Source organism: Capra hircus, chromosome 4 (genome assembly GCF_001704415.2).
Source record: "Capra hircus breed San Clemente chromosome 4, ASM170441v1, whole genome shotgun sequence".
NCBI classification, from domain to species: domain Eukaryota; kingdom Metazoa; phylum Chordata; class Mammalia; order Artiodactyla; family Bovidae; genus Capra; species Capra hircus.
The window spans coordinates 76,701,131-76,802,684 of record NC_030811.1 but is presented as its reverse complement, the minus strand read 5'-3'; the positions used below and the strand labels follow the sequence as shown (position 1 = coordinate 76,802,684).

Genomic DNA, 101,554 nt, shown 5'->3' with positions numbered 1-101,554 from the left:
ATTTTCTTCTGTACAGCCCGCTAAATTGTGGGCTCTCTATTTAGTTTTGCAAGATTTTCCCCAACTTCCTATTAACATTGTTTCAGATTCTTGATATGCTGTTCTCTCTTGCCTACAGCTTCCCCATGTCTCCCTTCCACTGACCCTTAAAACAGCTATTGATAAATTGTTTTACCAAGTACAACAATTGCTCTTGCAACATTCAGAGTTAATTTTCTTTACTCACATCCATGCACATTCTGCCCTTCCTGGACCCTTATCATTCAAAAATGCTACAATTGATGCCTTACTTTATCCTATAAAAACAACAAAACAAAAACATTTCTTATAGCATACCAACTCCAAAGGGTTACAAAACTCTCATGCTATTACTCAAAAACAAGCTCAAAATATTGTTCGTTCTTGTTCCATATGTACACCCTTTGCTTTGCCATTTACCCCACCAGGTGTCAACATGAAAAGACAACAAGCAAATCAGATATGGCAAATGGATGTAATTTATATTTCTTCTTTCAGACAACAAAAATGTGTGCATCATACTATAGATACTTGCACACATTTTCAATGGGCCACTGCATTACATTCTAAAAAGGCTGACGCTGTTATTACTCATTTGTTATCTTGTTTTGCAGTTATGGGATTACCAATTAAATTAAAAACTGATAATGTACCTGCCTACCAATCCACAAAATTAGCTCACTTTTTATCTCAATACCATATAACTCATACTTTTGGTAGTCCTTATAGTAGTCAAAGACAAGCTATCATTAAAAGAGCTAATCATACCTTGCATAAATATCTTAAAAAAATTAAAAAGGGGGAACAAGAGAGATTTATGAAACCTAAAGACATTCTGAATAAAACCTTACTTACCCTAAATTTTTTGAATGTTTGGAGCAAGGGAAATCTATCAGCAGCAGAGTTGCATTTTCAAGGGAAAGAAGAGGATAAGAAGATCTTGAATACGCCTATTTGGTATAAAGATAAAGAGAAAGGTTGGATCCCAGCGTCATTAATATATTTGGGACGAGGGTGTGCTTTCATTTCTGTTAATAATTATAGGTTTTGGACCCCAGCAAGATTGATCAAAATCAACAATGGCTGATCCCTTTGTTCAAAAATTCGAAGAGCTTACTATGCAGAGAAGCTTTACTTTCCATACAAGGGAAGCAACACCTCCTATGTGGGGTCAAATGAAGAGGTTGACCCAGGAAGCAGAGAAGACGTGAATGAAGGCGGGGCAACCTCTGAATCCTACCAATCTTTTGCTTGCCATGATGGCGGTGGTGACGTGTCAGGTATTTGCAGGTGTATTGGCAAGTAATCATACATATTGGGCATATGTACCGAATCCCCCATTAGTAAGAGCAGTTTCCTGGGGGAACCAGAAGTGCAGGTATGTACTAATGAGACTGCCTTCCTTCCCCCGCCAGCTTGCGGGGGAATAGAACAACTATCTCATCATAAACAACAATATAATATTAGTAATTTGACCATTGCAGTGGAAGGTATTCCTTTATGTATAGGAGGACACCCCTTTTGTCTGTCCACCAAGGAACATTCTCATCATTCTTATAATACATGGGGGGTAAAGTATAATAATTACCATTTTGCTACTTTCACTGTGCTTGTTTCCACCAGGGGATTTAACACCTCGACAAAACCGATAAGACATTCATAATGGAAAACACATGTCGCTATGTCCTATTAACTTTTTTGTTCCTTCTCTAGAATCTTTGGAGTGGGAACGTTGCCGAGGTCATCGACCCTTTTAAGTCATAAATTATTCTGGGGCCATCATTGTAGATTGGAGTCCAGATCATGGGCAATTCTTAGAAAAATAGTCAAATAAATCTCTTAGGTGGCATCGTGCAAATAGCACTTTGATGGGCAATGGTAATGAAAACAGTTAAATGGCAGCAATTTGCACTTGTCCCTCCTCAATTACAATTGCAAGGATATCCGCACATTCAAAGAGATATTTGGAAACTATGGCAGTTTCTGATAATCTCACTATATGGTCAGGAAACTATACTTTGGATAGTGGTGACTCTTTGGGTCCATTCCATGTTAATTTACATGTTAATAAATCTTATTCCGCAATGGCATGTGTAAAATATCCTTTTGCATTGTTATATGGAAATTGGACCTGAAATGATACTGTGGGGTCTGTGTCATGTGATTATTATAATCTAACTCAATGTGTAAATCAGTCTTGGTGGAAAAAATTTGAAAGACGAGCCTATAACTCCAATGTCTCGTTAGTAATTGTTAAGGCTCGGACAGAAGTATGGTTACCTATAAATCTGACTCGGCTGTGGTCAGGTTCTTTTGCTGTTTCTCATCTAGTAACCGCTATACAGACTTTGCTACACCGATCTCAACATATGCTTGGTGTGGTCATTGCCTCGATTCTAGCAGTCGCATCAGTAACTGCAACAGCGGCAGTGGCAGAACTTGCATTACACCAAGGAATTCAAACAGCTGATTTTATTCGGGACTGACATAAAGACTCTCATTTGTTATGGCAACAACAGCGAGATTTGGATGCACAACTTGCTACCGACGTGCTCAATCTTCAACACACCGTTTCCTGGCTTGGAGATCAATTGGCTGTTTTATCTACATGAAGTGTGTTGAAATGTGATTGGAATTCTTCTCAGTTTTGTATAACACCTATACCATTTAACATGAGTGAAAAGTGGGATAAAGTAAAACGATCCTTGACTGGACATCAAAATCTCACTACGGAGATTATGGACCTGGAACGACAAATTTTGTCTACTTTTAGCAGGACTTTACCTGACATTACGGGGTCTGATTTGCTGAGAAGTCTTCAAGAGGGAATGAATAACTTAAATCCATTAGGGCATGTATCCTCACTAATTGGGACTACCTTTGAGAACACTGTGTTTATATTACTTTTATGTTGTGTTGCTTTTCTAGGCTTCCGGTGATGGCGAAAAGGAAAACAACTAAAGCGCAAAGCAGAAAAGACCCAGACCATGCTACAATTTATAAAAGCAAATAAAAAAGGGGGAGATGAAGGGTTAATGCAGCCACAATAGGGTAGCGGAGATGTGCCTGCATACGGGTCTCTCTGCCCGGGCTGAACGTGCTTGCAAATAAGGCGTTCTGCCAAGGAGTCTGGACACAGCCTTTAGTTTAATGGTCCCTTTCAAACGAGGGAACATTTCCTTCTTGTGATAAGAAGGAAAAAAGGGGCTCTGGACAGACTGCAGTAGACAGGGATTTCACTCCCCTTGCTGTACGATAACACACGATAACACGTGTGCACCTGTGCTGTACTGAAAAGGCTTATTCATGCAGTCTGGAATTCTGCCTAGGGGGCTTTATAAAAATAAACCGCAATTAGTTTTGCAGTTTTTTTCCTCCGGCCGGAGTGGTATATTGTCTGTCTCGTGTGTGTCTCGTGTGTTTGTCTTTGTGTCATTTCGCTTGCAACAGACAGACTTGAGATTTTTCACATAAAAATCTAATTCAGTTAAAAAACAAAATTTCGGGATTTCCCTGTCATTCCAGTGGTTAAGAATCTGCCTTGCAATGCAGAGGACGCCGGTTAGGTCCCTGATCAGGTAACTAAGATCCCATATGCCTTGAGGCAAGTAAGCCTGTGCACCACGACTACTGAACCCAAGCACCACAACAAAGACCGATGTAGTCAAATAAATAAATGTTTAAAAAAAAAAATTTCAACCGAAGAAGAAACTTGGCAGAGTGGGGATTGAACTGTATAAAAATTTTAAAACACTGTTGACGTAAAATATTTGCAAGTATATTGACTTGCCTCTGAGTCTGCACACTTAGTAGTATTCAGCAGTACAGCAGCAATGAACTTTATAGGAAAGTGTAAAGATTTAACATTTTAGGGACTCCCATGTATGGTTTTTCCTGTGGTCATGTATGGATGTGAGAGTTGGACTGTGAAGAAGGCTGAGCACCGAAGAATTGATGCATTTGAACTGTGGTGTTGGAGAAGACTCTTGAGAGTCCCTTGGACTGCAAGAAGATCCAACCCGTCCATTCTGAAGATCAACCCTGGTATTTCTTTGGAAGGAATGATGCTAAAGCTGAAACTCCAGTACTTTGGCCACCTGATGCGAAGAGATGACTCATCTGAAAAGACTCTGATGCTGGGAGGGATTGGGGGCAGGAGGAGAAGCCAGGATGAGATGGCTGGATGGCATCACTGACTCGATGAACGTGAGTCTGAGTGAACTCCGGGAGATGGTGATGGACAGGGAGGCCTGGTGTGCTGCGATTCATGGGGTCGCAGAGAGTCGGACACGACTGAGCGACTGAACTGAATTGAACTGATGGTGATCCAGTGACTAAGAGCCCACATTCCCAAGGCAGGGGCCCCAGGTTTGATCCCTGGTAAGGGAACTAGATCCAACATGCTGCAACTAAGAGTTCACAGTCTGCAACTAAGAAAAAAAAAAAAATCATACATGCCACAGCTAAAAGATCCTGCATGCCCTGCAATGAAGACTGATTGCAACTAAAAGCTGGAGGAGCCAAATAAACATAAAAATATTTTTTAATTAACATTTTAAAAACATAAATGCATAAAATCTAAATCTCAAAATGTGTTGAAGATCCAGAGTTTCATATTTTAATAGTACAGTTCTTAGAAGGTAGAGAATAGTAATAGAGCATACAAGTAGTACAAATTCTACTTTTAATTTCTAGTTAACATAATTCACTTTCCTACATTTTGTTCTCAGGTTATTCACATTCCTTGTTTGGGTCTGAAGTCCTGAAGGGAAGATAAATGTAAAATTTTTAGCAAGATGTATTCCCCTTCCTTTCTCTGTTCTCCCAGTAGAGAGATGATATACAACATCTGTAAACTTAAAAAAGGAGACATCACTGCTTTTAGGTTCCTTGTGCTTAACATTCTAAAAAACTCATTCCCATCTGCAGTATGCAGTGGGTTACAGGAAGAGATGAACAAAAAAGCCAAGACAGAGATAGGATTTTATAACTCTCCTGAGTTGTCCTCCTCGGAGAAGGCAATGGCAGCCCACTCCAGTACTCTTGCCTGGAAAATCCCATGGACGGAGGAGCCTGGTAGGCTACAGTCCATGGGGTCGCTAAGAGTCGGACACGACTGAGCGACTTCACTTTCACTTTTCACTTTCATGCATTGGAGAAGGAAATGGCAACCCACGCCAGTGTTCCTGCCTGGAGAATTCCAGGGACAGAGAAGCCTGGTGGGCTGCCGTCTGTGGGGTCTCACAGAGTCGGACAGGACTGAAGCGACTTAGCAGGAGCAGAGTTGTCCTCCTTTCTTATTTGAGGTATACTGTCAGAGCCAAATCTTACCAAAGGTAACTCTCTCTGTGCATATTCTAATATAACTCTTTCATAGCACATTCTAAAACCAGTAAAATTTTGTTTACATATCAACAGTAGTTAAACAAAAGGAAAGAAGATAAAGAATGAGCTACATATAAAACCCATCAAGTAACACTTTACCAGGCTAGAAGTATTTTGAAAACAATGGCACTTCTGTCCTTTCCGCCTTAAGATAAAAAGTCATATCTACAGGGAAGAGAGGCAATTTACCATTACACTCCAGCACCCATACCTTCCTAGTTTAGCAACCTTTTTTAAAGTGAGCTTTACTATTCTTTTCTCTGTTGACAGAAGTCAATTTTTCATAGTTTTTAAAGAGAAAAAACAGTTTTCAGATTGGAATCACTTTCAAGATCTTATGGTTTCTGTTGAAGATAAATAAGAACTTTCAAATATGGTAAGATGAAAATAAAATGTCAAATATAAGAATAATTACAAAACAAATTTAAAATATTACAATTATCAATTTTGGATTTATTGAAAGGTGGAAGACAAGGAAGATTCCTCTCCAACTTCAAAAATAAATCCTGCACCTTTGCTAAATGCAGAATAAACTGATATTTGCTTTACATGACAATGAAGTTACCCCCAAAAATAATCCAAATATACCGGAAGAGTGCTAATCTATTATTTACAAAGATGATCTTACCTGCCATAAATATTCAGGAAAAACCTGTTTACATTCAGGAACACCAATGAAATAACCTTGAATACTTAACCCAAGAAATAAAATATTTCCTACCTTCATGACCACCCCTTCCCACAGTTACAGAATGGATACAAAAATGAATATATGTGGAAACAAAACTATTTCCAATAACTTTATAACACAGGCACGCACGCGCGCACACACAACCACACACACACACAGTGCTGTGCTAGATTAACTTAACCTTTAAGGTCAATAGCTGTAGCGACAAAGAAGATAATAAATATGGCTTTAGTAAAAGTTTTCAACCAAGTATCACAAATGCTTAATTCTTTTAATAGCTAACCTGAGTATGGAATATATATTACTTACCAAAAAGGATATGACCAAAAATAATTAAAAAGAAAAAAAAAATCTCTGTAGCAGACACCACTGAGGTACCTTAGTTTTGCTTTTTTTTTGTAAAGGTCTGTATAGCAATTTAATAATTTACGTAATAACATTTATTCCATATAGTGTAAGTTCATATAGAAACTATCTTATGTGCTTTATTGTTCTGGTCCAAGAAATTGGAAATAATAGCAGAAAAGTTTTGTTCCGATAAAGAACTGGAGTGGACTAGCTAGGAAAACTTTAATACCAATATTAAAGTTTGAAATAAGAATTATTTGTATGTAGCAAATGGAGCCAATAAGCTCTCAGTTTGCGTCTGGAGAGAATTTTAAAATTATAATCTGTAAGACAGGAAGATAAGCATGACTCAGCATAACAAGGCTGAATCTTGAAAATCTGGGTTCACTGACCGGTTTCACCTCTACGGGGATGTATGCATTTGACAAAACAATTAAATTTTCAAAATATGGAGAAGTTTGACAATAGGTTAAATAGGAAACTACACTTAAAAAGTAACCACTCTGGCTGTTTTAGATATGTCTTTAAGAGTTTAAGGCTCATACATTTTGGAGGGATATCCTAAAGACATTTTATGGTCTCATGCATCTCTGTGTGTGACACTGGAAAACTGGAGCTAAAGCAAACCTTGTTAAATATGCCACCCTTTACTTGAAAAACCTAAACATTTTAATCACATTCTCTCTCAATTTTCAATACTGGTTTATTAGAAACTTCTGTCTCTCCCCAAAGTAGGTGTAAATACATAAATTTAGCTTAAAATTAAAGACAAAGGTAGTGAGAAACAAGAAAGTTATAAAACAAAAACCCTATTTACATTTATTTATACTTTCCTTACTCCATGAAAATTCATATGCTGCAAATAGATTGATTTCTTACAAACCATTGATATTTCTGTATAATATTTGCCTGCCCTTTTAAATTGGAGGTCAGAAATGGCACCATTGCTACAGTTTATTATTTCTAGTGAAATGCCTTTAAGTGGCTTCTCCCTAATCATAGAGATAAGCAGGTTTATGGGCCAGAGTAGAAGCCACTGAATGGGAATAGCTACACAAGCTCAAAAGGCAGCAGCACAAAGAACTCCAGCTGAAAGGAATCCACCCAAGCATGAGCCCAGAAAAATATCAAATTCAAATAGAAGAAAATAAATTGCAAATGCAGAGTTCTTGACATCAAAGCAAACAACAGACATTTGCTTGGCTTTTATTACAATGAAAGCAATTTGAAACAGTGCTAAAGTCCATCACTGAAGAGATTTGTTTTAATCATCTTTGGCGAGGCACTGGCAATCTTGTTTCCTATGCCAGTTTTACTTTCCAGAGCTTCTATACAAAGAAAAAAAAATCTAAGTTGTTTACTTTAGTAAGGTAGGGAGAGGGATGCTTAGAAAGATCAGGTAACAAATTTTGTTAATTATACTTCTGTATATGGCAGTTAAGTCACTGCTCTTATTTTAATATGCTATATTTGCCATCTTTTTCTCCTGTTCCTCAAGAAATATGTAATAAAATATTTTAACTGCACGCAATTAAACTTTCTGTAACTGAACATTTTTTTCCCAGCTACTATTAGATACAGTATAGGTGCTGATTAATTAGAAAATTTTCTCAACTTCTTATTCCACACACTACAAAGAAAATTCACGTTAATAGGGCTATATAATCTGACCACATAACTTCATTAGTTAGAAGGTTAGATACCACTAAAATACCTTTTTTCTCCCAACTTATAACATGGTTCTATTACCTAAACTGCTTTCTTGACATTGAAATATTTTAAAATATATTCCAGGGAGTATAGGAAGTTTCACATACTCATTCAGCAATTTAAGAAGTTATGCAAAATATGATAACATATATATATTCCCATACATACACACACACACATAAATATACTTTCATAACTGAATCTTGGTTTTAAAAATGCTTGCACAGTGTGGGAAACTTAAATATTAACTAGATTTGAATACATACACTTGCATTCCATTAGCACTTGATATACCAGCAGAAACATAACAGATGAAATAAATGATGTAAATGAATAGGTTTTTTTTTTTTTGGCAGACCCAACAGAAAACATTTATTGTTATGAACCTTTATTAAGTGTCTCACATTTCAGTATAAATCACACTAAAAAGATTTTTTAAAAGCTATTTACACTACAGTGCTGACACATTTAAAATGAAAAAAAAATTGGTATAAATAAACTCTATGGAAAAGCCTTGTCAAAAAAGAATTCTGGCTCATATTACAAAATATATATATATATATATATATGGTAATGTCAGCTCTATTCTAAAACCTACAACTCCAACTCAAATGATTTTTTTAAAGACTGCTTTTGTTTAAACCTGCAGTGTTTACAGTGCATCTGGCCCTAAGTGCTTTGCTGCTTCACAGTTATGGACAGGCACTGAGGAATGTTACAAAGCTACTTACACTAGATTTTGTAACCGACTTGGGAGCAAGTCCTTGGCTTGCTTTCCAATCTTTATTACACTATTAAGTTTAAGAAAAAAAAATTTTTAATGGTATGTACAAATTTAACACAAAATGTCATCATCTTTTCTCTCTTGATTTGAATGTGTTGAACTATGTTGCCTTGTATCAACTAGACTTATGAGACTTCCAGGACACAATTCTTCCTTTAAATCTTTGTTGCTATTTTCAAATTTAGAGTCTACTTCAACCTTAAATTCTGTAAATTGAACATGATCCAATTTTGCTTTAACATTCTTGCTATCCATATTATTCGGTGCTCCAGTCTTTTCAGGAATATAAACATTCACAGGTTCTTCCTTGATTCTTACAGATGGAACAGGTTCATGTTTAATCTGCTGTAATTCATATTTAGAATGAAGTTTGTCTGAAAAAATAGAATCCAAGGAGGTTTTGCTTACAGCACAAATTGTGCTGTCAGTGTGAGGTCCAAGAACTGATGATGTGGAATCTGGTGATGTGCCTGTTTCATGAGTAACTGTATTCTCAGCAGTGTCCTCCTCTGAATGATACAACTTGAGCCGAACATGCCATGCTAAACTGCATACGGCTGAAACTGTCTTGAACTGATGAACAACATTCCTTGGAATAAAATAAATGTCATTATCATACAGCTGAATCCTGGCATAGCGAATGCCTTCCCTCCTCAGTTGATTAAGTTTTGCATCATCAACCCATTGGACACACTAAAACAAAACACAAAATACCAATAAGTCTTTTCTACAATAAAAATTAAATTGAGGATAATAATAGTTTTAAATATACCTGGGACAGTGGAGGTTCATGTAAATCTAACTGCATTCGTTGAACTACTTCTAAGAAATCTTCAGCATGAAAACAAATTACATCTTTGGTTATTCGGGGTTGATCAGGCCTAAAAAGAACAAGAGATAATGAAGAGTCTGCCATTAATGTTTCACTCAGCTAAGTCCTTATTAAATTCAAAGCAAAAGGAACTTCCGTTGTGGCCCACTGCGTAAGAAGAATCCACCTGGCAAGGCAGGAGGCGTGAGTTCCATTCACAGTCAGGATCCCGCATGCCATGGGGCAATTAAGCCTGGGTACCACACCTACTGAGCCCACACACTCTGGAGCCTATGTGCCACAACTACTGAGCCCGCGCCCCACAGCTAGAGAGCCTCTGTGCTGAGAGGAAGATCCCGCATGATCCAAAAGATCCTGCTCGCTGCAACTAAGACTCAGTGCAGCCGTGTGTGTGTGTCCATATATATATATACACACACACACATATATATATATACTAATTCAAAGCAAAACTAGTTTATGGTCAAAAATCAAAGTATTGTCTTAGAAATAAATTGTAATTAGAATACCACTTTACATATTTAAACAAAGGATAACACTATGAGATTTAACCTAAATATGGATAAAAACAACTCATTTTATTATTTCTATAATATATAGGCAATAGCAGAGCAGAAACTATTCACTGATCAAGGAAAGGAGAAGAACAAAGGAAATTTTAAGGAGTAGAAGGAAGACATGTCATGAGGACTCTTGGAAAGAGGCGGGGATTTCCAGGAGCAGGCTCATCTCATTTTATTATGGCTATATGTAACGATGTTTTGAAAAATTAAATTGACTTGACTTGGTTAAATTATGCAAATCAAAAACCTAAGTGTTTATAGTTAAGGTCAGTACTTCAACAAATTAAGTATGAAATTAAAAACACAACACAGAGAAGTCAGAGGTAAATATGGAGAGGAAGGGAATATATTCTTTCAATCTAGACTTATATAACTGCAATGATACAGTAAATCCCTAAATAACTCTTTTAAAAAATTAAGAGACATTTATTAGCAAAGTGCTTATAAAATAAACTGTTACCATTCTACTTGCAGAGGTTAATAGTATCTTTAATTATACTTATAAAATCCCCAAACTCTTCAATTAATTAAGAATATACACATACATGTTTATAAAAGATGCTCAAAATGGATTCTGGAATAAAATTCCAGGCAAAATAAATACCACCCCCCCAATCATACTGAGGCAAATCATAACCGATTTAAGAAACTAGTGATAAAGAGAATATCTAAAACTTATGCATCATATTAATATACAGGGAAAGAGTGTAAGAATGATTGCAGGCTACATCAGAGACAATGCAAACCAGAAGAAAGCTGACTATCTTTAAAGTATTTGAAATAAAAGGTAAATCTAGAATTCTACACCCCAAAAAATATCCTTTAAAAAGTCTGAGATAAAATCATTTTCAGACAAAAACTGAGAGAATCTGTCACCAGAAGACTGCACAACAAAGAATGGTAAAAAATGAAGGCTGAAGGGAAACGATATTTCAATGAAAATGCAGATCTATTCAAAGGAATGTAGAATGCAAGTAATAGTAAATATGAAAGTTATTTTATTCTTATTTTAAAATATTTTCAGAAATATATCCTTAATGCCAAAGTAAGCAACATATGGGGGAGGGGGGTGATGTTATAGAATATAGAGAGCAAAATGTATAATAATAATTAGCACAGAGGCCATAAATGGGGGCATGGAAAGATGGCAGTACACTGTTGAAAATTCTTACACATTATATAGGAAGATAAACTATGATAACTTTAGGGCAACCACTACTAAACAGATAGTGGAGGTATAACAGTGCATGCTCAGCTGTGTCCAACTGTTTGCAGCTTCATGGACTGAAGCCCACAAGGTTCCTCTGTCCATGGAATTTTCCAGGCAAGAATACTGGAGCAGGTTGCCATTTCCTACTCCATGGGATCTTCTCAACCCAGGGATGGAACCCATGTATGTGTCCTGCCTTGGCAGGTGGATTCTTTACCACTGTACCACCTGGGAAGTCAGTGGAGGTATAATGAAAACACTAAAAAAGGTAAGAAAGAAAAGTGGGGAAAAAGAATGAACTGACATATAATATGGAGTCTTTCAATCCATAAACAAGGTATATCTCTAACATTTCTATAAATCTTATTTTTCTCATTGGTGTTTTGTTGTTTTTAGTGTAAGTCACTTATTTTAAAAAATTAAGTATTTTACAATTTTTATTTTACTATAAGCTGGCATTATTTTTTCTTTTCATTTTCAAAATGTTTCAAAGTATTTACTGCTAAAATATGGTTATATACAACTAACTTTTTAATACTGTCTTGTAACTTAGTAAATTCTAGTACTTCTTTTATAGACTTAGAATTATCTCTACACACAGTTATTTTACCTTATTCTAAGACCCTGTAATTCCATGTCTATGTATTTACTGAAATGAAATTATATGTGCACACAAAGTCTTATAAGGAAATGTTCATAAGAGCTTTATTCATAAAAACCCCAAACTGGAAACAATTCAAATGTCTATCATCAGGTGAATGGATAAGTCAATTCTGATATATCCATACAATGATATACCACTCAGCAACAAGAAGGAATGAACTGCTAAGCCACCTAACACTAAATTTTAGATTTTAGATAAATCTAAAAACCATCATGCTGAGTGAAAGAAGTCAGACAATATATGATTCTATTTACATGAGATTCTAGACTAGGCAATGCTAACCTATAAAGACAGAAAATAGGTTAATAGATGTCTTGAGTTAGAGTAAGAATGGGGAGAGATTAACTGTCAAGGGAAAAACAAAACGGTCTATATTTTAGTTCTGGTAGTGGTTAACATGGCTGTATATATTAGTCAAAACACATCTAACTGTATACTTATAACAAGTTTTGTATTATTGAATATAAATTATATTCCATTAGTTGATTTTTCAAAAAACTGAATTCAAAGAGGCAACCTTAAATTTATAAATCTATGTGAATTCTGTCTAATACTAAAAAGTGATATAAAATTGACCAACACTTCACAAGTCTATCTAATTTAAGATCTCTTTATGAAAGTGAAAGTGAAATTGCTAAGTCGTGTCCAACTCTTCACAACCCCATGGACTGTAGCCTACCAGGCTTCTCCATCCATGGGATTTTCCAGGCAAGAATACTGGAGTGGGTTACCATCTCCTTCTCCAAAGATCTCCTTATAGTCTAAATCAATTTAAGTCTTTTATCTCAAATTCATTTTAAGCCAGGCTCTAAGATAAAATAATGTCTCCTTGAGAAAAAGAAGGAGAACTCAAAATGCTATGATAAGAACACTAAGACAGTGCTCCAATTTCCTTAGTATAGCTTAGGTTAACAGCAAGAATCAACAGTAAAGCGATCATAAACCATGTCTGCATCAGAGCCATGAAACCATCTTAAAAGTATCAACCAAATTATTTTCTTACCATCTTTAGTGTAATACTAAGAGATCAAAGCAGCACTGGTAGATAAAGTAAACTGTATTTTACAAAAGTGAGAAAATTCGTAACGAGCAACATCTCATTCCAAAATCTATCTCAAGAATATTCTTAAATCTGGCCCCTAATATATTTGTATTTTGACAATAGTCTTTTTCACTGTGAAATTGCTAGCTTCAAGTACTTTTTAATTCAGTAACTTTTTAATACAGTGAACTATGATGGACCTGTGAAGGACAGGAAACAACCTCCAACATCAAATCACATATAAAGTGGAGAAAAAGCAAACAAAAACAATAATTAAACTTGAAAGAGATTTAAATAAAGTTAAGGCCAAGAAGCAAGAATATTTATCTCTGAGGAAATATATAAATATGTGGCTAACTTTATTGAGTACTATCTATAAATCAGATTTCACTCTAATAAATTTTGATGCCACTCTTAAATCTTTTTACCAAACATTCAAGAAAAATCCCACTAATTTGAAATGGGTTTGTTATAATGATTTCCACAGACAAATCTGCCTTTACTCTTTGACAAAATTAGCATTTTAAACCAGATTATAGTAAGAGCTTTGAAACTGTATGGGAATCACCACAGATATTACCATTTAACTTAAACACAATTATAAATTATTATTATTATTGAATCATAAACTAATAAATTATTAACATCATTTTCCTAAAGAACTCATAGGGTTAGCTTAGTACTAGCTACTTTGCATATCTGAAATTGATAAAGCTTCCTTCATTTATGTTAAGGAACAAAGTCAGTTTACACTGGCTTCCCCATTCAGTATTAATTTATAACACATTACTTTAAATTTTCTCTTTTGAACATAGGGTCAATTTTGTATTCACAACTCTTGAAAATACAATTTCCTCATGTAGAAAATACAGGCCATATTATTCAAAACATCTTAGAAATCTATGCAACAATATTGACATTTTCTATTTTCAGAATAAAAGTTTCTTTTTACTTAGAAAACTTTCTTATATGCTAAGTATTTAATTCAACTGCTTTAATAAGCAAAATAACATATTTCAACTTAAGGTTCATACCCAAACGATACCCAATTTGAAAACAAAACCTAACTGACCAAAGTTACCTTACAGTATAAATATAGCTTTGCTCTACAGGTTTTATCAATTTAGTAAATGGAAATTCTCTTAACGTATGAGACAACCACCTTAAGTATATTATCCATTTTCCTTAAAAAAATTATCCATTTTTTCTATCAAAAGATTTAGTGAAACTTGCAAGCAAAGCTGGAAAAATACTAATATACTTAGGTAAACAAACACTTAATAGATACCAAACCTTAAAAAGACAGCAAGTTAAAACAGTATAAAGAAAAAACACAAGAAGCTGGAGTCAGTTCTGAAATCAGACTGAGCTCTACCACTTATTAGCTATATGACTATGATACTATTTGATAGTCCTGAGTCCTTAGTCTCCTTGTGTAAAAACTACAAGCCAAAAAGCAGAGAAAATTAACTGAACATTTGTAAATGGGCATACAGTAAGCACCAAGTGAATCTTGGGTTTTCCATTACTGTTTGTAAGACAACTGTTTTCAACTCCAGTCACGTAGAAAATCAAACTATTTCAGTCAAATCCAAAAGATAGAACCTAGATTCTATCAGTTGAAAATCTTTAGTGCAATTACACAGAAACAATATCCAAATACAGGAAAATTAAATCTTTTCCCCCACATTAGGAAGAATAACTGAAAAACTTCCCAAGAAAAAGCTTAGAAGCCATTAAATAGCAGTAGTTAACATATACCACTCTCCGCAGTGCACAGCCTTCAACACTCCAACAGCAGCTGTAGTCTGTCGTTCAAAACCTTGTCCTATATGATCTGCATGAGCTCTTGTTCTATCTTCAAAGAGCATTTCACGGGGCTCACTAGTTCGAGGTAGGTACTGCAGGTTTTTTATTTCATTGGTAGTTCTGTTTAAAAAAAAATTACATATATATATGTAGATAAAGAGACAGAGGTAGACTTAAGTCAACAAGACAGCAGTGAATAAGACACATTCCTTATTCTTGGGGGAGTTTATATTCTTATGGGAGAAATACCAAAATATAAACAGCAAGAAAACACTTGGCAATAAGTGCTTCCATAAAACACACATAGTTTACCATAAGTAGGAGGGGAAAAAAAACACCTTAGCTCCACTGTAGAGGACAGGTATCTCCCACTGGCCCTCTCCTCCACCACTCACCTTCTAGAATCCATACGTATACAGAAACTGCTTACCACCTAGCCTCACTCACAGCAGAAACCCTCTCAAATTTTGCTGCAGAAGGGGAACAGGGTGAGAAGAATTCACTTTGGGAGTCATCATCTTATTTATCACCCTGTATGATTTTTCTTTTGCTTACACAGACAAATCAGGATTGCCCCCATTATTTTCTTATCTCATCCTAGTCTATCCCCTAGGGTCACTCTTCCTTTTGGTCCTTTTTATTTCCCACCCTCAATCTCTACTACTTCACTGCTCTTTGCACACTCTTGTCTTAAAAGTTTTATACAAACATTCACAGAGACACACAGACACATATGCAATGCTTTAATATCCTTTTTTCCTGTTTGTGATTAATGTTTTACAGATATCAGAAAGCTAGACGATGATGTAGCTTTCTGTGAAAAGCTAACAGGTTTACAAACAAGCAAGTCTGGTCTCATTATACCGCATTCTAATGAATTGAGACTTATTAAAAGCATTTGCAAAAAAAAAGCATTTGGCACAGTGCCTAGGACAATGTTCTCATTAGTTGGTAAGACTATAACGTGATGGGAAATGACCATATATACCATGGATTTTAATCCTTGAGTTCCTCAAGGGGCTGGTGAACTCCCTTAAATTACATGTAACAGTCTGTACATCTGCATTGTTCTGGGGAGAGGCTTTTGTATTCTCTAAATGATTGATAAATTTAAGTTAATCATTAAGATACATACCAAGTTTACCATTTACTCCCAACTTAAAAACGAACTTGTAAAAATTTCATTCAACAAAAATTTATTTATCAACCACCAGGCATTCTGTTTAGGTGCAAGAGACATCAGTAACAAGCACAACATTGTCCATGCTCTCATGTAACCTACATTCCACTCTATCACCGTTTTTCCCTATTTTTTTTTTTTAATAATAAAGAGAGACCATATTTACATATGTAAAAAAAAAGATATTACCTCCCCCCAGGATCACCTACTCCATTCCCAACAATGTTAACCTAAAGTACATTTTTCTACACTTTTCTACGTGTTTTTTATTTCTTTTCATAACAATAGAATCATACTTAACATATACTCTACATTTAGCTCTTTTCATCGGATATTCTTTCAGCTCAACAGACAAAATTCATACTATGAAATTAACTATTTTATTGCATTCTTCTATAAGTGAAAGTGACTCAGCTGTGTCCGATTCTTTACGACCCCATGGACTATATACAGTCCATGGAATTCTCCAGGCCAGAATACCAGAGTGGGTAGCTGTTCCCTTCTCCATGGGAATCTTCCCAACCCAGGAATCGAAGCCAGGTCTCCCTCATTGCAGGCAGATGTTTTACAAGCTGAGCCACCAGGGAAGCCCTATTCTTTCATAGGAATATACCAAAATGAATTCAACCATTCTAATAATGGACAATGAGATCATTTTATACTCAATCTCACTATTGTAAATGGTGCAACTAACATTCTTATATATTTACCTTTAGTGCTTTTAGTTTGGGGGACAGATTCCCAAAAGTACAGATTGTAGTTCAAAGAGAGAGAGAGAGTGTGTGTGCGCGTTAAGCTTTATGAGCTATTTTAGATTACTTTTAAAAAATGATTTAAAAAAAATGATTACAGAAGCTCACCCATCGACCAATAATATATATGACCCTGTTTCCTCACATACCTACCACTCTGTAATATAATTTCTCTATTAATACTTTCTGCCAATGTAATGGGTAAAAATAATATCCCATAATTCTTTTATCATACATTTAATATACAATTATATATGACTTCCCTGATGGCTCAGAGGGTAAAGCATCTGCCTGCAATGCGGGAGACCTGGGTTCAATCCCTGGGTCGGGAAAATCCCCTGGAGAAGGAAATGGCAACCCACTCCAATACTCTTGCCTAGAAAATCCCATGGACAGAGAAGCCTGGTAGGCTACAGTCCATGGGGTCGCAAAGAGTCAGACACGACTGAGCGACTTCACTTTACTTTTACTTTAATATACAATTGGAGAAATAACTCCAGAAAGAATGAAGGGATGGAGCCAAAGCAAAAACAATACCCGTGGGATGTGACTGATGATAGAAGCAAGGTCCGATGCTGTAAAGAGCAATATTGCATAGGAACCTACAATGTCAGGTCCATGAATCAAGGCTAATTGGAAGTGCTCAAACAGGAGATGGCAAGAATGAATGTCAACATTCTAGGATCAGCAAACTAAAATGGACTGGAATGAGTGAATATAACTCAGATGACCATTATATCTACTAAGGTGGGCAGGAATCCCTTAGAAGAAATGGAGTAGCCATCATGGTCAACAAAAGAGTCCAAAATGCAGTACTTGGATGCAATCTCAAAAATGACAGAATGATCTCTGTTCATTTCCAAGGCAAACCATTCAATATTACGGTAATCCAAGCCTATACCCCAACTAGTAACACTGAAGAAGCTGAAGTTGAACAGTTCTATGAAGACCTACAAGGCGTTTTAGAACTAACACCCCAAAAAATGTCCTTTTCATTATAGGGGACTGGAATGCAAAAGTAGTCAAGAAACACCTGGAGTAAAAGGCAAATTTGGCCTTGGAGTACAGAATGAAGCAGTGCAAAGGCTAATAGAGTTTTGCCAAGAAAATGCAACTGGTCACGGTGAACACCCTCATCCAACAACAAAAGAGAAGACTCTACACATGGACATCATCAGATGGGCAACACTGAAATCAGCTTGATTATATTCTTTGCAGCCAAAGATGGAGAAGCTCTATACAGTCAGCAAAAACAAGACCGGGAGCTGACTGTGGTTCAGATCATGAACTCCTTATTGCCAAATTCAGACTTAAATTAAAGAAAGTAGGGAAAACCACTAGATCATTCAGGTATGACCTGAATCAAATCCCTTATGATTATACAGTGGAAGTGAGAAACAGATTTAAGGGACTAGATCTGATAGACAAGGGTGCCTGATGAACTATGGAATGAGGTTCGTGACATTGTACAGGACACAGGTATCAAGACCATCCCCATGGAAAAGAAATGCAAAAAAGCAAAATGGCTCTCTGGGGAGGTCTTACAAAGAGCTATGAAAATAAGGGAAGTGAAAAGCAAAGGAGAAAAGGAAAGACATACCCATTTGAATGCAGACTTCCAAAGAATAGCAAGGAGAGATAAGAAAGCCTTGCTCTGGGATCAATGCAAAGAAACAGAGGAAAACAACAGAATGGGAAAGACTAAAGATCTCTTCAAGAAAATCAGAGATTCCAAGGGAATATTTCATGCAAAGATGGGCACAATAAAGGACAGAAATGGTATGGAGCTAACAGAAGCAGAAGATATTAAGAAGTGGCAAGAATACAGAGAAGAACTGTACAAAAAACAGCTTCACGACCCAGATAATCACAATGGTATGATCACTCACCTAGAGCCAGACATCCTGGAATATGAAGTCAAGTGGGCCTTAGAAAGCATCACTATGAACAAAGCTAGTGGATGTGATGGAATTCCAGTTGAGCTATTTCAAATCTTGGAAGATGATGCTGTGAAAGTGCTGTACTCAATATGTTAGCAAATTTGGAAAAACTCAGCAGTGGCCACAGGACTGGAAAAGGTCAGTTTTCATTCCAATCCCAAAGAAAGGCAACGCCAAAGAATGCTCAAACTACTGCACAATTGCACTCATCTCACACGCTAGTAAATGTACACTCAAAATTCTCCAAGCCAGGCTTCAGTAATACATGAACCGTGAACTCCCAGATGTTCAAGCTGGTTTTAGAAAAGGCAGAGGAACCAGAGATCAAATTGCCAGCATCCGCTGGATCATCAAAAAGGCAAGAGAGTTCCAGAAAAACATCTATTTCTGCTTTACTGACTATGCCAAAGCCTTTGACTCTGTGGCTCACAATAAACTGTGGAAAATTCTGAAAGAGATGGGAATACCTGACCACCTGACCTGCCTCTGAGAAACCTATATGCAGGTCAGGAAGCAACAGTTAGAACTGGACATGGAACAACAGACTGGTTCCAAATAGGAAAAGAAGTATGTCAAGGCTGTATATTGTCACCCTGCTTATATGCAGAGTACACCATGAGAAACGCTGGGCTGGAAGAAGCACAAGCTAGAATCAAGATTGCCGGGAGAAATATCAATCACCTCAGATATGCAGATGACACCACCCTTATGGCAGAAAGTGAAGAGGAACTAAAAAGCCCCTTGACGAAAGTGAAAGAGGAGAGTGAAAAAGTTGGCTTAAAGCTCAACATGCAGAAAACGAAGATCATGGCATCTGGTCCCATCACTTCATGGGAAATAGACAGGGAAACAGTGGAAACAGTGGCACACTTTATTTTTGGGGGCTCCAAAATCACTGCAGATGGTGACTGCAGCCATGAAATTAAAAGACACTTACTCCTTGGAAGGAAAGTTATGACCAACCTAGATAGCATATTCAAAAGCAGAGACATTACTTTGCCAACACACGTCCGTCTAGTCAAGGCTATGGTTTTTCCAGTGGTCATGTATGGATGTGACAGTCAGACTGTGAAGAAAGCTGAGCGCTGAAGAAGTGATGCTTTTGAACTGTGGTGTTGGAGAAGACTCTTGAGAGTCGCCTGGACTGCAAGCAGATCCAACCAGTCCATCCTAAAGGAGATCAGTCCTGGGTGTTCATTGGAAGGATTGACGTGAAGGCTGAAACTCCAGTACTTTGGCCACCTCATGTGAAGAGCTGACTCATTTGAAAAGACCCTGATGCTGGGAAAGATTGAGGGCAGGAGGAGAAGAGGACAACAGAGGATGAGATGGCTGAGTGGCATCACTGACTTGATGGACATGAGTTTGAATGAAATCCAGAGGTTGGTGATGGACAGGGAGGCCTGGTGTGCTGTGATTCACGGGGTCCCCAAAGAGTCAGACATGACTGGGTGACTGAACCAAACTGAATATACTATTGACTACCTAGGGCCTATTTATCTATTGGGTTTTTTTTTTTTTTTTTACATTTTTCTTCTCATTTAGAAATGCTCTTTGTATATTAACTTTAGTCTGTCACGTTACTAATATCCAGTTTAGAGCTTTGTTGTTCTGATGTCTTTTTTCTCACAATAGTATCACCATTATATTCTTGCATCTTTGTTTAGGAAGGTCTCTCTTAAGCTTAAGTATTTTATTCTGATATTTTTATTCTTTTTTTACTTATTATGTTCAAGTCCCTTACTTCTTATGTAACACTGGGGTTATGGCTTTGTTTCCCTTCAAATGGACTTCCAATTATGCCAGCATTATTCACTGAATAATCTTCTTCTTCCCATTTATCTTATGTTTAAGTTCCCATTATACTTTGATCTATTTGTGTACTCTATCCTATTCCAGTGATCTTTTTGACCTTTATGGTAATTTTTAATGTTGAGTAAGATGAGGCCCCCCCTCACATGTATCTTCTCTTTCACAGCTGTCTAGACTATTTGCTGACTTTGTTATTCCATACGAATTTTAAAATTATTTTATCCAGTGCTGGAAGTGAGTCCAAATGAACCCTAAAATTCTAATGGACTACCACTTGCATTCAATCCAGAGTACAGATCTAAACATCCACTTAGATCTTTTTTTATATTCTCCATAGATGTTTTAGTTTTCTTAAAATATTATTTAAATTTGTTTCTGAATATTTATTCAATTTATTCCAATACAGTTTATAATGTCCCTGTTGTAAATGACATTTTTTCCCCATCTCTGGTTACAACATGTCATTTGCCTGCATTTTTTATGTTTGATTTTGATATTTATAAGAAATTATATCAGCATGGATAACCATTTTTGAATTTACATTTCAATTATGCTCTAAACTTTCCCTACTTTCTTCCTCCAACTTTCAACAAATGCATACATACCAATGTACAAACACTCATTCCCAGCAATAAACATTTATATCCAACATACCTTTTCCTTTTGAAAGGTGACTTTGGCATGTCAGCCACAGGGATCATCTGTTCTCCCGGGCGCACCCACATGATGGGACCATCATCACTATCTTTCCGACTCTCTAATTTTAAACTAGATAGTGTCCCCCAGGGCAGTGTACACTAGAGGCAAATAATGACACAGAAATCGATTATTTTTTAAAATGAATCTTCAAATATACATTAAAGACTACTGTGTCCTTCACAAAATTTCATATATACATCTGAATTAGGTACCTGTTTTAAATATATTTCTATATATTCATAAGTTTACCTTCAAAATATTCTATTTCAGATACATCAAGAGAGTAATTATTCTTGGATGGTTTCCCCCACTTCTCCAATTCTGCCAGAGGTATGATTCACTGTATTCATCATCTGTTACTCTTTCTACTAAATATATGGGTCATATTGTTAAGTAGGAAGTTAGGCATGGGCACAAGGGGTGGCCTGGCTGAAAGGGATAGAAGCTGATCTCTAAAACCCATCCTAGACACACATAGGAGACCGCACAGATATGCTACAAAAATAACCAGAGGCTTTTCCAACTCCTGCACATGGGCACTAGGCCTACAGTGGATACAAAATAACCACAGTGTCTTCCCCAAGTAATCTTAGGCAGTTAGGAGCTCATTAAGGGTTCATAAATACACTACATCTGATTGTAACAGACTGAATTTTAGAAAGATATAAACAACACAGCCTACTGTTATATGACTTGCAATTGTCATTCGGCCTTGCGTGTATGCCCATTTGCATTCCTTTTCATTGACTGGTGGTGAGTACAAACCCTATTTTGCACAGGGCATAACCAAAAGAAAGAAACTAGAAGTATAAAAAGGGGGAACCCAGATGGAAAAGGAAGACTCCTTTGGGGTGGACCTGCTCTCATATTTTGGGGGTGTCTGTCTAATAAAAGATCTGCCTGGTTGAGCTAAACTGAGCTGTAACTTGTCAGTTGTCTTAAACCCTTTACTCAGTCGTTCCAAATTTTTGTTGCGACGAGGCAAGAACCGAGGAAGAAAAATAAACCAACCTGACAATATAATGTTAACAGATTGGCAAAATAAGCAAGTTATCTTCCATGACAATCTATAAAAATGACCAACTGAGTTTTAAAAAATGGATACCTCAAATAAAAGGGGGCTACCTCTTTGAGTAGTTAAAACCTAACAGAACAAAGAGGAAAACTAAATCAAAATTAAAATTTATTCCTGTGTAGTAGTTTCTTGAAGAGGTTGCTTGTCTAAAACCAGGGATTAAAATCTCTGAAAACAGGAGCAACAGAGAAATGACCAAGAGTCACTGTCCACTGAATGGTGAGAAAATGGGTATTTATAAACCATAGCCCCCTTTTCAAAAGGGGCGGTTGTCAAATTACATCTCTGCAGGAAGAATGCATTTATTTATCTCATTTACTTTTAAAATTAAAATCTGAAATATAAATACTTAAATGATTTTTTTCTTCTTTATTTCTTAAATTATGAAAGTATGATAACATTTACAGGAGACTTGGAAAATACAGAACAAGTTACATATAGTTCTAGTATAGATTATAGTTTTTTAAGTAAATAAATTAAGATTTTTAGTTGTTTCAATATCAAACTCTCAAAAATTAATAAAATGAATAGACAGAAAAGTAGGAGGCTATAGGAGACCTGAAAAGCACCACGAACCAATTCAGCATAATTAAGATTTATAGAATATTCACACAACAACGGGATACAAATCCTATTCAAGTTCCCACAGACTATATAAACCAGGAGAAACTGGAACATATCCCAGGACATAAAACAGTGCAAAAATTTCATCATCTGAAAGGACTGAAATCACACATAATCTGTTCTCTTATCACTGTGGAATTACGTTAGAAATCAGTATCAAAAGATATCTGAAAATAACTCACATATTTTCAAGTACAATGTGACATTTACCAAGAGAAATCTTTGACTTACCATTGGAAAAGCCTCAATAAAGTTAAAAGACTAAAAAGGCACTGCTGCTGCTAAGTCACTTCAGTCGTCTCCGACTCTGTGCGACCCCATAGATGGCAGCTCATCAGGCTCCCTTGTCCCTGGGATTCTCCAGGCAAGAACACTGGAGTGGGTTGCCATTTCCTTCTCCAATGCATAAAGTGAAAAGTGAAAATGAAGTAGCTCAGTTGCATCCAACTCCTGGCCACTCCATGGACTGCAGCCCACCAGGCTTCTCCGTCCATGGAATTTTCCAGGCAAGAGTACTGGAGTGGGTTGCCATTGCCTTCTCCATAAAAAGGCACAGAGGGTAATATTATAGAAAAAAAAAGCATTTAAGTGAGAAATTAACATCAAAGATACTTTTAAAAACCCATCTATTTGGAAATTAAGCATCCACTTTTAAATGATAGGTGTATCTAAGAAGCCATAACAAGGAAAATTAGAAAATATCTGTAACAGAATAAAAATGAAAAAAATAATTTATCAGAATTTGCTGCATGCAGCTGTAGCTGCTCAATACAACTAAATATGATGTGGACTCTTAAAAATAATGCATGAAAACAAATAATGGACACTAGCTTAAAATGTTGTGAAATGTGAACAAAATCTGTACTTTAGTTAAAAAAAACTGTATCGCATGTTAATTTCCTGTTTTCCAGATGCACATTCGAATTATCTTGGAATTTTTTTGACAAATATAAATACCCAGGTGTTTTCTTTCCCCCTTCTCCAAAGTTCCAAATGTGATTCTAATGAAGCATCCATATTTAAAAACAATAATATGATGATCTTTAATTTTTATTTAGCTTGTTTCACTTTTTCTATTTCATATTCAGTGCTCCCATTTCAGTTTATGTTTCTAAACTATGTATATATATATATTTTAGAAAACTTATGAATTTTTGCTTAACTAAAACTTTCATGACGTTTTGGTTCCACTTATTTGAATAAGTATGAAAAGAATGCTAGGCCTAATTTATAGTCACTCAAAACTCTGATATAGTTCCATTTATTCTGGCATCTCGCATTACAGTTAGAAGTCGAGAAAGCTTATTATCTTAGCAACTTTTTTAAAATAAATTTGAAGGAGGCTTGAAACTTCTAATTCAATTCTGAGAATATAAAGGAAATGCTATGTTGTAAAAGAAATGATGGTATTTTTAAAATGCCACTCAAAATAAATGCAACCAAAATCCATGTCACTAGCTGGGAGAAACAGACAAGGAACCAATGGTTTAAAAGGAACAAAAAAGGAAATAAAAGGAAAATGGAGTAGGATGAAAAAGGAAAAGATATATATAAACACGTAGACTAGAAAACTGAGTGAGAAGTAAAAAAAAAAGGAGAGAGAGAGATGTTCTACAGAATATGTACCAAGTTTTAGAGATAAACTAATCTTGTCACACTTTGACCTTTTAATTACTGATTAAATAACTGACCTAACTACATAGTTCAGAGATTTTTCTCTCAATAGGACAGTGCTAGCAGCCCATAAGAAGAAATATTTTCTGGAATGCAGGAACTGCTGGGAAAACAAAGAAAAAGGAAGAAAGGGAGGAAAAAAGAAAGGAGGAAGGAAAAAAAGGAAGGGAGGAAAGGAAGAAAGAAAACAGAATCCTGCTCAAAATCATTTAAAGAATTTAAAGGGGCCTTAAAGATGCATTGTTTAAATACCTTATTTTATTGATGAGGACACTGAAGCCCAGAAAGTTTAACTGGTTTGCCCAACCCAGCTAGGATCTCCAAAGCTGAAATACAGTTATACAACTTGCCAGGCCAGTTTTCCACACACCCAAACTGTCACTACCCAGTTGCAAACACTGTGGTAAGCATCTATCCTGTACTTCTTAAATCTGCTGCTGCTGCTGCTGCTGCTGCTGCTAAGTCGCTTCAGTCGTGTCCGACTCTGTGCAACCCCAGAGACAGCAGCCCACCAAGGCTCCCCGGTCCCTGGGATTCTCCAGGCAAGAACACTGGCACTCAAGTATATAAAAAGGTGATAAACCAGTGGAACTTACTTTCCTAAAGTGGCAGCTACAGGCAAGTATTATTTTCTGATCTACCACTCAGCTTTGCTATTAGAATTAGTACCTGAGAAGTTACACACACAACACAAGAATTACTTCTAGTTTCTCACCTCTTCTTCCCTTCCTGCCAAATCAACTGAAATCAAAAATTTTATAATTCTGAAAAACCCATGATTTCTATCATTTGTAGCATGAAAGTAACACCCACAACTTAGATTGCTTCACATTGTTTTCTCTTACTTTTAAAAATGGTGAATCTTCCAACATGTCAAGGAACTCAGGGAAGTAATCTCCCACTTCTTCATCAACTGCTCCCACCAAGCTGATTTGTCTCATTGGGCCAGCTCTGTAAGTACCGTGAGAATATGTTCTTTTCACCTGAAGGATATGGATTTAATTTCATTAAACATAAGACAATTCTTATTACCACTGCATAATCCTAAATTATGTATGCTGTCTCAGATTTTTAAAACAAAATGTGAGGCAAGCAAAATAAAAACGCCTTTTACAAACAATAAAACAAACAACAAAAAATCTGCACAAAATCGAGGTATTTTACCTTCTCTAGCTATTACTACACACTGCTTATGAAAACAGAGTTGAGATAAACAGCATACTTCCTGACAATATAGTTCCTCCTTTCAACAGTTTATTTGATCTATAATGCTACTGAAATTATATTCAAAAGTTCCTATACCTTTATTTTCCTAAATGGTTCATACCTTTTTGTCAGAATTTTTAAAAACAGACCCTCTGAAAACAGTGCATTTAACCAGCATCAGTACTTTGTATGTCAAAAAGGCCACCAGGAATTATGTTCCTTTCTAGAGTTTAGCATATTAATCGAAGATTCAGTTTATATTTCTCTGATGAAAACCTACTAGTAAGCTAGAGAACCAAAAGTCCTAGGTTCCAAATCTACATTTGCTATCTACCAGTTATGTGGGTAGAAATCAGTTAAATTCCTTCAGTTTTAGTTTCTTTAACTGGAAAGATTGATCTCAGATTTCTAAAGAAAACAATAATTATGTAAAGCCACCTGTACAGTGTGAGCAAATGGTTATCATTCAAATTTAAACCAAAATAAAAGAGGCTATACCTCAAGAATTATTGGTCCTAAATTTCAAAAGTACATCTAAACCTTACAGAGAAACCTCATATGGTAACGCTAGTAAACACGAGTATCCTTAAAGCAAAACAAATTCCTTTCATAAATAAACATCTTTTTCTCTGGATTGGCTTTTGTGGCCACTAACTTTAGGGAAATAACATTGTCTCAGTTTACCTGGGTCTATTCCGGTTTTAAAATGGGAAGTCCCATACACCAGGTAAATCTAGATGGCTAAATTTTCATCACATCAGGGACACAGACTCTAAAATATGTTCAGATCACAAGGTGAATCTCTACAACCGCAGTTGGTAAACACAATATTATGTATCAAAGTATCTAAGCCCCCACCTACATCAAAAACAGGACAATAAAAGTTCTATCTTAAGAGAATATTTTACTAAAACACTAGATAATTTTACTTTTTAGAATAATAAGCAAAGCGGTGTTATCAACTATACATTATTTCCTTAATAAGTTCATTTACCAGAATTTCAAAGTTAAGTTTTCATGAACTGCCACAAATTCACTTCTCAGAAACATAAAACCTTACCCAAATTCTTCAAGTTACGAAAAAACACAAAACAAAAAGAAAAAGCTGGGGTCTGTGTCCCCATTTTGTACTCATGGTCTGATCTTTCTCCTGCCTCCCAAAAGTTCCTAGCATCTCCAATACTGAGAGAACTGTAAGTGAATATCTGACTTTACAACAATATTTAGACTCTAGACATTTAGATATACTAACAGTACCACAAAAGTAAAATTAATCATTGTTATGCATTTCTGTAATGCAGTCAAACAAAGCTAAAAATATCAACTTAAAATTTAGCAAAATTATCAGGATTGATATCAATTTTGTTAGCTGACTCTGAGATCGTGGCCTCAGTACTGGATCTGCAAATGAGCATGACTTTCTGAGAGACTTGATTAAAATTAAAAGACTTGTATTAAAATTCATAAATATCTCACTGAAATCAAACACCTTTTGTTGTTAAACACAAGTTCACAAGTGCTTTGATATGCATCATTTGATTTACAAGATATATTTGACAGGCAGGATTTCCACTTCACACAAGTGAGTTAATTTTCTGTGCTTCAAACTTCTTTGTCTTGTGTAAACTTCAATAACTGTCTAAACTGTTAACCAGTTCTAACAAAGCCAGAATCCAGTCTTTCCCATCCAGCTGGTTCATTCTACTGTATCACAGTATCAACAATGATCAACTTAATGATTTGCGCAGTGACTCAATTATCAACAAATTAACTTGAGGAAGGAGGAATTTCCAGTGAAAGAATCCTTCTGAAACACAACTAAATGTAAACCTCTTACAAAGAAATGGGTACTTTTAACATATTTTTAAAACAAAAGTCAAATGAATGGATGGTCTGCTGGACTCTTTTCTTTCCAAGAGATTATATGTAAGAATATACACATTCAGACTTGGAATACACATTAGACTATTCAGGTAAGACCTAAATCAAATCCCTTCTGTTTCTACAGTGAAAGTGAGAAATAGATTTAAGGGACTAGATCTGACAGAGTGCCTGATGAATTATGGACAGATGTTCATGACATTGTACAGGAGACAGGAATCAAGACCATCCGCAAGAAAAAGAAAGGCAAAAGAGCAAAATGGCTGTCTGAGGAGGCCTTGCAAATACCTGTGAAAAGAAGAGAAGCAAAAGGCAAAGGAGAAAAGGAAAGATATAAGCATCTGAATGCAGAGTTCCAAAGAATAGCAAAGAGAGATAAGAAAGCCTTCCTCAGTGATCAGTGAAAAGAAAGAGAGGAGAACAATAGAATGGGAAAGACTAGAGAACTCTTGAAGAAAATTTGATACCAAGGGAACATTTCATGCAAAGATGGGCTCAATAAAGGACTTTTTTTTGTAACTCAAGAAATGGTATGGATGTAACAGAAGCAGAAGATATTAAGAAGAGGTGACAAGAATACACAGAAGAACTGTACAAAAGAGCTTCACGACCCAGATAATCACGATGGTGTGATCACTCACCTAGAGCCAGACATCCTGGAACATGAAGTCAAGTGGGCCTTAGGAAGCATCACTATTAACAAAGATACTGGAGGAGATAGAATTCCAGTTGAGCTATTTCAAATCCTAAAAAATGATGCTGTGAAAGTGCTGCACTCAGTATGCCAGCAAATTTGGAAAACTCGGCAGTGGCCACATAACTGGAAAAGGTCAGTTTTCATTCCAATCCCAAAGAAAGGCAATACCAAAGAACGCTCAAACTACTGCACAATTGCACTCATCTCACACGCTGGTAAAGTAATGCTCAAAATTCTCCAAGCCAGGCCTCAACAATACATGAGCCAAGAACTTCTAGATGTTCAAGCTGGTTTTAGAAAAGGCAGAAGAACCAGAGATCAAATTGCCAACATCCAGTGAATCATCGAAAAAGCAAAAGAGTTCTAGGAAAACATCTATTTCTGCTTTACTGACTATGCCAAAGCCTTCACTGTGTGGATCACAATAAACTCTGGAAAATTCTAAAAGAGATGGGAATACCTGACCACCTGACCTACCTCTTGACAAATCTGTATGCAGATCAGGAAGGAACAGTTAGAACTGGACATGAAACAGCAGACTGGTTCCAAATAGGAAAAGGAGTACGTCAAGGCTGTATATTGTCACCCTGCTTATTTAATTTCTATGCAGAGTACATCATGAGAAACACTGGGCTGGAGGAAGCACAAGCTGGAATCAAGATTGCTGGGAGAAATATCAATAACCTCAGATATGCAGATGACACCACCCTTATGGCAGAAAGTAAAGAAGAACTAAAGAGCCTCTTGATGAGAGTGAAAGAGGAGAGTGAAAAAGTTGACTTAAAACTCAACATTCAGAAAACGGAAGATCATGTCATCTGGTCCCATCACTTCATGGCAAATGATGGGAAACAGTGGAAACAGTGACAGACTTTATTTTGGGGGCTCCAAAATCACTGCAGATGGTGACTGCAGCCATGAAATTAAAATATCCTTCCTCCTTGGAAGAAAAGTTATGACCAACCTAGACAGCACTTTAAAAAGCAGAGACTTTACTTTGCCAACAAAGGTCCGTCTAGCCAAGGCTATGGTTTTTCTAGTGGTCATGTATGGATGTGAGAGTTGGAGTGTGAAGAAAGCTGAGTGCCAAAGAATTGATGTTTTTGAACTGTGGTGTTGGAGAAGATTCTTGAGAGTCCCTTGGACTGCAAGGAGACCCAACCAGTCCATCCCAAAGAGATCAGTCCTGAGTGTTCATTGGAAAGACTGATGTTGAAGCTGAAACTCCAATACTTTGGCCACCTGAAACAAAGAGCTGACTCATTTGAAAAGACCCTGATGTTGGGAAAGATTGAAGGCAGGAGGAGAAGGGGACGACAGAGGAAGAGATGGTTAGATAGCATCACCGACTCAATGGACATGAGTTTGGGTAAACTCCTGAAGCTGGTGTTGGACAGGGAGGCCTGGGGTGGTCGCAGAGAGTCGGACATGACTGAGTGACTGAACTGAACTGACACACATTCAAAAGACATACCAATAAAGAAAGAATGCTCTTTAATACTAGGAGACATTTAGGACTCAATCTTCTCTAAGAAAATATTAACCTAAAATTATTACAGTTTATTTAATAGGTAAAAATAGGCCAAACTATACATGAAATAATTCATTTCTCTAACTGAAATAGACTTTGGAGTTCTACCAAATGGTTTCCATGCAATTCAAGTAACTACTTCCATTCTAAAACATTAAAAAAAAGAACCTACTATAACATTATATAACTATAGAGGAGGATAAATACTGTTAATAATTAGAAAAACAGAGCTACTATTAATAAGTTTAACATTCATCCCTCTGAATAAAATTTCTGTGTTTAAATGTTAAGTAAAAACATGCAACATTTAGTAACAGCAAGAATGGGTAAAGCTTCTTTGGTGATAATATTAAAGATATATTTTATAACTTAAGTACTTTGATTTATCCAGATGTTGCTATTTTAGATTGGAATGATTATTTCACTGACTGAAGAGAACATTACTGACCTAGCTATCTCATTTCATTCAAATTTCCACTTTTACATTAATTTCCAAGTTTACATATATCGTTCTTTGTTTAAAAGTAAAATAAAATGAAACACATGTCTAAATTAGTACAGACCTAAATGTTAAAAACTTTAACACAATAGATTAAAACAAATTTGATTTTTCCTCCTCTCCTCTGTTTGACACCCTTAAAACAACACTATATTTGTTGATGATTTTGGGGTCTGTCCTATTAAAATTCATAAATATTTCAAAGGATATATGGAAAAAACTAAATTTTAAAGAATAAAGTAAATACAGACTCTACATATTGGCTTATAATGTTAAATATGGTATGTTAATCTTCATAGTTCTTGTCATCTCATGGCAAAATACATATATATGTAAAATTCATTTACACATATAATTTGCTATAATAAAAGCACAAGTCCGTTCCTTTTTCACCAAAATGTGCTAAAACTATAAAATACATTTTGTTTGTCCACTACTAAAACCACAGATAAGTAATTCTCTGGTGATCCAGTGGTTAGACTCCATGATCTCTCACTGCCAAGGGTCCAGGTTCAGTCCCTGATAGGGGAACCAAGATCCCTTAAGTGAAACAGTTCACAGCAAAACCAAACAAACAAAAAGCAATCCACACATATATTCCACTAAAAAGTATGGTCTCTATATAAATTACACATACTTAGCTATCGGGTTTAAAACAAAAACTAATTTTCTTCTAAACATTGATTCTCCAAATATTAAAGATAATAATCTGATGATTCAATAGAATGGATATAAATATATTTAAATTTAAAACTAAATTTTAAAATTAAATTCATCACAATCTTAGCTTGAGAAAGTAATCTGCATTTTAAAATACAGTGTAACTCAATTAAAAAATGGCCAGACCTGAACTTCCAAAAAATATATATAGATGGCCAACAGGCACAAGAAAAGATGTTCAACATCACTAATCATCAGGGAAACGCAAATTAAAACTACAGTGAAACATCACTTCACACCTGTCAAAAGGGCTATCATCAAAAAGATCAAAAATAACAAATGTTGGAGAGGATGTGAAGAAAAAGGAACCTTTGCACACTGTTAATGTGAATGTAAATTGGTGTAGTCACTGTGGAAAACAGCAGAGGTTCCTCAAAAAACTAGCAATTTCATTCATGGGTATATATTCAAGAAAAAAATGAAAATGCTAATTCAAAAAAATAAATGCATCCCAAGGTTCAAAGCAGCATTATTTATAACAGCCAAGATACGGATGCAACCCAAGTGTCCAACAATAGATGAATGGGTAACAAAGACATGGTGTGTGTGTGTATATATATACACATACAAAGACACACACACACACAGTGGAATGATATTCAGCTATAAAAAAGAATGCATTTTTTTTCTATTTGCAACAACATGGATAGATTTGAGTGATATTACTAAGTAAAATAAGTCAGAGAAAGATAAATACTATGTATGTTATTAATTATATAAGGATAAATACTATGTATGTTATTAGTTATATAAGGAATCTAAAAAATTAACGAATATAACAAAAAAGAAACAGACTCACAGATATAGAAAACTAGTAGTTACCTGTTGGGGGGGGGGGTGAGGGGGATGAGCAAGACTGAGGCAGGGAGTTAAGTACAAGCTACTATGTATAAAATAAATAAGCTACAAGGGAATAACGTACACCATGTGGAATATAGACAGTATTTTATAAGAGCTTTAAAATGGAGTATAATCTAAAGAAACTGTGAAGCACTGTTTTGTCATTTGAAACTAAGATTAATACAAATCAACTATAACCCAATTAGGGGCTTCCTAGGTGGCACTAGTGGTAAAGAAGCCACCTGCTAGTGCAGAAGACATTAAAAGATACAAGTTCAATCCCTGGGTCAGGAAAATCCCTTGAAGGAGGGCATGGCAACTCACTTCAGTATTCTTGCCTGGAGAATCCCATGGACAGAGAAGCCTGACAGGCTACAGTCCATAGGGTCACAAACAGTCAGACACGACTGAAGTGACTTAGCATGCATGCACACCCCCAATTAAACAAACACACTGTAATGTAACTTTTAATTATATACCATTTAATACATATCATTTAATTCCTTCCTGGAGAAGGAAATGGCAACCCACTCCAGTACTCTTGCCTGGAAAATACTATGGACAGAGGAGCCTGATAGGCTACATACAGTCCATGGGTTCAGATCGCAAAGAGTCACGCACGACTGAGCAACTTCATATTAATACAACTTTTAATACTAAGTGGGTAAAGAATCTGCCTACAGCGCAGAAGATACAGGTTCAATCCCTGGGTTGGAAAGATCCCCTGGAGGGGGAAATGGCAACTCACTCTAATGTTCTTGTGGCTTCCCTGGTGGCTCAGAATAATAAAGAATTATTATTGGTAAAGAATCTGTAATTTGCTATTGGTAAAGAATTACCAATTATTAATGGTAAAAAAACTTGCACCACAGGAGACCCAGAGTTTGATTACTGGGTTGGGAAGATCCCCTGGAGAAGGGCATGGCATCTCACTCAAGTATTCTTGCCTGGAGAATTCCAGAGACAGAGGGGCCTGGTGGGCTACAGTCCACGGGGTCTCAAGGAGTGGGACATGACTGGGCAAGTAACACTATTACTTTCTAGATTAATAACCCAATACTTCAAACATACACTAAATTTGAACAATTAATGTTCCAAACATGGAAAACTACACATTCAAATTCAAAACATACATACTTCTTGATGAAACTTGAGATATAAGAATATAATCACATACTTCTCAAAAAAAATAGTATGCTTTGATTTAATGACATCTGCAATAATGAAATATTATACAGCAAATAATTAAGTTTCCTCTGTAGCATGGAATAAAAAGAAATCTGCAATAATCATTAGAAAAAAAGTTTCAATTATCCAAAAATAATTTATCCAACAATTACAATTCAAGAGCAGTGGGATGAGAAAACGAAAAAGGTAAGAGCTGAAAGAATATCTAAATAGTTAAAATAAATGTCACAAAGGCCACGATTCATATGAGGATACTCTTCTTACATATATGTTTCTACACTTGGCATAACTGCAGTTAATATCAAAAATCTTAAAGGATAAGAAACCACAATTACAAGGGAAAGGAGTGGCAAGAGGTATGCACAACTGCAGCTGCCCTAGCTCATCGAAATTATAATACCATGACAAATCTAGATGGAAAAACATGAATTTTGTTAAATATGCTCAGTCATGAAATTAAGAGACACTTGCTCCTTGGAAGAAAATGACAAGCCTAGACAGCATATTAAAAAGCAGAGACATCACTTTGCTGACAAAGGTCCCCACAGTCAAAGCTATGGTTTTTCCAGTAGTCGTGTATAGATGTGGGAGTTGGACCATAAAGAAGGCTGAGTGCCAAAGAATGGACACTTTTGGATTGTGGTGCTGGAGAAGACTCTTGAGAGTCCCTTGGACAGCAAGGAGATCAAACCAGTCAATCCTAAAGGAAATCAACCCTGAACACTGGAAGGACTGATGCTTCAAAGTATTGAAGCTCCAAAGTATTGAAGCTGATGTGAAGAGCCGACTGATTGGAAAAGACCCTGATGCTGGAAAAGACTGAAGGCAGGAGAAGGGGGCCACAGGATGAGATGGTTGGATGACATCACTGACTCAGAGAGTTTGGGCAAGCTCCAGGAGACAGTGAAGGACAGAGAAGCCTGGCATGCTGCAGTCCATAGGGTCTCAAAGAGTCAGACTCAACTCAGTGACTGAACAACAACAACAATCCTCAGTCAAAAGGTTATCTTCAATAAAATCTTGGTCCTTAAAACCGTATGCTTCCATTATTCAAAAAAACCACTTACCTGGAAATACATCGTGATGACACTTTGCATAAGATCACTGTATTTGCTTCAGTAAACAATGAAATTATTAGTTTTCTGATGCAGTTAAAAAATTGAAAATATCAACGTACATCACAACGTACATTAAAACATACCCTATATGCTTCCTTAAAAGGTATACCTTAAAAGGTATATATATTCCTTAAAAGGTATATATATTCCTTAAAAGGTATACCTCTCAGAAGACAACATAATAAAAGGCAGAAAGGATAGTTATTCTTATATTTGTAAAAGCTATCAACAGATGTAACATTTTTAACCTAAACCTCCCCTAGAGTCCTCCACTCCACAAAAAACCTACCACCATCATGACTACACTTTCATATTTCCCTTTATTCACTCCATTTATTCTCTATAAATGTTATGAAGGGGAGTAAGGGGAATGGGAGAGGAGGAAATAGAAGACTTTTCGTAGCCACTGTCAGTAATTGTCAACAACATAATCTCAGTTTCGGTTAATGGGAAAGGGACTGTTCAATTAGATTATGTTTAAACTAAAAGCCTATTCATTATTCCTCATATAATCTTTAAAAACAAAAACAAAAAACACATCTGGCTTTCTATAGAAGAAAAAAGTAGCCTTTATGACAGGAAATGCATTGCCAAAAATATACTGCTTTCTCTTATTTTAGTTACAAAAATTGCTGCAACAAGGGAAGCAAATTGGACATATGTAATTAAAAAAACCACTAGGAATGACTCACTTGAAATAATGCTGTTTCCCAAAATGTGCTCCCTGATATGCCAGTCCCTGAAGAGTAGGCTCTATAGTCCAGTAAGTTTGGAAAACTCTTCTGGTTGGGAGGTTTACCACACACTATTAAACGCTATAAAGGCTGTGAGAAGACTCAAAATAAATAAACATTTCGCCCAGCATAAGACAAACTGTTTTGATTTCAAAATCTGTTTTTCTTATTTACCTGTTTTCTTTTAGTGTGCCTAGCAACATCCCAAGATATTAAAAATTCCACCGAATACTTTATAGTATACAGTATGCGCTTAGTCGCTCAGTTGTGTATGACTCTTCGCAACCCTTTGGACTGGAGCCCGCGAGGCTACCTGTCCATGGGATTCTCCAGGCAAGAACACTGGAGTGCACTGTCATTTCCTTCTCCAGGGGATAGAATATATTATAGTTAACTCATGCTAAATAGGGAAGATATTATAGATGCTTCTAGCAAGTATCATCATCAATCCAAAAAAAAAATATAAACAAGAGGATAGTTACTACAGTAAAAAAACAAAAAAATGTGGAAATGAGAGCAGAAGAAGCTACTGGTTCAATTCTGGTGAATTTAAAAAAAAAAAAAAGTCGCGCTCACCACAGCAATCCAAGCGTCTAACAAAAATAAATGTGCCACAAGGGGGAGCTATTCCCCATCATATCTAGTATATCCTTCCAAATTAAAACATGTACCAGGTAATAACATTTAATCAATATTTTATTTCAAAAATATCCTTATAACTAAAATAAGAATAAAAGTGTTATTATTTATTATTTAAATTAGTAAAATAAAGGAAAAAGTCTCCGTTCTCAATTCAAACATCTGATACCTGCCACCTGCCACAGCAGATCAGGTCAAACACTTAAGCTGTATATGTCAAGCACAACTGGTCAAAATGAAAAGTCAGTACAAACGAAGCCAATGGTCAAAGATGCCATGCTGAATCTTTTTCATTGGCCTAGCACGATGAATGAATGACCCCAGATGAATTCAATAACCGTTAGTTTTCTCCCCTCATTTTGTAGAGCCAAGGCTAAGATTCAAATCAGATTTAATAACTGTTGACTTCCAGATGTCCAAGCTGGTTTTAGGATAGGCAGAGGAACCAGAGATCAAATTGCCAACATCCGCTGGATCATCAAAAAAGCAAGAGAGTTCTAGAAAAACATCTATTTCTGCTTTATTGACTATGCCAAAGCCTTTGACTCTGTGGATCACAATAAACTGTGGAAAATTCTGAAAGAGATGGGAATACCAGACCACCTGACGTGCCTCTTGAGAAACCTGTATGCAGGTCAGGAAGCAACAGTCAGAACTGATATGGAACAACAGATTGGTTCCAAATAGGAAAAGGAGTACGTCAAGGCTGTATATTGTCCCCTGTATATTTAACTTCTATCAGGGTACATCATGAGAAACGCTGGGCTAGAAGAAGCACAAGCTGGAATCAAGATTGCTGGGAGAAATATCAATAACCTCAGATATGCAGAAGATACCACCCTTATGGCAGAAAGTGAAGAAGAACTAAAGAGCCTCTTGATGAAAGTGAAAAGAGGAGAGTGAAAAAGTTGGCTTAACGCTCAACATTCAGAAAACTAACATCAGGTCATCCAGTCCCATCACTTCATGGCAAATAGATGGGGAAACAGTGGAAACAGTGACAGACTTTATTTTGGGGGCTCCAAAATCACTGCAGATGGTGACTGCAGCCACGAAATTAAAAGATGCTTGCTCCTTGGAAGAAAAGTTATGACCAACCTAGACAGCATATTAAAAAGCAGAGACATTACTTTGCCAACAAAGGTCCGTCTACTCAAGCTATGGTTTTTCCAGTAGTCATGTATGGATGTGAGAGTTGGACTATAAAGAAGCTGAGCGCCGAAGAATTGATGCTTTTGACTGTGGTGTTGGAGATGACTCTTGAGAGTCCCTTGGACTGCAAAGAGATCCATCCAGCCCATTCTAAAGGAAATCGGTCATGAGTGTTCACTGGAAGGACTGATGCTGAAGCTGAAACTCCAATACGTCGGCCACCTGATGAGAAGAGCTGACTCATTTGAAAAGACCCTGATGCTGTGAAAGATTGAAGGCGGGAAGAGGAGGGGATGATATGAGATGGTTGGATGGCATCACTGACTCAATGGACATGAGTTTGAGTAAACTCCGGGAGCTGGTGATGGACAAGGAAGCCTGGCGTGCTACAGTCCATGGGGTTGCAAAGAGTTGGACATGACTGAGCAACTGAACTGAACTCGCTATTAAAATATTGGTAGATTTAATCATGAGTTAACACTTGCTTTAAGTTATCTGCCTGCAGTAACTCAGAACCAGGTTTCAGTCAGTCCAGTTCAGTCACTCAGTCGTGTCCAACTCTCTACGACCCCATGAATCGCAGCACGCCAGGCCTCCCTGTCCATCACCATCTTCCGGAGTTCACTCAAACTCATGTCCATTGAGTTGGTGATGCCATCCAGCCATCTCATCCTCTGTCGTCCCCTTCTCCTCCTGCCCAGAACCAGGTTTGAGGGAGGGAAAAAGGTGACTGGAGGATAACTGCCCCAGTTTTCATATTCTCACAGTAGCAAGTTCTTACTACAGCATTTGGAATGCACACTGATTAAATACTGTGTGTCAAGACAGAAATCTCAATTATTCCTTGACAGATAAAAATATTGTCTTATGTGCCTTTCTGTTCTCCTACCATGAAAGACAAGAGAATGATAAATGCCCAAATGACTATTTGAACAAAAGAGAGATGGTAGACCAAGACAGATGTGAAAAAGTGAAAGTGTTAGCCACTCAGTCGTGTCTTACTTTTTGTGACCCCACAGACTGTAGCCCTCCAGGCTCCTCACCGTTGAATTCTCCAGTCAAGAATACAGGAGTAGGCAGCCATTCCCTTCTTTAGGGGATCTTTTTGACCCAGGCATCAAACCTGGGTCCTCCTGCTTTGCAGGCAGATTCTCTACTGTCTGAGACACAAGGGAAGCCCGAGAGAGATGTGGATGACTGCACATGGCCAAAATCTCTTCCCAAGCATGTAACTCACTTCTGAGCAACGTGACTGTGCCACTCCCACTATCAAGAAGGGAATCTGGGTTTGGCCTCATGATTTCCTTTGGCCAGTGGGACATTAAAGCAAACACAAAACAAGCAGAGACTCACTCTTTCTGCTCTATAAATTCTGCAGCTAACACCATGGGTACAAGCCCAAGTTAACTTGCAAGAAGATGAGAAAAACGCGATCATTACCCCAACTGACACTGCATCAAACCACCAGACATATAAGCAAGATCTCCTAAGAACAATTGATCTGAAAACCACAAGACATGAATGAAGCTATCCAGCCACCAGTCAAGCTGACAGAGACTTTCCAGAGAGGCCAACAAATTGTGAGGAATACCTTTAAGCCACTTAGTTTTGAGGCTTTTTCATTTGATCTGTGGCAAAATATCTGATATGGATAGGTTACAAGCTTTCCCAAAAAATCCATTTTTATTCTCAAACAGAATTTTATCGTACAGTTTGACTGATATTATATCACTAACCTCAGAGTCACAACATCAGAAAAATGACATAATCTATAAGACAATACATAATTCTACCATATTTTCAAATTTTTCAGAAAATCTGCAGGGATATAGATGAAGATGAAAAACAGAATTATACAAGTAAAAAGAATTCCAAAATCATTGACCAAAGAACAGGATGTCTTGTGCCTTGATCCGTTTTGGCCGTGCCGTGTATCTGTGTGTGTACACAGATATACACTGATACATACACCAAAAAATCTTTAAATTAACATGATTCAAGGATAAAGGCTAAACAGATATAAAAATGAAGTTCTGTGAAAACTACAGAGTAATATTACAAAGATAAACCTTATCACTATAAAGATCATAGAAACAGCTACATCTTACTTATATTGTCATCATTTAGTGTCTACAGATATAGGGCAAATGATTTTGGCTGCTCTAATTTTCATTAAACAAATATTCAGAAAACTAGTCTGCAGAAAACAACTTCCTCAGTCTTCTAAGCTCTTAAAAAAACAAAGAATCTGGTTTGGAGAAACATCAAATGAGCAGCTCAGGAAAGCTTTTCGCTAGATACTCTTTCTGACACCACGGGAATGGCTGGATCTGGAGGACCATGGGGTAAAGGCACACGGACCTTGTACAGGCAATTTCCTGCCACCACATCTAAAGCTAAAGAGGGAAAAGCAGTCCCTGTAACTGGCGAATCACACAGATACAGGGCCAGAGACACAACCGGTAACAAAGGATACAGCTGTATGTGGTATCCAAGAACTCCAACAGGTAATGGCAATCAGGGAAGGTGGCTCTTCAAGGACTTCAGACTCACTACCTAGTCACACACCGGCCTGATTAACAAGTCCCAGCAAAATATGGTATTTAACAACAGAAGTATGGTTTCATGTTGTATGTATTACACAAGTTAGGATGAAAAGGCTTATCATTTAATAAATATCAAGTAATAAAAAATTAATACTTCCTAACCTTAAAATCTATCTTAAAAGCAAATAAACGTATTGTGACATTTAAAAGATGACTGAAATAACTTGCACTGTATGGCAATAGAAAGTTTATGCTACAGTGGAAACAAATTACACTGGAAGCCAAAAGGTCTACCATAAAACCTAGCACTTAGCAGACATAAAATAAATGAAAAACAAATCAATGATCTAATACCAAAGGTTTCTGGGCAATTATTTCTTCTCTGTCCTCATTGCTAAAATTAAATGGTAACGGAGATTAAATGGGTTATTACATATAAAGTACTTAAAACAGTTCCTGGTAGTCAACAGGCAGTACTCAACAGCAGACACTAGTACTAGATGCCAGTCTACTAACCATTCTGAAATTTATAAAATGACAGAGCAAGTGCCCAATGCTCTACAGCTCCCTTTCAGCTCCAAAAAATATTCAAATTCGAATTCTCCCACAGTTAGTAGCCCCCCCAACACACACATATTAAAATGTTAAATACAAGCACATTATCCAGACTTCAATATATGATAGAATACACACCAAACATACTGTGGGGTGGGGAGGTGGGTATGTGTGGGTGTGACTGAATGTCCAGACTATCATTTATTTTTTTTTTTTTCCAGACTATCATTTAAAGTGGAAACTATAACTTGAACAGATATTAAACAAACACAAAAAAAGATACACACTCAAAATAAGGAAAAAGGTCCTCCTGGGTGAAGGTTAAGGAGACGGTGTTCTACTTCTGGCACTGCTGCCAACCGTAAACTGAAATGACTCCTGTCTGTGCTTGTTTAAGTTGACAAAGATTGGGTCAGAGGATCACTAAGATCTCTCTGAAACTTTCTTCACTTTCTTTCCTCTTTTCAAACCAGAATATCAATTATTACTTAGAATACCAGAAACTTTAGCACAGATAAACATGAAAATTGCTGATCTTCGGCCTAAGCAGTCTCTTATCAGAGAATGAATAATAATGCACCCGCCTTCAGATGGGCCTACATTCACTTCTAAAAGCCAGTGGACTGGATTCTGCCTCTGCTTTCTAAAATAATGTATATTCAGGAATTCTCTGGCGGTCCAATGGTTAGCATTCCATTCTTTCACTGTTCAATCCTAGTCAGGGAACTAAGATCCCACAAGTTGCATGATGCAGCCAAAATAAATAAATTTAAAATAATGTATATTCTACAATGAGAAGGGTAGGAAATAGAAATTAGCTCAATATATGCACTGATATGCTAATATTCTCACATAATCACATATTTAACTAATAATCATTAGTTAGATTCCTTTGTACCACAATATATTGAATACCCAACATTTATTTAGCACCTTCCATATGATGAATCCAATGCTAAGCACTTTTAAAGCACTATTTCATAAAGCAAGAAGACAATTTTAAGTGATGTTCAGGTAACAGAACTATTGTATGGACTGGAATAATAAATAGGTAAATTCATTTCACTCCCAAAACAAATCCAAGGAATAAAGGACAACAGAATCTTAATTATTTCACTATCTTTAAGAAAAGACAGACAAATAGAAGCTGAAATTTAAACTCTAGTGTTCACATCAAGAGAGTAATTTATTTTTAATATCCCCAAGAGGTTTCATTATATCCTTACCTTTTTTTATTGCAAACCTGTAAGAAAATGACGATCAAAGAACATAATAAACTTGTCTAAAACATATAATTTAAAGTTTAAAAAAAACACACAACTAAAACCTCTTACCTGAGCATGAAAATTGGACATAGTCGTTGTCTCTATATCCTTCTTTCCCAATATCTCCATTTTCACTGGTGAATTGGGAAAATTAAATGAAAAGTAGTCTAAAAAATCAGGTAAATAAGTAGCTGCCCCATGAACAATACCCATTACATAGAAAGCTGCAGAGTTCTCATTTTCACTGAACACCAGATCCACAAACTCTTCTGCAAATCTCTCCATCTCCACAGGAGACAGATGGGAGAGTTCATTGCTGTAGGCATGGATAACTGATGCACCTCCGTTAGGCTGGTGCTCAATATGAATGAGCTGTTTGAACTGCAAAGTGTCCAGCCTTCTGAGGTTGTTCTGAACCCGTGGCTCCTTTAATGAGACAAATGGAAACTCACTGTTTTCTGGAATTTTGGAATCATAACTCTTGGTATCCAAACTCTTTCCACTGTATTCCTTTATGTTATCATTTAGGATACCTCTGGCTTCTTGATCTTCAACATCAGACAGCAATCCTGAGCAGATAGTTTGAATAGATTTGCTATACATTTTTGGACGCTTCCGTTTTTCATTCTCTTTGTGTTTCTTTTTCTTTTTCTTCTTTACCTTCTTAATTTGTAAGTCTTCTACACTTGTTTTTGGTTTCTCCTTCCCACCTGTTGGGAAAAATTTTTTTTGAAAGTACTCATTTTAGTTTCTTTAAATATCATGCTTCAGGAACTGTTTTGTAACAAATAAGCAAAGTTTACACAAAATGAAGTTTATATTTGGGACTTGTTTTACGCAGTATTGATAATCATAATTTAGTCAGACTCTTTCCCTCTCTCCACACACATAGGCACACATACACAAAGAGGAAGGCTTAAGACAGTTATGCTTACAGTGAGTGGTACCATTCTAACATGAAGTAGATGCTCAATCAGTATTTAATGAAGTAATGAAATTAATGTTTTAGAAATCATAAGTCTTCAAATTTTAAATAAAAATCAGAAATGGAAAGCTGAACAAAAGCCAATGTGAACAATGAATGCCCTGCATTTAGGACATGAGACATTTTCCATTGATATGTATCTTTTTTACTTTAAGTTCTTAAAAATTACATACAGGTGTCAAGATTTACAAATCAGCAAAGGAGAAAAACACCTGCATAGTATATGAGCAACAAACACAGAAATTCCCTAGCTCTTTACCATACTTCCTTCTCCGTAAACTACTCTTTCATCTGAAACGGGCTATTCTAGATCTACTAGAGTCTACAGAATTCCCAGTGAAAACCCAGCAAGATACCATAAGAGATGACAAAATCAGAATAATTTCTCATGTCCTGAGTACAAATGATATCCATGTACTGGTAAAGAGAAACATTAAAGAAAAGAAAAAGAAATGGGTCAATAATAAGTTTATGTATTAATGAACCTCTGTAACCAAAGGTAAGTAGACACTAGGCTCAAAAATTTAGAAATCCAAAGAATAAAAGATTAATCTACAGTGGCTATACAGCTATAGAATTTAAGTGTACATATTAAATACAATATTATCACAGTATATTTATTTCTAGACAAAAAACACAGAAAAGAACAAATATCCTCACAAGAAAATATTATGGTCCCTAAGACAAAATAAAAAAGTTACTAAGATGACAATTGAGAAAAAAAAGGATTTACTGTTTCCATCTGTTATTTCACTTTTAAAGATAACCAGTCATGAATTAAATCTTCACAACCTGCTTCTTTATCTAAATTTTTCAATCTTCACATATCTCTAGTATTCTTTTCTGTCTCTGGTGAATGAGATGCCCTGCCTACTTTCCAAAAACAAGTCCCTCCCACCAACTCCAAAACTCTTGCTTAAAGTTCTCTCCTCTTCTTTTGACCATCAAACTTCTCATAAAGAACCACTATATCCACCAACGTCTTATCTTCATTACATGACTATTTCTATCCTTTAAAATTCTGGGTCTGTTTCCAGTCTACTCAAATTTACCATCCCAGATTGTTCAAATATCAAATCCAATGATATTCTCTCAAATCATTTTTCCTGATCTCTCCAAGGTTCTATGTAATTACCCACCTCATCCTTGATTATTTTTAACTTCCATGATACTACTATGCCTTAGCTTCTGATCTAAAAGCCTCATGACTAACTCTCCTCCTTAATGCTAGAGCCATAACACTAATTCTATAAGTTTTATATATTGTTTTGATCATGTTCATCCCTTGATTCAACTGTTTTCAAGGGTTCTCAATGACTACCAAGTAAAATACAATATCTTCAGTCTGGAATCCAAACTCAGTGTCCTCAAGTACCCCCATGCTCTGGTCAATTACACTACTTACAATTTCTTATGAAACATACCTAATTCTACTTTATCTTTCTACTACTGGTAAAGTTACTTCCTTTCCCCAAAACATCTTTGCCTTGCCCCAGTACTCACTACTGGACTTTCTTACCCATCCTATAAAGACAACTCTTATATTATTTTCATTTTTCTTTGGAACTAAAGTATCTTCGCTCTAAATTAATAAACTGTTATTACATATTCTACATATATGAATACATACGATATAGTCATACAAAGTTATTTTTCTCATTCACAGGATATCTGTATAATATATATCCTTCAGGATAATGTGTGAGTGAAACAAATAACTTTAATGAATTCATAGTGAAACACTTTTTTCACCAATCACTGAATCCCTCCTGGCATTTCTGGCATCTAGTACATTGCTATATGTGAACATTTAACAAATCCATGAATACAAAGATTTCTCTCACCAACAGACTACCTGACGTTTATAGGCTTATCCCCTGTTTCCAGTTCAGTCAGTTTTTCACCATATCCTAACCTTGAAACAAAAAGCATAAAAATTCTCTCAAGTTCACAGAAATTCTTAAAAATGGAAAGTTTAATGTTAATAATTAACCATCTCTTCTGAAAATTCATGAGTATGAAATGAAGGCCAAACTGGTATCACTGTGAAAAGCAAAATGAAAAATATGATAACATTATTGATTGCACAAGTTTGCAAATTCATAAAATGCAAAGTGTTAATTTTCTCAAGAGTCTACATGTAAGTAAGTTAAAAATATACTAACAAATTCAAACTTGCTACCCAGGTATAAATGATCAAAACATCAGATTCAGTTAATATCGTAGGAACAAAATTAGTAATAAAAAGTTAAAATAGGGAGTTAATCAAAATGAAAGATAAAAAGAAGTTTATACATGTAAGTGAAATCCAAATGAGTCAAGGAAAAAAGACAGTAGTGAATTAGAAAAGAACTTAAAAAAAATAAAATCAATAATGAAAAAAAAAACAACTTAAAACAGTTTAATTGTTCTAGGTATAATTAATAACTAAACTGGAAATAAATGTAAAATTGCACAAATTAAATAGCTTGCCAATACGAGCAGAATTTCATTTGAATGAAAATATATTACATTTATACCTAATACATTTTTTAAAAGACAGAAAATATTCAGAATACATGTTATATTAAAATAAAACAGGTATAATAGTTCATTTGAAACTGAGAAACACTAGCTAATAACAAATTAGTCAAAAGATTATTATATTGAAAATCAAATAATTAAACTTACATGACAAATTATAATTAAATATTAAAGTGAGCACCATGAGCAGAAGAGAGTTAACACAAAATGCCTGAGAGTGCTATCCTTGGAAAGGCCTGCTTGCAAGGTTGGCCCTTGGTTGGCACCTGAGAACTTGTATTTTGGGAAGATTAAAACTGTTCTCTGATAAAAGTGGCTCATTGTTTCTGCAAATAATATGGTTTACATTGAACACCTGTTTTCCTTCTGGGAGCCTTCGATTTTGCTACAACTAGACAGGGGGTGCCTACGTGACCAGTTCCCAACAGAAACCTTAATTACTGAGTTTCTAATGAGCTTCCAGGTAGACAACATTTCATATATGTTGTCACAATTCACTGCTGGAAGAACTAAGTGCATCCTGCGACTCCATTATGAGAGGACTCTTGGAAGCTTGCGTCTAGCTTCCTCCAGAATTTGCCACACGTGCCTTTTGTCCTTACTGATTGTACTTTGTATCCTCTACCATAATAAGTCATAGCCATGAGTACAAATTTATGCTGAGTCCTATGAGTCTTCCTAGCAAATCATCAAATCTGGGGGCAGTCTTTGGGACCCCTCCCCTCCAATGGATACAGATAAAATGCATTCTTTACATTTAAAACAAATCAAACACTAGCCTTTACTAGATAGATTTTTAAGTTTTATATAATCATGCATTTCCTGTCTTGGAATGATGCATGAAATGCAATAGATACATATGTAGGAAATTTTTAAATACTTAAGGCAGAAGACTATTTTGAATATTAATGTTCTTCTCTTATACTAAAAGGTATTTAAAGTACATATTTACTCTAATTCATAATTCTTCAAACAGAGCCCAATACATCAGAACTATAGTGTTTTATTAGAGGATCCTGGTAAATACCCGTAACAGAAAGAGCTGCTAAGTAATTTGGATCCTCAAAAAGTATAGAAGTGTAGTTGATGGGAGACCCTCCCCTTGAAGATCCATAGACATATGAATAGTAGATCTCAAACACTTATACCCCAGCCCCTCTCCACATGCACAGATAGCCAAAGGGAGAATCAGACACAAAGAGAAACGGAGATATACACACAGCCAGAAGAGACACTCTGACAGAGACAGGAAAAAAATCACAAACACAGATAAAAAAGAAAAACCAGTATGTGTTACTAACGGCAAGCTATTTTTAAAAAATCTTTAAAACTTACAAAATCACTAGAATTAATTCCCATTCCTAACCTTAGTATATTTTTAATTTTAATAAAGGTTGCCAGAAACACTGGATCTGATTTCATATTTAATATAGGAAGTAATAGGGGCTTCCCTGGTGGCTCAGAGGTTAAAGTGTCTGCCTCCAGTGTGGGAGACCTGGGTTCGATCCCTGGGTCGGGAAGATCGCCTGGAGAAGGAAATGGTAACCCACTCCAGTATTCTTGCCTGGAGAATCCCATGGACAGAGAATCCTGGTAGGCTACAGTCCAAGGGGTCGCAAAGAGTCGGACACGACTGAGCAACTTCACTATGGGAAGTAATATACACAATTTCATTATCATACACAGAAACAAAGTAGTAATTAGCTTAGCTATTTTCAGCCTGTGGTCTCTGGGAATGACTTTCCTTTTATGCACAGCAATATTTTCACTCTTCCTTTCAAGAATTACCTACCCATGACCTTTAGTACACTACTAATAACCTTGAACATAGGCTTCTTTTAATGCTCTTTTCACCTGCTCACCATCAAGCTCCTTGATATGCTATAATAACAAAATTTACTCTCAAAAATAATATACTGGTAACATCCATGTTCTTATACCTTTATCAATAAAGAACATAAAAATGACTGGAACATGTAAGTATATTCAGAAAAAGTAATTGGTAGACATTAGAAATTTTAAAAATGAGCTAAATAAGCTTATGTTTCAAATTTATTTGTTCCTTTAAACTGTTTCTAATAAAGCAAACTCCTATTTTATCAGTGAAATACATTTATAAGATTACTCCATTAATAATACCTTTCTGCTATGTATGTAATCAGTATATACCTCTAGTCATACTCGATGCAGTTTTAATGAAAATCTGGAGGAAATAAGACTGGTGTGGAGAAAGAGTTAGCATCTATTTCAGATATTCAAGGGTCATCACCTACTCCATGCCTGTGTCCGCCCTAAGTTACAATGTCAGCATCATCAGAAGGTGAAACTTATAAAGAGAAGAAAAATTAAAAACCATAAAATGGGCATAAGGCAGTAAAGAATAGCATACTTACTCTCCCAACCTAACTGATTTTCTTGTTGCTTCAGGACACCAATAACAAAGGATGCCTTTCCCTGATCATAACGCTCACTTGGCAAATGGCTGGCCACACAAGCAAGGACAAACTGTGCTGAAAATAACAACAGCTAATACTTACTCACTGCTTACCATGGGACAGGCACAATCTCACAAGTTAATCATGTTTTTATTCATTTAATTATCTACATACTACCCGTGGCTCAGCTGGTAAAGAATCCGCCTGCAGTTTGGGAAACCTGAGTTCGATCCCTGGGTCGGGAAGATCCCCTGGAGAAGGGAACGGCTACCCACTCCAGCATTCTGGCCTGGAGAATGCCATGGACTGTATAGACCATGGGGTCGCAGAGTCAGACACAACTGAGCGACTTTCACTTTCACTTTTTTTTACCCTCCGAGGAGAGATAAGTTTTCTCATTGTCTTTAATCACAAGAGCTCATCTTTTGTACATGTAAACAAGAAAGATTCATATCTACTTACTGAATATCTGTGGACTAGGCACTGTACTTGGTACTTCCCCTATACTTAACGTCATTTAATCTCCACAACCCTGAAAGGAAGTAATTATTGTTTACCTCCATTTCACAGTAACTATGTTTTCCTATGCCATCCCAGAGATCAATTTATTTCCAAATCTCTTTTATTCCCCTCTATCATCACTAGGTTTCAGTTTAGCTTAATTATCTCTTAAGCTTTTCATTTATTTCAAAATCAAGGTTACCACTGTATATTACTAGAAAAATCTCCACTTTTTAGGTTATTTAAAATTCTTCTTGCATATGTAATTTCGAGGTTCACATATTTCACATTAATGGTATGCAAGGAATTTAACATTCTACCAAGTCACAGGAATTTACAACACAGACACTCAAATGAATAAAAAAATGACTATGTGACTAAAGCAGTTTAAAAAATGACTAAACCAATATGGTAAGGAAAAGAAAACTTTTCAAGTGTTAATCATAAGCTGCTGTACAGCACCAGTGTGATTATATTCAATTCCTGCCTCAGAGGCTTACAATCTATTTGGACAACACATATCAAACACACTGGCAAAGAAACAAAACGAAAGGACCACGAGCATCAACCAAGTAGTCACCAACTTTGACTCTGTCATGTTTCTTCAGGATCTAAAGAATTTCTTAGAAAATAAAGTTCTGACAAGTAGAAAATAAGAGCTTAGCCAAAGTGTACCAAAGAGCATGTGGAAACAGGACAAAGAGTTAAATGAAACCACAGAATCTAAAAGTCTGTGTACCTTAAATTATGTAATTAACCAGCTATTTCATTGCACCTACAGTGCTATGGACTTCTCTCCCATTTGTAGACAGGAAGGCTTATGCACATGTAAATCCAATACGAAATTAATAAAAGTCAACGTGTTATGATCAACAAATTGTTGACTTGATGAGGCAGTTAATAAATTTCCTAGCTATCAAGCAAGCAAATGCCACTGATTCTTCTTACCTTCCTATCTGAATGAATTTAAAACTATCTATCACAAATTCTCTCTCAAAGAGTTCATATTTATTGATAGGATCTATATTATTACCTAACCATCCACCCCCACATAATAAATAACTTTAACAGTTACAATGAGAAAAAAATAGGAAACAAAAAGAGGATATTCTTAAGCATGCAAGAAACAGACAGTAAAACAGGAAAACTTGTTATTTAGCTCAGAGTAAAATGCTCCCTCTAAACTATGCACAGTGATTATCATCAAACACTGGTGAGATCACTGCCTCTGCCATACCTCTCTATCACGGAAAAAACTGCTCTAGTCTCTTCTTTTAGATTATCCATAAACCAGTAATGTAAACACAGAATTATATAACCTATTTTTAAATGATTCGAGGAACCTAATAATTACCTTTACTACTTCCAATAACTCACTAAATAAATATACTAAAAACATATTACTATACAGATTAGAGAAGTCCACTATTAACTTTTCGTATCTTGACCACAAATGTTTACTCTCAGTAAAATTCAGCACCAAGTAACATTTCTTATTTTAATCACTAAGCCAATAAGTATACTGAACAATGTTAACATCGTACAACTGAAATCACTTAATATAAACTTACTTTTCAGCAAAATCTTTACTTCTCCATTTTCTTTCTTGATCTCATTCATTACTTTATGCTTCTTTTTCTCTCTCTCCTTTTCTTTATCTCTCTCTTTAATTTTGTCTTTGATTTTATCTAAAAGACAAAATAAATACTTCAAAACATTTTACAATTTTATTTCTTTCATGAACTACAGTCCAATTTCTCAAGTTACAATACACCAAGGAAATCAGAAAGAAAAAAAGATGTAATTGTTGTTCTAAGCTTTTAGGAAGTACTCTTAAATTTCCTCTCATATATTAAACACTGGAATATATATATCATAAGCTGTCAAAATGTATCATTACAAATTTTATTCCACAGATTACTCTTCACCTACTTCATTTCCAACACAACATCAGCCTAACTTCAAATCACTTAAAATAACTGGCTAACTTTGATCACGAGAGTAAACTACAGTGGAAAAGGGTTAGTTTTGAAGTTGGGCATATTGGTTAACATAACACTGGAAAAAATACTCATTCTCAATGGCCTAATGTGTAAAATAATGAAATGGATGATAAATTTTCATAAGTTACACCCGGGCTAAATGAAGGAAGATATAAAAAAACTACCTAGAGTCTGATATATATATATAATATATACATATATACATGTATATATATACATATGTGTGTGTACATATATACATACATACATACATATATGTATGTATGTGTGTGTGTGTGTATATATATATATATATATATATAAAAGACTAGATGTTAAGTTTCCTTACCCTTATATCTTTTAAAAAAGACGACTGACTTGGCTAACTAGTGATACTATGATATTAAAATAAAGCATATACGAACTCAAAGAATCACTGGTTCACATTCTAAAATTCAAACTTTGTTTCTGCAAAATTATTTGATGTCCTTTTAATTCTTGTTTGTTCAATCAAGCTCCTATGCACTCAGCAACAACAATGTAGAGGAGAACTTTAAAATAGTGATGAAGTCCTTGTCCTCAAAAAGCTCACTACGATTACAAAGTTATGACACAAAACTTCACACAAAACTGCAAAACATCCTGTAACAGCCAAGATTATACACCACATATGCCAATGACATAATTTCCTCAAATCCCTTCATACTTCTCTTTCTACAAATACTGGTCTAAATTCAGGTATTAATCATCTAATGTTTATTTAGATTACTGTCTAGATCAGTTTTGTCAAATAGAAATATAAGGGTTACCACATAAGTAAATCTACATTTTAGCAGTCATTAGAAACAAAAGGAAACTAGTAAAATTAATTTTAATAATATATTTTTCAACAGGGAACTGACACTAAAAAAATGTTATTGAGATATTTCACATTCTTTTACTCATAAGATTACAAAATTCAGTCTACAGTTTACACTTATGGCACATCTCAATACAAAGTAGCTCAACTTTAACTGTTCAATAGCTATGTGAAACCAGGGGCTACCGTACTGAACCACTCTCTGGACTACTAAAACAGATAATTCCTAAAAAACATTAAATCTATGTACTTAACAAATATTTTGAAATGTATTAATTTTAAAAATACAGATTTGAGGACTTTCCTGGTGGCTTATTGGTAAAGAATCCACTTGTCAATTCAGGAGATACAAGTTTGATCCCTCATCTGGGAAGATCCCACACGCCACGGGGCACCTAAGCCCAAGTGCCACAACTATCGAGCCTGTGCTCGAGAGTCTGGGAGTGCAACTGCTGCGCCCTGTGCACCCTAGGGCCCGTGCTCTTTAGCAAGAGAAGCCATGGCAATTAGAAGCCTGTGCGCTGCAACTACAGAGAGCCCGCGCACAGCAACAAGGACCCAACATGGCCAAGAATGAATAAATAAAACTAGTTTTTAAAAAGAATCAATGTCTTTTCCAATGAGTCGGCTCTTTGCATCAGGTGGCCGAAGTATTGGAGCTTCAACTTCAGCATCTGTCCTTCCAGTGAATATTCTGGGTTGATTTCCTTTAGGATTGATTGGTCTGATCTTGCAGTCCAAAGGACTTTGATGAGTCTTCTCCAGCATCACAGTTTGCAAGCATCAATTCTTCAGCACTCAGCCTTCTTTATGGACCAACTCTCACATCCATTAAACGACTACTGGGAAGACCATAGCTTTGACTATACAGACATTTGTGGGCAAAGTGATATGTCTTTACTTTTTAACACACTAAGTCTGTCATAGTTTTTTTTTTTTCCTAAGGAGCAAGCGTCTTTTAATTTCATGGCTGCAGTCACCATCGGCTTTATTTTGGAGCCCAAGAAAATAGTCTGTCACTGTTTCCATTATTTCCCCATTTACTTGCCATGAAGTGATGGGACCAGATGCCATGATCTTCGTTTTTTGAATGCTGAGTTTTAAGCCAACTTTTTCACTCTCCTCTTTCACCTTCACCAAGAGGCTCCTTAGTTCCTCTTTGCTTTCTGCCATTAGGGTGGTTTCATTTGTGTACCTGAGGTTGTTGGCATTTCTCCCTAAAATCTTCATTCCAACTTGTGATTTACCCAGCCCGGTATATCACATGATATACTCTGCACGTAAGTGAAATAAACAGGTTGACAATGTACAGCCTTAACATACTCCTTTCCCAATTTTGAACCAGTCCATTGTTGCATGTCCAGTCCTAACTGTTGCTTCTTGACTCACATACAGTTTTCTCAGGAGGCAGGTAAGTTGGTCTGGTATTCCCATCTCTTGAAGAATTTTCCAGTTTGTAGTGATCTACAGTCAAAGGCTTTAGCATAGTCAATGAAACAGATGCTTTTTCTGGAATTCCCTTGCTTTTTCCATTTGATCAATGGCTGTTGGCAATTTGATCTCTGGTTCCTCTGCCTTGTCTAAATCCAGCTTGAAGGATCCTGAGTATTACCTTGCTAGCATGTGAAATGAGGACAATTATGCGGTAGTTTGAGCATTCTTTGTCATTGCCCTTCCTTAGGTTTGGAATGAAAACTAACCTTTTCCGGTTCTGATATATGCTCATATACAACTTATTCTCAAGTTCTAGAATTGATCAAACTGTTCTCATACTTCAGATTAGCTCACTACTCTTACTTTTTGATGTTTTAAAATCCTTGAAATCATTATCATAGGCTGTCATTCAGCCATAAAATGGCAGCACAAATAGCTGGAGCCTAAAAACATATATAAGTTAATACTGTATAAGTAATCACACTTTTTAAATGAACTAGTTACATATCACTTAAAATCACAACTGAAGAAAACAGTTATCTGTAATCTCTCCACATTTCCTTTCCCAATTACCCCTAAATATTTATTAACCTAAAAGTGTTTTTCAATAACTATTAAACTTTTAAAAGTTTATTAATAAACTATAATATACATACAGAAAAAGAAAAACATGTAAGTACCATAAACCGCTCAATTTTCACAAAAATGAACAGCACCCAGTAGCCCTATGTGTTCCCTTCAGTCTTTATGAAGTACTGCTAAGGGTAACCATGATCCTCACTTCTAACACCAAAGATTAAAACAACTATAGACTTTTAAGGGCAAATAAAGAATATGAGCTATAAATCTACAACAGAATATATTTTTGCAGAATAAAATTAAACTAGTTTCTCAGGAAATAAAATTGTAATATAGCATGATCCAATTTTTATAGACTTTATTTATAAACACATTTTCTTACAGATTTTCCTTTTTTTTTTTTTTTAAGTGGTTTTATGTTCAAAGACATCCTGGAATGTGAAGTCAAGTGGGCCTTAGAAAGCATCACTATGAACAAAGCTAGTGGACGTGATGGAATTCCAGTGGAGCTATTTCAAATCCTGAAAGATGATGCTGTGAAAGTGCTACACTCAATATGCCAGCAAATCTGGAAAACTCAGCAGTGGCCACAGGACTGGAAAAGGTCAGTTTTCATTCCAATCCCAAAGAAAGGCAACGCCAAAGAATGCTCAAACTACCGCACAATTGCACTCATCTCACACACTAGTAAAGTAATGCTCAAAATTCTCCAAGCCAGGCTTCAGCAATACGTGAACTGTGAACTCCCAGATGTTCAAGCTGGTTTTAGAAAAGGCACAGGAACCAGAGATCAAATTGCCAACATCCACTGTATCATCGAAAAAGCAAGAGAGTTCCAGAAAAACATCTATTTCTGCTTTATTGACTATGCCAAAGCCTTTGACTGTGTGGCTCACAATAAACTGTGGAAAATTCTGAAAGAGATGGGGATACCAGACCACCTGACCTGCCTCTTGAGAAATCTGTATTCAGGTTAAGAAGCAACAGTTAGAACCAGATATGAAACAACAGCCTGTTCTCAAATTAAGGAAGGAGAACGTCAAGGGTGCATATTGTCACCCTGTTTATTTAACTTATATGCAGAGTACTTCATGTGATATGCCAGGCTGGATGAAGCACAAGCTGGAATCAAGATTGCTGGGAGAAATATCAGTAACTTCAGATACGCAGATGACACCACCGTTATGGCAGAAACTGAAGAGGAAATACAGAGTTTCTTGATGAAAGTGAAAGAGGAGAGTGAAAAAGCTGGCTTAAGACTCAATATTGAAAACACTAAGATCATGGCATCTGGTCCCATCACCTCATGGGAAATAGATGGGGAAACAATGGAAACAGTGACAAGACTATTTTTTTGGGCTCCAATATCACTGCAGATGGGGACTTCAGCCATGAAATTAAAAAGATGTTTGCCTCCTGGAAGAAAAGCTATGACCACCCTAGACAGCATATTAAAAAGCAGACATTACTTTACTATACTAACAACGGTCCAACCAGTCAAAGCTATGATTTTTCCAGTAGTCACGTATGGATGTGAGAGTTGGACTATAAAGAAAGCTGACTGCCAAAGAATTGATGAACTGTGGTGTTGGAGAAGATTCTTGAGAGTCCCTTGGACTGCAAGGAGATCAAACCAGTCAATGCTCAAGGAAATCAGTCCTGAATATTCAGTGGAAGGACTGATGCTGAAGCTGAAGTTCCAATACTTTGGCCACCCAATGCGAAGCACTGACTCATCAGAAAAGACCCTGATGCTGGGAAAGACTGAAGGCAGGAGAAGGGGGCGACAAAGGATGATGGCTGGATGGCATCACCGACTCGATGGACATGAGTTTGAGCAAGCTCTGGGAGTTGGTGATGGACAGGGAAGCCTGGCATGCTGCAGTCCACGGGGTTGTAAAGAGTTGGACATGACTGAGTGACTGAACTGAACTGAATACACAAAAAGGGGTCTTGAAATATGCCCTCAAGTACAGTATTAAATAGTTCAAGTAAAAGTAAGGTGTGAAGTCATCATATGAAAGGCACCTATGGAAACAAAACAATGACACAGCCAAGACAGTAAGACTGACTGACAACATAACTGCATTTACCGCCTACCCTATACCCTCAAAACAAAGGAAACAAAAATACAAATAAACCTATATATACATAGGAGAAAAGCATTTTTGTGGCATAACTGTTGTCCCAACATACACATCTATCTCAGTCTTGACCTCACTCACTCTTCTGAGAATTTTTTGCTTCCTGTCAGAGCACATCCTTTTTTCAAAATCCAACTTAAAGTACATTCATTAAATTTTCTTTAGTCATGTTACACATAGTATAAAGATGCTATGTTAGGTATTTACTTGTTACAGGCAAACATGTAACAGCTATGAGAAAGTGGGAAACCCACAAGCTCAGAAGACCCAGGTTCAAATTTAAGCTCTATAACCCTGATAACTAACATATTTTCAGATCTCCTGTTTCAGCTGTAAAATGGAGTTTAGGCAAGATTAAATATAAGTATATACAAAAACATTTATACAATATGCCTTATAAATATAGACTATTATTATCTATCTAACCATACTACTGAGGTATAATAAACTTTTTGGGCCATAACAATTGAGAACTCCACTGTGTATACAACCTCAAGTCTGCTGCTACTACACAGTAATGCATTTTTATTTATAAAGGCCACTTTTAGGTCTTTTCACACACACAAAAGAAAGACTCCCTGGCATCTAGTTTACTGAATAGGTTGCTCTTCAACAATCATTCTTGAGTGTTTATTTCTTTCCATGACCAATAATTTGTACAATTTTAACCTTCGGGGTTTAATCTAAGGCTTGGAAAGAATTTCTAGCTCACCTTCCCATCACAATTCTTAGAATAAAAGTAAGAATTATTCCATCATAAGAACAACAAAAGTATTTGTTTTGAAAAGTCCAATTTAACATAAGGACAAGTTTTATTTTAAAATAGAAAGGGGGATACAGAACAGATGGAACACAGATGCTAAGAGACCCACGAAAACAATTTAAATCTAAAGAGGCCAAAGGAATAGAAGAGTGAAGGGAAGAAAAGGAACAAGTCATTATCAACTCACAACATACTATAAATTATGTATGCAGAAAAACACACATGGGCTAAAGACAGATCTCATATGGAAAAGTTAAGACATAAAAAGGAAAGCTAATGAAAATAGTTTCAAACAAAATATAAATGGGATTCGTCAAACATATGGTCAACTTATGATTTAGTAGCGTAAACCATTTCATTCACCCAATACATTCCTATTGAGCACTTATGTGTAAGAGGCAAAAACGAATTCTAGTGCTTGACTAAAGAACCTTAAAATTGATAAGGTATCAGTTGATTCTTATGTTAAGCACCACTTTGGAAATGCGTCTTTTTTTTTAGCTTTTACTGAATTTGTCACAATACTGTTTCTGTTCTACATTTTTTGGCCACAAGACATATGGGAACCCAGCTCCCCAAACAGGGATCGAAACCACACCCCCCGCACTGGAAGGTGAAGTCTCAACCACTGGACCTCTAGGGAAGTCTCCTGGAAACCAGCTCTTAAATAGCAGAATAACTGTTTTTGCCTGGTTATAATAAAATTCAGTAGACTCCACAAGTATTGATGTTATTATAATAATGCAGGGATGAAAATATACATGCACACACAAATATTAGATGAACTGCTCCAGTAAGAAAGTAAAACTTAGAAAAAGAACTGTGAATACCTTTAAGAAACTGATCAAATATACCAACAAGTCATTCACCTGGAATCTTCAGAATTAATTCACAGATTTCCAGATAACACACGATTGCCACCTATGTTTTAACAGTTCTAATTACATTTCTACATACATCACTGTTTTCAAAAATACAATTCATTTTAACTTTCACTATCATATTCATACTGCCTTCAAAAACAGAAGAAAAAACAGCAATTGAGAATCATTTCATTTTTATTGTTTCACCTGTCAGTTATCACCCAGGGAAAAGAGGTGGCAGCTCTAACTTCTGGCAGTCACTGATGGGCTCATTCTCATTTGTTCTGTGCTAAGAAACTAGACCAGGTCCTCTAACACTTTACTGAATAATACAGAAAGCAGGTTCTCCATCTCATACTGTATTCTAGTTAGCTACAAACATATCTTTCTTCTTAGCATCATTCCTGCTCCCACCAGCGTACATTCCTTGAGGCAGAGATGGTTCTCCCTCAATAAATGCTTGTTTGATGCATGAAAGAAGTCCTGCTATAAAGTGAGATATTACTGTTATTTTCTATAGTTCATCACGACTTTCTCTCCAGTAAGGTACTCTAGGTTGATCTTTGTTAATTCTTCCTTCTTTTCCACGGCAAGAAAGGGAATTCTTAGTCCTGAAAACCTTTCAGGATTAGTCCTTCAAATGTATATATATCCCTTTTCTAAGTGACCTGGTCATTTTTGACAAACAGTTTTAAGATTTAATGAAGCTATTCTTCAACAACAGCAGGAATCCAAAACTTTTCTGGATTAGCCTCAATAAAGACAAATAATTTTTCCCAAAAGACAATGGGGTCATTTCTTATTTACAAAGAGCTGCTTTTACACAAAGAACTCTTACAATTTAACACCAAGAAAGGAAAATATTATAACTAGAAAAATAAAAATCTTAAAAAGAAAATAGTAAATAGAAAAAGGTACAAAGCACATAAAACAAACACATTTCAAACAATGTTAATATCCCATAAACATGAAGAAAAACTCAATTAAAATAATGTAAAATCATTTTTTTCACCTATCAAACTGACTGGTTTTATTGGGATATTCATATATCACTGAATAATAAGTTGAAGGTGTATAAAGCATAATGATTTGACTTACATGTATCACAAACTATCCATCATCTTACATAAACACAAAATTTTTTCTTAACTAGTGCTGCTTGGCAAAGGTGAAGTAAACAGGTACTTCTACACAATGATAATGAGTATAAACTGATAGCCTTCAGTTTAGTTCAGTCGCTCAATTGTGTCCGACTCTTTACGACCCCATGAATCCCAGCACGCCAGGCCTCCCTGTCCATCACCAACTCCCGGAGTTCACTCAAACTCACGTCCATCGAGTCAGTGATGCCATCCAGCCATCTCATCCTCTGTCGTCCCCTTCTCCTCCTGCCCCCAATCCCTCCCAGCATCAGAGTCTTTTCTAATGAGTCAACTGGAGGGCAATTTAACAACACACTGAAAAAATATTAAAACCCATCATTCCTTTTATCCCCCAATTCCACCAGTAGGATTTAATAAAAAGAAAACCAAGTCTGCAAAAAAAGTGCTCATGAAAGGATCTTCACCTCATATTATTCTTTTTCTATATTATTTTTAATAGTAAAAAACTATAAATAACAAATGTTTAATAATGAAAATTAGGTAAATTTGGGTATATTAAGAAATGGAATATTATGAAGTCATTAAAAATTATGTTTGTGTGCATACACGCTAAGTCACTTTAGTCATGTGCGACTCTGCAACTCCACGGACTCTAGCCCACAGGCTCCTCTGTCCATGGGATTCTCCAGGCAAAAATACTGGAGCGGTTGCCATGCCCTCCTCCAGAGAGTCTTGCCAAGCCAAGGACTAAACCCACGTCTCTTACACCTCCTGCACTGGCAAGTGGGTTCTTTACCACTAGCACCACCTGGGAAGCCCCCTCAAAATCATGTTTAAATAATAGTTAACTTCACAGGCAAAATTTTCAAGATACGTTGGAGGAAAACTGCAAATTGATATATATAAGTGTAAACCTATAAAAGAATCCCAAGTTTGACATATAATGTATACTGTGCATATATATATGTAAACACACACATTTATGTATATACATCTGTTATGTATGTATGTATTCACACACACACACACACGGATCTTAAAACAAGAGAAATTGTTTATAAGTTTATATGAGAAAGAGTTTGATTTTCCAGTTCTCTTACCCTCACCCCAAACATTCAAGTGATCATTTCAATCGCACCCCTTAAGGCAAACACTCATTTTCTCATTCATTTTCTGAAAAAAGTGAACAGGCCTAAGACTCAGATATCCTGCTGCTGCTGCTAAGTCGCTTCAGTCATGTCCAACTCTTTGCGACCCCATGGACGGCAGTCTACCAGGCTCCTCCACCCACGGGATTTTCCAGGCAAGAGTACTGGAGTGGGTAGCCACAGCCTTCTCCCAGATACCCTAGGCAAGGTAAATTCAAGCTGATTGTACTTTCCTAAAATATTTAAGCTGAACTGCATCAGAAAATTTTTAAAAAAAGAACTTTTGAAAATTAAAAATACAACAGCAAAACTGACAGGCTTAACTAAAAGGCCAAAAGAGATCAAGTTTAGATAATCTTCCAGAAAGCAGAGCAACAGAAAAAGAAGTGAAAAATGGTAGAAAATAAAGCAACCCAAAGGATCTATTCAGGAGCTCCAATATCAAGCGAACTGAAATTTCACAAAAAAGAAACAACTGTATAAGAAAAATATCAATCAATAAATGCCGCTGCTAAGTCACTTCAGTCGTGTCCGACTCTGTGTGACCCCACAGATGGCAGCCCACCAGGCTCCCCCGTCCCTGGGATTCTCCAGGCAAGAACACTGGAGTGGGTTGCCATTTCCTTCTCCAATAATCAATAAATAAATCCCCCCCAAAAAATCAGTCTCCAAAATGCAGATTCTTTAACGGACAAGTACAAAGAACGGCATTCAGCACTGCAGCCCCTTACCCCCACACCCTACCCACCTTGCACCAGCACACCCTCAGGAAACTGCAGTACACTGGGGATAAAGGAAGATTCGAAAAGCCTCCAGAGGAGGAGAAGATAAGAATATATATATATATCAGGTAACAATGTGTAACTGGACTCTTCAAAGTAACACTAGACGCTAGAAAGCAGTACTGCAGCAGTGCCTTTACAATTCAGAATGAAAATGTTTTCTAACCTAGAACTCTATCTAGAATCTGCCAAACTATGAATCAAGTATGTAGGAAGACATTTTCAGATAAGCTAAAGTTCAAAATTTTTATCATGCATACATCCTGTTTTAGGAAGTTACTTGAGGGTATGCTGAAGTAAAGGAGTACACAAAGAAGGAAGAAGACTTGAGACATAGGAAACAGGACCCAGAGCGCAGAAGAGCAACACAAGAAAATATGAGTATGAAAGCTGTGCAGCTGGCTCAAAGGGTAACAGAATGGGCCAGAAATACGAATGGAGAACTGCAGAAAAAATATTCCCAGGAATAAAGGAGAATCACCAGATTACCTCATCACAGACCAGAGAAGACAGAAAATGAAGTTATAAGTACATATGTAAATGAAAAAGAGGCAATTTTTAACTTTCTGAAAACCAGGAAAGGACTTCTGATCTGCACTGAACAGTATTTGCAAAGTCAATAAGGCCTGATTATTGCTTGATAATCTTAATAACCCAAGTTAGGTTTATGAAATTATTAGAGATAAGAAGGAAGCTAAATTATATAAGTGATCAATTCTTATTTATCCTAACCAGAATAACCTGAGATATGCAGATGACACCACCCTTACGGCAGAAAGTGAAGAACTAAAGAGCCTCTTGATGAAAGTGAAAGAGGAGAGTGAAAAGTTGGCTTAAAGCTCAACATTCAGAAAATGAAGTTCACGGCATCCAGTCCCATCACTTCATGGCAAATAGATGGGGAAACAGTGGAAACAGTGGCTGACCTTATTTTCCTGGGCTCCAAAATCACTGCAGATGGTGATTATAGCCATGAAATTAAAAGACACTTACTCCTTGGAAGGAAAGTTATGACCAACCTAGACAGCATATTAAAAAGCAGAGACATTACTTTGCCAACAAAGGTCCGACTAGTCAAGGCTATGGTTTTTCCGGGTCATGTATGGATGTGAGAGTTGGACTATAAAGAAAGCTGAGTACCAAAGAATTGATGCTTTTGAACTGCAGTGTTGGAGAAGACTCTTGAGAGTCCCTTGGACTTCAAGGAGATCCAACCAGTCCATCCTAAAGGAGAGCAGTCCTGGGTGTTCATTGGAAGGACTGAAGTTGAAGCTGAAACTCCAATATTTTAGCCACCTGATGTGAAGAGCTGACTCATTTGAAAAGACCCTGATGCTGGCAAAGATTGAGGGCGGGAGAAGGGGACGACAAAGGATGAGATGGTTGGATGGCATCACCGACTCAACAGTCATGGGTTTGGGTGGACTCTGGGAGTTGGTGATGGACAGGGAGGCCCTGCGTGCTGTGGTGCATGGGGTTGCAAAGAGTCAGGTACAACTGAGCGACTGAACTGAACTGAAATGGCTAATTCAAGCAGGGATCATGAAGTTAATACTAAAGTCTTTAGGTAAAAGACAATTGGCAAAGTAGATATTCGCAAAGTTTCACTCCACAGATTATAAACTAAATACAAGGTGAAAAATAAACTATTAAAATGGTGACATTGGTCATCTCAACCAAGTGATCAAATGTAACATGATTACTTACAGCAAAATCTGAATATTACAGGCCTCCTGATGGGCTATAATATGAAGCACATCTGTGAAATATTCTTACCAAATCTATTTAAGCTGAAATCAATCATGCCTTTAAACCTCACTTTCAGTTTATAAGAAATACAAAGGAACAAATTCAATGCTACGACAATAAAGCAACCCTTTAAAAATCATAAAAAAAGAAAAATATATAACAAATATCTTAAACTAAGTATTTTCAAAAAGTCAACTTATCATATTGAAAATGTAACCGGAATAATTTTAGATTAAAAAAAAACCAGAAAATGTTTCAGTATGATTCGGGGTTTGAGGGAAACTGGAAGAACTTGCGTATGGACTGGCTATATTAAGTTTCTTAAGTGTTCTATTATTATGGTTATGTAGTTAATTGTAGGACATGATGGCTGGAATATTTAAGAATGAAGTGCCATGATGTCTACAACTCAGTTTCAAATGATTCAACGAAAATATATGATAAAATATTAACATTAAAAAATATATCAACATAGAAGGAAAGCAGTAAGGAAAATCTATACAAGATCATCATGTTTTTCTTTCAACTTCTCTGAATTCTAAATTTTTTTATAATAAAAAGTTAGGGGAAAAATAGTTTGTGAAAATAAAGTTCATCTTTACTCTCTTCCCGTTATCACAGTCTAAAAGGAAAAAAATCAAGTTAACTGAAGCACTGTGTAAAAAAGTAGTCTTAGATCTTAGCAGAGATAGGGTTGATTCAAATTCTTCAGACATTAGCTATGCAATTCTGAAAAAGATAAACAAATCTCCAAGTATTAATGGAAAAATATTAAGCTAACACCATGGCACCTGACAAGCACTCAATAAAAGCCTTTTCTTTCTCCCACCAAACCCCTCATTTTCTTCCCCCTATATTGATGTGGTTGAATGCACACTGACTTTGCAAATATCTGCATCAATTAGCTGTTATGGGGGTTTGTTTGCTTACTTATTTAGTTTTCAGATACTAAAGAGTTAACCTTAAAAATAACAACAATAAAACAACAAAGCTAACCTAACCTCTGGGGACTGCTGGTGGAAATGTAAAATGGTGCAACTGCTATAAAAATAGTTATGGGCAAACTATAAATGTAACAACAATAATAAAATTATTATAGCATTGAACAATTCTACTTCTGAGGTATATACCCAAAAGAATTGAAAGCAGAGATTCAACTGGGTATCTGTACACCCTGTTCACAGCAGCATTATTCATTATAGACAAAAAAACAGAAGAACTCAGGCATCTATCAAAGAATGAATGCATAAACCAAATATGGTATATACGTATAATGGAATATTAGCATTCAGAAAGGAAATTCTGACACATGCTGCAGCATGGATGAACTCTGAAGATATTATGCTAAATGAAGTAAGTCTGTCACAAAAGGACAAATACTTTGATTCCACTCATACGAGGTACTTAGGAGTCATCAAATTCAGACAGACAGAAAGTAGAATGGTGGTGGGCTAGGGCTGGGGTGAGCAGTGGGGAAGCAAAAGAGGAGTAATTCTTTAACGGGTATGGAGTTTCAGTTTGGGAAGAAGAAAAAAGTTCTGAAAATGGCTGGTGCAGTGGTGGTGGCTGCGTAACAATTTGAGTGTACTTAATGCCAGTATTCTATACACTTCAGAATGACTAAAAACTCCTGTATGCGAGACAGCAAAAGAGACACAGATGTATAGAACAGTCTTTTGGACTCTGTGGGAGAGGGCGAGGGCGGGATGATTTGGGAGAATAGCATTGAAACACGAACAATATCATATGTGAAACGAATCACCAGTCCAGGTTCGATGCAGGATACAGGATGCTCGGAGCTGGTGCACTGGGATGACCCAGAGGGGTGGTACGGGGAGGGAGGTGGGAGGGGGGTTCAGGATGGTTAACACATGTACACCCATGGCGGATTCATGTTGATGTATGGCAAAACCAATACAATATTGTAAAGTAATTAGCCTCCAAAAAATAAATTAATTATTTTTTAAAAAAAAGAATGACTAAAACTGTAAATTTCATGTTCTGTGTATTTTACTAGAATTTTAAAAAATAATTTTTATAAAAGAATCTAAAAATTGCATAAGCTTATTTATTTCAGGAGATACTGAAATACTGTTTCTGACAGTTTGGGAGTGGAAGAGAACTGCAGTCTTTAAAAGTATCTGTTCAGTCACTCAGTCGTGTCCAACTCTTTGCAGCCCCAGGGACTGTAACCCGCCAGGCTCCCCTGCCTATGGAATTTTCCAGGCAAGAATACTGGAGAGGCGTGCCATTTCCTCTTCGAGGGGATCCTCCCGACCCAGAGATCCAATCCGCATCTCTTAGGATTCCTGCACTGGCAGGCAGATTCTTCACCACTGGCGCCACCTGGGAAGCCCTCGTTAAAGCACCAATATATGCACTGAATTGTTGAAATTTTATAAGCATTATTCTATAATGAAAAGAAAATTCAATGCTAATTATTTGGGGGTCAATGATATATATTCAGCATATGCTTTAAAATACTTGAGCAAAAAACAAAAATAAGTAGAGGAAAAGAAACAAAACATGAATTGTAAATTGGTGGTAATTGTTGAAAACAGGATGATGGATAGACCCAGAAGTCATATGGCTCTGGTTTCCTTAGTATTAAATTTTTTCATGATGAAAAGTTAAATATTTTCAACCAACAATTAAAAAAAAATAATATGTATAAAGCTTAATGTATTCAAAATAATGTCTAAAGAGATTAAAAATTACTTTAGTTGGTAAGAATGTACTTTTATTATTAATTCTCCTAAATCACACACACAAAAAAATTTTACATAAGCCACAATTATTTCATCAGAATTCTTTTTACTGTAGTTCAGTTGCTCAGTCGTGTCTGACTCTTTGCAACCCCATAGACTGCAGCAAGCCAGGCCTCCCTGTCCATCACCAACTCCCGGAGCTTACTCAAACTCATGTCCATTGAGTCGGTGACACCATCCAACTATCTCATCCTCTGTCGTCCCCTTCTCCTCCTGCCTTCAATCTTTCCCAGCATCAGGGTCTTTTCCAACAAGTTAGTCCTTCACATCAGGAGACCAAAGTATTGGAGTTTCAGCTTCAACATCAGTCCTTCCAGTGAATATCCAGGACTGATCTCCTTTAGGATGGACTGGTTGGATCTCCTTGCAGTCCAAGGGACTCTCAAGTCTTCTCCAATACCACAGTTCAAAAGTATCAATTCTTTAGCGCTCAGCTTTCTTTATAGTCCAACTCTCACATCCATACATGACTACTGGAAAAACCATAGCTTTGACTAGATGGACCTTTGTTGGCAAAGTAATGTATCTGCTTTTTAACATGCTGTCTAAGTTGGTCATAGCTTTTCTTCCAAGGAGTAAGTGTCTTTAATTTCATGGCTGCAGTCACCATCTGCAGTGATTTTGGAGCCCCCAAAAATATTCTCTCATTGTTTCCACTGTTTCCCCATCTATTTGCCATGAAGTGATGGGACCAGATGCCATGATCTTACGTTTCTGAATGTTGAATTTTAAGCCAAGTTTTTCACTCTCCTCTTTCACTTTTATCAAGAGGCTCTTTACTTCTTTGCTTTCTGCCATAAGAGTGGTGTCATCTGCATATCTGAGGGTTTTGATATTTCCCGGCAATCTTGATTTACTCTAAAACCAAGTACTATTTTTTCAATATCCTATTTATATAGTTTATCTATAATTTGAAATTTTTAATTCATTTGAGGATGGTGAAAAATGAATGAGTTACTATTAACTGTAATATAAACTTCTGAAATATGCACTTCTTTGAACAAGTTAGTATGGCTCATACTAATACCAAAAATTCTGGTATACCAGAAACCTGGATACCAATGGGAAAACTATACAGGTTATACCTACCCATGAATTAAAACAAACTAAATATCTCCAATGTCTTCTATAGGAAAGAAGAGTTAGGGACTAACATCCCTATAAATGCCTACAATATGCCAGGTTCAGGTAATTTCATGCTCTGAAAAGGAATACCTATAATAACAGATGAGTATGAGCTCAAAAAGATTAAGGCATTTCACCAGTGTCCCACAAATAGGCACAAATCAAAATAAGGCTAAAATTTAAGATCTTTTCTTGAAAAACAGACCCTAACAATAAGGAGAAGGAAAAAAAATTTGAACACATAAATTCCATTTTTAATATAACTGAAATTATAATTTTAACCTGAAATACAACTTACAAAGACAGAAAGCTGATGGTGGAATAGTAAATGACCTAGCATAATGAAAGAAGGTTAATGTAAATCCTTATAGAAAGAAATAATAAGAAACAACTCTGTTTACACCGCAGTACCTCAGAAAGGCTTAGAAATTCGAAGTGCTGGGAGAGGCAAGATGACAGAACCATACTACCTCACCCTCCCCACCTCTCCACACGCCCCCTCCCCCTCACACACACACTAAGGGAATGAGAGATATTCCGCAAAACTGAATCAGAGTGTGGCTCCAGTCTCAGGGATGACACATACAGAAAAAGGGAGAAATTACATGTTGGTATGAAAACAGGCAGATTTACTGAAAACTTATAAATCAGTGAGATTTGTAGCTTTCTTCTCATATCCAGCATTAGAACCCTGACATCAAAACTCATTACTTCTGCCAGTCCTCTTCTCTCTCCACTATTCCGTTTATACAGATGAACAGAAAGATGAAGGAAGAAACTGAAAGCCCTCTTACCAACCACCTAGAGGAAAACAGACAAACAAAAGATAAAAAATAAGGGAGTTCAGTAGTCAGTAAGCTATGAGAGGGCTTCCCAGGTGGCTCAACAGTAAAAAATCTGCCTGCGAATCTTAGAGACACAGGTTCAATCCCTGGATCGGGAAGAACCCCTGTAGGAGCAAATTGCAACTCATTCCAGTATTCTTGCCTGGAAAACCCCATGGACAGAGAAGCCTGGGGGACTATACAGTCTATGGGTTGCAAAGAGGCAGACAGGACTTAGTGACTGGACACTCACGCATGCTCATGCATGCCCAGTGAGCTTTCAATCATTCTCTTGATTATAAAGGAACTGCTAAGGATCATACAGATCTGAAGAAAGCTCTGAGCAAAAAAAAGAGACCAAAACAAACAGAAAAAAAGTTAGAGGAAGCAGATACAATGCAAGGCATGGAAGAACATGCCAAAGAAACTATAATTAACATCCTTGAAGAGATAACAGAAGATGCTGTACCTGTGAAAAAGAAAAAAAATGCTATAATACGGACAGAGAAAAGTTCATAAAACATTTTTTTTAAAAGACACCTGAAATTTTAAAACTTGGTTAAAGGATTGAAATCTCCCAAACAGAACAGAAGACAGCTGTTCGGAGATCAAAGTTCTCAACATCAATACTGGAAGCCAGGCAATAAGGTAACACTTCCAAACTTTTAACGGAAAATAATTTCCGATACAGAAATCTCTCAACAGCCCAACAGTCAAGTGTGAGGGTAGAAATAAACCTTCCCAAACAAGCCAAAATGAAGGAACAAACCAAAAGGAAGGCATGGGATCCAGGAAAAAAGGACTCAACAAAAGCGAAACAAACTCCCAGAATGTCCCAAGATGACAGCTTTGAGGCAGGCTTAAACAGAGAACAAACCAGAATAAAGCGGGAAGAAAGACAGCTATAGAAGGGATGACTACAAGAATAAATGGAACTACTAAGTTTATCTGACAGATTTGACCATGTGGAAAATTGTACTGAGAAGCATTTTATAGAGCTGCTAGAGGGCAGAGAAAGACAAAACTTAGCAAATGAAAAAACAAAGTATGGAAAACAAAAGGTTACACAATAAAATAAAATCACAGTAAACTACTATCTCACCAGTGACAAATATTTGGTCAGAATGATGAATACTCTTAACCTGAATTTAATCTAAAATTGCAGAATAACAGGTTTAGAAAGATGAAGAAAAAGCCCAGTTTGAAAAATCTTTGAACATCTATCCCTTTAAAATCACTGATGTTTACATATATCAAATTATTCAATTCTAAAGAAAGCCTCTATTTTCATTAAATTCTTTAACTACACTTTCAAGGCGAAAAATTAGTGAAATGTCCTGGTTTTGTTCCTTTGCAAGGTCATTCTAAGGAAGTCAGTTAATAAAGGCAAAGCAAAAATGCTAACAAAAATCAGAAAATCGATACAAGTTTTATTGGTTAGTGGATTCAGTTAAGGGAGCTTACTATCTAGTAACATGTCTGCTCTATTTTTTGCTGTAAGTTAAATGGCGGACACCAGCAAATATTCATTTTTATCTTCTACACTTATCAGTATTACAGGAAAATGGGCTGTGAACTCTTTAGTGGATTACCTCTTTATACAGCAAAACTTGCTTATTCATAATTTTAAAAATCTAAGATGTTTTCCACTTTTTCTTTTTATAAGAAAGAAATTTAACTTTTACTTGATGACTAAGGCTATCATGCAAGTCAGCTCCAGCACTATGACAAGATGGCCTCAGAGTTTTTAGGTGTGTGAGGCATCAGTCCTTATACTTAATGGGCTGAGACTGGTAAATTCTTATAATCCCCCTGTCCATCACTTTTAACTTTCAGATATGCTGTCAACAGATCTGTCCTCAATCTGGACTGACCCATCTTTTATAAGGGGTTTAAAAAAAAAAATCATGCTTCTGACTCAAGTAACATTTACTAGATGCCCTACTTTTCACACACACACTTTCATTTAATCCAAATAACTTCTGCTGGAATGGTAGCCAATGTAAAAATGCAGCAGTTCTGACTGAAAACTTATTTTTAAAAAATTCTACTAATAAATACAGGAGCTTAATTGTTTAATGGAGTTTGGGGGCTCGATCAGATTTTCATCATGAAATTTACCATCATGACACTAAAAGCAACCCTCCTCAATGACTTTTAGTTTTCTCTCTATAAAAACAGCATTTCCATCCAAGAAAGAGAAGAAAATTTTACCATGGTGTTACTATCTAGTCACTATTCAAAAAACCTATAAATCATGAAAAAACATCTTAATGTAAAAGCTATCATTGCTTATATTCAGGCTTAATAATGTAAGCTATAGCCTGCAAACAGAGGATTCTAAATGCAATTTAAGATTAGAAAACTTCTTGTTTAACAGCCATTTCACTTTAAAAGTGATTTATGTGCTCCAGTTTTTGAGTTAGAATTATTAAAGATGCTTATTTATTTTCAGCCATTCCAATACGTTGACAATGTTATATTCATATTCACTTCCTCAAAGAACTTAGAAGTGCAATTACACTGTTTACACATCACAAGTAAGACTAATATTGAGCTGTAAATGCGGACTTCCAGGCACTTTCAACTTCTAAATGTATTCAAACAAAATTGCTTTAAAACAAAAATCACCTAAAATCTCAGACTAAAAGTAGTACAAATCCCATCCTCAAAACCACTTTTCTAGAAACAAAACTCTTCAAAGCTGTGAGATCTTTTATCTTGTGCCAGAGTACCTGATGGCTATGCTTAGATATCAAAAATTTGCTACAGGCAGACCATCGAAGTAACACTGTTGTTACATACTCAGGTGCAGCATTTTTTTTAAAACTACGAAAAAATACAGAGAATTTTTCATGATCTAAGGTACCATTAGATTAGTAATGCTGGGGATGACCCAGAGAGATGTTATGGGGAGGGAGGTGGGAGGGGGGTTCATGTTTGGGAACGCATGTACACCCGTGGTGGATTCATGTCAATGTATGGCAAAACCAATACAGTATTGTAAAGTAAAATAAAGTAAAAACAAAAATTAAAAAAAAAAAAGATTAGTAATGCTAAAAGTGCTTGACATTTCATTTTTTCCCTAAAACATACTTTGACAACACCGTGTATCAATGTACATTTATAATAAAGATCATTATGTGCTTTCAGCTTTTGATCACATAAAAATCTAATTTTCAACCAGTCTCCACGTGTACCACTCTCAAAACATTGCGCACGAAATGGCTAAACAGGACTATCTATTTTACAAAAATACTTGCTGAAAATTATATATGCTTAGCCTACATTTTAAAAGAAGACCGTGTAGTCCTGTCTGCAAAGAGTGCTTAAGAATGTGCCTTTCTCACAAGAGTGTAAACCAATTATCCTCCATTTAAAAATAAATTTTAAAAAATAAAGAGTAAAGAATCTGCCATTCTCTGATGCTAAAACATTCTGCAGCCAAGTATTTGGTCTGGGCAAAAAAAAAGTCAATGTTCCTGATTTTATCATTAGCTGCAAGAAAGGAAAAAAAAAAAAAAGAATATGGCTGAAAATTCTTTTTGAAGGGTGGTATTTCAAACAGGACCACTCAAAATACTTAAGGGAGAGAAGTGTGGAGGGAGGGTACCTTATGAAACAGCACACTCCAGGCCCTGCACACTACCTCATTTCCCTAATAGGGATGAAAAGCTCAGGCCTCTGGTAGCTTCCAGCTGACGCCAATACTCTCCACACCCCTTTTCTTGATAGGATTTTCTGGCGTTGGGAGCCAGTGTCACAAATATAAATTCGTGACCATGTCTAAACGGTCTAATAGTCAAGCACATCTTTTACAAGACCAAACCTTTCCCGATCCCGTTTCCTCAAATCTCCCTCCATAGCCAAACACACCCAGGCGGGTCCTCTAGATCGAGTTCTACAAACCCTGCCGCGCATTAACTAGGAGGCAAAAACGATACAGAAAATGATTTTCGGCCATTCCCCACTCTGCGACCGAAATTACAGGCTCCATTTCCTGTCCCCACGGGGACCGCAAAACAGCCTGCAGTGAACGAGAAGCCTCCCGCCCGCTCCCGGCTGGCGCACGCGGCCCCCGCACGCCCCCAGCCCGCGCCCCGCGGGCGCGAGCTCGTGCCTGGGACCCCGGGCGCCCTCCCCTCCCCGCTGCCGGCTTCGGCACCCACCTCGCGGCAGCGGCTTCATCTCCCCGTTCTCCTCGCGGGAGGCCCCGCCAGCGTCGCCAGCCCCGCCGAGACCGTGCCTCCGTCTTTCCTTCTCTCGCTTCTCCTTGGGTCTGCGCGGCTTGGCGCCGGCCGAGGCGGCGGCGGCGGGCAGCAGGAGATGGTGAGGCTGAGCGTGTAGCAGCGTAGGAGGCACCAGCAGTTTGCGCGGCACCGGCTGAGAGGAGGAAGCAGAGACAGAGGAGGGGACGGCCGTGCCCGCAGAGAAGGAGAAACTGCTCCGAGCAGACGACGGGGAGGGGGCAGCGGACAGAGCGGCAAAGCTCCAAGACCCAGGGCTGCCATAGCTCTGAGGCGAAGGTGCGGCGGGAGACTGCAGCTGCTTGCTGTTACCGCTGCTGGCTCCTTCTCCGTTCAGTCTACGCGGCGCCTTCTTCTCCTCAGTCCGGATCTTCTTGGCGGACAGAGGACCCGGCGGGTCCCGGGATGGGGCTTGCACTTTGCCGAACGATTCTTTCTCCGAGACGGCGGCGGGGGCGCCTTGCATTAAGCTCGGCGGTTCCGCCATTTTGCGCTCCTGTTGTATTTACTCTCCTCGGCTCCCGGGCGCGGGGCAGGGGCGGGCTCTCCTTGGGGGGCGGGGAAGGGGCGGATCGGTCTGGCCCTCCATTGGGCGAGCCACGCTGAGGGATATCTCCAAGAACCAATCAAAAGCGCGAATCTCTACCCGAAGTTGTGTGGGGAATCGCCTAGCATACCCGTTTTGGAGGTCACAGGTCCTCCAGGCGTAGTTAGTGGCGGAGCAAGCTGTGAGGGGAGGGTCTTCGAGTTGTCGCCCGCGTGAATTCGGGGGCCCAGTGAATGTCTGAGGGGAACCTTCACTCCAGACTCCGAGTCAGTCCGAACCCAGGTCTCTCTCGTCTCTGCCTCGACGACGTTTTTTTGTACCACTTTCCCCTCCTTTTCCCCTGGGGTCCTTTTGGTCCCGCCCCTCTCTCTTCCCCCTCGAAAAGCCGAATTTCGCAGATTCTCAGCTGTGAAGAGAAAATTTTGCCGGAAATTAAAACCTTCCTTCTATTAGGCAGTAGTCGGTTGATGGGACGGGCTAAAGGTCGCTTGGTGTCCTGACAAGATGCGTTACTGTCTTGCTAAGATCATCTTTAATGCTTGAGGGAAAATAACTAACTGCAAACCTAGAACTTTCGGATTACTATCCAACTTGAAGGTAAGACTCCTAGAGAAATTTCTTTTTTAACTATTATAATTCAGATACCCTTAAGAAAAATTCCATAGCGATGTTTATAGATGTTTGAAAAGAAAGAGGGTTTTGTGTGTATTTTAGCGTTTAGTTAGCAGTCTGAGTGTTTGATGTTTTGTAAGTGTGTGCTTTGATTTGTACCTTAGAAGATAAAGAATTTGAGGAGATGGGTTGCGGTAATTGCAACCAAAGTGAAGAGTAGGATTATAATTTTATTCCAAGATCTTACATGAGACCAAAAAGTCAAAGAAATATATATATATATGTAGTCAAATGAGTAGATGACCAATCAGAGAATATTTTGAATCCCAAAAGATGCCCTAAGTTGCCTGTAACTTTGTAGAAAACAATTGAAAGTAACTTTACAGAATTCCCACTTCTTGGGAGTTCATGAAGTTGGAATTCTTAATTTTGTGTTCACTTTTGAGGGATAAAGGGGGTTGGTTTTAAGAATATTTTGGAGTCAAAACGTAATATTGCTTTATAGACTTTTGAGGTACCTCAAACTTTTAAAGTAATGAAAAGTATTTACTGTACTTTTAAAAAATGCAAAACAATAAAAATAAGTGTAAACTTTTGGACTTGACTGGCAGTAGATATCTACCTGAAAAGTAACAATGGTGCAAGAGTGGACAAAGAGTATGGGGCTGGAAATTATGTGGTATTGACTACCTTTGTGATTTCTGTCAGGGTGCTCGTTTTCTGTCAGAACTTCTGGTTTATTTATTGTTAGAAAATTTTATTACATGACCACCAAGATCCCTTCTGCACTCTAAACTTCTGCAATATTTAAGAAGCTTTTCAAAATCACACTGAAATCACTAGGAAATTTACATCATTTATACCCATGCAAAAGTCTGCAAATTCTTATCTCTTAAAGGGTCCAGCTAAACTGAACTATCATCTGAATATGTTACTACTTGCACTGTACTCTTTTATACTCTTACACTCTCTTATCAGGCCTGACCCTAATTTGTAGAGCCTGAGCAAGAGTATGGTTCAGTTCAGTTCAGTCTCTCAGTTGTGTCCGACTCTTTGCGACCCCATGTATAGCAGCACGCCAGGCCTCCCTGTCCATCACCAACTCCCGGAGTTCACTCAGACTCGCAGCCATCAAGTCAGTGATGCCATCCAGCCATCTCATCCTCTGTCATCCCCTTCTTCTCCTGCCCCCAATCCCTCACAGCATCAAAGTCTTTTCCAATGAGTCAACTCTTCGCATGAGGTGGCCAAAGTACTGGAGTTTCAGCTTCAGCATCATTCCCTCCAAAGAAATCCCAGGGCTGATTTCCTTCAGAATGGACTGGTTGAATCTCCTTGCAGTCCAAGGGACTCTCAAGAATCTTCTCCAACACCACAGTTCAAAAGCATCAATTATTCGGCGCTCAGCCTTTTCCACAGTCCAACTCTCACATCCATACATGACCACAGGAAAAACCATAGCCTTGACTAGATGGACCTTAGTCAGCAAAGTAATGTCTCTGCTTTTGAATATGCTATCTAGGTTGCTCATAACTTTTCTTCCAAGGAGTAAGCGTCTTTTAATTTCATGGCTGCAATCACCATCTACAGTGATTTTGGAGCGCCCAAAAATAAAATCTGACACTGTTTCCCCATCTATTTCCCATGAAGTGATGGGACTGGATGCCATGATCTTCATTTTCTGAATGTTGAGCTTTAAGCCAACTTTTTCACTCTCCTCTTTCACTTTCATCAAGAGGCTTTTTTAGTTCCTCTTCACTTTCTGCCATAAAGGTGGTGTCATCTGCATATCTGAGGTGATTGATATTTCTCCCGGCAATCTTGATTCCAGCTTGTGTTTCTTCCAGTCCAGCGTCTCTCGTGATGTACTCTGCATATAAGTTAAATAAGCAGGGTGACAATATACAGCCTTGACGTACTCCTTTTCCTATTTGGAACCAGTCTGTTGTTCCATGTCCAGTTCTAGCAATTGCTTCCTGGCCTGCATATAAGTTTCTCAAGAGGCAGGTCAGGTGGTCTGGTATTCCTATCTCTTTCAGAATTTTCCACAGTTTATTGTGATCCACACAGTCAAAGGCTTTGGCATAGTCAAGAAAGCAGAAATACATGTTTTTCTGGAACTCTCTTGCTTTTTCCATGATCCAGCAGATGTTGGCAATTTGATCTCTGGTTCCTCTGCCTTTTCTAAAACCAGCTTGAACATCAGGAAGTTCACGGTTCACATATTGCTGAAGCCTGGCTTGGAGAATTTTGAGCATTACTTTGCTAGCGTGTGAGATAAGTGCAGTTGTGCGTAGTTTGAGCATTCTTTGGCATTGCCTTTCTTTGGGATTGGAATGAAAACTGACCTTTTCCAGTCCTGTGGCCACTGCTGAGTTTTCCAAATTTGCTGGCATATTGAGTACAGCACTTTCACAGCATCATCTTCCAAGATTTGAAATAGCTCAACTGGAATTCTCAAAGACCATGTATCTAAATATTTAAGTTATGAAACATCAAACTATTATTAAAAATATATTCTAATCTACTACCTTCACAAACCTCTGTAAATAATAATCTGGAAGGCCAAGTTTACATTTAGAATTCTCAGACTTCTAGAGTCCTCAGACTGACCCTATTCTTTTCCCATTCCAAGCTGCTTCACCCACCTCACTCAACATATTCAAGCCATGTCCACATCCCTAAGTGAAGTCACTCAGTCGTTTCCGACTCTTTGCGACCCCGTGGACTGTAGCCCACCAGGCTCCTCCATCCATGGGATTCTCCAGGCAAGAATACTGAAGTGGGTTTCCATTTCCTTCTCCAGGGGATCTTCCCGACCCAGGGATCAAACCCAGGTCTCCAGCATTGCAGGCAAACGCTTTAACCTCTGAGCCACCAGGGTAGCCCCTCCCTAAACCCCCTGCAAATAGTGATGGGTAATGAGCCGCTCTATCTGCCCTCAAATCTAGCCACTCTGAAAGAGGTGTGCATGCTCCTGGTAGACGTGACCCCTTGACCTCAGACTCCCTGCCCTTTGTAGCAGGAGGAGGAATCTTACCCAAGTCTAAGGGCAGTACTGTTACAAAACATGCTCAGTTATCTCTTCTCTCCCCTGGAATCAGTCATTCCCTCACAACTAGATAATTCCTAACAATATTGAGAGGACTTCCGTGGTGGCTTAGAGGGTAAAGCATCTGCCTGCAATGCAGGAGACCGGGTTCGATCCCTGAGTCGGGAAGATCCCCTGGAGAAGAAATGGCAACCCACTCCAGTATTCTTGCCTGGAAAATCCCATGGACAGAGGAGCCTGGTAGGCTACAGTCCATGGGGCCGCAAAGAGTCAAACACGACTGAGTGACTAGGGGAGAATTCCTACTATTATCACCAAGTCCTACTGGCTTAATCTCTTAGCTGCTGCTGCTACTAAGTCGCTTCTGTCATGTCCGACTCTGTGCGACCCCATAGATGGTAGCCCACCAGGCTTCCCCGTCCCTGGGATTCTCCAGGCAAGAACACTGGAGTGGGTTGCCATTTCCTTCTCCAATGCATGAAAGTGAAAAGTGAAAGTGAAGTCACTCAGTCGTGTCCGACTCCTAGTGACCCCATGGACTGCAGCTTACCAGGCTCCTCCACCCATGGGATTTTCCAGGCAAGAGTACTGGAGTAGGGTGCCATTGCCTTCTCCGTAATCTCTACTAGCACTAAGTATTAAGTGTTAGTTGCTCAGTCGTGTCCAGCTCTTTGTGACCCCATGGACCATAGTCTCCCAGACTCCCCTGTCCATGGAATTCTCCAGGCAAGAATACTAGAGTAGGTAGCAATTCCCTTCTCCAGGGGATCTTCCCGACCCAGGGATCGAACCCAGATCTCCTGCATTACAGGTGAATTCTTTACTGTCTGAGCCACCAGGTCTCAGCAACTAGCACTGAAACCATCCACTTCTCTCCATGTCCAGTGTTGGTACCCTGTTTCAAGTACGACCCCTCTCACCTGGATAATTGCACTAGCCTTTTATCTACTCTTCTTCTTTTCTAATTTTCTCAAATCTGCTGGCCATTCTACCCAAAATACACTTTTCAAAACATAAGTCTGATCATGTCACTTTCCTGCTTCAGACCTGTGTATGGCTTCCATTGATATTAAAATAAACAACAAAATCCTTAATTGACCTACAAAACCCATCATGATCTAGCCCCTTCCTCTTCTATTTCAAAGTAAATGGTCTTTAATTTCCAGAATGCACCATACTCTTTCAATTTAGGAATATTGCATATGTTGTTTCCTCTACATAGAATGCTTTTCTCTTTGCCTGATGCTCATGTGATGGTTTGCATAATGGATGTAATGGAGGCAGATATCATGAATACCTCCTATATTTCTAACCTGCATGACTTGACAGACAGTAGAACCATTCATTGAACTAGGAAATACTAAAAATATGACAAGTTTGGGATGCTCTTTGATCTTGCAGCTGATGAATATGAGGTACCTGTAAGACATCACATCCTTTGGATCTCTGCTCAAGCTACACTTCATTTACTTCGAGAAGCTTTCTCTCCCTGTCAGGACTAGGTTACTAACTTGTTTGTTCCTTTTCTTCTCATCCCCATTTCTTTCTGCTTGTTGTTGTTTTTTACTCACATCTCTCCCATCTCTTTTCACTCCTCCTCTGCAACAGCAGTTCTATGAAAACATACTCCCCTTTACCCTATTTCTCCATCTTCTTGTCTGACACTTGGCTGTCATGTGTCAGACAAGAATACAGACTATATATATTTTTTTTAATCTCTCCCATATTCTACTTTATTTTTTAATTATTAAAGACTTAGCTACATATTCATCCCCTTTACTCTCTAGCCATCATTTTAATTGAAGTCAGTGTCCATGCTAATAAACCATGTACTATTCTTCTTGTCTTAGTGTTTCTCCTTGGACTTACATTTCCATTCTGTTTCAGCCACAAATTCCAATGGACCCCTTCTCGATCCTTTTCATCACTCTTCCATCTCTGAAATTCTGAACTGCAGTTTTTTAATATTCAGCTTTCTCAGTCCTCTACAATATGCCCTTGCCTTGTAACCTCAGAGAACTCCCATCTCTACATCTTTCCTTTTCAATTAATTATGATTGCCAGATAAAATACAGGACACTCAGTTAAAGTTTCAGATACCCAGTGAGCAGTTAATCCCCTGCCCCCAGTTAATTTTGAATTCAAATAAACAGTGAATAGATTTTTAGTATAAGTATGTATTATACAATATTTGGGATATGTTTATACTTGAAAAAGTATTCTTTGTTTATCTGAAATTCAAATCTAGCTGAATGTCCCTTTTTAGTTTCCAGTAAATCTGGCAACCCTATACAGATTCATCCTTTCTATATTTTCTTCTCTATCCAGCCTAGAATCTGTGTATATAATCTGCACCATACCTTTGCCATCACCTCAATTCCTGGTACTCTGTTTCTCTTCATCTTTATACTGCTACCCCTGCCCCACATCTACCTGCTTCTCTGCTAGGCATTGCTCCCTCTCTTCCATGTAAGTGTTGGGGATTCTTAGGAATATGTAGTTGCTCTTTATCTAGCTCTGCACACCCCTCTGTGATACTGTGCATCTTGGTGTCTTTAAATGCTGACAGCTTCCTAGTCTTTGTCTCCTGCCTTGGCCTTCCACATGATTCCTGACTCTTATCCAGATGCCAAATGGATATTGCCATGTATGTAGCCACTTACACCTCAGATTTTATACTACCTATTTTCATCCTCCCATTCATTAATTCTCCTGCATTTTTTTTTATATACCTCATCATTGAAGTACAAGCTTGCGAGTAATCTTCATTGACATTTTTTTCACCCTCATCTTCCTCATTAGTCAGTCACTGTCTCTAGCCAGTTTCTCTTTTCCATTCCTATCGCTGCCTCTTGCCTTCAGGCCTCAAACCAGTTTGGATTTTGTCGTTGATACCTTCCTAACTGGAAGTCTTCCATCAGAAACTGTCCTCCATGCTGCTTCCAAAATCATATTTCTAAAATATAAACCTGATTGTGCCACAGTCTCTTCACTAATTCCCTTTTGCATATGGGATAAAAGTCACTCTTTCTAGTGTAAATACAAGCCATTCTTTTTTTTCTTTACTTTGCAATATTGTATTGATTTTGCCATACATCAACATGAATCTTGATATAACCTTAGCACTCCTATCGCTCTCACCCTCCTGCATCTTTACAATGTTTCATCTATTCTGATTATGTGTAATTGCCAAAAGAGTAGCATTCCTTGTTGCTCTGTCTATTCTTCCTGGAATACCCCTCCAAGTTTGGGTTCAAGCATCTCCCTAGTACTGTGCGTCCTGACCTGCCAGAGTAGAGTTGATTGTTCCTTTGTGCTGTCAGCATTCTGCCTAGGATCATTTAACGCATTGGTCTCAGCCTCTAGCCTGAGAGCTCCTGAAGGGCAAGGATGATGTGTTATTTGTATTTGTATGCATAGCATCTGGGACATGGTTAGAAAATAAATGTTGAAAAGAAGTATATAAAGAACAGATTTGTGATCTTCATGATAAGATGAGGACCAGAGATTACAAACAAATGTTCTTGATAGGTTAAAAAAATAATAAGGCAGGCTGAATGTAATATAATAGGAAGTGGTGAAGACTGGAAACTGAGAATTATATGCCTTGTCTATATCTACAAGGTACATTGCTGATTGTAGCAATATAGAAATGAAGCAAGCCAAATATTTAGATTGCTAAATATCTAGATTTTTTTCAAAATGTTTTAATGAATGGGAGTATGCATTTATTTTTATTGATTTATGTATATTTTTGGCCACACCATGCAGCATGTGGGATTTTAGTTCCTCAACCAGGGATCAAACCTGCACTCCCTATGTTGGGAGCACAGAATCTACCACTGGACCACCAGGAAAGTCCCTTGATTTTTTTTTTTTTAATATGAGGTATCCTAAGAAACTACTCAAGACAAGACAAACATACCTGTGGGTCAGATAGCCTAGTCTGAGTTCCAGTCTAAAAAAAAGTAAGTTGCTTTGGTTAAGATAGCTTCTAAGAGTTTTATTCATTTGTTAACTCACAGCCCTACTTTTGTCAGTTACTAGAAATGATAGATGCTAAGCAAATATATGGGCTTCTCAGGTGGCTCAGTGGGTAAAGACTCTGCCTGTAATGAAGGAGATGCTGGAGCTGTGGGTTCAATCCCGGGTCGGAAAGACCCCATGGAGAAGAGCATGGCAGGCAACCTGCTCCAGTATACTTGCCTGGAGAATCCCATGGACAGAGGAGCCTGGCAGCTGTAGTTCAGGGGGTCACAAAGAGTTGGACACAACTGAAGCGACTGAGCACATAGGCACGCAAAGAAATACATGCAAACTTCTAGCTGTAATAAATGTATGTTAGCAGTGCTTAGTGTGTAAGCAAGAGTCAGTTTTTTTCTCTATATAATGTCCTCCAGTACTCCTGAGCCTAACTGCATTTTTACTTTGCAGTTAGACTATCCTCGGGCCTTGTCCAGGTTCTTGACCCCCTTGGATAAAAGGTCCTTGTGCTTTATGAAACCCTGTATTAATCTTAAAGACATCTCTTCTACCCTTCTGGAATGGACATCTTAAAGCCCTACCTCTATAACACTGATCTGCTCATCTTTATGTGTCTTTCTTATGTGAATCAGCATTGAGCAGTTATAAAGAGTGGTTCTATGCTTTAGGAAAGCCTGACCTTTTCAACTTTCATATTGTCAGTTCTAATTTACTCCACACTTAGTACAGGAGGCAGCAGACTTGTTCCGTAAAGAGCCAGATAGTAAATATTTTAGGCTTTGCATTCCGCGTCTCTCTGTAGCAACTACTGCTTGTTGCACAAAAGCACCATAGACGATATATAAATGAATGGGCAGGGCAATGTTCCAGTAAAACTATAAAAACAGGCAGGATAGATTGGACCTGCAATATATAGTTTGCAGACTCTTGGCTTTAGGATGTGGATTTGTACCTTTATACCATGTGAAAGGGTAAACATCTCTTCCGCACTCACCTTTGCTCCTGCTACATCAATCACACGACTTTCCCAGTCCTGCCTCAGACCCTTGGCCCAGGCTGTTTCCTTGCCTGGAATGCTTCCTCCCTCCCATCCCGACTCCCTTCTTTCAGATGTCATGACAGGCCTTCCTCTATTCATTATTTTCTGACATAACATTCTCTTTCTATCACAGATTATGTCTATTTTACAGTTGTTACCTTTTTATCATCTGTCTCCTTCAGTAAACAGTAAGCTCTCTGGGGATAAGGAGCATGTCTTTCTTATTCACTTTTATATGTTATTTAGTGTATCTCTGCCATTCAGCAATATCATGATCATATAGTAATTAGTACTCTGTGTTGTGGCTCTAGCAAAATGCCTTGTATGCATTAGACACTCACCAAATGTTTATTGAATGGATAAATCAATGAATGACTCAGCCTGAATTTTGATTAACCAACTTAGTTGTTCACCAGGAACTGATAGAATAGTTCTATGATGATGCAATGGTATATACACAAAGAAGTAAAAAAATTTTAGCTTTCTGATTAATCTGATTATACCTACATGTGCATTTCAGTCATAGTGACTTTCTTAGTAAATGTTTCACTCTTTCTCAATGTATTAGCACACTGATGCATTGAAAATTTATACAACTCAGAATACCTTTCTATAACTCATTTCCAAAAGTACAGAATAGCTCTAGCTGCAGATCTGAATAGGTCAAACAATGCCAAGTGTATACCGTGAGATTTTATGGAGGTTTACCTCATATAAGGAAGGTTAGAACTCTAAGAAAAATACTGACATAGTTTTGTCTTTTAGCAGAAAAGGTATATTTGGATAATAGAGTAGTAAATAGGACTTAGAGGGTCAATTTTGATCCTTGTGTAACTATCTTCAGAATCCTGGCAGTTAAGCAACTCTGAATAAACTTAAAAAAGTTTTTTGAACTGGAACAAAACATAATATCTAAGACCAGTTTCTTTGTATTCATCTGAAAGCCTTCTGTTATACTACTGAAGTAAAAAAAAAAAAACTATTGACAAGCATTGCATCCATCCACACCCAACCTGTTAAAAGAACTATTGGAATTAACTATAGAACAGGAAACTTATTAAGCTGTACAACATTACATTATTGCCTTTTCTGTTGACAAATAAGATTGTTAACAAGTTTGCATCCATATAAATATATGACAAGAGAACATAGTGATCCACAGATTCACTGTTAATTTCTCAGGCATCCATCAACACTAGACTCTGTGATGATTATGTAAATCCTCTCCCTCACCCTGATTACAATCATTCTTAAGAAGTAGAAAAGAACCTATTTGAGGTCCCAGGGTTGAGATATACCATATGTTATAAGTAGAGTTGTTGCATATAGAAATAATTAAAATAACTTTTAAAAAAATAAAAGACAATTATTATAAGATTGGATTACATGAAAAAGTTAAAATACCCAAACAGCATTTGTTTAGCCGTATAGTATACAACTCCCTGGTGGCTTAGATGGTAAAGAATTTTCCTGCACTGCAGGAGATCTGGGTTCAATCACTGGGTTGGGAAGATCCCCTGGAGAAGGGAATGCCTACCCACTCCAGTATTCTTGCCTAGAGAATTCCATGGACAGAGGAGCCTGGAGGGCTATAGTCTGTGGGGTCTCAGATATGATTGAGTGACTAACACTGTCACTAATTTCATAGTATCCAAAATACAATTTTTTAATAAATAGAGGATGGATATGGGGACATCAGGGGAGAATTATTCAAATTCAGTTCAGTTCAGTAACTCAGTGATGTCCAACTCTTTGCAACCCCATGGACTGCAGCACACCAGGCCTCCCTGTCCATCACCAACTCCCAGAGTTTACTCAAACTCAGGTCCACAAGTCGGTGATGCCATCCAACCATCTCATCCTCTGTTTTCCCCTTCTTCTCCCGCCTTCAATCTTTCCCAGCATCAGGGTCTTTTCAAATGAATCAGTTCTTTGCATCAGGTGGCCAAAGTATTGGAGTTTCAGCTTCAAAATCAGTCCTTTAATGAACATTCAGGATTGATTTCCTTTAGGATGGACTGGTTGGATCCCTTGCAGTCGAAGGGACTCTCAAGAGTCTTCTCCGACACCACAGTTCAAAAACATCAGTTCTTCGGCACTCAGCTTTCTTAATAGTCCAACTCTCACATCCATACGTGACTACTGAAAAAATCATACCTCTGACTAGACGGACCTTTGTTGGCAAAGTAATGGCTCTGCTTTTTAATATGCTGTCTAGGTTGGTCGTAACTTTTCTTCCAAGGAGCAATTGCCTTTTAATTTCATGGCTGCAGTCAGCATCTGCAGTGATTTTGGAGCACCCAAAAATAAAGTCAGCCACTGTTTCCACTGTTTCCCCATCTATTTGCCATGAAGTAATGGGACCAGATGCCATGATCTTAATTTCATTCAAATTGAACTGCCACTATTCACTTGTGTATCTCAAGAACATTTCAGGCTCATTATATCAGCTCCTTCTCATGATAGTTTATAGGTGCCTCCTCTAGAGACTCTCAAGTTTCAATTTGAGGGTCTTTTTTTTCCCCTCACATTGTTCCTCTTGTTGTTTAGTCACTCCGTCGTGTCCGACTCTTTGAGATCCCATGAACTGGAGCATGCCAGGCTTCCCTGTCCTTCACCATCTCCCGGAGGTTGCTCAAACTCAGGTCCATTGAGTCAGTGATGCTATCAAACCATCTCGTCCTCTGTCATCCCCTTCTCCTCCTGCTTTCAGTCTTTCCCAGCGTCATGGTCTTTTCTAATGAGTGGGCTCTTTGCATCAGGTGGCCAAAGTATTGGAGCTTCAGCTTCACCATCAGTCCGTCCAGTGAATATTCAGGGTTGATTGCCTTTAGGATTGACTGGTCTGATCTCCTTGCAGTCCAAGGGACAAAAATGGCCATAAAGTTGGTAAATTATTTTTATAGTAACAGCTCCCCAATGTATATCTGTAAACCTCCTGGTCCTCTTGTGTTTGTAACCACTTCAGCATCTTCCACAGGTATGTCAAAAGCACCTCAAATTCAGTATGGCTGTAGTAGAGATGGCTAATATTTGTTCCCCTTTTTTCGTTACTACCCTAACTTCATTTCATTCAGGTGCAATGTGCCTAGTTTGAAAAAAAAAAAGCGTAGACCGCCCAACCTTCCTTATTCCTAGGGATACACTGACGTTTTGGAAGTCTGGGCAAGGCTTTCAGGACAGCTATTTAAGAGTACGAGAGGGTATTTAGCCTCTTTGCCCTTCCCCCTTTCTCCCTGCCTGAAACTTGGATGTGAGGAAAAAGAAAGACCCTCAACTACCAAAATGTAAAACTTTCAGCCCATATTTTACTTACTCAACATTGTAGGCAAGTTGAACTCTTAGCCATTAATATCATTTTACAACAAATGTTGGCTAACTGCTTGCCCAATTGTAGTCTTTCCAGTTTGAGTATGTTCTTAAGTTTGGGGGAAGCTGATAATTGTAGATGAGAGAGTGCCCTCTGTTTAAAGGATTCGTTGGGAGAGCCAGCAGCAACCACCAAGCAGGAAGAATGTAGAAAGAATAAAAGGGGCCAAATAGAGTAACTGAAAACCATCCATAATGTCTCAGGAGATTAATTTTGCTACCAGAATTTTTGTTTGGAAAGACATCAGATCATTTTGATGCTTATTTTTAAGAAAAGGGTAGGAAGCCTGTAAAATGTATAACAGGAGCCTTACTCAGTGCTGTAAATCTCTGAAAAGGAAAGCATAAGTTTTGTAGTACTAGTCAGTTTTCTGAAAAGAGGAAACTCTTTAGCTAAGAATTGGTGAGTAGAGTATAAGGTATATAGTATAACCTTGAAACCTAAGTGTGGCAAAGAGATGTAAAGAAACGTGATAAACTCATAGAATTTCTAGATTGGAAACCCAACCCTGTATCCAGTTTATGAGTTTCCTTTGCCATTTATCCTTTGCTTTGTTCTTGAACAGGAAAACTTCACCTCCAGAGTAACTGTGATCTGCTTCATAAGTTTCAGCCACACTTTCAGACCATCACTGTAGGTAGGGGGATGATGTTTACTTAGTGTCTTGTGTAAACCTCATGTTTGTGAACATTTCATGTCAGCCTATGTTTTGAAAATCCTTCCAAGGTGTTTTTCAAAACTGAACTGGAATTCCATATTTATTCTGACACTGAACCGATTTTCTAATGTATCCTATCTTGTAAGAGGAAACAGAAGTCTTAAAACATCTTTAAAAAAGCCTTTTAAATCTAAACTTTGATCATGCCATTTTATAATGTTTAGGAAATAACGCATTCAGAAAAGATGCAGTGTTTCTTTGGTTGCTGGTAGACACAAGTGCTTTTTTCTCATACGAGGCCAAGAATATTTTTAGGGGAGGAAGTGAGAGTGGGAGAGAGTGTAGACAAACAGATCTATAAAAACAGTGGCTTGAACCCTCAAGACAGTCTATGACTCAGTAACAGAGTTGGGTAACCTGAGCACCCTGAAGCAGGCCTGACAGATTCCCGGAGGAGATGGCCCACAGAAGGGCGGTCTGCGCATGTGTCAGTAGGGCCAGAAAACTGCGAACCTTCGCCTGCCATAAAGTGATTTCACTTTTCAGTTGCACAGATTCTAATTTGAAAAGCTTTTCTGAATATTTAATGAACAGAGCCATGAAGCAGCATGTATCTTGCCTCAGATGCCACTGCTGGCTTTTCTTGATTCCCCTCAGATAAACTATTGCTTCTGTGTACCATCAGATTAAAAAATCGATGCATAACTAAAACAGCTAAACTAAAAATAAAAAAATAAAAAACCATAAAATGCCCACTTTAAAGTTAACTTTTAAATCCAACACAAGGTCTAATTAAGTCTATTATAATTGCTATTTTTAGGATTTTTATCCTAGTCTTTCTCATGTTTAATCCCTGTGTTTGATTCCAATGAGTAGAAAACACTAAGTTCTAAAATAATGTCACTGGGAGTTAGTGAGAGAGGACAGAAAAAGAAGGTACAAATCAGGTCCTTGGAAACCTTGAATTCCAAGGCATGAAACCTTGCCAGCATAGATGGACAAGTCCAAGTGCCAAGCAAAGATGGTAAGCTCTCCATGTGTATATTTCTTGTAAGCTTGGGTCGAGTTTGTCCTGTAGTCTTTATCTTGCCATCTGAGTTTACAAACTCTACCAGCATAGCTTGCCCATTACCTTGATATGTGAAAAGTGTGAGTGATAAAGACGTTCAGTGATTTCTGTTTCTTCACATTGGACTGTCAGTACATGGGCATCAGTATTAGAGGTACACAGGTCCTCTTAAATATTGTTTGATGATGATACCAAGTTAAGTGCTTCAGTATATCATAGGAAAGCAATCCTAAAATAATGCAGCACCAGTATAAAGTACAGGTATGCTGTCATGGGCTTCCCTGGTGGCTCAGAAAGTAAAGAATCCGTCCGCAATGTGGGAGACCTGGATTCGATCCCTCGGTTGGGAAGATCCCCTGGAGAAGGGAATGGCTACCCACTCCAGTATTCATGCCTAGAGAATTCCCTGGACAGAGGAGCCTGGCGGGCTACAGTCCCTGGGATCACAAAGGGTTGGACGTGAGTGGTATGATATGCTTGTAAATGAACAGCTAACTCCGTTTGGAGGTTAAGAAAGACTTTTGATGCCCAAGGTAGAGGCATTAAGCAGAAAAACATAAATACATTAAGTGGCAAAAGATACAGAGTATTTTGCAGATGTAAAGAACAGTGTTATTTTTATTTATGTGAGCATGCTAATGTCTTTGACCACTCTAATTGAAAGCATAAATCATATTTACATGAACTTATATTGACTCTTCCCCTAGCTCATATTTATATTTAGTAACTTTTTAAAAAAATTTTGCTAATCAATGATCTTATTATTTTTTACAGCTTCTTTATTCCTTGATATAACTACCTCTTAAACTAGAGGTACTTCTCTTACTACTCGTTTACGGATGCCCTTCTTCAATTTACCTTCCATTATTAGATAGTCTGCTTTTTCTTATTTTCCATGTGTGTTAAGTATTTAGTTAGTGCATACTTACAGGCTCTGAAGGCAATCTGGCTGCAATATCTATCACTCCTTCAATTGCCAAGGTTGTTTCAGCTGATCTGACTAGCCAAGGCCAGTGTCCGCTTCCCACCTCACCTCTCCATGTGTGTCCCTCCCAAAGCTGCACACTCAAAGAGAACCACCTTCCCTAGTAAAGAAGACCATTCGTTGGTCAGGGGTATATGAGTAGTTACACTCCCCTGCTAGAATCTGCAAAGCACCCACATGGTACCAAGCAGTAGACTTAAATGCTAGGAATATAGCAATAGACAAGGCGGACTTCACTCTGTAGTCACAATGTCTGTTTCCAAATAAGCTTTTCATCAGTGCTTTGTTATTCCAGACTCTCACTTCATTTATTACTAATTTATTTATGTAACAAATGGCAGTAAGTATCTAGTGTCCCCAGCACTGTGTGGTAATATAATTGAGAAGATAAATGTCAACAGTTAAATTATCACACTGTGGTTAAAAGAATGCAATGATGGCATGCACTGGATACAGTGAAAATGCAGAAGACAGATCATCAACTTTAGCTGGAGAAGTGAGGGAGAAAATCCCAGAGATGATGATATTTGAGCTGAATTTTTAAAAATTAGGAGGCAAAAAGATGGAAAAAGACTTGAGGCTGAGGAAAGAGCACTTAGAAGAAGACATGAAATAATGACATGTTTAATGTGGTTTCCTCTGCAACAAGTTTTTTGTAATTTGAGTATAAGGAACATGAAGTGCCATAAAAGGAGAAGAGTCTCTACAGTGGATGAGAGCCAGACTCTGAGCTGTGTTGCTCTTGACTGCCTTGGCATGCTGAAGACTCACTGCATGCATTTTGTTAACTTAAGTGCTTAATGAGGAAGCATGGAAAATGTTTATCTGTGTCTCACTTCCTGCTAATTTCTCCCAGGCTTCACCACGTCTTTCTTCCTAACTCTAGCTGAACACTTCTCCATACCTTGCCTTGTAACTCTCCATGTAATACTTAAATGCTATTTCAGTTATCACAGCTTTTCTACAAACCAAATAATATGAAAAATTTGACATTCTAAAATTAGATTTATATTAGCTATTACTAAAATATTGTTGGGATTTAAAATACCACTCTTACTTTATACAACTAATATCTTTATTTAGCTCTCCTGTTTATATTCCTTTTTATGATTAATTATTTTTTTTCAAAAGCATAAAAATATTTTGAAAGTAAAACAGTAAAGTTGTGAAATGTTTTTATATTGGCTTCAAACAAAACTTACATAGCTTCTTCTGTTTTTTAAAAAATGAGTGTCTCTCTTGAAGAGATTTCTCCATATACAGAGATACAAAAGCAAGGGAAAGTAACTTAAAATACTATTAAACTAAATAAACCCAATGAAACTCATATAGGATCAAGTCAATATCTACCCATTCTTGAACAGTAAAATCTGAAAATGGAATGTGTGTCTAAGCCTTTCCTTAATTTCGAGAAGCATGTACTAAGGATATATATGCTTTTGTCAAACTCCATTATAGTCATTGGAAATATAAAAATGAAAAATACAGTCCATACTCTCAGTGGATTTGTTGTCAAGTATTAAGTTGAACCACGTGAAACTGCATTGTTTTTTTAGGTCAGAATGTTCAAATATCAGTTCAATCTAAGTATATGTGTGTGTTACATGTATATTAAATAGAAATTTATAATAATAGAGATACGAACAACGTGCCCTGAAAAAGTGCATTGTGCTGCCCAGAACAGTCTGTGAAAGCTTTCCAGAGATGACATTTGAGCTGAATTTCAGAAAATGATTGGGAGTTCACTATGTGTTCACGTGAAGTGAAGAGAATGAGCACATTTCAACAATAGGAAACAGCGTGTGCACAGTTGTTGAACAGAGAAAGGGTCTAGCTCATGCAAATGCTTCAGGTTGGTTGGAACGCCAGGTATGTGGAAGGTGACAGAAGAGGCACGCTAAGGAAGCAGAGGAAGATGTTAGAAGGTAGGAGGTACCAAGCCAAAGAGATGATGCTATCCTTGAAATTGGTGAGCTGTGTATAATCCACAGAATGTGCAACACAACTTGTTAGTGTTCATAAAGGAAGTACTACTATTTATATACATATTTTACCTGCGTCTTTTCAGATTTTCTAATTGTGTAAGGACTACAGTATATATAATTCTTTCTGCAGGACTGAATGTAAATAATTTCTAAATAAATAAATATATATGTATTACAGTGTGTTAGAGGCTGAATTGTCAGTCATGCTTCTCTGTCCATGGAATTCGCCAGGCAAGAATACTAATGTGGATAGCCGTTGCCTTCTCCAGGGAATCTTCCCTAACCACGGATTGAACCCGAGTCTCCTGCATTGCCAGCAGATTCTTTACCATATGAGCCACCAGGGAAGCCTCCATATTAGAGTAGAAGTGAAGTGAAGTCGTTCAGTCATGTCCAGCTCTTTGCAACCCCTTGGACTGTAAGCTACCAGGCTCCTCCCTCCATGGGATTCTCCAGGCTAGAGTACTGGAGTGGGTTGCCATTTTCCTTCTCCAGGGGATCTTCCCGACCCAGGGATCGAACCCGGGTCTCCTGCATTTCAGGTGGATGCTTTAACCTCTAAGCCACCAGGGAAGCCCTATATTATTGCAGTAGAGTACATGCTATGTGATCAGAAAGTGTAGAGGCTCTATACACTACTGCATATAAAACAGATAACTAATGACAACTTACTGTGTAGAACTTTCTCAGTATTCTCTGTGGTGCCCTAAATGAGAAAGAAATCCAAAAAAGGGCAGATATAATGTAGCTGATTCACTTTGCTGTACAGCAGAAACTAACACTTTGTGAAACAACTATATTCCAATAAAAATTTATTTTAAAAAAGTTTAGAGGCCTTGATTAGATTATGAGAAGCAATAGAAGAGTTGGTTTATATTTAAGATTTCAAATTATTTATGTCCTATAATTATTCAGTCTCAGGATTCAATAATTTACTTATGTTGAATTGATTTATTGACTTCCAGTACTTTACTTCTTTAAAACATTAAACTTTGCAAATAACTTTCATTTGTGTTTGGTATAGTTTATGTTAAAGGCAGAAGGAATTAGGAAATACTTACCTGTAGCTCAAAACAGATATGGTGATAATTTTGCAGCAGTTTTAGGGGAAAAAATTATATTTAAGAGAAGTATTTAATCCCATTAGGCAGAAGTGAAACTAAAATCAGAAACAGGATCCTACCAAAAGAAGTCATAGCTGTGAAGAGTTTAATACTATATCATAATTGCAAGAGGATTGCAGGTAAAACATGCCTTATTCTAGCTACATAATCTTCAATATTAAGTACAACCAGTCCTTTTTATATATGACATATGTTAGTCACTTGCCTGAGGTTCCAAAACACAGTTTTTAAGGTCAGGAATGATACACTAAATTCAAATTATCCATTTGAAGCCTGTTTATAGGTCAGCAAGATCCAAAAGTCAGCAATACATTGAGTAATGATTATGTTAGTACAAAGTATATTATGTATATTATATTTTGGGCATTTTAGATCTTTATGGGACGTAGAATATTTGATAATTTTTGGCCTTATACAAATATATAATAGCACTTTGAAATGCTACTTTAAAAAAAAATCTGTATCATTGTTCTACTGTCCTTTAGATAAGTAGTTGTCAGACTTTCTAAAAGAATTCTTTCTTCAAATGAATTCTTATGTGGAAGCCCATTATACAATAATTAGGCAGTTTACTCCATCAAAGAATACTTTATAGACCTTTGTTTTTTTTTTAAGATTGGAAGGATGTGGTGGGTCTTTGTTGCTCCGCTAGTTTTATTGAGTTTGCTCCTGGCGCTAGGAGCAGGGTCTACTCTTTTGTGGTGTGCGAACTTACTGTGGTGACTTCTGTAGGGGAGCACAGGCTCTAAGCCCGCGGGCTTCAGTAGTTGCGCTGCATCAGAATTTGTAACGCAGGGACTTAATTGCTTCCTGGCGTGTGGGATCTTCCTGGGCCAGGGATTGAACCGATGTTCCTTGCATTGCAAGGCAGATGCTTAACCACTGGACCACCAGGGTAGCCCAACTTTTGATGTTTTAAATCTTTGATTCTTATATCTAGCCTGGAAGTTCTGTATTTTGTGAATGTGTATTTTATATTCACTGTGTAATGTTAGCAGGATGAAAAGGAATTTACGTGATAGGAATAAAAAAATATGCTAATGACCTATGATCATAGGGCCTATACCTGAAGTTGCTTTCCCACAGGGTAATTGGAATATAAGAATATATCCATTGTCTCTAATGTGGTCCCCTCGTTTATGACCAGCACAGCAGTCTGCGACCTGTATCTTCTTGGTCAAGGATATAATATCCTCTGTTCTCATTAAGAGACTTCCCTTTCTCTGCTTTTTCCCTAGTTCTTTTAATTATTTTTGGTTTTGCTCTCTATTCATTTAACTACACCTTTGTTACCTTTGGACTCAAAAACCTGTCTGTCCAGTTGAGTATCTGGTTATTTTTTCCCTCACCCATGACTTATATTGCTGTAAGCTGATAAATATTTGAAACTATGTATACTTTTTATATGCTTACCTTGTTGTAAAAATTAGCACCATATAGAAAGGGGATAGCATTGGAGACTCAGAATTACAGTTTTTACATTCAAAGCATTTATTAGATGACTAATTTTTTTAAGATCAAGGTATGTCAGGTGGTCAATCTGATAACACATAAGTCACAATTTACTCTTTTAGCCAGTGCTTATTGAACCCCTATGATAAGCCAACAGTCATTATGAAAAGTTTGAAGTATATTTGTTATTTAGTCGCTAAGTCATGTCCAACTCTTTTGCTGTTCTGCCTGGCAAACTAAGTGAACGTGATCCAGCTTTACAGAATAGATGGATTACACACAAAGAAACCTCTTTATACACACACACACACACTCCCTGGTATAAGCTGTGAAAGAAACAAATGGAGTTCTACTGCACAAGTAGAGAAACTAAATAGAACAGTAAGAAAAGGAACGGGAAGTGAAAAGAAAAACATTCTAGGCAGGGAAGAGCTTGGGCAAAGGCCCTTGAGATGGGCTCTGGAGGGAGCTGAGCTTGTTCAAGCAACAAAAGCACGTTAAGTTCTATGAGGAAAAGATCTTTCTCTTTTGTCTAAGACTGTATTTTAGGACTTCTCTCGTGTCGCAGGGGGTTAAGAATCTGCCTGCCAGTGCAGGGGACGTGAATTCAGTCCCAGATCTGAGAAGATTCCACATAGTACGAAGCAGTTAAGCCCGTGCACCACAACTGCTGAGCCTGTGTGCCTCAGCTACGGAAGCCCGCACGCCCTAGAGGCCACCCAGCGCAGCTGCTGAGCCCACGTGCCAACAGCCTGTGCTCTGCCACAAGGACAGCCCCTGCAGTGAGAAGGCTGCCCACTACAACAAAGAGGAGCCTCCACTCCCCACCAGAGAAAGCCCAAGTGCAGCAACAAAGAAGATACATTTTTTTAAAATAATATAGAACAATGTATTTTAAATTAAATAGGCACTGCAGAAATATTTGTGTATGACTTAATAAATATCTGTGTACCTGTAAATAAATATCTGTATATAGGATGTAATGAGGACAGGCTGAAGTTCAAAAAGTAGGTAAGGACTAGACCTCACAAACCCTGTTTTAAAAAAAAAAAAAACTGGGGGATCTGATGTCATAAAGCCTCACTCACAGCCATGTGAGGAATTGTTTGCTGGGGATTAAAAATGGAAGAAGGGAAACCCAGGTTCATGAGTGCAGCAGAGGTGGAGAAAGTAGACCACCGAAGCCACTAACTGTGTTAGAGCCAGGCCAATGGGCCGACCTTGCTGCTTCAGCATCTCAGCAAAGGGAATGTATCTGGTTTCTCTTTTTATCCCTAGAACTACCATAGCCCCTCAACCCCCAGACCAATCCTGGAAAGAAATTAACCTTTTTAGAATTTAATCAAGCCCGTGAGGAAAATAATTTCAGAGTTTCTCCTAGGTCTTTGTATTATTGAGGAAGTGACCATCTGAAATGAAATCACAAAGAAAATTAAAAATGCAGATTATTCTACAAGATAACAGACTTGTAAAAAAAAAAGTCAGTGCCATGGAGAAAAAAGGCAGAGAAACATTCGGGTTATGTACTACAGTCTAATTACTCCCAGTGAATATTCCTTTTGAAGACATTTTACCACATGTACAGAAGCACAAACGAGGGGAAAAAAATTTTTTTTTTTTTGTTAACGCTCAATAAAACCATTCAACTTAAACTAAAAACACTTTTTTTTTTTCTTTAAAGAAGGCTTGGAATCTTAGTGAGACCCAGGAGCCTGTGGGAGAGGCCGCTGCAAACGCGCTGTTGACCTACAAAGACATGACCACCAACACCAGCCCCACGCACCCCTACTGGCCTCGGCATCTGCGACTAGACAACTTTGTGCCTAATGACTGCCCCACCCGGCATATCCTGGCTGGCCTATTCTCCGTCTCTGGAGTCTTAGTTGTGGCCACATGGCTGTTGTCAGGGCGTGCTGCGGTCATCCCACTGGGGACTTGGCGGAGACTGTCCCTGTGCTGGTTTGCAGTATGTGGGTTCATTCACTTGGTGATTGAGGGCTGGTTCAGCCTCTACCACGCGGACCTTCTCGGAGACCAAGCCATCTTATCTCAACTCTGGAAAGAGTATGCCAAGGGAGACAGCCGATACATCCTGAATGATAACTTCATGATATGCATGGAGACTGTCACGGCTTACCTGTGGGGACCACTCAGCCTGTGGGTGGTGATTGCTTTTCTCCGCCATCAACCCCTCCGCTTTATCCTACAGCTTGTGGTCTCTGTCGGTCAGGTATATGGAGATGTGCTCTATTTCCTGACAGAGTACCGTGATGGATTCCAGCACGGGGAGCTGGGCCACCCACTCTACTTCTGGTTTTACTTTGTTTTCTTGAATGCCCTGTGGTTGGTGCTGCCCGGACTCCTCATACTGGATTCTATAAAGCAACTTGCTTATGCCCAGAGCATACTGGATGCCAAAGCCCCCAAAGCCAAGAGCAAGCAGAACTAAAGAGTGATGAACTAGGCTTAAACACCGGCTATTGAGGAACTCTCCACCTGCCAGAAGATTCCAATCCTTGCTCCCACAGGTTGCAAGGACAAATCGAATTGATCTGTCAAACTCAGGTTGATGGGTGGGCAGTGGGAAGAAAGGAGCCGTGTGGAGCCACTGTCAGGAGCCAATAGGACAAAGGTACAAGAGAACCTAGGAAGTCTGTGATGGGGACAATTTTTTTTTTTAACTTTACAATACTGTATTGGTTTTGCCATACATTGACATGAATCCACCACAGGTGTACATGAGTTCCCAACCCTGAACCCCCCTCCCACCACCCTCCCCATGTCATCTTTCTGGGTCATCCCAGTGCACCAGCCCCAAGCATCCTGTATCCTGTATCAAACCTAGACTGGCAATTCGTTTCTTACATGATAGTATACATGTTTCAATACCATTCTCCCAGGGACAGTTTTTTAAATCAGGAAATAAAGATCTTGACCCTAAAAAAAAAAAAAGAAGGCTTGCCTCTCTCATACCTCCTCTGGCGTGATTGTGAGGGGATGGCTTCTGTTGTGAGGACTCCACCTCCAGTTCTAGGGAGTGAGTTGAGTCTAGGTACTCGCAGAGAAGTCTTTGGGAAGCTAAAGAGCGATTACTTGGTAGAGAACTCAGAAGGACATTAAGACAAAACTCTCTTTTCCCCAACATATACTGAAAATAACCTTGAGTGGAGCTATGAGTCTTAATGGTTGTTTTATATAACATTGATCAGCACATAGGTTCTCAATGAATGGAGATTTGTTACCTCACAGAGTAGTCTGTTCTACTTTTGAATTCCCCCTAATTGTTAGGAAGTTATTTCTTTTAACCAAACCAAACATTTTCCCCATGTTATTCCCACCCATTGTATGTAGTTTTACCCTCTAGAATCTTGGCAAATATGGCTGATTTCTTTTGTTGGAAGTTTAAAATTTAATTTAATTTGGCGTGGCTGCCTGGACCTCTTTTAATCTGTAAAAGAAAGTGAAGCTGTAGCAAGAGTTATATTTATTTGATGCAGTAGACCAAGTTTTCCATGTGAAAGCAAATTTTGTCTTGGGATGTGCCAGTCACTAAAGCCTTTTTAATGAGGCAACTCAGTCTGTTCCTATAAACTGCCAGTTTATTCTCCTGGATCTTAAAGGAACACTAGCTCCAGGTAGGCAGCCTCTTCTGGAATAATAATAACCAAAATAATTAAAAACCAGATTACTGCCCTAGTCCCTCCCCCCCCATTCCTAAGCCATCTTCATAGCTAGTAGAGGAGTATCAAGATCATCCTCTGAGTTCTAGGGTACTCATCCTTTCACTGGGCTTCCCTGCTGGCTCAATTGATAAAGAATCTGCCTGCAAAGCAGGAGACAGAGGTTCAGTCCCTGGGTTGGGAAGATCCCCTGGAGAAGGAAATGGCAACCCACTCCAGCATTCTTGCCTGAGAAATCCTATGGACAGAGGAGCTTGGCAGGCTACAGTCCATGGGGTCACAAGAGCAGGACATGACTTAGTGACTAAACTACCACATACTGAGATACTTCCAGGTTCTGCAGAAAGTGTGGCTGTCCCCTCGACCACACTCTGCCTTTCTCTGCTGCACTGTTCCTGCCCTCTTGTTTCAGTAGCTAACATCTCCACAAGTTTTCCTTCTTCTAGAAATGTACTTTCTCAGGCATATATGACCTCTAGCATTGTCTTCATATTGTGGTTTTACGAATTTTTATTATTGTGGTATGGCCTCTTGAGGGGAAAGAGATAAATATGCATTATCAGCTAGTTTGAATCAGAATTGTGGTTAAAGTCATATTTTAATATAAATCATACTCTATAGAGATTTTTGGCATATTAACAATTCAGTGATTTTTAGCATATTCACAAAGTTGTATAACCATCCATACAATCTAATTGCAGAACATTTTCGTCACCCCAGAGAAGTCACATACCATTAGCAGTCACCTCCTATTTCCTCTACTCTCCTGCCAGCCCTAATCAGTCACTAATCTACTTTCTGTCCATAGATTTGTCATTATTGCTGTTTGTAGAGGGGACGGTACAGATAGGAAGAAAGGTGAGCTCTGGTCTGGAGGGGAGCTTCTACTTCTGATCTCTGCTTATCGGCCATCACAAAATTTGAAGTTAAAATTCCCTGATTCTTTGAAGATTAATTTCATTCCAAGAATTTCCATCCAATCTTCAAAGGTATTCACGTACAGTACCCATAAACATGGGTGGGTAGGTAGGTAGATACCTAATTTAATCTTATTTCATAACTTTAATCTTATTTTGGGGGAATGGGTGACCCTAGTGTGCACGCACATGCGCACACACCCATCTTGTCCTGAGTTGTATTTCAAAGACTTCTTGTTTGGACTGACAATGAAGGACACCATGGCTGAAACACTTTCCTCCAATTCCCTAATTCCTAGGTTAAGACATCCAAATACTAGGTGATGGTAAAGGGTGGGAGTCGATAGAATGAACCATGGGGAATGACTTAGAGAAAACACCCCTCTCTGCCTTGTGTACAACCAGAACAGAGAGACACAAGGAGGGGCAGCAAGTCTTTACTGGGTACTTTTTCTAGCCAGGGCGTCTGGGCCTCCCCAGCACCTCTACCCCCTCAGGAGTGGTCCTTTATGATGTATCAGCTCCCCAGAGCTGCCATTGGCTGTCGGGAGTGTCCTGATGACCAAACAAAGCAGAACAGGTGTGACTCCTCGTTGTCCTGGGGAGAGGTATATATACAGGGGGCAGGCCTGGCAGACAGGTAGACAACTGAGTGGCTTCAACATGGCAAAAGTGACCGATCAATCTTGGGAGCCAAAAACCACAAGCACCAAGCGGTGGAAGAAAAGGAAGACCCTCTCTCAGCCTGGATCAAGAGGCAAGGTGAGATGACCCTACCCAAGCGCCTCCTCTTCTTTCCCATTTATACCCTCTGCCCCTCCCGTACCCCGAGATAATCCTGCCCCAGCCTGGCACAAACCTCCTCCTTAGTCCCCCACACTTTCCCCCGACCCTTCTCGCAACGAGTGACCTCTGGGCTCACCATTGCCTTAACAGGTGGTGAAGATATATAAGAAGGTAAAAAGACCACTCCATGTGTGTTCAAGAAAAAATTACTCCCCAAAAGTTATAACTACAAGAAGACAAAAGAGAACAAGAAGGGCCAAGCTTCAGCCAGTTCCATAGACTGAGCCAAATGCAGCCAGGCCAGGTCTAACAGCCCCTGTAGAACGACACCACTCTGAGATAAGACCTAAGCAAACAGCACCTGCAGAGCAAGCTTCAGAGACCTGAGAACAATCTGCTATATCTAAGAGTCCTGGCTGCGGAGAAATGGCCAACTGCGTAGACACTGGCTCAGACACTGATGTGAAACATGGGACACAAATGCTGGTTATTAAAATCAGCAAGGTGTGAGAAGCCCCTCAAAAAAAATACAATAAAATTAGGCACTCTGCATACAAATGAATCGTGTCGCTTTAGTGTTGTCTGAGATTATTTCTTAAAGTGAGAGAGAGAGAGTGAGATGACAGAGAAGCTTAGCATCTTTGGTTCCCCCCAACTCTACCTGAAGAGAAAATGTACATGCAGCTCACCAAGAGTGGAAAATACCCTTTCTGCCAGGTTCTCCAGCTCTGGCAAAAGAGTGTTTACCATTTCTGTACTTGGTAGTCAACGCTTATTTTCAAGTGTGAGTGAAGTCGGCAGAGCACAGCAGCGCCAAATTCACTCTAGTAGGTTAAAGGCAATGTAAAGGGGACGGGGGAGAAACAACAAGGAGAAGGCTCTGACTTTCTCAGTCATAACACAGAACTGGACTGTGCTGGTCACCTGGAGTAATTCGGTTGTGAGTTGAAGGCCCCTGATCCTCACAGCTCCCTCATCCTTTGCTGGCCTGGTGGTGAGTTTTGTAACAAAGGACAGGATGGCAGCAGTTCCAGCCACTAGGAGAGGGTAGTCACAAGGCCACACTGAGCAGAGGCTTCAGCAGATACTCATTGCTGACCTGATTCTGCCTACCTTCCTTCGTCTCACCCTCCCATCAGTCTCTCCCACCCCCACCTCCTGCTTTAAGCCTGGAATGGAGTGCTCACTCAAAGTTGCCCGCAGAGGTGGAGATGATTGGGAGTCCAGTATTGATTAGAAAGTGATCCTTAGGCATGTGTGTGTCTCTCAAAGAATTTGAAAAACTATTCACCTCCATAGATAACTTTAAGTTGAAATTCAAAATTTCTATTTCATAAATTTAAATATTTATTAAGGATATAATTTGTAATTTGTTGTAAACATTGCTATTGAAAATAAAACTGTTACATCAGTCTTTTCTTTTTTAATTTTTATCTTCATAAATTCCACCCCAGAATTTATGCTATAGAATTAGACTAGAGAAGTGCCACCAGACAGGGTTATTTTTTGGCCTCTATTTTTCTCTCAAAAGCTTTGAATCTGAACCAGCACATGGTTGATGTGCCATGCCATATGAATGAGATGATTTTTCTTGTGTACACTTTAAAAATATGTGACACTGGCCTGAACTGTAAGGACAAATGCCTATCTGACCCCTCTGCTCTGTAGCTGTGGCACACATTAGTTACAGGCTATACTTCAACAGTGGAGCCAGTGAATTTATTGTAGGCAGTTGTTCAGGGGTGTTCACTTAAAAACCAGATGTCCAGCGTTGCACAGCTTCTTTTGTGAACAGGAATGTCCTGACCACATTTTGGTAGTGAAAAATACAACGCAGGTGTATCTCTCTGGATTTGCTGTTTACAGCATAACACTGAAAACAGTCCTAAATTACCTTTTGGCTCTTCCTATATCTTTTTATTAAATTTAAAACAAGTACTTTTGTCCCCAGGAAGATGGTCCAAAGAAAATGATAGCATTAACTGTCTCTGGGAGGAGGAACGGAATAGCCAGGACCAGCATGAAAGGGAATCTTCTGTTGTATGTCCTCTTGTATCTGTGGAATGTTAAGCCATGTGAATGTACTGCATGTTCATATTTAAAGTCTTAATTTAAAAAATGAGTTCACTGTTTGCTTGCCTGAATTGTTAATAAGGTGTATTTATTTTGATTTTCAATCATTAAAACATTTCTCTAGTTCCTAAGGATTTATTTATCCAATAAGCATACATAGTAATAACATAATAGCAACAAGAAAATTACTGTCAGGAAGACATCAAAACAGTATAATGAAGCCAGATTTGGAGGGGGGAAGGGCCCAATAGGAAATTAAGATTCAGTACCCCAACTTTTTTTTTTGAACAAAGGGAATTCCCTGGCTGTCCAGTGGTTAGGACTCCGCACTTTGACTGACGGCTGCCCAGGTTCAATTCATGGTTGGGTAAGATCCTGCAAGCCATAAGGCGTGGTCAAATAAACTAAAAGATTAATACAATGAAACTCATATTAACACTCTTAACCTCGATGTCATGAGTTAAATGTTACAGATACCAGGTTTTCTTTTTACCGCTGATCACAGTCCAGTGTTGGTCTTCCACACTCCAGTGCTATCTGGAACCTTTTTGATCTTGTTAACAGCTTCATCAGACTGTCCTGTCAGGGCTTTGCCCTGTGAGACTGGATAGCATATTCTATCACCAGAGCTGCTGGTCTTGTTTTTTCAAAGATACTGCAGACCTGAAGGTGCTACCTACTTTTGCAACTTGAATCTAGACTCATTTACGTTTAAGAGAATCGTGAGAACGTGCATTAATTAATCATTAACTTTTGTCAGGTGTGTTGTAAGCGGGTGCTGTGGAACTGGCATAAGGCAAGGAAAGAATTGGCTCTCTTTGAAGGAGTTAAATCCTTTCATGGTAGACCAGAGACCTAGTAGTAAAATGTTTCCGTGGGTACTATGAACAAATTAATCAAACCCTGGGAAGGGGTTGTGGGAACCTTTTGTTTATAGCCAGTCAGTTAGAAGCACAGATAACCACTGGGATCTCTGGTGTCTGAGGTAGAGGGTGTCCTGATGGGACTGACCCTTAACCTATGGGATTGGATGCTGTCTCCTGGCAGATTGTGTCAGAACTGAATTAAGTAGTAGGACACCCAATTGGTAACTGAGAATTGATTGATCGGGTGGGGCAGAAAACCTACACACTGTAATTGGTATCAAAATTGTAGTAAACAAACAAATAGGTGCAGGATTCAGGTGCCAAACCTAAAGAGGGAACAAGAACACTTAAATGAGATTACTGTTAGAATGACTGCATCTAAGTTAAAAACTAAATGATGAGGCTAGTAAAACAACTTTAAAGTAACAGAAAGTGGTGCAAACTTCCTGGTTTCATCTCCCTCTGTATTTAAGAAGTAAAGAGTACAATGGGGTTTATATGTGTCCTTTTGAATTATGATTTTCTCAGGGAACATGCCCAGTAGTGGGATTGCTGTGTCATACAGTAGTTCTGTTTTTAGTTTTTTAAGGAACCTCCATGCTGTTCTCCACAGTCAGTTCAGTTCAGTCACTCAGTCGTGTCCGACTCTTTGCGACCCCATGAACTGCAGCACACCAAGCTTCCCTGTCCATCACCAACTCCTGGTAGCTGTATCAATTTAAATTCCCAACAGTACAACACTGTTCCTTTTTCTCCATACCCTCTCCAGCATTTATTATTTATAGATTTTTTTTTTAATGATGACCATTCTGACCAGTGTAAGGTGATACCTCATTGTAGTTTTGATTTACATTTCTGTAATGATTAGTACTTTGGCCACCTCATGTGAAGAATTGACTCATTGGAAAAGACTCTGATGCTGGGAGGGATTGGGGGCAGAAGGAGAAGGGGACGACAGAGGATGAGATGGCTGGATGGCATCACCAACTCAACGGACATGAGTTTGAGTGAACTCTGGGAGTTGGTGATGGACAGGGAGGCCTGGCGTGCTGCAATTCATGGGGTTGCAAAGAGTCGGACATGACTGAGCCAGTGAACTGAACTGAATGATTAGTAATGTTGAGCATCTTTTCATGTGGCTCTTGACCATCTATGTGTCTCTTTTGGACAGATGTCTAGGTCTTCCATCCATTTTTTGATTGAGTGGTTTGTTTTCTTTGATTTTGAGCTCCATCAGTTCAGTTCAGTCACTCAGTCATGTCCGACAATTTGCGACCCCATGAACTGCAGCACACCAGGGCTCACTGTCCATCACCAACTCCCGGAGTCTACCCAAACCCATGTCCATTGAGTCAGTGATGCCATCCAGCCATCTCATCCTCTGTCGTCCCCTTCTCCTCCTGCCCTCAATCATTCCCACCATCAGGGTCTTTTCAAATGAGTCAGCTCTTCACATCAGGTGGCCAAAGTATTGGAGTTTCAGCTTCAACATCAGTCCTACCAATGAACACCCAGGACTGATCTTTAGGATAGACTGGTTGGATCTCCTTGCAGTCCAAGGGACTCTCAAGAGTCTTCTCCAACACCATAGTTCAAAAGCATCAATTCTTCTGCAGTCAGCTTTCTTTATAGTCCAACACTCAGGCATCCATACGTGACCACTGGAAAAACCATAGCCTTGACTAGATGGACTTTGTGGACAAAATAATGTCTCTGCTTTTCAATATGCTGTCTAGGTTGGTCATATCTTTCCTTCCAAGGAGTAAGCGTCCTTTAATTTCATAGCTGCAGTCATGGTCTGCAGTGATTTTGGAGCCCAGAAAGATAAAATCTGTCACTGTTTCCACTATTTCCCCATCTATTTGCCATGAAGTGATGGGACTGGATGCCATGATCTTAGTTTTCTGAATGTTGAGCTTTAAGCCAACTTTTTTACTCTCCTCTTTCACTTTCATCAAGAGGCTCTTTAGTTCCTCTTCACTTTCTGCCATAAGGGTGGTGTCATCTGAGGTTATTGATATTTCTCCTGGCAATCTTGATTCCAGCTTGTATTTTCTCCAGCCCAGCATTTGTCATGATGTACTCTGCATATAAGTTAAATAAGCAGGGTGACAGTATACAGCCTTGACATACTCCTTTTCCTGGAGGACGTACTCCAGTTCCTTTTGGAATCAGTCTGTTGTTCCATGTCCAGTTCTAACTGTTGCTTCCTGACCTGCATACAGGTTTCTCAAGAGGCAGGTCAGCTCAGTTGTTTGTATATTCTGGAGAATCCTTCGTCCATTGCTTCGTTTGCAAATATTTTCTCCCATTCTGAAGGTTGTCTTTTTGGAGGGAGGTCCAAGAGGGAGGTGACATATGGCTGATGCAGTTCATTGTACTGTAGAAACGAACACAATATTGTAAAGCAATTATATCCTAATTTTTTTTAAGAAGTAAAGGGTATAAACTGGAGAACAAATAGTTTTCTACTTGCTTTGCCCAACAAGACCTCCGAATAGCAGAAGTTATTTCAGAGAAGGAACTGTTTCTATTTGACAAAGAGAAAGGATAAATAACAGGGACCATCTGGAGAGAATCATGTATCTTGGTGGGCATTTCTGGGAGTCTCTTTTTTCACCCTGTTCTTTTTTTTTTTTTAAGTACTTATTTGCCTGCACCGGGTCTTAGTTGCAGCATTCAGGATCTGGTTCCCTGGCCAGGGATCAAACCCAGGCCTCCTGCATTGGGTGTGTGGAGTGGGAGAGCAAAGTCTCAGCCACTGCACCCCCAGGGAAGTCCATGGGGAATCTTTAATGAGGGTTCCTCTAGATGCCAGACTCGCTGCTCTCTACACCGCCCCCATTCCCAAAAAAACACACACAAGGGAATTATCCTCATTCAGGAGCTGAGACACTTCGTATCAGGGCTTCTCTTCTCTTCTGATAAACCTGGGTCCCAAAGAAGGCTCCCAGGTAGACCATTTTTTTCTTAAAAAACATTCTTAATATTTGATCTGAATATTTTCACTTTTTAAATACAACCTATCAAAATATGTTTTTTTTTCCATTTTCTATATTATTTAAGCCTAAAATTGAATTTGTTTTAATAGTGGTATGTGAAGAATTCTGACAGATACATCCATTCATCACTTTCTTTAAAGCTTTTTCGTTTGTTTT

At 37.9% G+C, this 101,554-nt stretch overlaps 1 protein-coding gene, 1 long non-coding RNA gene and 1 pseudogene across 5 annotated transcripts; 2 read left to right on the top strand and 1 right to left on the bottom strand.

Moving 5' to 3' along the window:
* On the bottom strand, window positions 5,827-70,731 carry RSBN1L (round spermatid basic protein 1 like). 2 transcript variants are annotated; one of them, XM_018047270.1, is made up of 8 exons: window positions 70,120-70,730; window positions 49,399-49,515; window positions 41,453-42,093; window positions 25,658-25,795; window positions 21,395-21,537; window positions 15,009-15,176; window positions 9,709-9,817; window positions 5,827-9,629 (listed from the first exon to the last, which is right to left on the bottom strand). In XM_018047270.1, exons 1-8 carry the CDS (start codon window positions 70,682-70,684, stop codon window positions 8,988-8,990), a joined length of 2,523 nt encoding a protein of 840 aa, XP_017902759.1. In that variant the 5' UTR covers window positions 70,685-70,730; the 3' UTR covers window positions 5,827-8,987. The 2 variants fall into 2 exon arrangements, with proteins under 2 accessions (XP_017902759.1, XP_017902760.1); XM_018047271.1 differs by lacking the exon at window positions 49,399-49,515 and having other exon boundaries at window positions 70,120-70,731.
* LOC102187557 lies at window positions 70,866-92,825 on the top strand (annotated as a pseudogene). 2 transcript variants are annotated; one of them, XR_001917980.1, is made up of 2 exons: window positions 70,866-71,341; window positions 91,759-92,825. The product of XR_001917980.1 is annotated as a 3-beta-hydroxysteroid-Delta(8),Delta(7)-isomerase pseudogene, transcript variant X2 (transcript). The 2 variants fall into 2 exon arrangements; XR_001295589.2 differs by having other exon boundaries at window positions 70,867-71,341; window positions 91,756-92,825.
* LOC106502027 lies at window positions 94,003-96,019 on the top strand. The gene is made up of 2 exons (XR_001295590.2): window positions 94,003-95,433; window positions 95,608-96,019. It is a non-coding gene; the product is annotated as an uncharacterized LOC106502027 (long non-coding RNA).

Coding starts and splice junctions, on each gene's coding strand:
- RSBN1L (XM_018047270.1), bottom strand. CDS start 70,684: ATGGCGGAACCGCCGAGCTTAATGCAAGGCGCCCCCGCCGCCGTCTCG. Junction 25,796..41,452: donor TGTCCAATTTTCATGCTCAG/GTAAGAGGTTTT, acceptor CATATCCTTCAG/GTGAAAAGAACATATTCTCA. Junction 15,177..21,394: donor TCACCTTTCAAAAGGAAAAG/GTATGTTGGATA, acceptor TTTTTTAAACAG/AACTACCAATGAAATAAAAA.